A 144179-nucleotide genomic window follows, 5' to 3' on the forward strand; every position below is an offset into this window, starting at 1 on the left:
TTACACACATACACACACATATATACACACACAGCTATTTCATATCAGTGCAATACGCTGTTTGTTAAAACGGATGACACCCGCTCTTACGTGCAAGTCTGCGAGGATATTATGAACTATCGTATTTGTTCAAGTTCTATTTAAATTTTAAATAGAAGGAATTTTTATTTAGTCGACAGAAATATCTTTGGTAGGAATGGTAAAAACAGACAGGAATATTATTCGTGAATAAATCAACTCAAACCTTAAACAACTTATAATATTTTGCTCTCCATAAAAATATATCCTGTCAAAATTATACAAATTCAAATATGAACATGCTGCATAATAAAACCTGGAAATATAAATAAAATGTGTTCCTTTCAGCAATAACAAATCAAATCATTCAGTTGTCTTTGCTCATATGTCATTTTAGAGCTGGACGCCTGGCATCTTTTTTTGGCAACAGGTTCGTTTATGTTTGGTATGAAGTTCTGTGTTGTGGAGATTCTCAGGATGGATTGCAGGTGCTCATCAGTGAGGCGACTCCTGTGTGCTGTTTTGTTAGTCTTTATCACTGAGAAGAGCTTCTCACACAGATATGTGCTACCAAACATGCACGAGGTTCGAGCCGCATGTAGACGGACTTTTTTTGTTCTTCAAAGTCACCAAAGCGCCGTGCAAACTCAGTGCGCTCAGTTTATTAGCAAAGTGCGTATTTGGGAACACCGTAGTGACGACTTGGTTTAACATTACTTGGCAACAGGGAAAGTGGGGCAAGGTGCAAGGGTGCATTTGTGTCTCCCATAAAAGCAGCTTCACTTGAAATCACTTTGTGATTGTGCATGGTTAAAAACGTCCACTGAAGTGTCAGATTCTTATTTAATTCTTCTGCTTTCTGTATCTTCTGCATTGCATTCAGGTCTTTCAGGTTACCCTGATGTTTTGTCTCATAGTGCCGTTTTAGATTAAATTCTGTAATTATAGCCACATTAGCTCCACAAATGAGACACACGGGTTCAGTAAACATATACTCAGCCTCCCATCGGTTTTTAAAGGCTCTATTTTCAGAATCAACTTTTCTCTTCAGCATCGTGTGAGCTAGCTTCGCAATAACTTGCAGCATCATAAGCTAGACTTGATTAACGCGGTAAGTGTTCGGCAAGGCAGCTGAAGCGCTGCATTATGGGATCTGTAGTTTATTGTGTTACCAGCGCTTCATATACCCGGGCCATTAATAACAATAATACAGTATATAAAATGATCTCACAGGCCGGATATAATTACACGCTGGGCCGGATGTGGCCCATGCCCTTGAGTTTGACACATATGGACTAAATAGAACTTGAAAAGATATATTTTTAAATGTGATTGCTAATTCAGATAGAGTTGACGCCAAGACTACAGCCTGCATGCCTCAATAAGTCATCCTCCCCTCGCTCTTACTTTTTTACCATTCATCTAATGAATACACCGAGTATGGCTTTACCAAAACAATCATTGATGGCGAATAAAGTATCCATTATTCGAGTATGTAGATCGGGATATATATATATACATATATACATATATATATACCCGTGTATTCGCAGCGGAGAAGTAGTGTGTTAAAAAGCTATAAAAAGAAAAGGGAACATTTTAAAAATAACGTAACATGACTGTCATTATACAGTATTTGTTTTGTGAGTGTTACTGAGTGTTAATGATAATCAAATCCTTGATGACAGCATTTCTTTCAATCAGGTTCGTATTTGTAGGATGTGTTGTGTTCAAGTTACATTCCGTGTTTGTCAATCGTTGTAAAGATGACAGGTTTCATTCATCGATTCGCTTCTTACTGCATCAATAAACAGCTCGTCTTCTTCTTTATCTGAGACCCGACACACTGCATGCACGGGGTTTTTTTTTTACACTGTCTTCCTTTAGCGGGACATTGAGTTTTTCCAACGTGTGCTTTGTTTCCGCAGTAGCTGGATTTATGAATATGCTTATCAGACGCTTCATATTTTTTGCTGCCTTTTCAATTGTGTAATTCGGTTTTTGTTCAGCGCTCTTTGGAACTGTTGCCTTTTATCTGTGCACCGCGCCAGTTCACGGAGCCGCCGGTGTACATGCATCGAAGGTTCCCAGCTGTGCTGGTGCCATGTCGTGCTATGTCCATGGCTGTATTTAATGTTACCTTAGTCCTGGCACTTAAAACTTTCTCTCGCAGTTTCGCTGAGTTTGTGTCAAACACCACCCTGATCATCTCATCTTCCTCTGCATAAGCCCAGTCCTTAAACCGTGAATATTTAGTGGGAGTTTGCTATTGGATTGCCGCTGACGGACGGCCTTATGTGGGCAGGCACTAAATTACAAACGCCAGTGGGGGGATTGCTTACTGGAAGTCGGTCCTCCTTAAATAAGTCACGACCATGTAGGGCGGATCCCCCTTCATGCTTTACGGGGAGTATACTACTCACCATCCCCTTTGTGTCCCGATTGCCAAAGGCTCCAGCGTCGCGCCGAACCTCCGTCAAACGTGGCGTCTCTCCCGACGCGACCGCCTTCCCCCTCAGCTACTCCAAACGGAGCACGAGATCACCCAGCACCTGCTCCAAGGACGACTCGGTGGGCCAAAGATATTCCTCCGGCTCATGCCGAGCCGCTAGTGGAAACAATGAGACAAACGCAGGTGAGCTTACCTGTTCATCAGCTCCACTTGACGCTTGTCTCCTGTGGGCCACTCCCTCTGTCCCAATCGGGTCCCTTCTAGGCACGAGACTGGCGTTCCTTGGTCCCGCCTCCATCCAATCATTGGCAGGAACACAAGACACACCAGCCAATCCCGTGCCTGTCAGCGGGCGGGACATCCGGCCCGCGGCCATCTTGTCTCCCCTGCTCTGGGTGCGGTGACATCCGATTTCGCAGCCTCCTCTGTTGCCACCGTCGCGCTACTGACAGCCCGTGGCCCGGCGTGCTCCTGCCACGGACGCGGATCCGGATCATCTCTCCCTGTAGAAAAGGTAAGTGCGACCCCAAAGGGCCGATTACTGCAGGGCAGGGCACTTACCTCCCGGATCCCGTCATGCCGCCCCTGCCTCGGTGTGGCCTTCTGCGTCGCAACGCCGGCCTGGCTGTCCATCCTGACAGCGCGACCCCTGGAGCCCGCTGCGCTCTGGCAACGGCTGTTCTTCCTCGCACCAGGGGATGGCCATTCTGTGGTCCGGCGATGGTCTCTGGGGCGAACCGCTCCCGCGGGGTTGTGCACGGGCCGCTTCTGCGGCCAATGTGTGGGGTCCGCTGCTGCGCCGGGCCGTTCACAGACTTTTGTTGAAACAAAGCAGGTCCCCGTCTTGTACCAGACGGCCCATCCTGCCGACTACGCCACTGTGAACTTTGACCCGGACACACACAGACGGACATCTTAAATTCACCACACACTGTTTATTTACAATATTTACAATTAATAAGTCACGTGCACAAACCCCAGTGCCTCTTGCACCGATGCCCCAATTGTCCAGGCCACACAGTCCTTTGTGCCTTCCTTTCCTCCTGGCCGCCTCCAGGCCCCTTTTATAGGAACCCGGATGGGCTCCAGCTGCTTCCCGGCAATCTCCCACGGACACACCCCCGTGAGGCAGAAGTGCCGGCTGCGCACCCGGAAGCCGTCCGGGTGTCCCCTGTCGTCTTCCTCCCGGCACTTCCTGGTGTGGCGGAAGTGCGGGCTCCCGGGATAAGGCGGCACTGGGGCGCCGCCTGCCGGTGGCCCCGGGCCCCTACAGGGCTGGGCTTCCAAGCCCTCTACCCGAGGCCACCAGTATAACCAGGACGGACACCCCCTCTCGGTCTGGAAGAGGCACAAGCCCTCCTCTTGAGCCTGGCCGGGGACCACAATATATATATACAGTAATCCCTCCTCGATCGCGGGGGTTGCGTTCCAGAACCCCCCGCGATAGGTGAAAATCCGCGAAGTAGAGACCAGATGTTTGTATGGTTATTTTTATATATTTTATGCTCTTAGAAGCTCTCCCACACTGTTTATAAATATTCTCTGCACAGTTATACAGTAAACCCTCGTTTATAGCGGTTGATCCGCTCCAGACAGATAAATGGATTTCCAAGAAGTAGGATTCTTTATTTGTAAATGTAGTAAATGTAATATGTAATATTTTTGCAGTTAGAGCATTGAAAACCTGTTTACGACTTTCTAAATACGTTTTTTAACATTATTAGAGCCCTCTAGACATGAAGTAACACCCTTTAGTCAAAAGTTTAAACTGTGCTCCATGACAAGACAGAGGTGACAGTTCTTTCTCACAATTAAAAGAATGCAAACATATTTTCCTCTTCAAGGTGCGCCGTCAGGAGCAGAGAATGTCAGAGAGAGAGAGAAAAGTAAACAAGCAAAAATCAATAGGGCTGGTGCGCTTTAAAGTATGCAAGCACCGCGATAAAGCGGCGCAATGAAGGGATCAATGTGAAGGTAGCCTTTCAGCATTTTTTTTACAGGCGCCGGTATCTTCTAAGCAAACAGCCACTGTGTAAACAGCCCCTCTGCTCACACCCCCTCCGTCAGGAGCAGATAATGGGGCTAATCATACGTCTCCCTGATGGTATTGCATGATGGATAAGTATCTGCCTGCATTTCTCAGAGACAGTGAGACACAGAGAAAAGCAAACAATGAAAAATCAATATGGGCTGTTAGAGCTTTTAAGCGTGCGAAGCAGCGCGCGGGAAGCATATCATTGAGGAGTTTTACTTAATATGTAATACGTGCTCTGATTGGGTAGCTTCTCAGCCATCCGCCAATAGCGTCCATTGTATGAAATCAACTGGGCAAACAAACTGAGGAAGCATGTACAATAAATTAAAAGACCCATTGTCCGCAGAAATCCGCAAACCAGCGAAAAATCTGTGATATATATTTAGATGTGCTTACATTTAAAATCTGCGATGGAGTGAAGCCGCGAAAGTCGAAGCGCGATATAGTGAGGGATATATATATATACACATACATATACACATATATATATATACTTAAGTATGTTCAATAACAGATATATAGATGGATTTGTTTTCATTTTGAAAAGAACTGCAAATTGCCATGTAACATCAGTTTTGCATACGTCTGTCCATTCATCCATCCATCCATTTTGTTCACCTGTAAGGCACAAGGCTGTAACAACACATTACTCTTTGAAACAAATCAGTAGTATTATTCCAGGGTGACCTTCAGGTTTCATTTGTGCATTTTTTAACACACCATGTACTGGGCAGGCAGCAGCTATTTCATAAGGCAGCCATGAACATGAGAGGTAATCTGGAATCATCTGTCTTCTCCTATGTTGCAGAAAATTTCAAGCTGGGCAATAAAAATTGTTTATTTTATAAAAACTTGACGTTTGTGAAAAAGACGCAATAATAGGCATTTTGTTACCAAAGTGTTAGCAGTCACAATTTATTTGAATATGAGATAATATTGATTTGAAAGTTGTTCTAACAATTCATGTGGTTCTGTATAAAAGGCAAAAAAAATTAATTATGGTAAGTTTTTGTTTTGATAGGCCATTTTACATACTGTATGTTATCTAAAAAATCAGCTGCATTAAAAGCTTTGAAACTACACTTACAAATAAAAAAAATCCATTAAAAAGTAATGCTTAATTTTTACTGCCTTCATTCTTATTTAGCCATTTCAACATTACAAAAAACAGAAAAGCTGCACATTTTTAAAAGGAAATTTCTGTATTGCAAGCAGCGCCAGAAGCACAAAGATACATGAAATTATTACAGATGTGTGCTTGCTGTAGAATTCACTTTGAGATCCTTGGCTACCAGCATGGCAGTGACTGGATGCATGCTGGCTCTACATTTGATGAAGGTGTTCGTGGTCTGCTCACGGTACTTTTCAAAGTTATACAATTCTCTGAAATACCAAAAGGAAAAAAAAGGTTAGAGCTTTTAAGAATTTGTCTCTACTCTATAATGTACATTGTGCTCCGTACAATGTCCAAGAACTTTACTAGACCCCCAATTTAATTAACAGCACTGGAACATTACTTTGAATTTCATTCTTCAACTTCCAAAAAGTAACCAAAAGTAACAGAAACCACAGGCTCATACCGGAAGAGATCAAGCAGTAAAACTGACTGGTGTCTTCATGATTATAACTAATATCTGCCTTTTTTGATTTAGACTCAGTATACTTTATTCATTTTATAAAAGATGTTAAGTCAAAAAAGTAGCTCTCGTAGTACGTAGTACTAGGGTGTTGTACCGTGTTAGCCATTATGAATGTAGTGAGAAGTCAAGCAAACTGACACCTTTTATTGGCTAACTAAAAGCTTTCAAGGCAACTCAGGCTCCTTCCTAAGGCAAGATGTATGCAGCAAAGAGAGTTCTTACCACACTTCCTCTGTTACAGATATAAAAAGGTACTTCCTCAAATGTCTATAGCAACAGCCAGCCACATGCACAGCAGCCCAACAGCACAAGTCTAATTTGGCCATAGGGTGACGTAGGATTACCTGAACAGTGGACGGGTAAACTTCATCCTTCCTTGCTCAGTTGCCATTTGGAAAGCCAGAGGGACAGCATCTTCCCATTTGGCACGAATGCAAACACGAAGCCACCTGTAGGAATTGCACAAGGATGTCAGCAACTAGCAGGAAAGTGGTTCAAAATTTTGAAAGAATTGCAATTATTTTGATATATTTTTTTTCTTTCCCACATTCAATGTAATATAATGCATTACATCAAATCACCCTTTTTTATCTTTGGATATGTTTGTGCCTGAGAGAACAAATAGGAATAAGTGAATAAGAACGTAGTGGAAGCAAAAGGCAAAAGATCTTTGAAAAAAATATTAAGATTGGAAGGATCTAAACATTTATTAAAATTAAATAAGAATTAAGACAATTTGGATCTTGTTACCAAAAAAACATTCTCTTTGACAGAATTTAAACTATTAATTACTACTGTTGTTCAGTGACTTTAAATTACTTCGTATTTAAATTACACAATTTGTATTCCTGCAGCCTACCCCAGTTAAAATGCAAAAGGAGAATCTGTGGAGCAGAGTCGCCTATATGCTTAGTCCACTGAAAAAATGAAACTATTGGAAGCTAGTTACATTTACAGGTGTCAGTGCAGTGCAGTGATGTTGAGGGCTGATACCATGTGGAGACTGCACATTGGCCCCATAGCCATGTAGGGTTTCTCTTGGGTTTCCTGATGGATACCATTACCAGTGTGCACAAAGTTTTGTACTGCCCAAAGAGAGATCTCATTTAAGACTGCAGGTAGAGTGTTTTCTTAGCTACTAATCTGAATAACAATTTTAATTGTATCATTGGATTACAGATTTTGTTCAAGAGTACGTAATTTTTTCTTATTGTGGATCATGTTTAGCCATGTTGAATTTCCATCTAAACTCTTTTCTGAGAATTATGCAGGATCAAAACGGGTGTAGTCTGGCTGCCAAACAATTAGCGAGGCGTGTTCCTTACTTTCACCCTTCCTAAATATTTTTTTAAACTCCAAAACACCCTTATTTGTGAGATCTGCAGTTGCAAAATTTTGCATTCATTTCACGAAACTGTATACATTAGGTAACTCAGCTGTTTCACTCGCCAGTGCCTATTATTTTGTGATGTTATATTATACATGACCAGTGGAGCAAAATTTGAGCTGCTGGACAATTACAATGGCAGTCGGCTCTATGTTGGTCAAACACAAAGAAAGGAATTTCACTGCGCAATATACATGTGGTAACTCTTAAATTAATGCATGACAAATACATTTTTGATCAAAGCCAAACCTTACATTTTTGGAAAAGCAAACACTATCATACATCTACATATTGTTACCATGTGCAATAAAATGGAGCCATAATGATGAGCCAAATGCAATTTTTTTAGCTCATGCCAAATCGCTGTTCAGAACGTGGTAGAAATAGAACAACTGAAGATGGTTTTAGTAACTTTTATTGTTTCTTGATTATAGACATTTATTCAAGTCCATTTTAAGATTAGGCACTTTTTCGGTTTTGATGCCAGTACAGTGTCACGATTTGCAGCAATTTTAAACATTAATGAATTCCGCTACCTTTGCCGCCTTCTGTAATAATAAAAAGAACTGCAGCGAGGTCTGTAAACGCCAATCCCTAAAGCCCTCCTACTGAAGATGTTTTCTGTGGTACACGGATTCAATTACTCTACAAACTATCCAGTTTATTAATGTGGGGTTAAACATCTATTCGTGAAACCTAACTAAACCAGGAAAGGCAAAGAAGTACTGCAGCCAATCTGCAAAGAATTACAGTAACTTTGTAATCTAATCATAGAATAATGGAACAATTTATTAACTTACAAGAGCACAGAAACTGATGGTTATCAGAGAAGTAGTGTAGATGGAGGATTGAACACTAGCATTTAAGCCAGCAATGAGAAAATGGTCAACATTTAAAAAGCACAAACATCTGCTCTCTAAACTTAACCCATTATACAAATTTACTTGGGTAACACCAGGTACTGGGTCTATTTATTATTATTTTACATTGATTGCATTCCCTTTTTACAGTATTATACTGTACATTGTGGGGTCTCTCTTCTTTATTACTCTGTGAGAAAACAATGAGTGCTGCCTGGAGAAACACTGATAAGGTATCTTTTTCTCACATTTGGGGAAGAAGGTCCTAAGTAGAAACAAAACTAGTTTACTGTACCAAAACAATATTATCTTAAAGTTACAAGTTACTACACCCTGGAATTTAAGACCTTGCAAATGCTGAATCCTAGCAACAATGGAGCACAACAGCTGCTGACCTGTTCAACTCTGGGACCTTGGAGGGTGAAAGGTTATGAAGATCTGCAATTAAAAACTTATGCACCCTACAACACTATCTGATAAAGACAATAGTTAGATCACTTCTAGCAACTTTTGGTTGGAGGTCTCCCATGAAAGTTTAATGGAGGATTCATATACTGAAAGATTCTTTAATATAAGGCAAGACTAAAATTATTTGCGTCATATGATTGATTTGTGTTATTGTTGTAGTTATTTTGTCAACATTGTGGTTTTAAAGTGGCGTTTCAAAGTGCATTTCCCAATTTTAAACCTGGTTACACCAGTAGACCCAATACTCCTTGTTAGACACAAATTTAATTTTAGTTTTCATTTCAGTTTAAAAATTACAGGTCAGTTAAAATTAAAAAATGAATTGTGTGCTTTTTTTAGAAAAGGAATTGCAGAAACATGCAAACATGTCTGTAAAAGACTCACTGAGTCCCTTTTTCTCCAGCCTTGCAGAGAGTTATGTTGTGAACCATTTATAAAATGTTTCCAACTCGTTTTGTAGATGTGTCCATCTTTTCAAGGAGCAGGCTATTTACTTTGGCAGCACTAGGAATGTAAACTTCAGATAAAGTACTACTGTACACAGTACATTATGAAGGTGGAAAATTCACACACCACCCTAGATATTCATTAGATAGCTATGCCAGTGCACATTCTCTTTTTCTTGTGTTAATCGACTAAGGTGACCAGACAGTAGCTCTTTTCACAGATAAAGCTAAAGTTATTTGACCAATGTAGCCTGTTGTTTTACTTTGTTTGGTAGGTTTGTCTTTTTTCATCAAGACAGTTGTCAGTCCCATTACAGACGTCTTTATGAAAGCAAGAGTTTTTAAATTCATCAAGTTCCACTAACCATACTGCTGTGACATTGATTACGTACTTGCTCTAATTATTTTCATTGTTATATTTGAAGTATTCCAAGCCAGTACAATTGTACAACCAATTTAACTATTTAATGAATGGGGGGGATACAGTCAGCAGCATTGTTCCTCTAAGGACCAGGTTTGCGTGAACACAAATTTCAGTTACATTCAATACTATTTATTTTGCAATATAATTATCTATTCATATTTAACAATCTGAAATTTGCATGAATTACAATATATAACATACAGTACTTTGAAATATATTTATTGAAGTTTTTGATGAATGGCTTATTTAATTATATTGAATGCTGCACATGACTGGAAGTAAAAAAATCATTCAAACTTAATTTAAAATGGCAACAAATCACAATTCTTTATTTCCAGCACAGTTAAAAAGTCAAAATGTGAGTCAAATAGTATTTTACATTGGTAAATTTATGATCAAATGCACCTAATCTACCACAGCTTTAAAAACTTCTCAAAAATTAAAAAAATAAAAAGAAATTGAGAAAAACAAAAAACATGTTGCTCCACCAACCAAAAGTTTTTAGCAATCTTCAAACAAAAACTAACAATGGGCAGCAAGAATAAGTATATGTTAAGGCTTGCCATAAACTGAGTACAATAAGGGGGGCTGAGGTGTCACAATCTACAGAGTATACTTTGCATAGCAGGGTGTATTTGTATTCACAACTTTTATAGAAAATGGCTTTTCCTGCCATTCTGTCTTCAGGACAGTCATACTATGCATAACATTGTGACCAAAAACAACTTAATTTTGGAATATTCTAATTGTTACATGTTTTGTGTACTTGATGGGGGACTTAATTTATCCAAAACTGCCATCACTGGGAAAGTCATAGATTTCTTGCTGTTAGATCAGAACCTACGAAGTTATTCTTCAAATGTGGATTACTGGGCATATGACAAATTAATTGGGTCATTTTGATGTAAGTTTTAAAAGGACTTCCCTGTGGGTTTTAGACTAGCAGCAATTGCTTTATTTAAGAAACAGTGGGAACAGAGTTTGGTTTCCATGCACTTTAATTTTTTCCCCAGTTAGCCTAAGAATTCTGTTTTAAATTCAGTTTAGTTTTCATTTTTCAGTCAGCTTTTAGTTTTGTTAGTGTTACATTTAACAAATGCATTTTAGTCATTTTAGTTACAGTTTGCTTAATAACCTTAGAGAAAGCTTTTTAGGTGAATTGTACAGAAAGAAAACAAATTCTAAATGACAAAAACAAAAAAAAAAATCTAAACAATTCCACAAACTAACCAGTCAATAGAATAAACAACTTACACACTGAAAGAAACAACAGCTTTTTAAAGTTATTCAGTAATCAAAGCTTTAAATCTGTTTTTGGAAAACAACGTAGCTGTGGACTTGCCTGAATCGTATCTCTGAATTTTTGACTGCATTCAAGTCATACACTTCCTGCATTCGCTTCAAATGTGACAGTGGAATTGGATTCTAAAAGAAAAAGAAAAACCAAGAGTTAAAATGTAAACTACAATCTGCGTTACCTTCTTATGCCACATAAAGCTTCTCTTACAGGTTTAAATTGTTTTGATAGTAGCCAGTATGAAGTAGTTTAAAAATTCTGACTTTTCAGTGTACAGATTAAGAGAAAACTGTAATGTGAACACTCCCTTCTGTATAATTTTCTATTTTATTCAGTTCTTATTAGAATACTGTATAAATGAACAATTTAAATATATGGACAATGAAAACTGCACATTTTCTTTCTGCTTAACTAGAAGTCTTACAATCATTTGCTAGCTACAGTCTGCAGGGTTTTTTCTCCATCCCAATCATTATAACGTATCTATCATGGCCAGCATCATTCCACAATTTTACTTGGTAGGTAAAATTACATTGCAACTCTGATTATAGTTAGTAAGCTTGTGAATTCCGCAAAGGGCACTAAAAGAGGGCAATTACAGGTAGTGAGTAGGTCACAAATACTTGAGGGGAAAAATAGTTCACTGTATAAAAGTGCAAAGTGGTATGTTATTTATAAATACAAGGTGGAAAAACACAATGTTACAGAAAAGGAGGTTTAGGGCAATATGTAGAAGCAATTAAATATGCAAATAAAATTTTAGGTTATTTTGTAAAAACTGTAAAATATTAATCAAGAGACATTATTCTTGGACTATGGAATGCCCTAGTGCAACTGCACCTGGATTGCTGTGTGCAATTCTAGTCGTCACACTACATAAAACCCAGAGCAGTGCAGAAGAGAGCAACCAAGTGGATCATCAGGACTAAAGGGCATATCCTGCTACAAGAGGATAACAAAGTTAAACCTGTTTAATCTTGAGCAGAGAAGGCTATATGGGGCCTAACTGATGAAATGAATCAGAAGAATTCTTTTAATAAATTGTGATTCGTGGACTCAAGGCCACTGGTGGAAATTATTGGGAGGGAGTTTAACATGGAAGCTAGAAAGCATTTCTTTACTGTAGGATTTGTAGGAATGAGGAACAAACTACTGGGTCATGTACAGGGAGCAAAAAACTTATTAAAAAAAAAAAAATAATAATAATAAAATCAACCCGATGATTGTTTGAGTTGTTTATTTCTTTATATGTATTTTGTAATAAATTAACAGGAGAAATAACAGATATTGCACAATACAGTTTATTGTTCGATAAAAGTTCATTTTTATATACATTCTTGGACTCAGACTCACAATTCACACTTTTAAAACAATTATTTTTCCCCACTTCCTTATTAAATAAATATCTTTTCTGGTATTAAAATATTTCTTTTTATAATGTCTAGCTTCCCTTACCATACCATAACATTTTTTAAGCCTGCCGAATCCTGAACAGTGTTGCTGGGGACCAGAGGCTATCCCAACAAGCATAGGGTACACAGCAGGAACAAAAACTGGACAGGGTTCCATTCCATCCCTAGATGAACTTACACACACCACACACACATACACTGAGGTCAACTGAATGATCCAACTAAGCTGCAGATCTTTGAACTATGGAAACTAGAGGACCTGGGATGTCAACCCTGGTCTCCTTAGTGGAAGGCAGTAGTTCTACCACCGTGCCACATTGTGTCTAGCTTCCTTTATGTTTTTTTCTATTTTTATAAAACATCTTGAATGTTTGTAACATCTTGAATGAATTTTCTATGTGTTCGTTAATTCAGTTCTAAACTGTGTACTTTCTAAGTTTAATTTTGATTTTGTTTCATACAGTATGCTCTCTGTTCTTTTTATATTTTATGTGACTATTATTTTTTGTATGTACTTTTTGACCTTGATTAAATTTAGTATATACAGTGCATCCGGAAAGTATTCACAGCACATCGCTTTTTTCACATTTTGTTATGTTACAGCCTTATTCCAAAATGGATTAAATTCATTTTTTTCCTCAGAATTCTACACACAACACCCCATAATGACAACGTGAAAAAAGTTTACTTGAGGTTTTTGCAAATTTATTAAAAACTAGCAAAATACCAGCCAGCGAGAAGTAGTGTGTTAAAGAAGTAATGAAAAAGAAAAGGAAACATTTTGAAAATAACACACCTATCAACATTATATATACACACACATAGTCACATAGTGAGTCAGTCATATTAGTATTGATAAACTGAGAAATCACATGTACATAAGTATTCACAGCCTTTGCTCAATACTTTGTCGATGCACCTTTGGCAGCAATTACAGCCTCAAGTCTTTTTGAGTATGATGCCACAAGCTTGGCACACCTATCCTTGGCCAATTTTGCCCATTCCTCTTTGCAGCACCTCTCAAGCTCCATCAGGTTGGATGGGAAGCGTCGGTGCACAGCCATTTTAAGATCTCTCCAAAGATGTTCAATCGGATTCAAGTCTGGGCTCTGGCTGGGCCTCTTCAGGACATTCACAGAGTTGTCCTGAAGCCACTCCTTCAATATCTTGGCTGTGTGCTTAGGGTCATTGTCCTGCTGAAAGATGAACTGTCGCCCGAGTCCGAGGTCAAGAATGCTCTGGAGCAGGTTTTCATCCAGGATGTCTCTGTACATTGCTGCAGTCATCTTTCCCTTTATCCTGACTAGTCTCCCAGTTCCTGCCGCTGAAAAACATCCCCATAGCATGATGCTGCCACCAACATGCTTCACTGTAGGGATGGTGCCAGGTTTCCTCCAAACATGACGCCTGGCATTCACACCAAAGACTTTAATCTTTGTCTCATCGTACCAGAGAATTTTGTTTCTCATGGTCTGAGAGTCCTTCAGGTACCTTTTGACAAACTCCAGGCGGGCTGCCATGTGCTTTTTACTAAGGAGTGGCTTCCATCTGGCCACTCTACGATACAGGCCTGATTGGTGGATTGCTGCAGAGATGGTTGTCCTTCTGAAAGGTTCTCCTCTCTCCACAGAGGACCTCTGGAGCTCTGACAGTGTGACCATCAGGTTCTTGATCACCTCCCTGACTAAGGCCCTTCTCTCCCGATCGCTCAGTTTAGATGGCCGGCCAGCTCTAGGAAGAGCCCTGGTGGTTTTGAACTTCTTCCACTTACGGATGATGGAGGCCACTGTGCTCATTGGGACCTTCAAAGCAGCAGAAATTTTTCTGTAACCTTCCCCAGATTTGTGCCTCGAGACAATCCTGTCTCGGAGGCCTACAGACAATTCCTTTGACTTCATGCTTGGTTTGTGCTCTGACATGAACTGTCAACTGTGGGACCTTATATAGACAGGTGTGTGCCTTTCCAAATCATGTCCAATCAACTGAAATTTACCACAGGTAGACTCCAATTAAACATCTCAAGGATGATCAGGGGAAACAGGATGCACCTGAGCTCAATTTTGAGCTTCATGGCAAAGACTGCGAATACTTATGTACATGTGCTTTCTCAGTTTTTTTTTTTTAATAAATTTGCACTGTATGTTGTCTCAATACACATGTGTTAATTATTCCCAGATATTTTTTGCATTTTTCACTTGTACTTACCTTAAAAAGTTTGTTCTACATTACTTCTTCAACTGATTTAGTTTTTTGTGTAATTTTCAAAAACGGTACCTGGTTTGGATATGGAGGCAACTTAGCTATTACCTAACCAAATAAGTTTGATGAACTAAACATCCTCCCATTGTCTGTCAAATTATTGTTTTTATATTGTTTGTTTTTTTTTTTTTTAATATAAATGCTTCAGGTATGGACCTTGCACAAATGTTCTTGTTCTCTCTTAACACCATGCACTTCACTGTTGGCTCTTTCATTGCCCAGCTTTTCCAGTTACTCTTTGTATTCCCAAACACTTGACTTGAACTCTTTGTAAGAACTCTTCAGCTGAAGTTATAGAGTAGGCTCCATCTCACTAATTCAACCTAATTTACTTAAACTAAATGGCATGTCATAAGTTCCAGCCAGGAACAAAAAAGCACCAGCTGGCACAAAAACAACCAGAAGGAAAACGCATGGATACAAAAATGAATTTATTACAATGCGTATCTCCTCACCAAAATGCTAGTATTAATTAAAAGGTAGAAGGGATTGTGTAATTTTTGAATATTTTATATTGATTAAGTTGGACAAAATATTAAAAAAAAAACAAATCATACTTGTAAGGCAATGTCAGATGAACAATGTCTTTATTTTCAATTATAACTTTCTTAAAATCCATCTCTGTGGTAAAATACCAACTTAAAAACAAAACAAAAAAGATTTTAAACACCACACAAATACTGTATATTGCATTTTAAAACCAGCAATAAATGATGTTACTTACCTCCTGCAGTAACAGAGCAAGAAATTCTATCTTCTGATGAGAAGACATTTTCTCCATATCAGCAGGACTAAATGAGCATAGGTCACTTTCTTTAGCCTTAAGATAAAAACAAAATAATAATGACTCTACTTAATTCCTGTTGGGTTAACACTGTTGCCTCTCAGGTCCAGGTTCCTAAATCTGAATCTCAGCCTGGGCACAAAAAGTCTGGATTGTCTGAAGTGCCATCATATGTATGGGTTTTTCTCTCATATCCAAAAATGTAGGAGTACAATCAATTTGCAGCTCTAAACTGGACTGGTTCATGTGTGTGTGAGAATACTTTTACTACAAGAACACACATTCCAAGAGCTCCCACATTTAATACAATTTATTCTTTGAAGTCAGTCGGCTTTACAAATGTAAATATAAAGTTGTAACAGATAAAAAGTATACTACATGTGCATGTCTTTTTAAAAGTGCAAAACTGTAAATATGTACATACAGTTCTGTTGTACGATTAAGTTTTGTTAAAATTGTTTACCTTTGTTTTCTTCCACTCATCAAGCAACACTCAATATTCCAGAAAGACACAGCAAAAACAGGATATTCTGCTCCAGAGTACTTTGAACCTCAAAATGAGCTGAAGGGTCACTTTCCGACAGGACAATAATACGAAGCACAAGGTTAAGACAAAGCAGGACTGGCTAAGGACAAGTCTGTGAATGTCCTTGAATTGTTAGGACCTGAACATCTCTGAAGAGATCTGAAAATATTTCTCCATTAATGGTCTCCATCTAACCTGAAAGAGGATAGGCAGAGAAGAATAGCAGAAGTCTCCTGGCTGTAATGGCTGCCAAAGGTGCTTCAAGTACTGAGTAAAGGTTCTGAATGTTTGTGTCAATGTGATATTTTAGATTTCTTGTTTTAGTAAATTTGAAAAAATATTTTAAATCCTGTTTTTTGCTTTATTTTTCTGGGGTATTGAATGTTGTTTGATGATGGGAAAAATGAATTTAAATGATTTTGGAAGAAGGCTGCATCATAAAAAAAAAATGTTAAAAAAAGTGAAGGGGTCTGAATGCTTTTGATTGCACTGTAAAATCGATTGGGCTTACAGAATACATTTGGCAAAACAACAACATAATTCATGTAAGGAAAATAATTTTTAAAAAGACACGTCTAGTTGAAAGCCAACACTACTAGCCGCATTTCAATTAATGACCTAAAATGGAAATGGAAACACGCGAATTTGGAAAAAAACTCTCAAAATACACCTGAGGTATTTTGTGTGCCTTGTAATAGTGCTGCGAAAAATGCTGTGCCTCTTCCCCCTCAAGTAAAGTGATGTATTGCCTAATTAGTTTGGAGCAATATGGCCTGACACACCTCATATATAAACCTGTGAATGGTGGTTCTGCTCACGCCAAAACTCTAGGCAACAACTCTGTATGTACTCTGCACATGTAGCCAGTTTATAAAGTATGATCACTATATGCTTCTCGGTCAGGACTGACTCCCTTGTGTATGCTATGGCAGGGGACACAAGAAGGCCTATTGTGCATCACAATTCCATGAATGTTGAGCTGTTTATCCTCAGTAAAATCTCTGTGGAAAATTTCAAAGAAATCTCATACGTGGCCACTGCTAAGTATAGGGAGTTAGCCTTACCTTTATTCTCTCACTCTTGTGACCTCCGATTAAAAACAAACATGGAGATTGTAGATGCAATTGAAATAACAGAACCGACATCCATTATACTGGATGCCGTTTTTCATTTCAGGTGATAAAACAAACTTTATTCACATAAAATCACTCATTGGAAACATTTGTGTTTTCTCAACTTTTCAGAGGTGTCACTTCTATTGTGTGCATTACTGCAATGGAAAAATTGCTATTGAGAGATACAAATTGTTCCTTGCTGCTTAGACCATCTAAAATGAACTTGATTATCATTTTCCTCCAAAGAAAATCAACTCTCTTTTTGAACACCAAGGCCTGCATGTCCACACATTACTTTCATCAGTTTTCCTTCACCATTATATTTGAAATGAAAGACTGATCTTCACATAAGCAGATAAAAACTAACATTTTTTTTAAATTACAGTCAACATACTAATTAAAGTCATTTTGAATTCTAGGTTAAGGGTGGAGGTAGCAGGAGGTTTTGAAACTTAAAATGGGACAATTCTAAACTTACCTTAATCCACCTCTGGCAAAGGTCAATGCAAGCATCAGCCAGTGTGGTGTCATACCTGCAATAAACAGATTATATTTCTGTTAACAGTGTACAGGGCACTAATTCAATCTTCATATATAAATATTTGTCTAAAAAGTAGGTACACATGGTACAACCTCCGGGGAAAAATAGGGAGATTTTCTGTTTTTTTATGAAAGGTCATTTTTATTAAATAATAAAATGATCAATTGTTTTGGTTGTTGTGGGAATACAAAACTGTTATCCGTATCTATTTAAAGATATAAATTCTAAAGAACAATTAAAAAAAAAAAAAAACTTGCTTACTGTGGTTTTACTGGTGGCATGCCGGGAGTGTGCATCCATCCATTCCAGTCCACTTTATTAAGAATGTCAACCTAAAAACATAAGCCCAAAACTCATAAACCAATTCAGAGAATAATCTATAAAACAGTTAACATTTCAGATCAAACTAATGTCTTTTAGTCATCATTCAGCCATGCAGATGATCCAGATATATAATGCTTGAATTCTCGTTATATCTATACTAATAAAAGGCAAAGCCCTCACTGACTCACTGACTGACTGACTCACTCACTGACTCATCACTAATTCTCCAACTTCCCATGTAGGTAGAAGGCTGAAATTTGGCAGGCTCATTTCTTAAAGCTTACTTACAAAAGTTAAGCAGGTTTCATTTCGAAATTCTACACATAACGGTCATAACGGTCGACAACATCCGCCATGTTAAACTTTTTTATTTATGGCCCCATCTTCACGAAATTTGGTAGGCGGCTTCCCTGCATTAACCAAAACCGATGTACGTACTTATTTCAGTGGTCTGACGCCAATGTCGGCCGCCATATTGAACTTTCCAACATAACTAATTCTCCAACTTCCCGTGTAGGTAGAAGGCTGAAATTTGGCAGGCTCATTCCTTACAGCTTACTTACAAAAGTTAAACAGGTTCAATTTCGGAATTCTATGCGTAACGGTCATAACGGTTGACAACGTCCGCCATGTTAAAACTTTCTTATCTATGGCCCCATTTTCACGAAATTTGGTAGGCGGCTTCCCTGCACTAACTGAAACTGACTTACTTATTTTTTTCTTTGGTGTGACGCCACTGTCGGCTGCCATATTCAATGGCCTTTGTTACCTATGGGCCCATCTTCAAGAAATTTGGGTCCCCCATTCCCCAAGCCTCCCACATTGTTGGCTGCCTGCCTATATAAGGCCGTCCGTCTTGCTTCATTCCATTCCCTCGCCATGGTATTCACGCCTCCCTGCTGATAACTGCAGACTTTTCATTTAACCCACAGCTTCTCCGCTGTTTTATTGTTTGTTTATTACAATTATAGTTATTGTGTAGGTATTTTAGACTTAGTTTACATTGTTCAGGTACCCATTTCCTTTATCGTTCCAACCGTACCCCAATTAACATGTCTATCGAGGTGATCACCATCGATCAAAGAACTGTCACTTACCGAGTGGTTTCCATGCCCGGAGATGGCACCTACCTTTTTCATTCTCTTTGTTACATATTGCACGGCCATATCAGGCTCAATCTTGATATCCGGAGGAACATTGTGTCTTATGTATTGAATGACTGGGACAGGTTCAAAGTGTGGACTGATGACGGTACAGAAGATAATTATACTACACAGGAGCACTATAAGAGTGAAATGCTTAAGATTTTCACCTATGCTTCTGCATGTGAGCTGATGGCTGCCGCTGAATTGTTCGGTTCTCACTTTTAAGTGTACCGAAATGGCCAAATATTTTACACCTTTGGACAACCGCTAATGCCTCTTAAACATCTTAGATTCACAGGTGATGATTTGAGTAGTGGACACTTTGATGTTTATGAATGTTTAAACTCTCAAAAGCTGGATGCGAAGTTATCGATGAAACCGGTTTGTATGCTTACAACGTAATTGAAACAAACCATGAAACTCAAACCGATTATGACAGCAGCACAACTGTATGTTGCATGCTCAAGAGTAAGCTCAGCGCACAGCTTGGTCATATTACAACCAGAGGGCCGAACTTACAATGTGGCATACAAAGAGATCCTTAACAAATAATTATTGGTATATTTTCCCTCAGTTTAAAAAGGTTTACTTTTCTTCTTAATAAAAATTTTAAGGCAGTACTTACTTGTTAGTACTTACTAAAACCTGATATAATTCTAAGTACAACAAATAGAAAATCCTACATGTTACAACTTGAAATTTTCTGACTGTACTAATTAGTTAAACCTTAGATTGTTTTCTTAATATGTAATATTTTAGCTGCAGATTTAGCCCTCAAAAATAATATGCTAAATTTACAGTATGCCTGTGTGGAGTCTGCATGGTCTGCCTGTGTCTGTATGGGCTGTTCTCCAGGTGCAGGGCTTCACAGCACAAAAATATGTGGCTTACTTAATCCTGTGTAATTGGGTGTTTGGCTGCGAGAATGAGTTGGCCCTTTAATGGACTGCCACATGACTCTGCTACAATAGGCTCTAGGCTCCAGTAACAATTAATCAGGAGAAGTCTGATTTATATAAAAAGTGCTGCTCAATTATGTTTAACTAAAATACTTTTTTTAGCTGAATTAAAACTAAGAACCCTCCATCAACTGAAACTCAAAAGGCAGAAGTATGTCACAAAACTGTCCAAAGATTTTCATCTACAATGTTGTAAACACTAAATAGAAGAAAACTAGGTACAGTAAATTAGGATAATCGCACTATAATTATCACATACAATTATCAAAGAACTTGCACATAAAAACTATTGCACAGTGTGCCAGCTCTTTTAATTTAAAAATAGAGAGCACGGTTACAGTAAATGTTTTACAATGTTTGACAAGTAGGGCTGGGAAAGTTATATTGAGGATATAGTTAAATGGGGGAAAAACAGAACTGTATTTGATTATGTTGTTGAACTGGGAGCAATTCAATTGGCTACCTAGGGAGAAGTTTATTATGGACAAACTCCAACTTTTATATTTAATTTGCTCTTGTTAACTGGGGTTTAGCTAAGCTTTAATCATGTATGTGTAATTTTTTTATGAACAGAAACCTAGTATGTGACAACAAAATATCAGTGTGTCCTTATTTACGACTACAAATGTAATATACAGTCATATATTTAACCAATCACTATGGTGTGGGTTCATTCTCCTGCGTTTTTCCAATCTAAAGACACTATAAAGTCAGCAGTCTGCTCAGTTTTACTTTTGCTCTTTATTTGTTCCAAGAGAGCTTTGAGAAATACTTATCTCTTCGGCAAGAAAAGTATGTTTGCTATTATTAATAGCCACTAATTGTATGTAGTCAGAAAACACTGATGCATATAGTGAAACTGATGCATGTAAGATGATAGCAAAATATTGTACTTCCGTTTCTGTTGCGGTCTGCTGTCGGAGTCAGATTCTTCTCCTGATCTGTGTGAAAGATGATGTTCATAGTAATGGAACTAGGCAAATCTTGATTGCAACAAAAGCTATATAATATCAGAAATATTTCACAGAATGTAGGAATGTGGTGTATAATCGATTACAATTTTAAAAAATCCTGTGTACAAATATGTGAAAAAACAAATGCAGTGCAATGTTACATGAATCTTGTTCAACAGTGTATAAAATAAACTGTGTGAAAGAAAAATGAACTGCTTGCAAGCTACTTAGGGTTAATTGCTGACAAAACCGTTTGAATCCAGGTACTCATCTGTGACTGAATACAAATCTAACTGATTGAACTATTCCTGTCTTCCTCGGGGGTTTGTTCCAAAACTGGTATTAGGCCTTTGCAAATACATCCTTTTATTGAAATGGCTTCTTCCAAAAAAAAGAGAGAGGGTAGCCAGAAAGTATCCCAACCAGCTGTAGCTAAAAGGTAGGAACCAATCAACGGACGTGATGCAATTCCATTACCATGTCTGTTCAGTTAAAACGGATTAATATGGACTCACCAATCCACCCAAACTACATGTCTTTAGGGAAGAAACCACAATACTTTGAGAAAACTCGTGTAAACATGTGAAGAATGTGAAGACTCCACATAATGACCAGTGTAGAGACTAAGCCCAAGTTACTGTGGCAAGATCTCAGCTGCATTAACCGCCAATCCAACCTCAGAGAATTTGACACTAGTTTAATGGTGTATTCAAGTAAGATTCTAATTGCACTATGTACACTTCTGATAAACTTGAACTTCAATTTGCATTTGATAGAAGCTCAGCAGAGCAGCAATCTGTTGAATGAACTCTTGACAGAAAATTTATTACAGAATATTTCTCTGAGAACTGAACAGGCCTTCTTACATGCAACTCTACATTCTTTTTTCTTTCCTAATGTTTTTATTAACTTCTTTCCACTGCTATATTACATGAACATTATTGATATTTTTACCAAAGCAATTTCTACATCAAGAGCACAACAATTAGGCACTGCTGCCTCAACACCAAAGTAATGTGCACAAACCTTTTGCAAGTTCCTCTCATGTCTGCATACATCTTCTGCTGGCTCACAGGTTTTCCTTCCACATCACAAATGTATTTATGTTAAGTGAGCACTTTAAACTGGCATTATGTCAGTGTGTAAGCACCCAGCGCTAGCATGCCTAAACGGTTTGCACCGTACACTGCCAGATACTAGGTAGTTATCTGTTATGAACTTGCATGTCAGACACACACACTGACAGGTTAAAAGAGTCATTCTGGGTCACACACTGGATCAGTAGTAGTGCTCAGGTCATTGTACTTTTGGTTTTACTGTCCATTGTTTTCTAATTGTAAACTTTACAACAAGGAAAAGAGACAACAAAAAATAGTAACCTCACTACTCAGTGACGCAGATAGAAGCTGGTGAAGAATATATTTTACATAAATAGGATTATTTATTTTATTTTTTTTACCAGAAGGAGTAGTAGTGAGTAAAATTACCCACCTTTCAAATATTGAAACATTACATCCACCGATCAAATTTTAGAAACATTACCCGAATATAAAATGATGAGCTATACTGGGGGTCAGAGAGTCTGTTTGCAACAAAACTGTTATGTAAAGTGCTCATTCTCAAAAATGCTTATTGCAGACAGACAGACGGTATTTTTGAAAATTAATGCTATGTGAACTATAGTTTCAATAAGAAATTTAAGGAAATAAGTGTAAGTATTTGGAACATAAATCTAAGGTGACAAAGAAAGAATAGGTTTTAATTGGTTACCTTATCCTTGAAATATGTATAAAGGTATGCTTTCCATTCTTCTGAGGTGACGCTTTTATAGGCAAACATCTGAATATAGGACCTGACAAAGCCCATAAAAATTTCTGTGTTCAAAAATAAAAGAAAAAAAAAATTAAGGGAGCATATCTTTTAAACTTTATTATCTTTTGTCAATGTAAATATAAACAAAAGAGCTGCTTAACTTCTGTCAATTGTTAATGATGCTATTGTATTACTTACCTAGCAGGCCATTCTCTCAATAGCAATCCTTGTAGGTTATGCTAAATATATCAAGATCACTTTTTTGCTATTACGCAAGGAGGTGCACCATAACAAGCTGTCTGTTAAATAAAGACATGTTGCATATATAATGACTTGTTCAACCTACAGATATTTCTAATTAGTGATAGGATACCTCGCCAGGTTCTAACAATGTTCTAAATAAAACACTGGAAACAGTGCTTTAAGCATTGCTTCAAGAGAAGCAAAGTGACTAGGACTAAAATTTAAACCAAAATGGCATGGGCTACCTTTGGCGCATACCTGCATTGCAAAGAGACCACCTATAGCTTAAACTCAAGATACACATTCTTCACAGCTATGGATTAAGAGTGAGTAGAGACATCACTGTCAGTTAAAAAAGCTGTGGGATCTTGACATTTTCCAGACTTTTCATTAATATTAGGTACATGTCCAGAAGTACTGGGCTTTTAAAGAACTGCCATGTGGTGTTAGAAAACCATTTTTTTTACCTAAGAGTATTGGGGCACACCTCTACTACTTGGACTACACTGGAAAATTAATAGGGAATAACTTGATTTTGGAAAATGCTGATGCTATAATTTATAAAATACTATAATTAATTACTTTTATGCTATGCAAAAAATATACAAATCATACATGCTCTTTTTACAAATGGCAGGAAAAATTATTTTCTATTATCCATATAACAAATATTGGATTTGTAGGAAAAAAAATGTCAATTTCAAAAATACATAGTTGTGCAGTGAGTAATAATATTACAACAGAAAATGCATACAATCTAAAAAATAATTACAAAAAAGTTTCAAAACAACATTTTCAGTCTGTTTTAAAAAAAAAAAACTAAAGAAACAAATTATGAGAAAGGGTTTGATTTTCTATAATTAAAGAGTAAGCATGCATAAAATGCAGGTGTAACTAAAATTGGATTCTTAAGATAATCGATTCACTGTATTTTGCATACCTGGTCCGCCGAGTTGCTCTTCAAGATGATAAAGCAGAGCAAATCCTTTTTCATAAGGTACTGAAGAAAAGGCCTCATCTGTGTCTACTTCATGCAAGTTTGGCACAAGGTTGGTTAGTGGATTTTTGTCTCCAAAGGTATGAATCTAGAGCAAAGATCAAAGCACTCAATCAATAAAACATGGTGTAAATGATATTGAAGCTTCAATGGATCAAAATAAAAAGCACAATGCTAAATTATATGGTGCTCTTCCATTTACAAGCATTATACACATTTACAAATATATTATTGTTAAAATAAATCTTCAAAATAAAATGTAACACACAAAATGCACAATGACAAATACAGAAAGCAACATGAAACATGGATATTATTAACTGAGCTAACTTTATTTCTCCTTGTGTTTAGATGAATTTCCCTCTCATAGGATGTGTTAACTGGCAGCTCTAAACATGGCCCTTTCTGACTGTGCGAGTGTCTGTGTACCCCTCATAAACTGCTGTTTTGTCTGATATTGTTAGGACTGGCTTCAGAACCCAAATAACATCAACTAGATCAAGTTGGTTCAGTAAAAGGTGGATGGATATATACTTGTATTTAATTTTAGGAAACTTGTAATAAGAAAACATTTTAAACTGTAGAATTACAGAATGCATAGATACTGTAAATGACTGTATTCAAAGCAAGTACACACAGAAATTATTCAATAATTCAGGGATTTTAGGAAGTGTGAATAAGTGTTGAATAAAAGCAGCAGAAAAAAAAAATACACTATAACCCTTGATTCATTTACTGGATAAAACTATTACTGCACGAATAATAATTCTAATAATAAAAGCAGCATCAGCAAATATTATGTAACATTTTTTTAAAAAAGTTTAACAAATGCTTGAATTGGATTAACTTACAGATTCCTGCAGCTCCTTCCAGCCACCCATTGCTTTGAACTGTCTAAAATGCTCATTTACCATCTGGGCTGCAATCATTCTCTCCAAGTAGACTGTGTGCCCTTCATTCAGCCTGAAGATTAAAACAAAATTACTCAAGGAGACAAACAATAGAATTTTAAATTAACACTGGAGGTGTCAGGGTCACAAATGTTTTTCTTTTAAAATCGACAATGCTGTCTCTCCCAAATTAATAGTCCTGTAGCAATGGATAACAAGACTGAAAATGGAGACAGACATCACACAATATGACACTCTTGCATTTGCACATTTAGAGTCGGAAACTGTCTTGCTCACTTGTATAAGTGGAGTGCCCTTTAGTGCAACAAGGTAAGCTGTTGCAATCTGATTCTAGAGACCCAAATTCTTTACCAGCCTCTTTGTATGAGGATGTGAAATGAAAAGGGAGTGAGGCTTAGGGAAACTGTTACAAGTGACAGGTTTGAAACTGCATTAAACTATTGATGTCAATGGTGTCCAATCAGCATCCTCTCAGTTTTTATTCTAGCTCTGCCCTAACTATATATATAAAATTTTTTTCACGTTTGAAGCGGAAATTACGTATCACCACAGAGCATATTATAATACAGGAACTAATCACTTCGTTTGTGGACGCCATTTTTATATTGTCTTTACGAATTATTATTTATGTGAGAGTTATTTTACTGATATTGAAAAGAAGTAAACACCAAACATGCCAATCTATCCCATAGAAGTGCACCCCGTGTCGCCCTCTCCCAGCCCTCCTCTCTGGACTACAGCACCGAGCTGTCCGCCGCCAGGCGCGTTGTGACAGAGAAGTTTTATTTATTCATCCACGTGACTGTTGTGGAAACTGTCACATTATAACTTTTTTTCAATTGGCAGTACATGATAGTAGAAGAGATGAGGAAAACAGCTTTGCGTCTCTCTACTTTTTAACTGCGCCGAGCTGTAAACAATGTGAAGATGACACCGCCTTCAGTGGCAAGGGGTCATGAGAACAAAGTGGACGCTCGGAGGCGTGGAATGTCGGGCTGCTCCACCGGGTCGAGAGCTTTGCAGTTTTGGGTGGCATCCTCCCTTTTCGCACTGTTTGTGACACTTTGAGTGCCCCGTCGGCTCCTGGGAGAGTGGAAATCTTTCTGAATGAGTGTGATCGGCACCATCGAAGCAAAAGTCTCTTTGTAAATTGTGCTGCACGACTACTTACTGTCCCTTAAGGTGGGTTCAGGTGACTAAAACCCTGCAACATTCAAGGCTGCCATTTTGTGATGAATTTTTTTAAGAAGGTGGAGGGTTTACATCTAAGAAGATGTACTGACCTCTGCATGTTAAGTTTTGGACTTGGGAATTGTTTGGACCTTCTGCCTGTTAAGCTCGGAAGGGCAGCATCCTCATTTCTCAGAATAATTTTTTTCTTAAATCACAGGCACGTAGTGCAAGGTTGTCAGGCAGAAATTTGCAGGATCGCATAGAAAATGTAATTTCTATACCACAGCGGTCGTGTAGAGCCTTTCACAAGGGATCTTCTACCGAGAGGTGATCCAAATACATTTAAGCTGCTGTTAGTGCTACTTACCTGTTTTGTTATAGCGCCTTTAAAATGTACTTTACCTGAAAGCACTCCAGTACTGCTCAATGTATCTTTACTTCTTACATGTTAATGTTTTATTGTTTAATAATTTATATACATTTTATTTTTTCCCTTGCACTCAGTGAGCGAAGCCACTGGGTAATCAGCAAATGTTATTTAAAATTGTTAGCAGGCCAATACAGTGGTCTTTAGAAATTAGAGCAAGTAACTTATCTAAAGGAAGATACATTGTCCTGTTATTAGTGTGTAATGTGCAATATGTAATGTAGTTAAGTATTTGTTCATAGAGCTTTGAAACAGGTAAGAAACAATATTATTCTAAATACTTTTTCTAACTAACCTTTAAGTACACTTACAGATGGCATAGTTGTGCAGTGGGTAATATTTTCATATAATATCTTTTACACCCTCAGTTCATCTCCATGCCAGGGAATGTCCTGTGTAGGTGTCATATAATCATTTTAGCTTACTTCCTCCATTTAAAAATGTCCAATTGAATAATTTGCTATGGCTAACTGTTCCAAGTATTTTAATCCAACAACTGGTGGGGAATTCCATCCCAGACTTTTTTCATGCTGATATGTGCTACTGCCAAGTTGGTTTAAAAATGCAAAGATAGATAATTTTGAAATTATCTGATAATTATAAAATATTGCGCTGAGAGGTAATTGGCACAGCTATTCTACTAAGCAATTCTTAGTAAAAATAAAAAAAAGCTTCCTCTGCCCTGTAGTTTATCAGATCACAGACAGGACATAAAGCAAGATTTTCTAAATTGCTCATGCATGGGCTAATACTATATCTGTCCACACTATTATGGGCTAATACTTCATCAGTAATACTATATCTGTCCACACTATTAGGCCTAAAGTTAAAGAATATTACCCTAGGAATCTTACATTGAAACAAAAACCACATGATATAACTGGTAACCTAAAAGTACAATTTAATATGATTTTAGATCCACCTTTCTAAAGGATTTTTTGTTCCTATCAATGATAAATACAGCAAAACACTGAGCTCATACAATTTTTCACAAATCTGTTTCGCAATATCTATCCATCCAACCATCAGTTTTTTTAACCCATTTCATCCAATACAGAATGATCCCTGGGCAGTGATGGACACCAGTCCACAATAAGGTATACTTCTACAGACCCCAACACATTCATACTTGGAAAATGTACAAACAATTTAGATAAAATGCATGTCTTTTGGATGTGGAAGGAATCTGGAGTATCCAACAAACATTAAGAGAGATTAAACAAACTCCTTGCAGATACTGGCCAGCCTAAAAACCTGAACCTGGATCTATGAGGCACATGTTTGAATCACTGTAATAGCTTTATAAACTAAGAACTAACTTTTTGGGCTGGATGAAGACAATAGGGCTGTGTAAAGCACTACTTTTTAATGATTAAGAAAACAATTTTTAAATTCAGAACTTTCTCTAGCACATAATTAATACAATCAAGGCAACTACTAAAGTAGCCAATGACAACATGATTCTGTGTTTTTACCTTGATACAGAGGTTTACCTATGTAGTGTACATATTATTAAGTTATGTCTAATTATTTTTGTACAAGCTCTGAGACTGTACAGGGATAACCTGAACTGAACTCTTAATTTCCACTCTGTAATATACACTAAAACAGGAAATGTTATCAATTGTATTTTAAAAAGGATACAGACTTTGAACCTGATTATATTTTTATCTCTTTATTTGTTTTCCTGCTATAGCAAATTTTTTTTTTTTTAACATACCAAAAGTGTTCCCAGGTTTTGTTTGTCACCAGGTTTCCTGTCCAGCTGTGGGATATCTCATGTGCGATAACCTTAAAAAGAAAACTGTAATATTAGAAATATATTTCACAAAAGACAAAAAGTGTTCATACATAAACCTTTAATGATCACACTTACGTTAGACAAAGATCGATCTCCAGCCTGAAAAAGAAAAAAAAAAAAGGAAAAAAAAAGGAGAGGTTACTTACTGGAAAGTGAAGCTATATAACTAAATTAAGCACACAATACACACAACACACACATCAAAAAAGTATTTTTCTTTCAATTTGTTCATGAAAGTTCAGGATAGGCAAAATAAGTAAGTGGACTACCATGTCTTAAAAAGCAATATGAATAAGGCTTGTTGAAAGAAAGAAACTGCAATAGAAAACTGAGTTTTGCATATAATGACACTGTAGACTAAATAAATAAACTCAATATTAACTTTACAAAAATACAGAACATATGCTATACACATAGCACCAACAAAACAACCAGTTTACTGTGACTACATTAAATACAATACTGTATAAACTGCAGGAAAGAAGGTCTACATCACTTAGGAAGTTTGTTCTAAGAAATAAGAATTACTAAAACAAGAATATTCATAACCTAAAATGACACTGATAGCTAAAGCACCCTACCATGCTTCTAAGCTAAAAATAAAAGCACCAGGTATCTTTTTAAAACAGAAAAGGAACAGCATAAAAAGAAGGAGAGTGTATTATTTTAAATTTACTCTTAAGGCTAATTTGCAATGGTTAAAATTGCTTAAGAAAAAAATATGTACTGATTTAAGTCATCGGTTCATAAAAAAAAAAAAAACCTGAAACAATAAATATCAATATCAGTGTCATAATCAGCAGATATGATACACAAAATACATTCTATCTATATCATCCCAGTTGTTGTTTATCAGTTCATCCCAACAAGAAATATTTCAGGAAGGGTAAAATTAATTTAAAATTTAAATAAACATTTCTTATTGTATGATGCACCTACACAAAAGCAATATAGGGTATGTACTTCTAAAAAGACATCACTAGCACATGGACTAATGGACTAAAGAGAAATTAGGGGATACAGTCTTCAGATAAAATATTTAGGAATAAGTACAAGGGGGTCTAAGTTTCTCAGTCGGAACTTGCACTGAAAATGTTCTTTAATGGAATGATCAGCAAAAATGCATAATGCTTTATTACTTAATTTATAGGAGAATATTTCAGACATTAATAAAAGTAAAACAATATGCTGCACTTTAATTCAAAACAAATAATTTAAACTAATTTAAGTTAAAGTGAACCAATCAAATGCTTAAACATCTTACAGTTTTAGATTATGGTACAGTTACTGTTCCTCATGGAATTGGAAAAGGCATGATGGTATGAAAATTCATCGCAAACTAACAATTGATGTGGTGACTTGGCTGAAAGGTCACTCAGAGTGTCACCTCACACTCCAAAGTCTATACTCCACGAGACGACATGGCTGCGAAGCATACTGAGGAAGATGGATTACAAGGGCTGACTTCTATGACTCTGCTAAACAGAGGACTGTGAATCTTACCTTTGAGGGGCTGTGCACACTGTGGGTTACACTCAGTATCAACAAAAATGTATTTCTTGTATAGCTAAAAATCACATTTCTATCCCTAACAAGGCTTTTGTTCCGGGTGAAGGCTAGGGGTGTGTCAAAAAAGGGCCAGTTAAAGTTCATTGAGACATTCCTTGTGTGATTTTGGGCTATACAAGGAATAAATTGTTGTTGTTATAGTTGTCAACCTTCTTGTGTCACTTTCCTATTAATGTAACTTTTTTCCTGTGGCATTTCTTTCCTTTAATTTTATCTTAACAGTGACAGTTAGTCTTAAAGTTATGACTAATCTAAACAAATTTAAAAAATGTACACATGGCGTAATATTTAGGTGCATTTGAGGACTGTGCAGACACTGTAGCCCTCATTGGACCGAGGTCAGTAGGTAGGTTCTAGAACATTCTCAATCCATTTCAGGGTTTTGGGGGCCAAAGGCTATATCACCTGGATTGGGCAAAAGGCTGAAAACAGGCCTGGACAGACAAGTCCATCACAAGGACCACTCTCACTCAAACATGCACATAAATGCACACACGCACCATAATCTGCAACTGCCAATTAGCATAATCTAAATTAAAATAAATAAATAAATAAAAACATCTTTTTTAATAAAATTTCTCTTTTCTTGGGCATGTCTGGCCATTCTAAATTTTCATGAAATGAGATTTGCAAAGCTATTCAGTTTTGACAAATGTTGAAGAATAACAACCATTAAGGATATCAGGTAAATGTGGCACTGTGATGGTAAATCTAGTGTGACCAGATTTTCAAAGTCCCAAACCAGGACACTTGTGTAGTGTGTATGGCTACGTATAAAGCTCATTGTCGTTTGTTTATCTCATCATCAGCAGCAAGGGATCAGGGCACAGAAAAGCTCCATCACAAATGAACACATAGAATTCCACACAGTGGTTGATGTGGAAGCAAATAAATGTCAGTACTCTGTTTTTTGTGCGGTTCTTGGTCCTCATCGCAATGCTGTTCAAATTTAACACAAGTTCCTAATCAGCCTTTCTTTCTTAGGAGTTTTGAGTGCGCTATTATAGGTATGTTACTTTGAAGAGAGGGTGGAAGGCCAGGGGTATGGGCATATACCTTAGATTCTAAATATATTGTGAGGAGGTATCTTTTGACAGAGCAATGTTTTATTAAATACTGTAGGTAGCCTGTTAAAACTGGCATATTTTGATATTCTTAAGTTATTTATTGGGAAGTGTAGCCTAAAACTGGGACTGATACTGACAGTGAAATAGTGGATCATTAAAATCTGGAGATAAGGGTACTGTGAGGATGGTTTAGTGCAAGGTTAATATTATGTCAGTGTTTAGATTTTCTTGTGCATATTGCACACAGGGTGCTTCGTTTATACATATCTAGAGAACCTTTTGTTTTCTTTGCTTGCATTTTATAGTTTTACAGTTAGGAAGATTTTTAACTTACATGTTATACAATAACTTAAACCATCGGGAGGACTGAAGTGCTGATGGAAGTTCCCTTCTGCATAAGCTCAAGCCACTGGGAAGACACTGTGAAGAATTTGCTAATACAGAGGTTTCTGAACATGCCTTGCTGGACTTGCCAAAAGATTACTGCTGTCAAGCACACTTTCAAACAGCAACAGCGTACTTCCTACCCACACACTCAGTCTGCTCGTGCTTCATTAACTTGCTTTGGGGGGGGTGAGGGGGAGTGGGGGGGGGTCTGTTTGCTTTCTTTATCTGTGGTTAAAAAGAGTAAAAATACAAAATATTCATGTTGGTGTAACCGCCGTCTAGGCCGTCAGGGTAAAATTGCAACAGTAAACTAAATTGTTTCTTCATTTTAAGACAGTTGAGATTGCAAATTCACTAATGCTTATGAATGGGAGAATTTTAAAGTTTTAAAATGGTGTACAGCACAATCTGTTTAAGATATCTGATCAGAAATTGAACTGTCTCAAGAAATAGCTCTAAAGAATAAGAGTGCCACATTTCAGCAAAATTTGTTCATGGGAGACTCCAAGTTATATAATGCCGACAGACAGATACGGTTATTGGTTTGTACATTATATGCAAACGCAGCTAAAAAGCAGAGCAAGATTTGTGAAAATAAACCATTAGGTCTGTAACATTTGAAATACAATTAATTTGACTTGCCCATTAAATATTACTCTTCTTTAAGTGTTACTAACCATGTCTCCTTCCTACACTGGTGCAGACTCAGAAAAGCAGACATTAGAAAATACACAAAGTGATTTTCTGACAAACCACTTTTAGAAAGTGTGTTCTTTTAAAAGCAGTTTTAAAGAGTTTATAGTTGTATTAAAAATATCCTGAATTATGTTGGTATTCACTAATTCACATGCCAACGACATATTAATGTTTAAACTTATTGTATTGTTTTAAGTAATATTTATTTTTCAGCTGATAGACAGAAACTGTCAGTGAATAAACTTAGTATGTGTGCAAAGTAAGATAAATTGGGTAGTCCATGTTGAACATTCAGTATCATTATTTAGAAACACTAAGCCAAAATCCCTCAAAGCGAATAAATTCACCCCTATTTGTTGCTATCCTGGGAGAAATTCCCCTCTACCACATACAAAATTCAAGATCCATCTATATATATATTTTAATAAATTAAAAGTATGGGAATTTAAGGCTAATTGTTATTGCATAATAAACCATACTACTGTTCATGCATTAAAAAAATAAAAATAGCTTTACATAAGAAAATTTAAAAGACACACACAATAACTAACTGCAGTAACTCCTAAATGCAGTGTTTTGTGCATGCATAAAAAACAGCAACTTTAGTCTTACTTAATTTGAGTATGGTACTTAAAAAATTAAGACCAAAAAAAAAAAATAATAATTTGAAAGTTTTAAATTGATTGGTAGATCAAGACAAAAGGTTTGGAATCCATGATATATATTAAAGAAGTTTAAGTTTTTAAAAACTTGCATTTTGTACTGGGTGTGCATAGGGGGACCACTAATGAGCTTGTCTTCTTCCAAGGTCAAAAATCTTGCTACTTTCAATGTTAATACAACACTGGAGCACTAACAGTGTCCTCAAATTACAATAAACCTTATTGGTTTTAGCCAATCACAGTATACACCCATACACATCTGCAAGCTTGAGAGGTAATTGGAGTATACAATGCAAATGCACAGAAATATAGGGAAATATGCCAAGGCCACAATCCAGAACCTTATTTTTTTGAGCTGTAATGTAGTAGGTCTAACAACCTCGCCACCTTATCACATAAAACAGTAAGATTGTAACCCAAAACCTAAAATCATGCCACTAAATCAATATTTCTTAGTATTCAACATACCAGCAACGTTGGAGTTACAAATGTAAGACATGGATTCTCCATTCCTCCATATGGAAAAGAAGGTGGAAGCACAAGCAAGTCATACTGACCCCAGACATAGGGTCCAGCTAGATGCTCAGCAGTTTTCAGCATTGTTTCAGTCTAGACATGAAAGAGAAAATAAGAAAACAATGGTTTAACCCAACTGGATATGGTGATTTTGTTCAATTTTGGAACCAAGTATTGGTGTAACCCAAAAACAACTACTTTAATTGAAAAGCAAAATGAAAATTCTACACAGCTCAAATTCACACTTGAGATTAAAACTCCATGGTTTCAGAAAGACTAGTGAAGAAGCCATTCTTTTCACAACTTCATGTCTTCTAGGGATTGCTAAGGAGATCGTTCTGGCCTAGATATGTGCATGTATTATGAGAGTAAATCAAAAAGTAAAAGCAATGGATAGATGATAGAAGATGATGCAGTACAGTCCATTGATCGTCATTTCCAGGGGGGGTTAATATCCAGTGTTAAATGAGATGACCTAATAGCTGGAAGACTACTCTTTAATTTTATTTCCCTCTAGTTCAATGTAGGTAATAAGTTAAAACAGTTTCATGCTTTATTTTACAAGGGCACCAACTTTTAAACACATTTGGAAAAACTTAGTTAGGATGCATTCTTAATTTTTTATAAAAGCAGAACAGCACATCTAGTGACAAGGAGGATGACAAAATAGGTGGAATAGATAGTACCAGAGAGTGTCAGAGTGAACAAGGTAGCTTGGTTTTTGCTTTTATGTCAGCGAGTATATAACACAGCATTACTTACAGAGCAGTAGGGAATGTTATGTGTACATGCAGTGAGGGATGCTGGGGCTGCAAGGATGGATGATGCCCAAATAATTGTGGTAGGGCAGTCAGATAAAGTTCAGAAGCCAATTTTTCACTCAAGTCCATCCCTTCTCCCACTATATAATGATAGTCTGTTTCAATGATCCAATGATGATTCATTGATTAAAACTAGTAGTGCTGTTAAAAATAAAGGTGAACTTAAGGAGGACTTTATTTTTGCTGCAGATGCTATTTTAAACAATGTAGATTAGCTGCAGCTAAATCTACCACCTGTTGCTACATAACACTGCTTCATTGTTCTGTTTTTTTATGGCTTATTATTCCATCCAACCATTTTCTAACTCACTGACTGATTTTAGCTTTACAGGGAGATGGTGCCTATCTAGGCAGCCCTAGGTACACAGTTGGAATTTATCCTCCATGGGTCACCAGTCCATCACAGGGTACATTCACACTCAAACACAGGATAAAATTAGAATTGGCAATTAACTCCACATCTACGTTTTTGAGACATGGTAGGAGAGTTGCTGGCTGGATTATTGTAATATTTGACAATTAATTTTATGGTATTTGCTACGGTTGAGAAACATTTATGGCAGTGTTTCTCAACTTTTATGGTGCCATGACCCACTGCTTCCCAGGCAAATGGGAAGGGGTTCCCCCTTAGTGAACGGAGCATGATAAACAGAGCAGAATGGGGGGACAAGCACGAAAATTGGAGTATTGATCCGTTGCACGAACCACTAATACTATTAACAATCGCAACTTGTGACCCACTGGTGGCAACCTATGACTTAGTGGTTGAGAAAAACTGGCTTAGGCCTTCTAATCTTCTGTGCTCATTCTTATCATATACAGTTTTCACAAAGCAATCAGTTTTGGTCTTTATACTTTCTCATCAGTCAAATTTATTAGAATTTTAAAAAGTCAACTTGGATGACAAGGTTGGTTTCATGGATAACCATTTTCTAAAAGTTCAATTGAAGAATGATTAAACAGTTATTTTATAAGTATCCAAAAGTGTTTATATCTGTACATAAGCTTCACTGCCAAATTTGTGGTTTTGCTCACACCAGAATGCAGTCTGTAATTCTTTACCCCTGGAATGACTGCTGTCTCTAGAGCTAGTCTGGTAAACTGAACTTTGTTTTAGTTTGCATGCTCCGAGTTTGTGGAATTACCAACAGAACAGAGTGCAGGATGCAAATTAGAGGATTCTTTTGAAAGGTTTTTAAAACATTACTTTTTCTTGGAGATTAGGATGTGCTCATTCTGTTACATAATATATATGTCCTGGGCAAAGAGAAAAGAACCACACCATTTGATGTAAAATTTGGAATGTATGAGAGATGAACTAATTCATACCTCAGAAAACTCAAAGGCACCAAGGTCTACCAATTCCTTTTCTGACCAGATGTTAGTTCTTGGGCCAATATTTCTGCAGAAAAAGATTAAATAGAGTTAAAACGCATGCAAACAAAATAACCAAAAATGTCTTCAGATGACTCTTGTTCTGTTGTGAGAGCTACAGACTAATTAAGGTAACTGGTATGTAATTTATACTTCAAGTGCTAAGAAAGATTTTTATGCATCATAATATCTGGAACTGTATTGGCTGGGCACCAGTATAGTATATTATAGCAACACATACCTTCATCCATACAGTGGTGCTCAAAAGTTTGTGAACCCTTTAGAATGTTCTATATTTTTGCCTAAATATGACCTAAAACATCATCAGATTTTCACTCAAGTCTTAAAGTAGATAAAGAGAAACCAGTTAAACAAATGAGACAAAAATATTATACTTGGTCATTTATTTATTAAGAAAAATGATCAAATATTACATATTTGTGAGTGGCAAAAGTATGTGAATCTTTGCTTTCAGTATCTGGTGTGACCCCCCTTTGCAGAAATAACTGCAACTAAATGTTTCGGGTAACTTTTGATCATTCCTGCACAACGGGTTGGAGGAATTTTAGCCCATTCCTCCATACAGACAGCATCAACTCTGGGATGTTGGTGGGTTTCCTCACATTAAGTGCTTGCTTCAGGTCCTTCCACAACATTTCGATTGGATTAAGGTCAGGACTTTGACTTGGCCATTCCAAAACATTAACTTTATTCTTCTTTAACCATTCTTTGGTAGAACAACTTGTGTGCTTAGGACTGTTGTGTTGCTGCATGACCCACCTTCTCTTGAGATTCAGTTCATGGACAGATGTCCTGACATTTTCCTTCAGAATTCTCTGATATAATTCAGAATTCATTGTTCCATCAATGAAGACAAGCCATCCTGGCCCAGATGCAGCAAAACAGGTCCAAATCAGGATACTACCACCACCATGTTTCACAGATGGGATAAGGTTCTTATACTGGAATGCAGTGTTTTCCTTTCTCCAAACATAACACTATTCATCTAAACCAAAAAGTTCTATTTTGGTCTCATCCGTCCACAAAAAATTCTTCCAATAGCCTTCTGGTTTGTCCACGTGATCTTTAGCAAACTGCAAACGAGCAGCAATGTTTTTTTCTGGAGAGCAGTGGCTTTCTCCTTGCAAACCTGCCATGCACACCATTGTTGTTCAGTGTTCTCCTGATGGTGGACTCATAAACATCAACATTAGCCAATGTGAGAGAGGCCTTCAGTTGCTTAGAAGTCACCCTGGGGTCCTTTGTGACCTCGCCGACTATTACAAACCTTGCTCTTGGAGTGATCTTTGTTGGTCGACCACTCCTGAGGAGGGCAACAATGGTCTTGAATTTCCTCCATTTGTCCACAATCTGTCTGACTGTGGATTGGTGGAGTCCAAACTCTTTAAAGATGGTTTTGTAACCTTTTCCAGCCTGATGAGCATCAGCAACTCTTTTTCTGAGGTCCTCAGAAATCTCCATGGTTCGTGCCATGATACACTTCCACAAACATGTGTTGTGAAGAGCAGACTTTGATAGATCCCTGTTCTTTAAATAACACAGGGTGCCCACTCACACCTGATTGTCATCCCATTGATTGAAAACACCTGACTCTAATTTCACCTTCAAACTAACTGCTAATCCTAGAGGTTCACATACTTTTGCCACTCACAAATATGTAATATTCGATCATTTTCCTCAATAAATAAATGACCAAGTATAATATTTTTGTCTCATTTGTTTAACTGGTTTCTCTTTATCTGCTTTTAGGACTTGAGTGAAACTCTGATGATGTTTTAGGTCATATTTATGCAGAAATATAGAAAATTCTAAATGGTTCACAAACTTTCAAGCACAACTGTATATCCACTTTCTAAGAAATAAATATCCAAATAAAGGTTTACAGGCTGGCAGAGCATTGGGTAGAAGGTAGAAAAAACCTATAGAAGGAGGCCAGTCTATCACAGGGCATATGCACACAGTGACTTAATGAAAACAGATAATTTTGTTTTAGTAATTAGCCTTACATTTCAGGATAGTGGGAAGAAACTAGAATAAACAGTGAAACCCCAAATTAACACAATGAGAGCATGCATAAGATGAAGAATCAAACCCAGGTGCCTGGTGCTGAGAGATAGGTCTAACCTCTACATCACTGTGTTCTTTCCTGACACATACTGTAAACACATACTGTACATGTCATATTTAAAAAACACCTTCCAATTTTACTATAACTTTCATATGTATTTTATATACCTTCCAAGATAAGTATGAGGTTTCCAGAAAAATTGTACTCCATCCTTTCATTTTTAAATCTGCTTAATCCAATGATATGGTCATGGAGGCTTTATCATGTTCTAGAAGTATTGGGCACAACCAACCCTGGATGGGAGCACCTGATCATCCACACATCCATACTCACGTGACCACACAAGGTCAATTCATAGTTGCCAATTACCTTGATACATAAGGTTAAACTAGGTTAAGGGAAAAACAATGTACATGGTACACTGGCTCAGAGTTTTCTTTCAGAAAAATTACAAACTCTTAATTAAGTATCACCCATAAGGTTCAAATTCAAGCAAATCATTTTAAAAAGAAATCATTTATTTAAATTACCTTAAGTAAATTCACTAATGACACTTCCCAATTGTCAGATTTGTCAGAAACAGTGGATGGTAACCAGAGAACATGGAAAAAATAAACATGCACACTAGGAACTTGAAGTGGCCATACCTGATCAGAGAATTAGAAAGTTTAAAAAAAAAAAAAAAAAAAGGAAAATCAACATAACAGTTGCTGTAAAATCTATTATGGTGGTTACCTTTTTATCTCATTTTCATATTTTTATACAGTATGTTCCTATCTGCAACAGCCTCACCACCGCCACTGTTTTCATCCAGTGCCATGTAAAATGCACATTTTCATAACAGGTTTTGTATTCATAATTTGAATATAACACTGTATCCAAGTTAAGTTTACCTGCTCTCTAAGGCTCCAACCACTATAGCAATCAAATAAGAGGGCATGACAACCTATGAAGGAAGAAATCAAATAAAAGGATTATATAGGAAGGACATTTGGCAAATGTAATTACAACAACGAAAAGTTTCAAGGTTACCTCTCATCATTTTGTCCTGTGTGACTTTCAGAAAGTCATTTGCCCGTTTTACGAACATAGCAACATATGTTGCACCATTTATGTAAAGGCAGTAGACAAAAGACTAAATGATATTTAGTGGCTCACATTTCATAAGTTTCCCGAGATAGCAGGTGCAAAAAATGTATTATTATGTTCCCTTACAAAATCATTTTAGAAACAGACAAAAAGCATACACTGTGGTGGGTTGGCACCCTGCCCAGGATTGGTTCCTGCCTTGTGCCCTGTGTTGGCTGGGATTGGCTCCAGCAGACCCCCGTGACCCTGTATTCGGATTCAGCGGGTTAGAAAATGGATGGATGGACAAAAAGCATACACCAACTTTCTTTCCAAGGAAATAAACCAATATGCAGTCAACCTTTCAAAGCCATTGTAAGGCGCTTTACAGTTACAGACACATAGTACATCTGTTAACATATATTTTTTACATCTGAAATACTGACATGTTAAGTGACTTGCTCATGCTGGCACAAGTTAGAAAAGATATATTAACTAGCAACCTTGTGGCTTGGAGTTGAGCTCCTTGGCCATTATGCTACACTGCCATTTAATACTGCTTTATCCAATTATAAGTCATTAAGGGTTATTGCCTATCCTTGGCTAAACTGAGTGCAACGCCATTAACGACACTGCCAGTCCATCACAAGGCACATTCAAGCCATTATCCCTTTGGGTATCCAATTTATCCAAAACACATCTTTGGGATGTGAGGGAAAAAGTGGAATCCCTGAAAAAAGCCCCAAGTGCAAGACACTGGACCAAGACTTGATCCTGTCTTGAGGAGCTGTGAGATGGAAGGGCTAATCATTGTGGAATACCATAACTGATAACAACCCCAGTCTTTCGCTTACACCAAAGTAGTTTGGGGGAAAAAAAAAAATAAAAAAATTATATATATACTGTATGTAGGAAAATCATGAAGGATTGTACTATTTATTTGGCATATATACTGTATGTAGCAACATAAAGGGTGGTACAGTGGGGCAGTGGTTTGCACTGCTGTCTTACAGACCCAGAGTCCAACATCCGGTTATTGTCTTTGTGGTGTCTAAACAGTCATCCTCCCCTCCCCTTCTCATAAACACACACACACACACACACACACGGTTCTCTTACCCACACTCTCAAACATGTTTATCCTTTCATTTGCTTGAATTTATCCCAATGTGACAGAGCGTGCCTATGTGCCTGTGCCCTGTGATGGGCTACTGGGATAGACTCTGGTTCCCCGAGTCACTGAATTGGATTAAGTGGGTTGTAAAATGTGTGTATACATAAATGTGAAAGTGGTATAAACAATATACTGTATACCAGTCATGAAATTAACACGAGTACACCTCTACTCCAAATTATGACAGAAACACTGAAATGTTGCTTTATGGATCAGAGTACTTGAAATTCGATATAATATGTCCATGCTGCATGTGTGGCATTGCGATTGATTGTCATGCACTGGTTCTCACACACTATTGGATATTAAATTCTTCTTCCATAGCATTCCATATATCTTCCATAGTTACTCAGTATAATTTTCATATGGCAGTAGACATTTTAATTTCTGCTACCATTTATAACAGTTATCAGGTGTACATATAATTTGTCAAGAACCAAAAAATGGCAGGCAGCCCACACACTATGTTTGAGCATCTAACAAAAAAAAGACAGAACCATTTAGCAAGTCCTACCAATGTGGAACTGAGTTTGTAATTGTATGGATTCATCGCATACTGTTTTATATGGCAACATATGCATGCATTGTAATTAAAATTATCCTATGGTCAAAAAACATGGAAACCCAAGCAGCAAAGAAAAGATACATGTTGCAAGTAACATCCATTAATTCTTGGATTTTGTCAGCCTACCATTTGCTTCAATCAGTTGAGGACTTTGAAGGAGAACACTTCGTCCATCTTAAGAAAGGTAAGTTTTAAAGACAGCAGAAGAAAAAGGAACATATAAATAAATAATTTAAAGCACTTTCTGCATGTCCCCTGTTACATTATAAAAAAAATCCTTACAGGTTGCCTGAAACGATAAATCATTCTGTTGTTGTCGTGTGGATCTTCTTCTTGTCCATCTCTGATTGCACTCATCACTGCCACCAGCTCTTTGGGTACAGACACCTGTGCAAAAATTAAATAAAATCTAATCAAAATTCAGGTTTATTAAAAAAGTGAACCAGAATATTGTCTTGTTATCACATAGCCATATCACCCAGTTTATATTACTAAGGAACAAAACATTAATGGATCCTTACCTTAGCATAATAAGTGTGCTTTATAGAGGGCGTGTCTTGGCAGGGCAGCATTGTTCTGCAATGAGTTGCCTAAAGAAATGAAGCCACATACAGTATACATCAGTATTACATAAAATGTTCAATCAAATAACTAAGTAGGTTATCATATTACTAGATATAAAAAGTGAAGGGGGTCTAATTAAAAATAAATTGACATTATTTTTGATACCATGTATTCTTAATACAATAAATCATGGTACACATTTGCATCTGCTTATAAAAATATTTCACAACAAAATAAAGTTAAAATGTTTTTTACTTTGACAACATATTGCCCATTTGCTAGCGGTCAGTCATGTCAACTTTCTGTAATTCTCATTTCTTTTTGCTGGTTAGTATTGAAGAAATATGTCTGGGATCATCTGAGCTTAAGCAATTTACCTCTAACGCCCACAACTGGATCTACATATACTTTGTTACACTGTATTCAAATGGAGGATTATGCTATAGTATGTTAAAATTATTTTAAAAGTCAAATGAATTAAGTTGGGTTATAATAAAAAAATAATAGAAATAGCAGTTATAAAAGGGAAGAGTAAAACAAAAGATAAAACAGAATAACACTTTTGGTACAATAACAAACACCTCATAATATCTGAAGAGATATATTCAGGTAAAGACAAAAACTAAAGTTTCTTTTTAAAATATATTATTGATTTTATAACTGCATTCCAGTGGGTACACTGGCTATCAGTAAGGTATACAGTGCTGTTTCTTATTCAAAACACAACACATATAAGCTATTTAATTTCATATCATTTAACCCATTTCTCATAATATAAATTATTTGTATTTTATTTTGAAACTGGTAAAGATGCAATGCTGTATTTTCAATGAAACACTGTTTCATGACTAACCATATTAATTACTCTGCCTGAGTATCAATGATAGGAGTATATATTTAAAAAAATAAAATCTGTCTTTGATTGGAAGAATTATAAAATGATTGACTGACAGCAAGAACACATTCCTCTTCCTGTGAATTAGTTAACTGCTCCATTCAATTGTTGGAACAAAGAGTAAAACAAAGTAGACAAGCTTTCTGCACTGCCTACGGTGTATGGTAGTTACTGTGCAGTATATATCAGCTCAGCCTTTGTGGTTGACACAGTGAATAGCATCCAAGATCATGTTGGATTCTGCATGCCACTAAAAACTACAGATACACCATCCACATCTGAGCAAAGTGCATGCTTTTATTGTTTATGTAACCTTTATCAAAAAAATTAAAAGGTTAACACTGAAATAGTTCTGTTGTCAACAATAACACTTTTCATTTGAAGTAATGATAAACTAAAGCAGAAATGTAATTTGGCAAGAAATATTTTTCATCTGGCTGCCAATGGAAACAGTGATTACAGATACAGTAACACTGTTGAGATAAATTTCTTGGAACTACGGGAAATGTTTTTAAGACTAATGAACTGCTAATCTTTAAATCTTGCCAGACAATTAGTCTTTTAAATAGTCCATTCTACAATGTGTGCGTCAGTAAGTTTGGATTGTGTGTGCAGATGATTTTCAGTTTAAGCATTTATTTTTTAATGAATACTCTCTCTTGCTAAACACACAAACACAAAACAAAGCTGAACAAAGTGTACAAAAGGAGACAGAAAATGATACGGCATGTGAATATCAAGATAGGATAGGGATCTATGTGGCTATAATTCATAAGCAAAGTAACTGACATCACAATAAAGTAAGGTTCACAAGTTGGAATAAACAAAAGAACACAAAACACAAATAAACTGACAAAAATTGCAATATTGTGGCCTTTCTGAGCATTTCTGTAAGGGTGCTGACCCCTGTCTATCAGGTGGTGTGCTGATAGTACTCAAATTGTGAGAAGAGTCAAACGCTCTTCTGTAGGAGATGGTGAGGATCCGACTTAGATGTGAATTGGACAGAAATGCAATGTTCTGCCAATTTTGCTCCAGGAGGCACGGAGAGCTGTTCCATAGTTTTAGATGGAACATGTGCACACCAAGAATAGTGCCCACATCTAGGCATAAAGCAGGCGACATGTATTTCATAAAATAAATAAAGCAATTCCAAATTTTTACAGTCTTTTTCTATTTTATAATTAATATATTTTGTATACAGTAACCAATGAGAAGCTAAATGTGCTCAGGGAAAAGCACAACCCGCAATTTCAGCTATCCAAACACTTTTCTACTGCATAAAATCACTTGACAGCATTCATAATCAATCAAATAAGGAAGAAATTCAATATAACATGGAGTGAAAACAAAAATGAAGAAAAATAAATAAAATAAATAAAATAAATAATAGAATAAAAACTCTGGAAAATTGTACCCACTCTGGAAAAGAATACAGAAACACAGTACAGCGTAGCAAAGCTTTCAGGTGCAATCTGCTAAAGGCCACAGTGTATATGTGACATTACCTGACATTGACTGAAGAGGTAGGGATGCTTCTTTCCAGCTGTCTGCTGAGGTGTGAGCCATTGCAGCGCAAAAGCTTTTGGGGAGGTCTCATAAGAAATTTTGATGATAACTTGCTGACCCCTGTAATGACAGGAGAACTTTCTAGTCACACACACACACACAACAATAGATTTTGGTTTTCCACACAAAAAATATATAAGGCCATGGAACAAAAAAAAGAAAAAAGAAAAAGATTGATTCAGACATTAAATCGCTTTCAACATCTTTTCTCTTTCTTTTTACTTTTTAAGGCAGAATTGGATCTAAATAACGTTCAGATATTAAAGGTAAATATATACATTACAGTATAACACTGCTGAAAGAACATGAAGCATTAGAATTTTAGCAAGAGAAATTGCCTACAGCTATCCCCATTTTCACACTTTGGTTTCATACTGCTAGCAGTAAGCCAGCATTGATGCCACTCAGATAGTACTGCAAATGGTTAACTGATCTCCTACATGATGAATGATTACATTAGAATAATCAATTTTAGTAATAATCATCATCATTATCATGGTTATCATACTCTACTCCTAGGATCTTTCCAGCTGACTATTGCAAACCAGTCCAAAGACTTCCAGAGTCCCAGTACATCAAGGGCATCCCTCAACTTCACACAGGCATACCTATTAGAAATCTGCTTGTCTAGCACTAAGCTCTGACATCCCGCTGTCACTGGCTGACTGCCATATACAAGTCTCTCCAATCTTCACAGATTACTCATCTAAAAATAGCATGAAAACACTTCCCAGTCATTCCAGAGCTCTTATTCTTTAAAAAAAGAACTGGTCCTGTAAGGTTGTCTTACCTGGATAGCTCAAAGGGGAAAGTGATTTCCAGTGGTGTTCCTTTAATGTTGTGCTTTGTACCCAAAGAAAATTTTGCATCTTGGTCATTAACTGTTACTTTGCTTATTTTCAGATCTTTGGTATCCAGAATCTGCAAATAATGATAATGAACATAAATCATGAAAATTAATAATTTAAATAAAGTAATGACAAAATCCTAAAGTTCTGTGCCTCCAATATAAGGCCAGTTTACAGTAATGCCACCAGGAACATGTTCTTGGCACTTAGTGAAATAAAAAACATTGATCCTTGACATGTTCCATTAAGTCACCAAAACTTCTGGGAAAAAAAAAAAAAAACTATATGAAGATGTGTAAACAGCCTTGCCCACTGTTAAAATAAGGAAATACAGAGCATCCAGCAAATTAAGTGTATCCAAGATAGAAGCTGGTATAGAGATAAAGGGTGATCCATATTTGTGCATTAAAATAATGAAAGGTTGTGTTTTAACATTTTGTGTTTCATTCATTTTCATATGTGAAATGCCAATAGCCTAAGTTGCATACATTTGTTTACATCAATCAGCCTTGTTTAAACATTACTCCTGTATAGTCTTGGAAATACATGTACTTGCACAGATACAACTTGATCATTTCAAACAACGGGCCACTTTCAAACAAATGATAGTGACCTGAATAAAGAACCAATCCTCCCATCAAGCTCTACCTCTTCCAGGGTCCCTGCATAAAATAAAACAGGAAGTTCTCATCATTTTACATATTTGCAGAAGAGGAGACACTAGCAAGGTGCAGTACACAGTATTTCATTTTTTTGTCTCTTATCAATGCCTATTAAATACAGGTACTGTTGGTACAACTGCTATTCTCATGTCTTTTCAAAATTTGTTTTCAGAACAAATATAATCTGTTCAGGGACATGGGCTACAGAAGTTGGTGTTTAGGAACCGTGGTATATGCTGTAAGTTGGGCTTAATGTAGTATGATGTGGGAGTGGCTGCTTGATCTGGTATACCAGGTGAATTTCTTTTCATGGTATGTTTTTAGAAAAATTTTTTTTTACCAGTATACTATAAATTAATGGAAATTTACAAACACATTTAAACATGAAACACATTCTATTACAAAATGTGCAAATCCATCCATTATCCAACCCGCTATATCCTAACTACAGGGTCATGGGGGTCTGCTGGAGCCAATCCCTGCCAACACAGGGAGCAAGGCAGGAAACAAACCCCAGGCATGGGCACCAGCCCACCGCAGAAATTTGCAAATCAATACATGCAAAAGCAAGTGGAAAGTGTGATTTTCTGTCTATGGATTAGTGTCTTAAAAGTAAGGTCTTCATGTATAGACTTGTATGTGAACTGTGTGTAAAAAGTGAGACTCCCCTTATAAAAGATTATTACCCAGAAAGACTCCTGACCCTCATTACTCTGCATTGTATTAAGTGAATTTGACGCTACATGTATGTATGTTTAAAGCCAGCAATTTCAAACAAGGTGGGAGGACAGGAAAAAGCTGCGTCCTGCCCTGTGTTTGCTAGGTGGAGATGTGAGTGAGTGAGAGTCAAGAGTGCGAGAGAAAGAAAAGCTGCAATTTCATTGGTTTAGTCTGGAGTGTTAATTACCTTCTATCAAATAAATCTATTCAAGTAGTGGAGCATGTGTGCACAATTAATTATTAATGCTTTTGTTGGTTTTTTTTTTTTTTTTAAATAATACGTTTCCGTTTTAAAAGTGTGTACAAATACTAGTATTAGAACATTAGAACACTCTAGACGAGAACAGGCCATTCAGCCCAACAAAGCTCGCCAGTCTTATCCACTTATTTCCTCCAAGAAAATATCAAGTCGAGTTTTGAAAGTCCCTAACGTCTTACTGTCTACCACACTACTTAGTAGCTTATTCCAAGTGTCTATCGTTCTTTGTGTAAAGAAAAACTTCCTAATGTTTGTGCAAAATTTACCCTTAACAAGTTTCCAACTGTGTCCCCGTGTTCTTGATGAACTCATTTTAAAATAATAGTCTCGACCCACTGTACTAATTCCCTTCATAATTTTAAACACTTCAATCATGTCACCTCTTAATCTTCTTTTGCTTAAACTGTACAGGCTCAGATATTTTAATCTTTCCTTATAATTCAACCCCTGTAGTCCTGGAATCAGCCTAGTCGCTCTTCTCTGGACCTTTTCTAGTGCTGCTATGTCCTTTTTGTAGCCTGGAGACCAAAACTGCACACAGTACTCAAGATGAGGCCTCACCAGTGCATTATAAAGGTTGAGCATAACCTCCTTGGACTTGTACTCCACACATCGTGCTATATAACCTAACATTCTGTTTGCCTTCTTAATGGCTTCTGAACACTGTTGGGAAGTTGATAGCTTGGAGTCCATTATGACTCCTAAATCCTTCTCATAAGTTGTCGATTTTCTGATCGCCCATTGTGTATTCAAACCTAATATTTTTACTTCCTATGTGTAATACTTTACATTTACTGACATTAAATTTCATCTGCCACAAATCTGCCCAAGCCTGTATGCTATCCAAGTCCTTCTGTAATGATATAACGGATTCCAAATTATCTGCTAATCCACCTATCTTGGTATCAACTGTAAACTTAACCAGCTTGTTACTTATATTACTATCGAAATCATTTATATATATTAAAAATAGCAGCGGCCATAGCACTGATCCCTGTGGAACACCACTCTAAATATTGGCCAGTTCTGATGAGGTTCCTTGCACCATCACCTTCTGCTTCCTGTGTTTCAGCCAATTCTGCACCCATCTAAAAAACACCCTGAACTCCCACTTCTTTTAACTTGATGCCCAACCTTGTGGCACCTTATTAAATGGTTTTCTGAATGATGCATCAACTAAAATTCTCAGAATTTTTAAATAAATTATGGTATGAGTTTCTGGCCACTCCACCCAGTACTAGTGTGATTTAACAAAATACAGATGAAACATGGTGTTAACAGTACAAAAGTCTGTGGGCAAACAATGATGGATTCACCAAGTTAGGAGTTTTTGTGCATATTTATATAAAATATCATTTATGCATAGAAATGCAGTTAATCATCTGAAAGGGCAAAACAGTGAAAATACTATGAAAATTGCAGATTTATTTTAGATTTACTGCTTAGGGCCATCATTATAATACATTAGGGCAAATATTTTACATTTGCTTTTAAGTATCAAACTGCTTTACCTTTTAAAATATAATTTTTCTTCCATTTTATGTGATCTTGAAAGTCATTGAAAATGTAAAAAGATATTGTTTAGTTTCTCTCCTGTAATAGTGTAGAGGTCAACGTGAAGGTAAAAGACCATACTGGTCTTTTATATGCAAGACAAGAAATAATGGGGCATCAATACACCAGCAAACACACTGCTTCCTGGATGCCATGATCTTTTACAATTTTTCCATATTACTTTTTTTGTTTTGTCTATAATTTCTTTATTTTGAATTCTAAATTATTGTTTTTAAAAATACACAAGCACCACCATTTTGTGATTTGTGTGCATGGATGTTGCCATCTTGTTTGCCAATTGCTAGGGTGCATGCTGACACATCAAGAGATTCTGTCCTTTTCCATATACAAGATGGCGCGGCCCAGACATCAGCTTCCAAGTTTCTGAATTTCTAAGCAAACATATGTCTGCTCATGCTTTTTCCCCCCTTTTTATTTTTTAATATTACAATGATTATTATTATTTATTTAGCAGACAGCTTTATCGAAAGTGACTTACAAAGCAAGTTATAATACTTACTAGAATGATTAGAAGGTGTAAGCATCAAAAGCATTAGAAAGCAAGATAAAACCCCAAGGAAGAGGGAGTAGTATTAAACAATTAAACCGGCAACTAGACTAAGACAAAATCAGTATCCTATTTTTTTAAAGTCTCTTTTACATTACTTTGACTTTTGTCTTGTGATTTGGTTTTGGGTACAGGGTGTTTTGATTCCATTTAATGATTTTTTTTGCTTGTTTGTTTGATGATCTTTTGTTAGGCCCTTTATCTCCAGATCTTTTACCAACTGTCCTTTTCAAGACAGGTGTGACACCCTTTTACTGGGTTAGTTTATAGCCATCAAACAATACGTCACCATATAGGATGGAAACGAATGTGTGGTTAAAAAATTTAAAAACATACAATAAATTCTATCTTATATTACAGGTAAGAGTCAATCTTGTAAACTTCCCATTCAGTTTGACAGACACATTAGTTAAAACTGTACTCCATTTGTATAAAATATCTGATTGGTGTTTTAATATGTTGTAGATACAGTATCGCCTTTAAAGTGAGATACCATTCCAAAGCATTACATGCATAATAAAAATAAAAGAAAAACTGAACATAATTTGAACAGCTGGAACACAAAAATATAAAGTAGGTTACTCATGCTCAATCTTGCAGATATAGTCAGGAAATAGTGACCTGGCTTAAAGTGCAAAGAGCTGCATGCCAAAAGACTGCACAATAAACAAAGTCACTTGTCATATCCATCACAGGCTCATGCTTCAACTTATCTTGCATAGCTACAGGAATCCTAACCCACCCTTGATAATTCCCTGGAAAAGCAGAGAATAAAATAAAAACCCAAATAATTGTCAAAGATGAGACGAAGAGCCACAAAAAGAGTTGATACAGCCACCCATATAATTATTCCTGGCTGCAAAATAGTCACTTCCAGACCCACTCAAAATTCTTCCAGGCCATGGATAACCTTATAAAACTCCCACAGTAATCTCATACATATACACATACACATACATGTGTCCAGTAAACAAATACACACCGCTGGATCAATCACTGCCAAACTTTGTACAATTCCCTCATTTAAACAGAGGAAGACCATAGACTATGTCTTAAACCGTATTTTGGATCCGATATGTCGATATTTCAATTGCACCTATACTAGCTTGTTCATAATAAAATGGCCAAGTAATTGTGCAAAGATCCTAATAAATACTGTTCCTGTCCTACTGCCCCCAGTATAACAAGTTAGGAATGTATGACTGTCACTGTCCTGGCCTTATCATTTCCTGAAATAAATATTTCCAGGATTTTGTCTTCCTTTGTCCTCCCTGCCAGGAGAGGTTAACGTTGGCCACCCATACCATTACAATATATTGTTAAAAATATAATATATCCCAGGGAAAATGAACTCTGTCATTGTTAGAAATTGACTGACAACTCTGAGAAAGCATAGTGTAAACAATATGTGGACCTACTTAGAATGTTGTAATGACTTCTGACCAATGGCCTCAATGCATCTTATAAAAAGCAAGAGCAATGGGCATAAACTAAAAAATGTGTTCAGCTCACATTGTTAACTTTATATATCACTATACACTGCATAGTACACGTGCATTCTGTTAAAAAATGAAGAACCTTTTGTGTCCCATTTTGCTTGTCGGACAGGAAGGGGAAGGAACATGAGAGGCAACTGCATTTCTGTGACACCAAAGTTCCAGCTCCAGCTCGAGTAAACTACTTCAGGTCATTTTTGTAAATCAAACTCAATAATTCAAGCTCATTTCAGTGTGCAGTACTGAACATGTATCTTTGGGCAGTACACAAGTAATCCAGTCAAGGTTATTATAGTTAACAAAAACTAAAATCAGAACTGAAAACTATTTAAAAACATTTTCATAAACTGAAATAAAATAATAATAAAACCAAAATGAAAAACTAAAAGTAAACAATGCTATTAAAGTAGCTGGAAAGACTAATGGAAATAAAATAATTTACTAGAAATATTTTTAGTTTTCTTCAGAACCGGACTTACACAATGGCTAACCTGGGGTTCAGGAGTCCTGAAATTAATCAAAATATATTAATAAGAATTTCATATTTGGTTTTTGAATAAATATTCCTGCTGTTAGCCTTTAACCCTTGTAACATTCAACTCTAAAATGACATCTTGCCTGAAGAAGGGGTTTGAGCTGCCTTGAATGCATACATATTGTAAACATTTTAGTTCGCCATTAAAAGGTGTCATTTCGCTTGACTTCTCATTGCAGCCCTGAAACAGAAAGTCATCCACCACGAGCCGCCTGCATGTATTCAATCAGTGATCGGCAGCTGGAAAAGGAGGGCGGGTGTTCATATAGCATTGCGGTGACATTGCCAGCTGAATACGGGTGCATAAAGTGCATGAAATAGAAAGCGATTTACTGTGTGAGAATAGTGACAGTTCTTCAGGAGCTAATATTGACAACATGAGAAATTCTGGTTCTGGTGTTAGTGAAGAATACCAAGGTGATGATTTTTCTTTGAATGCTCTCAGTAGCTTTTAAAGCTGTCATTCACTGGATCTCCAGGGCTCAAGAGAGAGAAGTATTAGATAAAAATAATCCCTTACAGAATTTCAGTTCAGTTCATAAATGACGGCATGTTAGTTGTAATTCTGACTGAGCCCAAGATACAGATGTACACAGCAGTTAATAAAGCAGCACACACTAAGCCAAATTCTAGACTGCATAGGAGTCTGATGTCCATTATGATGAACTGCCTGTTTCTTGGCAATTCTTGTATATCAAGTGTGACGGATGGCCGGGGTCCATGCTTGGCCAGGACGCCCCTTCACCACATCTGCCAGGGGGACAAGGGTGGGAAGCCAGGTATCTTCCCCTGGATGCTAGATGGCAGCCACACTGGGTTGCAGCGGTGCCTTGGATTCCCCGAGGACTTCATGGGGGTTGGGGTTCTGTGCAGCTCTGTGGGGTTCCGCAGGCACCGCCAGGGGGTGCTTCAGCAGGAGCTGCTGGCCCCTTTCGGGCACTGGTTTTGACTTACCCGGAAGTGCTGCCGGATGTCACCAAGCACCTGGGTACCCAATAAAAAGGAGCCAAAATATAGGTTTTGTTCTTATCATCAGCCACGTCATACATATATATTAATGTTGCAATAGACTGGCACCCTGTCCAGGGATTTTTCCTGCCTTGCATCCAAACCTGCTGGAATAGGCTTCAGGATTCCTGCAATCCTGCTCCGGATAAGCAGGTTTAGAAGATGCATACAGTGGAACCTCAGATCACGAACGTCTCGGACCATGTACAAATCGGGTTACAACCAAAAAGTTTGCCAAACTTTTTGCACACTTGGGTGACGAAAGCCAGTTTCCCTTCCGGTTCGTAAGCACCAATGATTTACACACATGTTCAGGCTCTCCCTGTGCATTCCCTGTGCAGCAAGCGAGCAAGAGAGAGTGGTAGAGAGAGAGAGCGAGACAGAGAGATAGAGAGAGCGAGCGAGCGAGACAGAGAGATAGCGAGAGAGCTAGAGCGAGAGAGCCAGAGCGAGCGAGCAAGATAGAGATCCAGCGAGCGAGACAGACAGAAAGAACGTGAGAAGGCAGTTAAAGAAGGCAGTAAGGCCAAGAAGGCAGTTAAAGAATGCACTGGGCTTGTTTTTAGCTTCGAGCATTGTTTTAATCTTGTATTTAATGAAGACTTTTTTCTATTGGATTTTAACCTCCACTTCACTTCTGTTTTTATGGGATCATTTATTTATTGAAGGATTCTGAAAGCACTGCACTTTATTTAATTTGGACTTTGTTTTTGATTGTTGTTTTGTTGACTTTAATAAAAGCACTTGGCACTTATTGCATCGTCTGATTGCTCCACTGTAGTGCCTCACTGTCGTGCTCATCGGTAACATTACCGAAGGTGACGGGTTTAAGGGCTCCCGGAAGCGAGATGGGAGCATGCAGCGAACCCGTATGTCACACACTTTACCTCAAAACTGTAATCTCCTCTCCATTTCCTTCATGCCAGAACTCGACTCGTGCAAGATTAGTTTTCTTGGTTGTTTATGGTTAGTTTTTGTATAAATTACGGATTTTTCAAATGTTAATTTTTTTCCCTGTGCTTAAAACTCATTAAAAAAAAAGTGTTTACAGAGAATGGTTTGTAAGGCTATAGCGTGAACTCTTGCGATGTTTTTACATATAGTTTACTATTACACTGTGCACTCTATGGTACAATTAACTATTTTTGTGCTTAAAAATCTTTAAAAAAAATATATTTACATACAGCTTGTATGGTCCGGAATGGATTAATTGTATTTACATACAATCCTATGGGGGAAATTACTGCGGGTCATGACCAAATCGGGTTGCGACCAGAGTTTTGGAACGAATTACGGTCATGACCCGAGGTTCCACTGTATATTGTTCCTAATCTCAGATGCCGTTTTTGTCATGTTGTGGTTGTCCATACTCCTATTACCCATTTTACTCTTCTCATTAAGAGTTTAATGTTCTTATGCACGGGCTATTCAAGTCTCCCCTAACCTCGACACTACATGCTTGTTTTTCTTTGTTTCCCTCAGTACAGCTAGGTTGGGTCTGCACACTGATTTAGGCCTAAGAGTCCTATTCTTCCTAAGCCCCCATGATTTTCATGATCACACCTGTCAGAACACAGTAGAATCTATTTTCTGATTTTTGATATCTTTTCAGGCCTGAAGGTGGCAAAATTCTGTGTATTCTGTGCCTATGGCTGGTAGAAAATAACAAAGCCCAGTATGGGAGATTCTTGAATACAATATTATGGGAATTAATTGTAAGCACATTGTCTTGGAGCAGGATATGTTGTGTACTGTAAGCATTTAGAGTAAAAACACCCTCAAACCTTAAAATTCACCTAAATTTCATTATAAATTGGCACATTCTGGGCAAGAAAGGGAAAGCTCCTAAGAACATAAGAAATTTAACAAACAAGAGGAGACAATTCAGTTCATCAAGCCTCTTCGTTTAGCCAATAACTAAGCTGTCCAAATAATTCATCCAGATTTTTCTTAAAGATTGTCAAGGTTTCAACTACATATTTTGGTACTCTGTTCCAGACTCCCATAACTCCTTGCATAAAGAAATGCTTCCTAGCTTTAGTCTTAAATGCACTTTCCCTTAATTTCCATTGATGTCCTTGAGTTCATGATTCACCCCTAAGCCAAAAGAATGTTGCTGAATATATTTTATCAATGCTTTTGAGGATTTTAAAAGGCTAGATTAGGTTGAATCTGGAATCTGGGTTCAGTTTCCAGTCTGGTCATCATTTGGTTGGTCTTTATTGGTGGAAAATATCTCTGTGTATCTCCCACCACATCCAACAGATGTGCCTTCCAGATTAAGTACTCACTGTAAATTGGCCCAAAATGTGTTTGCAGGCTTGATTGTGCTAATTGATGTAATGTCAGCATGTCCAAGGAAGGCTCCTAGACAGCAAACAATGCTGCATGCCTACCAGCAATCCTAAAGCAGGTTCAGGAAAAGCATGGATCTATTACTAGGCAAATGTTCAAGAACCGTAATTTCTTTAACTGCATAAACTGTATGTTGTATCATGAAAACTGTAACTTTGAGAACATACAGCTGAGGATCAAACTATAAAGTAGTTTATTTATTTAACACTTCTACTGGCCAGTTTACAGCAAGATATGAGAAGTGAGAAAACCAAAATGGCAATAGACTCACAGAAAAAGCTGCTAGCCAAGTACATTCTGAAGATTATGTTTATCACTGTCATAATCATTGTGGCCTGGTGGTTAAAAAGTCTGCCTTGAAACCACTTCTTACTTCTTTACTTCTTTTAAATGGGTTTTCACTAGAAAATAAGACATCTAATACATAGAATTCAAAAGGTTTTGGAGTTGCATAGACTATTGTTGCCTAATTATTTTGGCTCAGTGTGGTCACTAATATTAAAACATGCTCAAAAACATTAATCTTATGTAATATGATTACAGCGAATACCACTGTATTTTCAATATGTTACAATACATTTAAATTATATATATGTCTCTTTTATTTCAGATATTTCACAGCAAAACCTGTGTTTAAGGATTAGAGTTCCTCTGCCTTCTCTTTTTCCAGGGATGACCAAGATATACATGCACTTGTTTCAGCGCACATTGAATTTCACATTGTCTTTACTCTTCTTGGCATCATTCTTATTGGTAACAAGTGCAAATTTTTTGGCCTCTTCAGTTTTGTAAGGTATTATAATTTTTCTAGTGGTACAAACCAGGAAGTTTAATACTTTTCTGAAAACACATTTTGTGTCCATTCCACCATTGGTTTCTGCCATTCACCCAAGGCTGCTGGATTAAGCTCTGGCATCCCAAAAACATTAACTAAATTAAATCATATCAGAAAATACCTGGATTGGAACTGCCCACTCATTTCTTTTAACCTTTGAAATAAATTCTTGTGTAGCACAGACGCATGTGTGCCTCAATTATTCTTAGTGATATGCTGTCAGAAACTGTATTCTGGGATGGCCAGACAAAGAGAACCCCAAAATAAGACATCAATAATGGATCTAAATAATATTAATCTAACTTTGTCTAGGTAAAGGGATACTAAGACAGACTCTTGAAGCCAGGCCTGGAGGAGGCATTCCCAGGTAAGGACCTAGTGAATACTGTACGTCTTATATACATTAGTCTGGCTAGGCCTAAAGAACCTCTGCTGACCCACCATTTGGGTTCACAGTTGGGACCCAGATGTACTAAACCTTGAGCAAGAAAATAGCCTCTTTGAAAAGTGCTATATAAATTAAAGGCTGACTAAAACTACAGATTACTAATGTACTTTTTTTAATCAAACCTTGTGAATTGTAATCAAAATGTTCTACCCACTGTGTTTCTTAATGCCTAGGAGGAAGATTCAAAGATGCACATTGCACATTGCCAATTAACATGAAAAATAAGTGCAGGGTGGCTTGAGTCCAGTTTCTTTGAGATGTTTTCTGGCAGATTGCCTTTTCTAGCACTTTATATAAGGCTCTGTGTATGCATACAGCATCTATCAAGCATTTTCACTATGTTGCTAGATGTTTACAAAGCATCATATAGTGTTAAATGTCAAATACTTTGTGAAAGGACACAACATATAATAACCAATGTAAGGACAATAATAACCATGTAAAACCAACCAGCATAAACTAAAGAACCCAAAAAAAGGAAACAGAGTATAATGAAAGCCCGGTTTAGGATGACAGTATATTCACTTCTATGTGTCCTATTAAAAGTATGCAGCCAATGAGCTGACTTTCTTCAAAAATTACTTTTTTAAAGTGCTTTGAAATAGTGTAAAATCACTCTATATGGTAACAAAAATTAAAGAAATTAAAATGAAATATAATAAAGTTTAGTCAATTATCAGTACTGCAAGAAATGGTACTGGACTTGCACTGACTCAGCAAGGACAGCTTTTACTTCAGAAGCAACAATATAGCCGTACCTTGTACCTATAAAACCTATTACCTGGCATTTCTTAATCTAATCTGTTTAGATGACTTTCATAATACTGTACAGAGGGAGCAAGATCACAAATCAAGGCAAAAGAATAAGATTACAATTTAGGAGACAATTGATGGCAGAAATAGAAAGGTGCTGGTTTGCACAAGGTTCTTTCAAAACCAAGGGTCAATCTACAATTGGGACATTCTGGGTGTGTACCCAGAGGGCCCATGATGGCAAAGGGCTTCTTCAGCAATTCCCTGCAAGTCAAACCACCAAGGGACCAAACTCAATGATACGGACAACATGGATGAAGAGACAACAATCCTGGGGGTGATGAAGTGATTAAGTCTTCAGTCAAAATCAAAAGTGAGAAAACCTGCGCTACATTAAACAACTTGGTGTCCCCTTGCTGTATTTGTAACAGCATGATCAACTCTCAGGAACTTTGTCACCCAGGGGCCTGCAGTGGTCTTAATGTGGCCTGGCTCAAGACTATTTCTGTATTTTAAAGACGCCATAGTTTGACTGTGTTAAAGAACAGTAGGAACTGTTATAGATGGACATGTTCATTATGTCTGTAAATATAAAATGATAAAATGGGCGTCTGTCCGGAATCTGTGCCCTTGCACGGGAGTAAGGTTGTCCAGCATTCACAAGTGGCTGAGAATGTCTGAAGAGCAAAGGCAAGTGGCCAGCTTAAGATAGTAAAACGTGTGGCATGTGTCTTTATGTCCAGGTGTCACGTCATTCAGCATCTACAATATGGCTGGAATGTCCAACAGAGAGGTAACAAAAAACACATAGAAAGAGGGATGTAAGGGCTAGAATGTCCTATGAAAAAAGAAAACGACACACAAAGAAAGAGGCATGTAAGGCACATAAAGTGAACAAAGACTTGGAAATGCACAATGAGATTGAAGCAGATGGACTTATTGTATCATAAAGCCCCTTTTAATAAACGGGCATTTCGCCACGTTAGTTTTTATATAGTGGGCAGATGCCTTTATTCAAGGCAACTTACAATATCAAGATACCACACGGTTAGTCATATACACTTGCTACAGATGGTATACATATGCATTAAGTGACTTGAGCAGTGACACAGAGTGATTGGTTGGTTAGAATGTGTACAGGCAGCCTTAAGGTTCAAAGTCGAATGCTTAGCCAGCACATCCATGTGAAGTTGCAATCCATTGTCAGATCATTTTTAAGAGTTATGGGACACATAAAACCACAATAATAGTTTCAGCATCTCGTTGCATTTCTGGCCTGATGAATTCAGGTGTATCAAATTGTAGATAATAATAATAATAATAATAATAATAATTAAAAGATCACTATGATTTATTGCTGTAAATGGTTATGCAGACATCTTTCTAATTTCTTTTACACATAGATTTACATAGCCTGTGTTTATACATGCATAAGAAATATTTAGCTTCAGGTGGGAATTTTTAGACATTACGAAATCATTTTTAGGCTCTAAGAAAAGGCCTTGCTCAAGTGTAAAGGTACAGAAACAAACTACACATTTATACAGGCTGAAGGCCAAACAAGATTAATTTTTTATAACCATTAAATTGCAAAAAGTAATGGGCACCTAGAAACAGCTTAAGTGCCAGGAACACAGCAATTAAAATAGAAAAGAAACCCACACTTTTTCCCCATTTTCACAGCTGTACCACAGACATTTGTGATGATGATGATGATGATGATGATTATTGGCTCCCTGATCCTACAGTCGCTTGATTTTGGTTAAACCAACATTAAAGTTAACTTAAGAGTTATTTTTGTATAATGTGTGAGTGTTTGTCTTTCACTGCATGTTTTGAATTCTTTATTGGTGCTTGTGGATATGAATTTGGGTACAGATAAAGGAACCTATCTTTTGAAGAGTTTGTGCCCCTTGGAAAGAATTGTAAGTGTCCGGTCATTGAACAAAACTGAAAGAACATACAAATCACAGTAAGCAAGAGAACATGTTTAAATGGACAGCTCCTTCATTCTAACATATCACGAGAAATTATATACCAGTAATTAAAACAATGATTGAACCATAGGAGAACAAATAAATAGATAAATAAAACATTGAAAATTACATAAACAAAGAAATATCCAAACATTTCATTGCACCACTAAGACAGCATTTCTTCCCAAAACAGAAAAACAGAGAGATGACGCCCAACTCAGGCGGAGTAAAGAAACTCACTAGAGAAGACAGCATGACAACCTAATATGAACTTTCAAATCTGAGCCAGGCAGGAGAGAGGGGTTTTAGACACTTTTCTTTAGCTAATAAATGAAATGTGCTTTCAAAATCTCTAGAAAACATGCATTCAAAATGGAAGCTAAAAAGCATTTCTTTACATTAACACTTGCTGGAGCTCAGAACAAATCACCCCTCTCATGTCTTGAAGTGTGTATAATGTCTGTGGCACATTAGCGTAGGTGCAGGTAGTTTTCAGACATTGTGGGTGTGGGTAGGAGTGACGAGCGGATAAGGAGACACACAGGGGGAATGGTCTGATTAGGCATTCATATGCTAAAGACCGATCAGCTCAGCCATCCTTCACTGGGGCTCAATGCACCTGCATTCACAAAGTGCACAAATAAGGACTGAGTGAGTTTGAGAGACGGCAGAGCATCGGTGCAGTTGCTGGTGGGAGAGAGACTGAAAGATGGAAGAAGGAGAATCACCTTGGCTGAACATTGTTTTTTTTAAAGGAGCCAGACCAAGTGCTGCAGACACTCTGAAAGAGCTGAGCTGTGGAGCGAGAAAGGTAAGGGGAGGCCAGTAGAGTAAGTAGCATGAAGGTGTAGTGGCATCCAGCAGATGAGCAAAATACTCTAGGAACTGCAGCTGTTGTGCTGGTGTAGCTTGGATCCTTTGGTTGGACAAAATACGACAAGCTACATCATAAGCACAGTGCAGCAGCATCTGCTGAATGTCAAGGCACCCTGGTAGCTGTAGGAATTCATGGTTCAAGTCCGTGTGTTTGACCAAGGAATTTGACAGGATGTGTGGTTGAGGACTCCATAAGTCCTAACAAGGAAAGGAAGACCAACCTAGGAAGCGAAAAAAAAAAAAGGTTTTATCTCGCCATCATTGTGGATTTTAACTTATTTATTTGGATATATTTATTGATTAATTTTTATCTCCCACAAACACTTGTTTGTTTGTTTTATTATTTATTAATTTGCACTGCACATTTATTTGAAAACTTTTGCTTTTAGTAAACAGATTTTGCACATTTGTACAAACCCTTATTCTTTGTCCTAATTTGTCCAAGTTCATCTCAGCCTATGACTATCAATGTCTCAGGTTCAAGGAAGTATGCCAGTTGCAGGTATCACAACTCATCTGTACCATCCTTTAAGAACCTGCCAGAAGATGTACAGTACAGAGATAACAAAGCAGGCTTAATGGAATGACTGATATCCCTATCATTTGTAAATGTGCCTGTTTTGTGCGCATAGAACCAAAGTGTTTATACATTTCGCCTGTAAGTATGGTGTCAAGTACCTTGCCTCAGCCCTACCTGCCATTTAGTTCCTTGTGAGGCAATAGCTACCATGTGGCTGCTAATTTTCCTGACAAATTCTTGTCTTCACCAGAAGACAGTTACTTTTAATTTAATTTAGCTTACCACCTTTTGCATTTCAGGAATCAATGTTACCCATTCTTTTTGTAAACTTCTAAATGAACATCTAGAACACAGATAATGGCAGAACCTATCTGAACATTTTTTCCCTACTGAAGAGCATATTTATGTTAAAATAGTAAGGCTTTATTTGATATAGAACCCTTCATGGACCACACCACCACAAGGCACATTGCAAACAAAACAGCAGTGCAGCCACTGGTATCAATTGTCTAATGGAATACAAATCTGAAGTTCACCCTGCTTCATGGGTTCACTGTGTGAACCTCAAAAACACTTTATACCTGACAGGCCTTCGTTTATATAATACATAAATTATCTCAGCAAAAAAAGTGTTGCTCTTATAACAAAACTTATAAAAGTTATTGAGGTAGACGTTTTTATTCCAATATAATGCTCATTTACCTATGAAATTTCCAATGAATGTTTTGACAGGGTGTCCTAAGTATCAATCAGGTTCAAATGACCAGTTAGTCCACACAGTGATCCCTCACATTGAACACATTTTACTGGATGTCTGCATCCAATCGCTTTCCTGTCTGCTCACACGTTTTTATTTCTTATTGTATTAAATTGTTTAATAAACTAATATAAAAAATTCAGGAAGCACATTGGCAGAAGCAACTGACAATTATGAAAGAAGCTCCCTATCTGTCATAGCCACACATTTTACAAAAGATTGTAGGCATCTGACTGAAGAGATTGACCTTGTACTCTAGGGTAGCTTACTATACATTTAATAAAATGTGTTCATGTTTGATATGAGGGTAATAAAGCCAATATAGCTATATATATGCAATTAACCTTAACCTAAAACCAAATTTTTACCACTTTTTAAGTGGTGGCACAAGTTGTCAAATTTAAAGTGCATAATGTTAGGGCTTTACTTGTCCTTATCCAATCTATAAATACCAGATCTCTGCAGCATTCAAAGTTTATCTTTGTGCTTTTTTTCTCACATGTATTTTTGATTTTGACCCTGTTGTTCTTTCGACCACGATTATTGTCACTTGTCTTGGGCTTCAGTTTACATCTCCCGGTTTCTGCTCAAATGTTTATCTGCCAGTTTGCTGACTGTACATTATTGAGGAAAGTTAATAGCATTTATTGTTTTTTTAATGTATAGTAGACATATAATTAACAAGTTTAAGTATTAGGTGGGTGAGGTGGTGGTTAGAGATACACACACACACACACACACACACACACACACACACACACACACACACACACACACACACACACACACACACACACAAGAGGAAGATATTCTTCTCAATATTTTATTATTGCAGTCATATGATTTCTCTTGCAAAATAGTACAGTCCTAACTTCCTGTTCTTTTTATTCCATTAACATGATTGCAACCATTGATTGCACACTGTTAAAAACTTTTTTTTAAAGAGTATATACATTTTTAAAATATATAAATTTGGAATTATTTCTACTCTCTATGCCTTTACAGTATTAGGGGAAGCTTTATATTTTTCTCTGTCATGTCAGGGTTTAGCCCATCACAGACTTCCCCAAAGCCCCTTTGGTCAGGTTCTTAGTTCTTATCAGACTTTCACAACAATCATAACGGTCTGAGGTATTACAGAATTTGTAATTATGAACAACAGATATTACTTATATTTACATAAACAGATTGTGCATAATATAATCCTACAAAATTACTGAAATTGAGGATATGGTTCTGTTGAGGAGAGGACAACTGTCACTTTAAGACTACAGGCACTATATTAAAAGAATCAATTGGCCTCTTTTACAAATTTTTGCTTAGACAAACTGCAATTAACTATATTTAACCTTTGGGACTTCACCCAGAGCTGTTCCATATACAACACTGCTGTGAGGCACTGTGAGAATACATATTCTATATTGTTTCAATTCTTTGTGTTTTTGTTTATATTTTACTTTTTATTTTATCTGTTTGTCCATAACTCAAATAATATTTGTAAATAACCTTCTATGATAATCTTCACATCAAATTAAATTAAAATCACTGCCCAAAACACTTTAACTTGAATGATTATTAATACAACATTACAAGCAAGAACAACTATTAGAAATGCACATGATGGTGTTCATTTTTTCAAAGTGCAATATAACAGGGCCATTTGACTTATTATAAATCAATACTTATAACTAAAATGTGATTTTATTTAATTGTAAGTTATTAATTTACTATAACTCACTATTTACACATGTCAAAATGGACAACAATAACACTCTTGCATGGGTAGAGATTAACATAAAAAAATTCTACAGGCTTTAATGTAACAAAGTTATTTGTCTTCACTATTATTAATAATTAATGTTTTCAAGTAAAAACCCCCAGTACAACAGTTAGTTTGCACAAAATGATGTTCTAAAGATACAGTATTTGTATTGCCATGATAGAAATTTGCAGTAAGATTTATTTTTTAAAAATTCTATAGGCAGCAGTAAAACACAACTGTGGTACAGTACTAGACTTACTGTACATCCAAAGTTCCAGAGTTAAAACAGACAACACAAATCGAACCTTTAAAGGATAACCTAAATGTACTAATACCAGTAAAAGTTTGCACTAAATTATTTTTTAATTTTCATATGGGCAGCTTTAAACACAACAGAACTTAAAATTCACTTGCTCAGCAAAAGACCTACAGCATTTATAGTAGAGATGGAAGAGAAAAAAAAAATCAAAACAATGGGTTAATGTTATAGTTTTTATGGAACTACGTTATCAACCTAGTGGGGATATGTTTTGAGATTTTCACTGTCACTTTTTGTGCCCTGAATTAAGTACAAGAGTATATGTTGTAGTGGTAACATTTGTGATCATCTAACTGTTGGAATGAAAAAAACACTGCATTTAAATTAGTACTTGTATAATACAATGCCATCTCACTGATGGGGTGGGGTCAGATGTGGGTGGAGTCAAATATCTGACCCTTGCCACATGCCACAGGTAAATACTCCCAAACCACTTGAAGTTATTTGTCATTATTTTCAATTAGCACTATTCACAACTAAACATTTTAGCAGCAAGCAGTTTAGAAAACTCCTGCATGCAACAGTTTGAGTGTTTTTGGCCACCTTCTATTGAAATCAGTGGTAATGCCTGTAAAACACAAATTGAAAAAGATCATTTGTTTATCTTTCTAGATGAGCATGGAGTTTAGCAGCTCACTGAAACTATAAAAAAAAAAAAAAATACCAGTGTCATCAAGCACATATATAGGGTGGTCCAGATCCAATTACGTGACTTTTAATGCAATGCAGGAAAACAATACAAGACAAAAGAATTGTTCAAAATATCTTGTAATAAACTAAAATGGTCTTACATTGAATTAATTCACTGATTTTCCATGTAATGTCCCACTTGTCCTCCATTCAGTTGGATATAGGCTCGGAGTAATAAACTTAAAAAGTTATAGCGTAATGAAAATTGCATAATTAGATCTGGACCATCCAGTACTTGTGGTTCGCAATTAAGTGACAAAAATTCAAAAAAACGTATAGGTATACATTTAGTTTTAATCTAGTTAAAGTTTAGTAGGTTTAGTGCAGATGTTTTAACACTTAGCTTAGAGTGGTCATTTTGTGCCTCACAGTCCCAACTGTATGGAATTTGCATGTTCTGCTTGTGCATTTTTGGACTGATCAGTATTAGTGTGGGTGTTTAACTAAGCAGTATTACCCATTTTAACACTGAATACTGAAAATGTGTCAGTAGTATTTCTTAATAAAGAGAATATGTTTAGTCCTTCATGAAGTAAATGACATCCATCTCTTTTTTTAACCCTCCCTAATCTGATCCCCCATGGTCAAAATTGTCTACTGTGCAACCAGATTAAGCTATTTTAAAATATCTTTATCTTACCTTTGAATAAAAACTAACCACGTGCTTTATTAATAGAATGTTACTGGGGTGCACACAGCTTATGGTTAATTCCTTGCTTCACATCTGAGTTGCGCAAGACACACTCAACATTTTTTGTTTGGTGTGTCCAGTGTGCTCACAGACTCCATGCTTGTTTGCACTTTCTGTTCAGTGTTCGATTCTAAACCCGTCAATTGTGTGGTATGCATTGCTGACAAAATAACGCATATGCACATATATCAAAGTGTTTCCTGTGAAGCCTGAAAGGGGGCTCAAACTACTCTCTGGTGTGGCTGTTGTTCTTTCTAACCAAATATTTAGGCTAGCTTGTGTATGATCAGTGCTATAATGTACAATTGCCCCTCACAATTGGTCATTTCTACAGGATAGTACATAAGTTACACCATGGCTATATCTGGAGATTTTTTACGGTGGGATGCAGACAACGAGTCCTCGTCCAAGTCGTACACAGTGTGTGCCAGCTTATTTGGAGGACATTATGATTGACCATCCACTGCCACATGACATTCCTTCAGCAACAGCAGAAATGCCTACAAGAACAGAAAGTACATATTTAAGCCATGATTCACATAGAAGCCATTGGACACAAGTTCCCAATGGTAAGAGACAAAAAGGTATGTTGAAGAGTTCTGAGTAACAATAAGAGAGAGCTTCAAACTGGTAAGGACAGTGCTACGCAGGAATCCGAGGAGTTATTTTGTTCCAAGTCCCCTGTGCATCAGTACAAGCAGTAAAGGACACGGTCAATTTCCATACCAGCTCCTCAAGCCAGTATAGCAGCCCTGTTAGGCTCAAAACCTTATGGACAGTTAACTCGATTCTATAGATAATATTTTTGGCCCCAGCCAGCTCCTGTGCAACCACAGCTCCAGCCAGCTCCTCTAAAGCCTGCACCACCTCCAGTGCAGCCATAGTACCATCCAGCTCATTTGCAGTCTGTGCCACCTCCAGTATAGTCACAGTTCAAGCCACTGTTTATGCCACTGCCTAGTATGATACCGTTTCATCACTACCAAAGGCAGCCTCTTCCACAGATCTACATATCCACAGTGATTCTAGTGTGTCTGAATTAACAAATATGGCCATTGCATCATCTTGTGTCCTAGGCCCTCACAATCATATAATTGAGAACTATAAGTATCAGGTACTGCTGGATCATCTAGAGCCACGGACTGCTTTCCAGGTAGCTAAAAATATATGTGAATAGCCCATTCCTATACACTAGTGATATGCAGGCTTTGGAGCAGAGGTATAATCAACCAATGTGAATTGAACTCAGTTTTAATTATTCCACTCCTCCGGCCACGTAGTGCTCAGGGATTTGAGGGCTTTGCAGTTGCCATCAACACTTTGGTGAGCATGCTTAACACTATGGATAGTCCCTCTAGATCTGAACTACAGTGTGGGTCTCATATAGATACATTTCTGGCTAAACTGCCTTGTTAACTGTAAAGACCCATTTGAAGAATACTGCCTCAATAAACACATTATCATGAGTGACAGAACTTACACACTACCAGATCTGGCTGAAGGGCTTGACTGAAAAGCTCAAGCCATACAGATACCCAGGCATGCATAAGAGGCAGTCAAGGAGGAACTCTACCGATTAGAGCAGAAGCCCTCCCAAGTTTACAAAGATCAAGACAGCAACAGTTCTCACAGGAAGTGAGCAGCACATGTCTTCTGCTTCAATATATGGCACACAATTAACAGACACCAAAGTAACAGATATATCTAAGAAACGGGACTACTGCAAGCCATTCTGCCCATGTTGCAAAAATTGTAAACTCTACCTCAGTGCCTTTATAACATTTAGCAAACTGAGACCCACAGACATGGAGAAGTAGATTAAGAAACAGAAACAGTGTTTGAGGTGCAACCAAGGTCACAAGCAGGACAGTTGTTCACTTAAGAAACCCTGTTCGATATGTGGAGGCCAGCATTTACCCGTACTTCATGAAATTGGTCCTGCTGCCGAGAACCAAAACAATGAAACTGTAAGCACACCTTCACCTGTTTTATATCAAAATAGTAAGCCACTCAGAAATGGTGATGATAAAGATAGTTTCCATATGGCTATAGAATGGATCAAGAACATTAGACACACATGCTATACCCACCCTCCACGGCAGCCCCGTAGTAGTGCAGACATCATTAGGCTTTTCAGTCCAAGGGCCCACAACCTTTTTGTAGCACCCTTCAAGTGAAAGTTCTTGTCTCCACAACGCATTTCTCTATCCCCCTCAAGAACTGTGTCCTCATGTTGACAGGCCTTGGCAACCTGGCATACTGCCACACAGAAATGAGAAGGAGATAACCTGCTCAAAGCAGGACAAAGCTGCACTTGGCACTCTGGAGTAGAAAAACCCTCCTATTGTAGTCAAAGGTGCGAGTTCCTATGCAGTACCACTCCTGTGGAAGAAGGATGCTGTCAGCTTTCAGACACCACCTTCTTCTGTCGTGGCTCTTTTTAGAGACCCTCACACACTCACTCTTTTCTCCTTGGCTGCAAAGCATTGACACACTATCCACCACATTTCCTTCTTGCCTTACCCCCAGTGATGCTGCAGTAATCACTGGCTCCCAGTGATCCTAAACTGGGCGGATTAAATTTATCCCTTAGCACATGCAAGATTAAATGTATATGAATACAACATATGCTCATTTATTTTGAGTTAACTGCTTGATGTGCACATGCTTAACCCTCTCCTCAAGACCCGAATACTAGACGACTGGCTCACGAGCTTGCATAGTATTGCACCAACAGCAGCAGGTACTTTTTTTTTTTTGCAAAATGACACAATGATTTTTTTCCCCCACATAACACTACTTATGTTCTTACATGCCTATCAGTGTGTATCCCTGGGAATTGTCAGGATGTTACCTGCTTCATAGAGTCCAGAACTGTCCTCTCGACTCCCTTTGCTGCAGAACTGGATCCACCTAAGGTGTGCTCATAATGCTGATGACACCTGCTCTTTAGGACTGTGACCACCAGGATTAAAAGCACTAAAGTCATAGAAGACAATCTGGAAACACAACAGTCACTTCACAACACGACAACACATTACAGTCTGCAAAATGGAAGTGATGTCAATCACATTTTCCCTGCAAAATGCTTCTTTGAAAACACCCAAAAAGGCCTAAAAAAATGCATGAAAAAGGCCATTAAAAAGATTGAAAAACAAACACTGGACATATGCAACACTGAAATGTAAGTGGGCTCAAACCAATTTAATCAAAGACAAAACAGGCAAGAAACTTCACCAGTGGCTGTTTGTCATATGAAACTCCCATGGAAACTGTGTTAGCTCCCAGTCTGAATGGCCAAAGTTAACTTCTGCAAGAACTGCGCCGAAGCTCAGCTAGCAAAAGTGGAAATAAAAGGTAATGTCCTTTAAATAAAGAAAAAAAAATACTCACTATTAATTACCGTGGAACTTTTATAAGTATTTATGAACTTAATAGTGTTAATAATGTTTTGCAGGTTCATGAACATTTAAGAATGTGTCGAACCAAAAGCAAAAGAATACTTTACATGTATATCATGGCAAAGTACATGTATTTAACTCCAAAAATTTTAGATACACATCTGTAAATATTCAAACATATTTAATATATTAAATATTCAAATATCACTGGTAGACAAACCTACTTCAAATATAAAAGCTCATGCCACAAAGACTCAACCACTGCAAAGGGCACATTGTTTACCAATGTACAGTATGTTAGCATGTTATGTACTGTAACCTAATAATCCCAATCTTAATCTGCAGACTGATGATATTTTGTGATCATACAATCTTCACTCAACACCTATTGTTAACATTCCTTGATTTCGTTAATAGTGACCACTCAGAATACACCCTCTTCCTCCTTTCTTGAAGCAGACTGCCAAAATACTGTACTATGAATCCATTTTGAGTATTAAACTCTAGCCTTAGTTTGTTTAGGTGTAACTGACAGGCATTTTTCCTGTTCGCTATAATTTCAACTTTAATTTCAGTCGAAAAAAATTAAACTACTAATTATCCCAGAATTGGACTAAAACGCTCAATAAATAGTAAAACATAAAACAATTATAATATTTTATAGGGGTGACATGGAATTGTGAAGTCACTGGTAAATCCCAACTTTAATTTATGTGATCAGTGATCATATTTGCAAAGAAAGAATACTGCAAATAACAAACGTTTACATTTTGAACATAAGTGTCAAAATCTCACTTGACTGATCGTGCACATGTCAGGTTACAGCGCTGTTCAGCAGAACTGAAGCTTGAGAGAGCGCGTGCAATTTGTCGCAAAACGTTCGTACTTCTCCTTTCAACCTAACAGATTGTGTAAGTAATAGCATATGTATTCATAAACATATCGTTTCCAGTTTCATGAAAAAACCTGTGCAAATACAAAAAATATTTCAATCAGGAATCTTACTGTTTAGTGTGCTTGTTAAGATTTCTATTATTCTTATAATTAATAGTGGTAGTAGAATTTGCAGTAGATAACTTTTTGAGGCTTTAAACAAAATAGTGTTTATTTAGTGTTTCTGTATCAGAGGTATTTCATGACTATCTAAAAATAAAGCGACTGTTAACTGTAGGTTTCAGGTTTGGCTTAATAGTTACTGCAAGATCTGGGTAGAACCGAGTAGGGGGGTTATGATAAGAGTTGTTTGTGTACGCAAATCTTGACAGGCAATTCCAATAATATCGCCGCGTCTCTTGCAATCTATTTGCTGCTGCCAGATTTACAAGCAGGAATGCCGCCAGTCCTGTTTAGTCAATTGTCAGAACTTCATAGGGGCGCAGCCTCATAATTCCCCAGTACTTCATCCTTTTACCTAACATACGCAAGGTGCCCAGAGAAAAAATATCTGTCCGTTAATTGTGGCATACAATCGAATCTCTTACCAGTACCCTTTAGCTCTGGCGGACACCCTCGCTAATGGAAAAATAGTTTATATAGCCCAGTCTTATTTTACACGGCGCGAATCGAAAGCTAGACTCAAAACTCTGTAACATACAAAAATACAAAGTTACCATGCTCGGCAATTTGTCTTCCAGTGCCTCGACCGTTAAAGCAACGTCTCCCCTCAGGATATGGCTGTCAAAATCCACGTGAAAGTACAGGTTCAGGTGTCTAGTGACACAACTGGAGAAAGACGAAAAGGAGCAAGGATCCACCACCGCTGCCATGGTTCTGCTTCTAGTAAGATGATAGGACGAACAAGAGAATGAACCTCCGTACTTCTCTGAGGTGTCACACTACAAGCCCGGCATCGTGCTTTTAACTGTGCGTCCTCGCCGCCGCGAAAGAACGTCACCAGAATCCGCGCGCATCCACCACGGGCGCGCGACAGCCTCACGAGAACGAGGAAAGCTGGAGGGAGCGCTGCTTGCATTGAGTGAATTATATTGAACTTTCCAGTAAAGTCCAAAGTAGTGGATCAATTTAGATATAAGTGAAATCAGTGAACGTGGTACGGTGGCGGACGTCAGCTAAAAGAGAGTCGATGAGAAAGGTTCAAGGTCCTTGTACTTTGTCGTGCGCAGAGGGGATTGTTCAGGGTGGAGGGCGTGTTGCCAGTTGTGTTCTTGGTTGCACAGATTAGCTTTAATGGTTCTTCCCAGTGAGTCTTTCGCCAGGGGACAAGCTGTTGACATCATTCATTTCACTGTGTTTGTCTTGAAGGGTTTTCTTTAATTTCTTCTTTGGGAAATAGCGTGCTTAATCCCACAATGACGATGGTTGGTGATAGCAGCTACAACATTTTAAATTTCAAAAAAATGCAGTCTTAACACACCAACTGTGGAACGCTTACCAGCAAAAGAATATGCATTTTCAACATGTAGCATGTTAAATTAATTTTAGGAGGAGGTAGAACTGCCACCTGCCAGTATTTTACCAGCAAAATAAACATTTCATGCATTTTAGGATGCGTTCCAGTCTACATTATAGGTACCTTCTGCTCTTCTATGCGCTTGCATGTCATGTAGTTCTAGTTCTGTCCCTGGAGGAGGATCTCCACACAATGAATGAGACTGTTATTGAGGTTTTTATTGGGGCTGTTACTCTGTATACTTCATGAGCCTTGCCCCAGCATTTGATTTGCTCCTTCTTACCAATTTTGTCACTTAATCTGAGAAGCAGTGTGCCTTTTCAGTTTTCTGTCCTTCTGTTCTCTCACTCCTCTGTTTCCTGGCTAGAAACATATATACAAACAGTAAAGAAGGCACTAAACAGGGAGGCGTGTTAGCACAGCATTAGTATTGTCACCTCACAGGATTTTGCCCCTGGTTTGATTCCCAACTGTTTTGGTTTCTGTGTGGAGTTTGCATGTACTCCCACAATCCAGACAGGGCTGGATTAAGGTGGGTGCTATTGATGCTGCAGCATTAGGCCCATTCCTGAAATAGGCCCAGATAAAAACAGACAAGAATTTTCCGGAAGCTGAACAGTTTTCCTTTGCTATATTAACCTTAAAATAATTCTTAGAATTAAATTTGGAGTCCGAGTTTCAGACGCCTAGACACAGCGTTGTTCTTTGTGCTGTGACGTAACTATAACGTCGTTATGTTTATTGTTAAATGAAGATTTCAAGTTAATGCTATCAATTTTACATTAAATAGTTTACTTAGTAATTTAGTTGCCTTTTTTGCAATATCTTGAGGATTCTTGCCACTTTATCATTGTTTGGTAAGTGCCACGTAGTAAATCTTTCACGTTGAAAGTTAGTTGTACAGTAAAAATCAATGGCTATTTAAATGGTTATCTGTAAAGCTAAAACTAAAAGCCATCCCACGGGCCTGGCATGGATGTTTACAATTTTTTTAAATCCTCGGCAGGATTCTGGTCTATTATAAAATTTAAATCATCGACAAATTTTTACCTTCAAGAGCCTGAACTGAGTCACTTTGACCCAATGTCTCTGCAAATTAATTTTTTCTTACTCTGTTTCGTAAGAGAATTGCGAAATTTTTCTGTATTTCATTGTTAGGGTTTCTGCATTAAGTGCATTTTTCAGACAATTGCTATTGAATGTTGATGTTACATAGTTTGATGTTAATCTCAAGTTGTTACGATACTACATCATTATTATTATTCATGTTCAATAAAGGCTGTTTGGTTGCTTCGCAAGCAATTAAGGCTCCTTGGTCAGTCTGAGTTTGCATGTACGGTAAGTGTCGAATGCACATGCACCAATGCTGAGAAAAAACAGGCCTTTTTTGCGCTGCAGCATCAGGCCCAATTTTGTCTTAATCTGGCCCTGAATCCAGAGAGTTGCATTTTTGACTCAATTTGGTTTTATGCACGGGTATGCCCAGCAGTGGGTACAGGGAGTCTTTAATGTATGGGCACTGGCCGGTGGCCCCAGGAGCATAGGTGCCCATTATGTTTCGGGTATGGTTCTGTTTTGATATCAAATCAAAGGCCCCATTGCACTGCATTGCCCAGAGTCCTATGATGCTGGTAAGACGGCCCAGCAGTGGGTTGACGTCCAGCTAGCATCAATGCTATCTTCTGACTGTTTCTTCCAGGATAGGTTCTCAATTGGCCAAAAAGGTGCTTGGGGAAATATGAAACTGTATTTGCCCTCCCTTACATCTATCTCTAGTAACACTATTAAGTGCGGTGCTGCACAAAGATACATTTTTTTCACTCATTAAATGTTTTGTGAGACAAATTAGTATGCTTAAATGATATTGCTGCACCAGCACCACTAACATTTGCAGAAAAATATAGCATTGGGGGACATAAGAGGGCCTTTTTTTAGGTCTGAGTACAGAATGAGCCACCAGTGCTGTCAACTTTGGCCAGAAGAAGTCTTTTAAAAATATTGATTGATTGAGGAAAAGTATTCAGAGATCTAAATAACGGAGTTTAAATACTACTGTGATATACAGTAGCATAAACACCCTCTTTCCCGCTGAACGGCCCAAATTGGTTTTTAGTGTGCAACAGTCTGGCCTACTGGTTAGCCATAGTGTTACCACTCCATGCAGAATTTTTTCCTGGTTATACGCTTGCTTAAGGAAGAGCATGTTGCTTTGCATGCCTCCATCACTGGGACGTAGACTGCTGCTGCTCAAGCTGTTCATTGCGCTGCCTGGGATAAGAACATCTAAAAGCAAATGGATGGGTGATTGTGAATCCTGTTGGCCTTGTTGGGCTCTAGAAGTTTGAAATGTACAGCACTTCTCTGAGATTTATTTTAGTTCCCATAATATTCTTTTCAAATCCAGCGTATATGAGTTGTTACAGCTTTACATCAAATAAAAGCTTCCATTTCTTTTTTCTTTCACTAGCATCTCTTAAGTTTAAGTTTCTAACCATACATGCCTGGTGTCTTGATAATGTGGATTTACAAAATGTTATTTTTGTCTTGACGGTTTTTCTAAACTGACCCAATAAGATACCCTGACTCCAGCTCCCTGCAGTCCTGAACTAGATCAAGTGGATTCAGAAAAGGGAAGGATAGTGACTGAGATAATGGTAGACAGAAATTGACCTCTGGATGGCACGACAGGCTATCATAGTGCACATGTACAACCTCATTAACAGCATCCATTTTAAGAGTCTCAAGTTAACCTCACAGGCATATCTTTGGAATTGAGGAGGAACTTAGAAAATTCAGACATAATAAACACAAACACAAAAAGGACCAGCCTGAAAAGAAGTCTTGATATTTAAGACATTTAACATTTTTGTCTAAAGTACTGTATTACCGATAATATAATTACAAATCTAACACGCATGGCAAATCATCCTTTTCATTGTTCGGACTCTCTGCAAAGGGGAAATATAATACACTACCATAAATACACACCTTCTATCTATCTGTTCTTTCAGATATTAATAACTTAGTTATATTGTTAGAATTATTTTATTGTTGAAGACTGCAGCTTCCTGCTGAGTACATGAACTTATCTCTTTTCAAGCAAACTGTACTGCACACCACATGAATGCAACAAAAATGCCCTGCATATTTCAAGAACACCCTGTGTTGGGCATTAATAGGAGACACAGAGGAAAGCATTTGCACCTCATAGTCCAAGATATGTAAGAGATATACATATATGACGAAAAAGTTATGTAGTTATGTACATTTAAATTTAAACAGTTGCACCATAAATGGGACCAGGAAGATATAGTCTATGTAACAGGGAAAGAAGATCAAATGAGGCATCATCACTTCTCTGGTGATGTCGCTTCTTCTTTGAGGACTTCAGAGAGAAAAAAGGGGGTTGGTACCTATTTGTTTCTTTGGCCATTCCAATTCTATTTTTACATCCTTCACTGTTTTAAATTACTGACTAATACCAAAAGAGTTTTATCTCCTTATCACCCTCTCATTTCTATGACACCCTTTAGATGTTCAAATAAAAATGTAGTGTAGTTAATAGGGTCAAAGACAAACTGTCAAACTATAATTTTTTTGGCTGACAACCCTGTGACATGCCATGAGCAGAGGGCAAAGCTTCAAAATGAGACTTTTTTGCACAGTCTTTTTGTGGTGCTCTTACATTTTCATATGATTATTGCATATCAGATCATTGTTGGTTTTTTTTTTAACAAAGGGTTTTGGTTATCCTTTTATCGTTGACTTTCTCATGTGTCTACCAACCTTTTATGTAAATTGCAATGCAGTCTTTATTATAGACTTGAAACCAGTAAAATTCTTAGTGATTAAGAGAGAAAGTCCTGGTGGCATTCCAAATGGGTAAACAGTTCAAAAGTGTGAGTCTCTTATTGATGGATCCTGCCAAATTTAAAATCTTTCACCTTCTATATTTCATTCCTTAAAGTTACATGTGTTTTATCTTGGTAGAGTAATATTTTGCTCTACTTTCCCCTTTGTATTATTAATAAGTAGTCTTTGTCAGAATGTCTAATCTCACAGACTTACCACTGTTTATAAGGTATTATAATATATAACTTATCCCCACCTTCCCTTCTATAACTATAACCTCAGGCAATTAGGTGTAGTAAAAAGACAAGCAGTAGTTAAGATACACATAAATAATGAATTATTGATAATATTCATAAATAATAACAATATGCAAAGCATATTTGAATATTGGCAACCATACAGCCTGCTTAAATGGTGATCTGTAGTTTCAGGCGGCATACAGACTTGTTTTGTTACTTAACGTCTCTAGTTAAGGCATCATTGGTGCTCAGCTTTCTTCAGAACAGGCCGCAAGCCTGTTTCAATATGACTGGCAAGCTGTGCTCTTCATTGTGTTGTCTTCATCATCAGAAGTTAGTAAGTGATGCTTCTTTCAGATGTTAGTAAGAGAGAGAGACTTCTTCATCATCAGAGGTTAGTGAGAGAGAGAAAGTGAGATAAAGCAAGCAAATTTATGGGGTTTCTGTCCAACCCCTACAGCCAATAGGGAGTCATGGTACTTAAAAGCTTCTGATCCAAGCCAATTCCAAACAGCCATACTTCAGACCAATGGGGGAAATAGAACATCTTAACACCTGCACTCAAACCATATGTTAACGTAACCTGGCTTTCTTGCGGGGGTTGAAAGACTTTATTGGAGAAATGCTCATCCTTCCACAACCCTGTCGTATAAACACTAAATTACATTGCTTTGCCTAAATTTCAAATAAAGACATATAAAATATTTATCAAGTTATATGCAAAATCTTACAGCACAACAACATGTCTTATCTTGAGGCATCATTACACATCCCCTTGGTCTCCAGGTTAACAAAGACTTTCTCCTTTTCACCACTATACTGTACGTGCATCTTTCACTTTCTTCATCATAGTCCTTGCAACTTCTTTCTAGTTTTCTCTCATAGCAAATTTGCATGCTACTGTGTATTTCTTTTAAATAAATTTTCCGAAGTCACTCAGCAAAGAGTTTGGCATATCTATCCACTCCAGGCAGCAGTCCAATTCCTGAAAGACAAAAGTACCAATTAACTTCTTCTAGTGGTGCTTTGACTGTGTCTTCAACCCCTTTCACCGCAGCTACTAGGGTATTTAACATCAGTTGAAGGGCTTTTACTGGTTTTAGAAGCTCCCTCAATTCTTGGAGGTCAATTCAGCTTTTGGGTCAGCTTGTCTGACCTGCGCAGTCAGGCTTTGCATGGCACTATAGGAAAATCAGTCAGGAAGTCCTTTACAGGGACAGTCTATTCCTTCTCAAAACAATTTAGTAGCAGAATTCACACACTGATTCCAAGATCTCTTATCAACTCGTGTGAAGAAAGGAGAGTCCCTTATCCCCAGTCTGGTCATCGAAGGGTCTTGTGCAACAAATCCAGCACTTTGGGTTTTAATAGCATGTTCTCACTGTTTTTGTCTTCTTGCACCTTGTGGCCTTCTTATCGGGAAGCTGAAACACAGAAGAGATGGGACAGCATGGGCTCGCCGTTCTCACAATTAGAGTCAGCAAGATTTTCTGCAACATTTTTTAGTGATTTTGACCCCTTGAGAGTATGTACTTCATCATTGCTTGTGAAAAGTAGTGCTCCATCATAGAGGCTGTCCAGCATCCTTTGAGCAAGGATTCTCTTCTTGCCCGTATGAATCCCATTCATGGACCAGGGGACTTCTGTATAAATGGTGCGTACGCACAGAAATGTCGCGTACAAATGTTTCCACGTTCAAATCACGATGTATAAAAACCTAAAGTCACACACATTTCCACAGTAGCTCACACCTTGTTGTATGCAAGTTCTCCGCTCGGTTTTGCAGACTCGCGGAACCCAGCATCAAAGCTAATAAAGTCAATGCTACTGTTCCTGTGTGGTTTATCTTTCTTTTTCGGATCCACATCCCTGACACGGCTTTATAAATACAATGAAGTTAACTGCATAATGTTTATTAGTTTAATGCATCTGATTGTAATTAACCTGTAACAATATAATGGTCCACAGAATGGTCAAACTATTCTTAATACTTATTAATATTAATACTTAATTACTCTAACTGCACCTTCTTCTTCTTCTTTCAGCTGCTCCCATTAGGGGTTGCAACATTGGATCATCTTTTTCCATATTACTCTCACTACACCACTCGGAGCAGCTGATCGGAAAGAGAGTTATTGGTACACAGCATCAAGCACACGCTGCCTCAGCCATGCTTCCTATTTGAACTGCTTCTCACACAGCAAACGCTTCAAAACCTTTCCTGTACGGACCACTCGGTTCAGAAACAGTTTCATCCTAAGAGCTCTAAATGCACTCTATCAGTCCATCAACTGCTCCTTGTAGAACTGTTTGTACTTATAAGTACAATTACCTCACTGTAAACTTGTGATACAGTTACAATATTGCACAACCTGAGCCACTTTATAAAGCGCGTATTTACATATGATGACAATATAATTTTTAAGATGAAATGCAGCAAAATATATTTATTAAATTATGCAGATAAAACTTTAACTTCATTTAAATAATCTATATTGTTATTAATTAAAGGACACGGTTTCGCTACGCTAGCAAGGATCTGGCGCACCGTTCACAGAGTGTTCCTGCCTCGCACTGCATGCTACACTGGGACTGGTGTGAAGTTTAGAATAATTAAACATGTACTACGAAGATATTTCAATGTTCCTTAAAAGTTCTGAAGAATCAGCATTATAAGCTTACAGATGGCTTAACATCTATTACAGAGCTGTTTGTGTGGTGATTGGGCATTTGGAGAAAGAAAAAGAAGGACAGGAATTGGAGGTTAGTACATTTGAAAGAGACAGTACCGCTGCAATAAATTATTTCATCAAAGGTCCCGCACAATCACTGCACCACCGTGTTCCCATGTTTAATAACATGATTTAACTCCTATCATCATGAAAATGATATCACGTATACATCTCAGTATTTTAGTTATTCAGAGAGCTGTAATATCACGAATGTAATGGATTCTGTGTCCTGTTGGAGGAAGAGAAAGCCGGTTTAAGAAGCACGTACTGATTCACACACAGAGCACATAGAAGATCAAATGCAAAACAACGCATTTAACGTACTACTTTAGTTACGATGGGTTTTGAGAAACTAGTAAATTAAGCAATTTTTAGATGAAGTTTATGATGTTCTGTTTTAATGACAAAATAAACTACATGATTAAAGTGGAAATTTCGAGATTAAAGTTGACATTTCGTGCTTTTTCCCCACTGAGTGCATTTTTTTTCTCTCTGTACCCTAATAAGCTTTCATATGACACTCAGACGGTGGGCTACAACTCGCCTTTTCACGGCGACTTTGATATGTGACTTCTTTTTTATTTCGGGCACTGTGTGACTTTGTGAACTTGAGCTTTCGAGTTTCTCCGACACGCTATATCAGTTGATCAGCTTCCTTTTCTTGTTTATATCACTGTTTAAACCAACAAATAGTACGTTTTTCCTTGCTTCCACTTGGTATTCGCTGAAATTTTTCTATTTTTCCTCGTGGTTTTGCCATTGTCTTTTCACAGAACACTGAGCTTAAGGGCTATTTACAGTATATTGATTTACATATTCAAAGAGGTGTAATTCTGGGAGGAGTTGGGGCGGGACAGCAGGCGCGTGCATTACTTTTCACGCTGATCGGGATTTATGGAACGGAAGAACGTGGAAGTTTGCATACGCACAGATTCCTGCATCTGGATTTTTCTGTACGTATGCACATTCCCGCTTTTGTGCTTATGCTATGTTATAGTCTGAGTTCTACACACGGCGTTATACATGAGACCCCAGGTACATTGGCCGGCTGTCTTCATAAGTGTTTTAGCTTCCAGATAGTAACCAATTGCCTGACAGACATCTGTCACTTCCCCATTTACCGGCTTTCCTGGTTATTCTTCATCCCATTTCTAGTCCCAGGATAAACGTCTGGGTTTGGTTATGATAAATTTTTCCAGGACCTTGCCAACTGACTGCCAGGAAATCCTGCCGACTACACCAATGTAACCACATGGGGCACCACTGATCCCCAAACCACAGACACAGTAATACCCAACATTAAAAACCTTTTTATTGAATCTAGAGTAGTGGCCTCCAACACCTTCCTCAGACAAACACCAGCCACAATACACAAACGTAAATTCTCTAATTCCATCTCTTGTAGAGTATTGCCCATTGCTTCCTGTCTCTGACTCAATCAAGTGAGGATACAGGGTTCCTTTTGACTCTGGTTCCGGTGTCATGCCTAGGTCATCAGGAGCATTTCTGGGTCGTATGGAAACCAGGGCAGTCCTGCCCCCGGCACTGCCCTCTGGTTGTACCCAAAGACCTTGACAGGGTCCCTGGTTTCCAGACTCCAATTCCCATGCAACCCTGCAGGCATCCTAATTGGGTTCAGTGCTAAGGACCACTGCCACCTGTCAAGTGAGGAAATTAACTGCTCCCGGTATGCCTGTTCACCCAGTACCTTCCATGATGGCATCCTGGCTTGGCAAGAATCTGTCTTCCATTCTGGCCAGTATACCTGTCCTTCCTCCATGGCAGCTACAGACAGAGTGGGAGAGTGAGATATAAAATGCATTGTGTGCTTTATATTGTGCTGTACTCACTGTACCTGTACTGAGGTAGTGGGAACGAAAGGAAGGCATTCCCACACCTATATAAAATGTGTGTTGTGCTGGACTTGTGTATTGTGTCTGTTATGTTGGGTGTTTGGGGAGCTGGTGTGCCCCCTGGTGGCCACAGCTAATATAGACATAGATAAATAAAAGTTAATACATTGTCTTATAGGCTAGGAAAATTGAAAAGTTAAAAGTACACAACTTGCAACACCATGTTTTGGGTAAGGCTAAAGGAAACCCTTTGTTCTAGTAAAATATATGAGTATACAAACTGTATGTATGAAATTGATTATAAATATAATATAAAATATAAATATATATAGAAAAAAATACATAAACATTATTTTTTTCACAATACTGTGCTGAGATAAAATGTAACTCCTTCACATTCCTTGACTCTTTTATATTTGCCTTCCATTTAGCTACTAGTATTATCTTTTCTGATCATTTGCAATTTTTCTTCCTTTTCACCAGGGAAAACTCATCTGTTTGAGTTGAATTTTGGTAAAACTTGTAAGAGGTTTCCATGAACATGGGCATCATCAAGGTGACAAAATACAGAGAGAAGTCCCACATAAACTTCCTAAGGAGTAAGCCAATAATATTGGAATGAACGGGTGAAGTCTCTGTTTCAGAGTGAAAGTACAGAAGTCATTTGAAGAAGGTGGGATGAAGACAGTAAAGGCAAAAATGAATTGTCTATGAAATAAAGCAGCCACAGTATTTCACATTAAGAATGTGATGATGTGGGGTTACTTTGCTGTTTCAGGACCTGATAATTTTCTAAAAGTGAAGGAAGTTTGAATTGCTCTTTTTATCAGAAATTTGTAATGCAAATAAGCAAAAGCTAAAGTGCAATAGAGTCTTAAAGCAAGGCAGAGGTCCAAGACACAAAACCAAGTCCACTTCAGAATAGCTAAAAAGAAGCAAAATTGACTGGCCTATTCAAAGTGCACTGCTGACATACAGTAATTCATTATAGATGCTATGGCAAGAACCAAAACAAACAGTTCATGGCTGAAACTTCAAACTGTTTTTAAACTAAAGCAGTTCTATAAGAACTATAAATTCCTAGAAAACAAAAAGAAAGACTACGGTTAGATTATGGAATGTATTCTATTGCAGGGATTGTAGCTAAAGGTGATGAAATAAGTGTGACACAAGTGTGCATTGAGGACAGTCTAAGGGTTCCGATAATTGTGATCCCCAGGCAGAACACCAGAGAGTGCTGTTCACTGATACCTTTTCTCTTCCCCTCTCTGCAGACCAGAAGATTGATGACAATGACATCTCTGATGTCACTTCCGTTGTCTGCCTGCCTGGACCCACCTCTTCTTGTCATGAGCCCTTAAGACTGGAAGCTCTGCCATCTTGAGTAGTCTATTTTGAGACTTGTATATTTATGACACTTTTCTTTTGCTTTACAACATGTTTTAAACTTACATTTTCTTTACAATATATCAGGTGAGCCTTCAGGTGCCCCAAAGACCTATAATCTCTTTGTTTCTGTATTATTCCAATTAATAAGATTAAGGGGCAATTACTGTTTCTCACATCTGTTTTGGACAATCTTGTTCTTTCAATAAATGATTTAACTCAGACCAAAAGTGTTATTTGTTAATTCTGGTGCCCTTTATCTATTATTAGATTTTGATTGAAGACTTGTATCTTAAGTCTTCAATAACAGGAAATCACAGAGGTGACAAGTGCCTTTTTATCCTGAGGATGAGAAACTGTTTAATATTAAGTAATATTACTCTTCCTTCTCTTTTAGTGTTATTATGTCACTCCATTAAAGATACTTTGTTTTGCAATAACTTATGTGCAATCCCTATATAAAAAACAAACTAATATTTCATATACTAGGGAAATTAATTTTGGTAAATATCCTAGTTGTATGATAGAATGTACTAAATTAATTTTCCAAAATGCCTGATTTCAATCATCAGAGCTACAAAGACAACCAGCATACTTGTTAACAAAAAGTCAATATGTGGATCCAACTTAGTTTTAGTGGTAAATGAGATGCCTCTAGTGCTCCGGTTTCCTCCCAGGGTCCAAAGACATGCAGGTTAGGTGCATTGGCGATCCTAAATTTTCCCTAGTGTGTGCTTGGTGTGTTTATGTGTGTCCTGCGGTGGGCTGGCACCCTGCTCGGGTTCGTTTCCTACCTTGCGCCCTGTGTTGGCTTGGATTTGCTCCAGCAGACCCCCGTGACAATGTAGTTAGGATATAGTGGATTGGATAATGGATGGATGGAAGGATGAGACGCCTCTATGTTGGTAGCTCAAGGGTTGGTTTGATACCTTTAAGTAAATATATTTTAAAGACATTTGTGTAAAGGATGTTTTATGGAAAATAAAATTAGTATATTCATGTATTAGCATAAATAAATATAGGAAAATATATAAGCATTAACCTTAGTGCAAATATTAATGCAAACACTGTTTGCCCATCCTCTTGACTCCTGAGAGCCTTCAATCCAGGTAAAGACCTTAGGGTACGTCTTTTGCTCTGGCAATTTTCTCTTCAACAGATTCTGGTGACCCCGACGTGATGAAGAAAAAAGCAGCTGCGACATCCAGAGGTGGGACGGTGCTCTGCGAAACGAACACAGATGGTGATCACCTAAAAAGGTAAGTGATATTTCGCTAAAATTTATTGTGTGCAAGTTTCAAAAGAGCGGCCACCCCTCCAACGGAGACAGCGGTACAAAGCCTCCTTAAAAGAACAAGGTAGGACGAGATGATTGGCGTACAGACTTAAATGGAATGTGTGAAGGCTGCGCAGCTGATGTAAATGTGATTGTACAAATGTTAGGTGCAGTAAATAATGGGAATTTGAATTTAAAGGTTTTTTGAATTGATTAAAGGTTTAATGGATAAACGCTCCAATCCGGTGGACGGAGGGCTGCACGAGTAACAGGTGGTAATAAAATCCTATAAAATACTAAGGTTACCGTGACGACGGAAAACCGTGTATAGATAGGTGTGGAATTCCTGAACTAACACCCCTTGCTGTGGCTGTAGATGCTCTTCAGGGAGACATGAGCAGGAGGGCGTAAAAGAGGCAAAGTTGCAGGTTGCCTGTAAGCCGTCTCGAGAAAGAGCCAGTCTGAGGGAAAGCTGCAGCAATAGTGTACTGATGAGCCCCTTCTGACTGTGCCCCAGTAAAAAGAGTTAGTTTCATGTGCGATTGGAGTCTTATCTTTACCGCCCTGGATTAGAGATGGGGCTGCCATGTGTAGGTGAAATTCCTGTCCGGATAGCACTTCCAAGTTCGGTTTAGAGAGAGAGCTGGTGGAAGGGATCTGCGTGGTGACAGGTGGTGTGAGTGTGCTAGTATTGGAGACAGATAAAGGGAACAGAACTTTTTTTAACTTTTTTATTTTTTCTTTTAGTAGGTTAGGGAAGCACGCAAGTGCCGAGTACGTGTGGAGCACATTTAAAGTGCCGCAGCAATCAATGTAGCAGGAATGTGTGAAGAACATTAAAGCGACGCAGCAAGTGGAGCACGAAGGTGCAGAATGTAGAAGCGTGTGTGGCACAAAGGTGTAAAACTAGTGTAGGACAAAGATAGAGCACTAGGGTAGCATACAAGGTGCAAAAAGTACAAGTGAGCACAAGTGTGGACATTAGGGAGTGTACAAAGTATATATAAATGTGTATGGCTTTTTGTATATAAAATAAAGGACTCTATTGCTTTAAAGAATATAGAGTGATAAGAAGGGAAACCTATGTGCATAAAAGTGTCTGTAAATAAATTTCATACTGTGAGAGGAAAAGTAGTGCAACGGCTTTCATTGGGCATTAAATGTAAAGGGCTGTTGTTTAGATAGATATTTATTGGTGAAGCAATAAAAATAGTTGCAACATCAGAAAGAATGGTGCAGAGGTTTGCATCACTAAATAGCAAAGGGCAGCTAGGTGAAGTGTAGGCAGAATTACAGCAAACAAATATATGAAAGTCAAAGTAGTTCAAATACGATGAATATAAATTGAATTTTATATATATATATATATATATATATATATATATATATTTGTTATATAAAATAAAAATAACAATTAAGAGCATTCGAGTAAAGTGGATGAAACTGATTTTGTGACCAAAGTGCGTTTGAAAGAAATGGATGTGTGCTGACTGCTCATGGTCTGTGAATGGAAGGTGAAAGAAAGAGAGAACGCAGAATATACTGCAAGGATGAATACGTGAAGACCAGAGAACACTTAAAAAAAAAAAAACTTTAAATGGGAGCTGTTTTGCTTGTATTCAGGAAAAAAATGCCAAGGAAGTAAATAAGTTTAATTGACAACATTTCTCAAAGATGTCTCAAAGTAAGTTTAAAGCCATGATTTAAATACATTTTGCTTGGCTTTGCTTTCGTTTTTTGCAGTGTACCACGATTTGACAAAAGGAAAACAGATATCTATAGACAATGAGATATTTGGTGTTAAGAGGCATAACTGAAGTTGGCTTTGGAAAATGGGAAGGTGTGAATTGGGAGGGTGTTGCGAGAGAATTTGAAATAATAAAATGTAAGAGCAGTGTTGAAAGAGTTAACACCATCCGAATATTTGTGCTTTTCCAGTTAGTCCCAATTGAAACATTATTAGAGCCATATTTACGGTTTAGTAAGTAAAACAGCCTTTAGAGAAATGTAGGAGGAAAGCAAAAGAAAAATGAAGTGATAGAAAAATGTGTGAGTATATGAATTATGCGTGTGTATGTATTTGTGGGGAAAGACTGTAATTTGACGAGATAAAAAGAAATGTACACTGTATTTGACCTCAAAGGTACCTGGCGCTCGCTGATGCCTGTATGTGTGTGAGTGTGTCTGTGTTGAACTCCTTCAGCGTTTGAAAGGATGAGATGATTCATATCAATGTGCTTAAGAAAATAAATGTCTGTTGGAATTAAAAGAGTTCTTAATTTTAACTAAAAAAGATATGAACAGGTGGTGTATAAAGGTCTCCAGACTTACTTGTTATGAGGGACATGTTATCAATCGAGTAGAAATTGCAACTGCAGCCAAACTGGAAACAGCTATAAAGGAAGGCTTGAACATTGTGCTTATCAATTTCAAACTTTACTTGGACTATTAAAAGCAAATTGATTGTTTTATTGCTAGCAATATTTCTAGTAGGGGTACCCCCAACAAAACAGATCTGCCACTCTAGGAGACATTATTCCTGGGATCCATAAGTAGCCACTAATGAACAATTAACATGCTGACTATTTAAGTAACATTTCTTAAGTCTTTACAGGTGAAAGCTGTTTTATTCTAGTAAATTATAGATGACAGCATTTGAAGTTGAACCCAGAGATTGGGCTGTGATAAAGGTCTGCAGATAAGCTAATCATCTGACTCCAAGTAGAACCCAGCCGTACCGGAGATGGGATCAAGTCATGGATCAGGCCATCGACCAACTGACTACTGGATAACGTACTTCAATTCCAGTCCAAGGCATCATGGATCCCTGCTGCTAAGAGCTCAACTGTGCTGGTGAACACTGAGCCTAAAGGATCATCATGGATTCCGAATTGTAGATGGCATCCATCTGCTTTGGTCCAAGACTCCTAGATGTGGTCCTTTTCACCTGGGATATTGGACCCCAACACCCGCTTTAATCCACTTTTACTCTGCAGGGCTTGATGTTCTTAGCCGGAGCCCACTTTAACTGTCCACTTGTTTGACAACTAGCAACATCTTTCAAAAAGTATTTGAATTATGAACTTATACAAGGTGTAGAAGAAAAAGCTAATTATCTGCAAGCAAAAACAGAATACAGGAACTCCTAAATAATATGTATTTAATGAATGTTTGCATTAATGGGAATACTATACGATTATTATTAATTCAAAGTGGTTAAGAATAGATAGTTTTAGATAAATGTTTTTATATGCCTATTGACATTTAATATGAGATAATAAGTTACCTTTAAGGACCTAAGATTTATGTAATTTGGAGTTTTTCAGAATCTAATCTAATATAGCAAAAATATCTATTAGAGATTATATTAAGTGACTGTCATTGCAGAAGCATTCCACCATTGCTAATTAGGGCCAGTCCAGTTTAGATATTCTAGGTTATTGATTATAATATTATAACAAATAATGTAGAGCTTAACATTTACTGTAGGTACATTTATTAATTGAGAAGAATAATAGTAAACTTATGGGATGGTACACATAACTAGTATTTTGGGACACTTATTGTTGGTGAGAAGGCTGACTTGTTGATGGCGATACAGGACAAATGATTAACATTATGGCTTGTTGAGTATATTTATACAAGAAAGCAAAATTAAGCAATAATTTGACCCATAGGAGATGGAGTGTCTCATACATGTAGTGGTGAATGTGTGATCTGTGAAGTAAAAAGCCCAGATGAAAATCTGAAGTTCTCTACTTGTGACAGAAGATTTGAACCCTTAATGAGAAGCTTGGGTATAACTGTTGAAATCTGAATGTGACCTCAGAGGTGACCCAGTGACTTGCATTTTGGAAAGTAGTGCTGACATCTTCCGAAGAGAGGATTGACACCTACTGTCCACAAAATAACTGCATTAATGTGATAAAGGAGGTTCAAGTTTGAGACCACAACTGGGTGTAAATTTGGGCAACTTTATGAATGAAAGTGTTAGGATGTGAGCATGATGAGGTGTAGAAGGACTTCATCTCTAATCATTATTGTGCACATCAGTGGAAACATAAAACTGGAAACTTAGCTATCTGTGTCACCACCAACTGTATTATTAACAGGTCTGATTGTTAATGAACACACAGAACTAGGTATATTAAATAGTTATTTCACCATATGTAGGAATTGGGACAATTCAGACATTATGTGTTTAGTGCAAACTCATCTTAGAAACAAAAGGTAAGACCAGTACACTTAGGATTGGCTTCATTTGAACCAAGGAACACGGGGAGCTATGTTTGCCAAAGCAGGAATTACTCTCTTGATTGCATCATTGTGTCCTTGAATGGTATTTTGCTGTTTATTAGCAGTTTTCAAATCAATTGTTGTCAAACAAATGTACATCCAAGTTCTTGAACCATGGACATCTTCAACTACAGATTTCAATTAAATTCTTGATGACAATGTAAATAATGAAATACTAAACCAAAAAAAAAAAAGGAAGTTCCTTGTGTGAAGTGCTAATAACTGCTCCCCAGGGAGGTGACCCTCTACGGTGCGCAAAGTACCCGGGTTGAAGGAAAAATTCATTTTTGTGGAAACCTATTTTTCTCTAAAAGAAGGAAAGGCACTTATTATGGACAATTACTTTATTATTTTTTGTAAGCCTCATATATGTATTATTCTGTAGTAATCTTCATGTATTATGTTATATTCCCATGTTATTCAATTTTATGTACTCATGATTGATTATGCATACTTTTGACTATTAGGGTAGGGCGAAGAAGTCTTTTAGTAATAGTGAGTAATGAGTAATAGGGGGAGATGTTTGGCTCCTGTGCCACCAGAGAAGGGGTACGGGTGTCGGTGGATTGAGAAGAACTATGAGGAGCCTGTATTAGCCTCCGAGGAAGATTTAATGTTGGGACCTTTCTTTTGGAATTTCAGGTTAGATGGTGAGGCTTGATTAAGTCTCAAAGGGAGGAAATATATAGAAAATAAAATTTGTATATTCATGTATTAGCATAAATAAATATAAGAAAATATATAAGCATTAACCTTAGTGCAAATGTTGATGCAAGCTAGGCCTGCTAATGGTCAAATAAAGGCCCAAGCCATATTTCTTTTTTAATTGCACCTTGGCTTTAGCTGCCAATATAATCTAGGGAGAGGAACCAGGAAGGGAGGAAAATTAAGTATTGACAGCCCAAGGATGGAAGAAGGGAAAACACCTGTTGGCTCTCAGCCAATCAAAAAATAAGTGAAGCTGAAAAATAAAGATAATTGACAGAAAATAAAAACACCATGGTCATCATAAAAGAATTTGACAGGCCAGCTACAGGAAAGGGGAGTCAGAATAAGTAACGAATGAGCGAGGTCAGAATGATAAGAAATGAGGATATAAACTCTGACTTTTGACCTGTTCGGGGCTCAGCCTGATTTGGCCGAATTGGGTTGAGTCCGTGTTGTTGTTTATTGCAATAAAACAATAAACTTTGCTCATTCTTTTTGACTCCTGAGAGCCTTCATGCCAGATGAAGACCTTTGGGTGCATCTTTTGCTTGCAAGAAATCTTTTTTCTTTTTCAGTTAAGAATATTGTCACTCATTCATGCTTGTGGATCACCTTTTGGGCTCATCTGAAGCAGGTACTACGACCCTGGGTTGAGAGGGGGCTCTTGCACAAACCTTCTCTTTTTCGCAATGAGAAGATGCCCAGTGAGGGCAACTGACTTCGCCACTTCCGGTCACTTCCAGTCTCTCTCCTTTAAAGCCTGCTAAGTTCTGAACCAACTGCACCATAGAGTCTAACAAAATTTACCAGAGAAACAGCTTACTTTGGCTTGTTATTTGGTTCTATTACTTCTATATAGTGGTGGGCATACTTGTCTCTTTTGTTTCATTTTTTGTGACTACAGTATATTGATTGGGGATGACCAGGTTAGTGCCCTAATATCTTCCTGTTGAACCTTGCAATGCCTTATTCGACCACAATATATAATCTGTACCTAAGGACATGGGCAATCTGGGACTGAATGAAAACTGCATGAACTCACACAACTTATATAATTCTTTGTAATTCATATGTTTTCTGCTTTTTCCCATTATGCAAAAAAATATTATTTTTAAACTACAAACTTAAGTCAATATCTCTGTCCAATTGCTGCTAGCATTTGTGTTTTATAGAATTCATTTTAAAGTTTTGGTACTTACTTTCAGAGCTTTACATGAACAAGCTCCTGAGTACCTAACCAGCCCTTTCCAATGCCATACAGCTTGCCAGACTCTAAGATCTGGGCAACAGGGTTTTCTCGTTGTCCCACACACTCGTCTAAAAACCCATGGGGATCATGCCTTACAGTCTGTGGCACCAAGACTATAGAATAGCCTGCCTTGTGATCTGCGTGGAGTCGAGTCTGTTAATTCTTTTAAAAAACAACTAAAAACATTTCTTTTTAAGCAAGCTTTTAATCAGTGCTGAATAGTTCCAGTTTGTTTATTTATTGTTTTTATTGGTTTTGTTTATGTTTTTGTTTTAACTGTTTGTATTTGTTCTGTATTTGCTGTTCAGCGCTCTGTGACCTTTTGTCTGTGAAGGGCGCTATATAAATAAACTACTACTACTAGCATTGCCGAGTCCTGCACTGTCCATTCCTTGTCTAGCAGTTTTCCTTTAATGGCACAGAAGAACACTTTTGTGAAGCTCACTATTGGTGGTAAACTGAGTTCAGGTAAAAGAGTGAAAGTAAAAGACAGTCCAGAAAGCAAGGCAGCCTGCCATTAGAGGTCCTTAGGTTTGAATATGCAAGGTCCAATACGGACAGTGAGACAGGTAAGAGGTGAAAGGTAACTCTTGTATAGCTGAGTTTGACATTTCTTCCTTTCCTTAAAAGAAATCCTAAGAAGTTAGTTGGTACCTTTCATGTTAGGTACATCTAATGGCTAAAAATATAAAAAAAATTTTTTGCAAAATTAATTCTGCCATGATACAACCCAACTTAAAAAATAGATATGTATTTTTCCAAGCCAAATGTCTTTTTTTGGTCATGAAAGAGCCAGAAATGATATTAATGTGTGAATTTAAAATGTTCAGTCTTATGTTACTATTTAAAAAGCACTGTTTTTGCTTTACCTACTGGTTTGTTGGTTTGTTTGGTTTTTTTGGGACAATTTAAAAAATATATATATTTTAATAACAACTATTGCCATTTAAACATGCCCTTTCGTCTTTTAAGTTTTATCATGTGGATATTATATAAACCATTTCGTAATTTTTTCACCAAGTTACAGTTTCACAAATAAGAACAGATCATTCAGTCAAATAGACTTTTTCCTATACTTCATATGCATTCATAGTCACAGTTGGGTCACTTGTGTCCATCAAAAGAGGAAAAAGAAAAAGGTTATGTTAGATTTTGTCTCTTTTTGTTTCTGATTTCTTTTCTAATTTTCTGATTTTTTTTGCTTTTTTTTTCTTCTAGTTTGACTATGAAGTCATTTGTTGTATATGCTTGGCTTAATTGTATGCATTGTTATTTTCTTCAAATAACATAAGTAAAAATGTAAAAAACCATGAAAAAGAAAACAAAGGCATGGGGAAGTCAAAGGTTAGTGAAACAGTAAGCAAGTTTAAAGCTATAGAATGTGACCCACATAGTTTTAGGAGTAATGGCTAATGACGATATTAACAAGGGACTACCATAAACCGAATTATTTTAAATTTGTTTCCTACTGAATAACTTATCTGGTGATTAAAAATAAGCATTGTGTGTGTGTGTGTCTGTGTGCGTGTGTGTGTGTGTGTGTGTGTGTCTGTGAGTGAGATCTGTAATTGACCGGTTTTAGCTTTGTGCCCAATGTTGCCCCCACTATAACCCTAAATCAGATTACACAGGTTTAGGAATGTAGTGTGTCAATGTATGTTAAATTTAAATGGTGTATTACATGTTGTTTTCATTGTAAAGTAGTAAATAGGTAAATTAATCCTTCCAAATTAGCAAAATGAGATGGAGAGTGAAAATATATTAAGTTATTGCACTTTTTTGCACATAGTTCAGTTGTGTTCCTTCCTCCATTTCTCCCTATAAGACTATTAGAGGGTAAAGATCTATGATAACCCCTTAAAGGTATTTGATAGATAGGAAAAAATAGTATTCTGGTAGTGTCAAACCAGGACATATGGCCTAGGGAAGTGGGCACTTTCATGGCATCTCTCACATGTTAGGCAGATTCTTTTAGTTTAGACAGGTACCCAGTTTACAATTTTGAAATGAATTAGCCCATGCTGGGCATATATAGAAAGAAATGTATTCTGTCTAGGACTGGCTTCTATTCATAACATAATGTTCTCAAAACAACTCAACCCAATTCAGAGTAGCAGGGAGTTGGAGACAATCTGGGCAGAAACTGAGAGAAGACTACCCATGCACACTCCCACAATCACAATCATATTGAGGCAACTAAACACAGCACGTATGTCTTTTTGACTTCTGTTATTCATATTAACTAGGGGGCTCTGCCCCCTGCACGCTTCAATCGCCCACCCCCGTGTTTGGTTTACCGGATATACAATTTAAAGAGATTGTTATATTCATGGGAATTGTTACAAATACATTATTTTCACATTTACTTTAAACACTTTTGTAAAAACAATACTTTATTTCCGGCCCCGGGCATGGTTACATCTGTTTCTCACAGGACGTATAATGCTGCTCATGTTGTGAAGATGCCTTTCGGATCATTTGCTGTTTTTCTGCTGCTTGTGGGCTGCCTGTTCTGCTTGTCGCATGTCATTGTTTTATGAGCTGTGAGCACATGATGTGTATCTCCCAAAAGCAATCCAACAACTGCTAGGTTAGATTACAATACTTTCGAATTTTACTGCTGTCATATTCTTTACCTTACTCTGCATGTGTATCTCGCCATCGTTTGTTTGAGCCTTTCGAATTCCAATGCTTTCATAATCTCTTATCTGCCTTTTTTTCTCTCCAACACTTTTGGGTCTCTTTTCTCCTTGCTGCTCTTTCTTCTTTGCTTAGTCGCTGACGTTTCATCTAGAACGTAATGTCCTTATAAGCTTTATATGTACTGAGAGCACAGGATCTGTGTGTGCTATGTGCCTTTACATGACTGAGTGCTTGCTGGCTGTGCTCTCTTATTTGATACTAGCAAAATACCCGTGCTTCGCAGAGGAGAAGTAGTGTGTTAAAGAAGTAATGAAAAAGAAAAGGAAACATTTTGAAAATAACGTAACATGATTGTCAATGTAATTGTTTTGTCACTGTTATGAGTGTTGCTGTCATATATATATATATATATATACACACACACACACACACACATATAAACATATATATACATATACACATATACATATACAGTATATATACTTACATATGTACATATATACATATACACATATATATATATACAGTACACATACATATATATATACACACATATATATATACATATCTACACACATACATATACACACATACATATATATACACACACATACACACATACATATACATATACACATATATTTATATATACTGTCGCATGTGGCTGGGTGTGGAGCCCAGCCGGGACGCCCAGGAGGACTGGAGGAGGGCTTGTGCCTCCTCCAGACCACGAGGGGGCGACCACCCTGGTTGTGTTGGGCCCATGGGTAGAGGGCATGGAAGCCCAACCCTGTAGGCGGCGCCCTGGTGCCTGAAGAACCCTGGACCTCACCACTTCCGCCACACCAGGAAGTGCTGGGGGGAAGAAGACTGGGGACACTGAGGGCTTCCGGGTGCGCAGCCGGCACTTCCGCCACACTGGGGTGTGTCCGCGGGAGACTGCCGGAAGGCAGCTGAAGCCCATCCGGGTTGGGATAATGAAAAAGAAAAGGGAACATTTTAAAAATAATGTAACATGATTGTCAATGTAATTGTTTTGTGACTGTTATGAGTGTTGCTGTCATCAAGGATTTGATTATCATTATTTCTTTCAATCAGGTTCGTATTTGGAGGCTGTGTTGTGTTCAAGTTACATTCCGTGTTTGTCAACCGTTGTAAAGATATCAGGTTTCATTCATCGATTTCTTTCTTACTGCATCACACACTGCATGTACGGGTTTTTTTTTACACTGTCTTCCATTAGCTGGACATTGACTTTTTCCACCGTGTGCTTTGTTTCCGCAGTAGCTGCACTTATGAATATGCTTGCATGCGTCACTCGCTTCATATTCTTTTGCTGCCTTCTCAATTGTATAATGCTTTTTTGTTCAGCGCTCTTTGGAGCTCTTGCTTTTTGTCTGCGTACTGCGTTCACAGTCAGTTCATGTGAGCCACTCGGACTACATGCATCGAAGGTTCTGAGCTGTGCTTGTGCTACCTCATGCGATGTCCAAGGCTTTATTTAATGTTAGCTAAGACCTGGCACTTAAAAGTTTCTCTCACAGTTTTGCTAAGTTTGTGCCAAACACCACCCTGACCATCTCATCTTCGGTTCCATAACCACAGCCCTAAACCCGCGAATATTTAGCGGTAGAGTTTTTCTATTGGATTGCCGCTGACAGACGGCCTTATATGGGCAGGCACTCAATTACGTGGGAGGCGTGACAATGAGAAACGCAACTCTGCCTCACACGGCGACGGAGCTGCAGGCTATGGCCGCTATGTACATAAGTAGGTTCCAGTTATGACTGTTACGCGTAGAATTTCAAAATGAAACCTGCCTAACTTTTGTAAGTAAGCTGTAAGGAATGAGTCTGCCATATTTCAGCCTTCTACCTATACGGGAAGTTGGAGAATTAGTGATGAGTGAGTGAGTGAGTGAGTGAGTGAGTGAGTCACTCAGTCAGTCAATGATGGCTTTGCCTTTTATTAGTATAGATTGTTTGCATCTCGTGGGTCTTTTAAGTGTCTTCCGAGAAGATCACGTATCGTCGCCCTGCTTTTCCTTTCCAGGATTTTTTTTATAATAGAGAGATATCTAATTAATTATGAGATTCTATGCCCCAGCATTGTTTTCAGTTGCAGAAGAGTGTGTTTTTAAGAGTAACCACTGTAGGTGTGACATAATTGCTTTATCTGTGGTAAACTTTTGTAATAAAGCATCTGTGCTAAATAAAGGGAAATGGGTGAGAAATTGATTCATATGATTCTTTAAAAAGTCAGTAAAGACAAAGGTTATATACTCATCCACTTGATGACAAATAAAGTATAATCTATATATCTAGAGTCCACATAATAGATGTGTGTGACACTTATTCAATACTGGATATTTTAATGAAGAAGGAAGCAATAGTAAGTTTGTAAAGATGCAATTGGCAGTAGTCCTCCTTATGTAAAGTTTTTCTAAGCATGGATATCCATTTCTTAGCAAGTTTTGCTTGACAATATTTCTTACTGAATTTGTATTAGTTCTTGGATATGGATATACAGTACAAAGTAGTGCATGAAGAGGAGAGCGAATTGCTGGGGTTTTTTTCTATAATATGTTATGCTAGTACTGCTTTACAGCTATTTGATTCATGTCAGAATCTCAGAGTTCAAATATTTATCATTTGATAGTAAAACTGAAAATTAGGCAAGAGCTTCTTCCACTTTAGAATAAGAAATGACCTCCACAAGACCTAAATAAACAGAGATATAGCGACTTCCAGCTTCTAATATATAAATGTGAGTATACATGCAAGAAGTACAATTGTTTTGATAAGTTATTTATCGTTTTGTTCATTCTTTTAACTAAATATAAGTAACTATGTCTTCAGTAGGCTATGTGGTGGCTTGTTCTTAAATAATTTAATTGATTTGATCCTTTAAATGCTAGACTCCCATGGTGATGATATTTACAGTTGACAGATGGTCAGCTTATCTTATCTTATCTTGTTACTCGCTCCTAGCCACTCTTTCTGCAGATAAATTTAGTTTTCTTGTAAAAGTTTAGTTTTATGGATTTCTTATATTTGATCTTTGTCTCAGATGGCACTCTCTCCATTTGAATGCATTATTAGCAAACTCTTTGCTCTCATATTTTTCTGCCTTCCTTACTGTATTGTGTATTAATTAGTACATTTATTTCTTTGTTTAGCATTATTTTCTTTAGCTGGCTGACATGGTGGTATAGTGATTACTGTGGTGAAAATCCCCACTCTTAATCACTCTGTCTCTCTTGAGAAGTCCACACAACTCTTTCTTTCTGAGACACCTGGTTATTGCTACATATTTTAGTTGCAGTTTTTTTCCATACCATCTTGAGGTCTTCTGCTTCGAAAGACTCTTCCTTTTTCATTTTTCCTCTTTGATCAAATGAATATGTCCAATTTGTTACCTACAGCAATCCTTTTCCTTTGCCTCTATACATTTTTATTCTCAGGCGTTTTTGTATTATTACAATATTCTTCACACATACACTCAATCTGTCTTTTTCGGTGTTCTTTTGTGTTCTACAGCCAGTAATAACCCCAGAAAGTCCTGCATGTTTTTCTCTCAGAGCTCATACTTGCTGCCAGGATATACACTGCATCAATGAGTCCCAGAATGCATTTAATGAGCAAGGCAGTCCTGGTGCCCTTTACCACCACTGTTTCCCATAAGAGGACACAGGGCTGAACTTTCAATACAAAAGCATCCTGTGTTACCACCTGCCAGTTTAAGATAATTCACCCAGTCCTTTACCTCTCCCCATGATATATCTCTCTTGTAGGAAGGCTATGAATTGCCAAAAAAGCGTGAGTCGTGCACCTTCTAGTGTCCCAGAGTAATTTTATAAGTTCACACCCAGGATTCAGATCCCTCTTATTTGTGCTTCTACCGCAGTCTGCTGTCTTCATGGGAGCTGCATACCTCTCACCTGTACTCCTTAAAACTGTCAGTATTCTTAAAGTGTTAAAGTAGCCCTTTAAAGTATGTATAAAAACACTCACACACACACACATATATATATATATATATATATATATATATATATATATATATATGTATATATATAAAGTATATACGTATATATATATATACATATATATTAATTAATGGCCACCGGGGATGCACCAACTCCCCAAACCCGACACAGACAGACATAATGGCACAAGTCCAGCACAACACACACTTTTATTTACAACACAAAAAACACTTTTGTTTCATTTCCCACCACACAGTACCAAAAGCCCAGCACAAATAAAACAACGCACCACACTCTGACTTGTTTTGTCTACTTTCTCTTCCTCTCTCTGTCTCCTTCCGCCTCCACTACTCCTCCAGCAAGCTTCATCTTCATCATCATCGTCATTGTCGTTGTCCTCCTCCTGTTCCTGTAGGGGGCAACAGCTCTGTAGTTGGAATAGGTTTTTTTTGTAATTGCGTCATTTTAAGTAACCAAAAACTAGATAGATATGATATTAAAAGGCGATACCTCTCCCATAGTGACATGGCGGTAAGAAATTATATTAGAGAAAATAACTTAGCTTTCTTTTCTGATGATTTACGTGATATTACAGATGGAGGAAGCCATAGCAAGACAATACTTTTATCAAAGTGGGATCTCAATGTATTCAGTCTGCCATTTTCCATTGCTGCGCTGGAAGGGTTTTCAGGACGGATGATGATATCACCCATCCGTTCGTCGGCATCGAGGTATTTGGCTGCTGACCAAGTCTTTTATACTGGTTTCTTCATGTGCAGGCCCTTTCTTAGGTTTCAAACAAGGGAAGGAGAGGATTCAATTTAATCTCTAACATACAGAAATAGTGCAATGCCAATTTTCATAGTTATCCCTTTCTCTCTTCAAATGCTTGCCTAACAGTTCTAAATGCTGAGAGCCCCTGTGTGCTAAGTTTGGCCTGACCTGTACATGTGAGTGGATTTTTGCACAGAGCACAGTGACATTAAACTTATATTCTTATTACACCTCCTCCTCCTCCTCCCGACTGTCTTCCTGAGTAAAGCGAGATGGTCCCTTTTATGCTGCACGTGGGAGCACTCCAGGTAGCCCATGATCATTATCTAGAAGTACTCCCAGGTGTGGTGGAAGCCCAATGTAGTAGGACTCTGACGCTCCTGCAGCACTCTCTGGTGGCATCCACAGAACCCAACAGGGCTGTGCTGAACTCCAACTCCCCTGTAACCTTGAGGGAATCCAAGGCATTGCTGCAACCCAAGGGGACTGCCATCTACCACTCCAGAGGAGGTAGTACCTTGTTTATGTCTACTCCCCAAGTCTTTCCATTATGGAGGGAAAAGGCCGGAAAGGGCCCTAGCCATCCATCACCATATATATTTAAAGAGTATGTTGATATGTACATACACTTTAAGTGTGTTATTTTAATACTAGCATGTTCATTGTGCACAAGTGTTCACTGTCTGCAGTTTAGCCAGACAGGTTTTCTCAGGGCCGGCTCCTTTCCTACTTTTGTATGTTCCTTTCCATCTTGACATTTCCTTGACAGCCTAGCATTCCATCATACCTCCTTTACTCTAAATCTGATAACTTGACAAATTATTTTCTTGTTGATCATAGATGTTACAGTCATGCTCTCCTTAAAGTATGCTGTGTCTTATCTCCATAAATCTTTTAAAATGTTTACAGAATAAAATAAACAGAAATCAATCAACCCAATATAAATGTATTGACTTGATTCAGTTCATATGTCAGAAAAGTTAGTGATTTAAGGGATTTTTACATTATTTATTATTTTTTAGAGCGCTTCTTTACTTGTATGTAGGCTGCTCTCAGACACTAACTAAACAAACCCAATGTCTCACTACACTTTCTAGTTAGCTGGATATTGTGTTTAACCCTTAGTTATGGCAACTTAAAAAAATCTAAATTATTTGAATATAAATACTAAGGGTACTACACAATTACTTACCAAAGAGACTGTTTCTAATACTGATATATGCAAAACCGAAGTTTAAAAATCACATTAGCTAATGCTTTGATCTTTACACCAAGTGACAAGCACCGGTGCAGGTCTGGTCAGGTCAGGTTGGAGAACATGTACTGGCAGAGCGTGTTGCCACACCTGCCACATGACAAAACAGTTCAGAATCCTGGTTGGCAACCCCCAAAAGGCAGACACACATGATCCAGTCCCACCCTCTGGAAATGACCTATCTATCTGCCACAGCCAGGTGATATGTGTGTGTCCCCTTGGCCTGGTCAAGTCACTAAGGTCCTTGTGAGCCGGATCACCCTCCGAGAATCGCTCCACATGGCCATAGTACCATAACTGATGCTTCCCCACAATGCAGGTAATGTGTCCTATTTGGGACTCCATGAGCAACCACTCATTCAACACAAAGTCAAACCAGTGGTACCCAAGGATTCTCCGAAGAGACACAGTACCAAAGGAGTCCAGTCTTCATCTCAGGTCACTGTATAGCTTCATGTTTCACAACCATATAGCAAAACAGGAAGCACCAGGACTCCAAAGACCTGGACCTTTATCCTTTTGTACAGATATTGGGAGCGCCTCATACCTTTTTCCAGCAATTTCATGGCCCCCATGCTCTCCCAATTCTGGCTTCATAGGAAGAGTCACCAGAGACATGAATGTCACTGCTAAGGTAAGTAAACCTCCTGATGAGGTTGACATTCCCTTTGCAGACAGACATACTGCTAATGGCTGTACTGAAGAGGTCACCAAAGGCCTGGATCTTGGTTTTTATCCAAGACACTCACAAGCCAAAACACTGAGACTCCTCACTCAGTCTCTCAAGAGTCCCCATTAACTCTGCAAAGATCACAGCATCATAAGAAAGTCAAGATCAGTGCATCTTTCTTCACTAACAGATGCCCCACAGCTGCTGGACCCCACAACCTTGCCCAACACCTAATTCATGCAAGCATTGAACAGAGTAGGAGCAAGAACACGCCCCTGATGAACCCCAGAATTAAATGGGAAAAGCACAGAGGTTCTGCCTCTATTCTGCACAGAAACTCACAGTACCAATGTACAGGCTGGCCATGATATCCTGCAATGTTGGGGGCAGAGGTGTGATCAGAACATCATGTGTGGGTGGGCATTTGGCTTGTCTGGGGCAAAAAATATCCATCAATCCCCATTTTTGTAGGGGGGGTCAAATAATAATAATATAGTTTTATCTATACTAATAAAAGGCAAAGCCCTTACTGTCTCACTCACTCACTCACTCACTCACTCACTCACTCACTCATCACTAATTCTCCAACTTCCCGTGTAGGTAGAAGGCTGAAATTTGGCAGGCTCATTCCTTACAGCTTACTTACAAAAGTTGGGCAGGTTTCATTTCGAAATTCTATGCATAATGGTCAAAACTGGAACCTATTGTTTCGTCCATATACTATAATAGGCGTCTGCTCGATGGCCATGGGAGGCGGAGTTATGCCTCCCACGTAATTTAATGCCTGCCCATATAAGGCCGTCCATCAGCGGCAATCCAATAGAAACACTGCCGCTAAATATTCACGGGTGAAGGACTGTGCTTATGCAGACGAAGATGAGATGGCCAGGGTCGTGTTTGGCACAAACTCAGCGAAACTGCAAGAGAAACTTTTAAGTGCCGGGTCTTAGCTAACATTAAATACAGCCGTGGACATCGCACGAGATGGCACCAGCACAGCTGGGAACCTTCGATGCATGTACACCGAGTGGCTCACGTGAACTGACGCAGTGCACAGACAAAAAGCAACAGTTCCAAAGAGTGCTGAACAAAAACCAAATTACACAACTGAGAAGGCAACAAAAAATATGAAGCGTCTGACACATGCAAGCATATTCATAAGTGCAACTACTGCGGAAAAAAAGCACACGGTGGAAAAAGTCAATGTCCAGCTAAAGGAAAACAGTGTAAAAAAAACCCATGCATGCAGTGTGTCAGATAAAGAGGAAGACAAGCTGTTCATTGATGCAGTAAGAAACGAATCGATGAATGAAACCTGTTATTTTTACATCGATTGACAAACACGGAATGTGACTTGAACACAACACATCCTACAAATACGAACCTGATTGAAAGAAATAATGATAATCAAATCCTTGATGACAGCAACACTCAGTAACACTCACAAAACAATTACTGTATATGCGAAGCGCGAGTATCTATATATATATATACTGCTCAAAAGAATTAAAGGAACACTTTTTAATCAGAGTATAGCATAAAGTCAATGAAACTTATGGGATATTAATCTAGTCAGTTAAGTAGCAGAGGGGGTTGTTAATCAGTTTCAGCTGCTGTGGTGTTAATGAAATTAACAACAGATGCACTAGAAGGGCAACAATGAGATGACCCCCAAAACAGGAATGGTTTAACAGGTGGAGGCCACTGACATTTTTCCCTCCTCATCTTTTCTGACTGTTTCTTCACTAGTTTTGCATTTGGCTACAGTCAGTGTCACTACTGGTAGCATGAGGCGATACCTGGACCCTACAGAGGTTGCACAGGTAGTCCAACTTCTCCAGGATGGCACATCAATATGTGTCATTGCCAGAAGGTTTGCTGTGTCTCCCTGCACAGTCTCAAGGGCATGGAGGAGATTCTAGGAGACAAGCAGTTACTCTAGGAGAGCTGGAGAGGGCCATAGACGGTCCATAACCCATCAGCAGGACCAGTATCTGCTCCTTTGGGCAAGGAGGAACAGGATGAGTACTGCCAGAGCCCTACAAAATGACCTCCAGCAGGCCACTGGTGTGAATGTCTCTGACCAAACAACCAGAAAGACTTCATGAGGGTGACCCAAGGGCCCCATGTCCTCTAATGGGCCCTGAGCTCACTGCCCAGCAGCATGCAGCTCGATTGGCATTCGCCATAGAATACCAGAATTGGCAGATGCACCACTGGTGCCCTGTGCTTTTTACAGATGAGAGCAGGTTCACCCTGAGCACGTGACAGAAGTGAAAGGGTCTGGAGAAGCCATGGAGAACATTATGCTGCCTATAACATCATTCAGCATGAGCAGTTTGGTGGTGGGTTAATGATTGTCTGGGGAGGCATATCCATGGAGGGTCACACAGACCGCTACAGGCTTGACAAAGGCACCTTGGCTGCCATTAGGTATCAGGATGAAATCCTTGGACCCATTGTCAGAGCCTATGCTGGTACAGTGGCTCCTGGTGCACGACAATTCCTGGCCTCATGTGGTGAGAGTATGCAGGCAGTTCCTGGAGGATGAAGGAATTGATACCATTGACTGGCCACCACACTTTCCTGACCTAAATCCAATAGAACACCTCTGGGACATTATGTTTTGGTCCATCCAATGCCACCAGGTTGCACCTCAGACTGTCCAGGAGCTCAGTGATGCCCTGGTCCAGATCTGGGAGGAGATCCCCCACAACACCATCTGTCATCTCATCTGAATTCAAAGACGCCCCAAAAATCAGAGTGAAAAAATTATGTGGCAGGCTAGTCCATTTTGCCAAAATTTAATTGCAGCAACTCAAAATTGTATGCAGCACTTTGTATGGCCCCTGTGTTCTTGTATACATGCCTGACAAAATCGGTGCATGCTTCTAATGAGATGACAGATGGTTTGCTTCCCGGGTCCTCCCAGCATGGAGTTTGCATGTTCTCCCTGTGTCTGTGTGGGTTTCCTCCGGATGCTCCGGTTTCCTCCCACAGTCCAAAGACATGCAGGTTAGGTACATTGACGATTCTAAATTGTCCCTAGTGAGTGTGTGTGCACCCTGAGGTGGGCTTGCGCCCCACCCGAGGTTTGTTTCCTGCCCTGTGTTGGCTGGGTTTGGCTCCAGCAGACCCCTGTGACCCTGTAGTTAGGATATAGCGGGTTGGATAATGGATGGATGGATGGATGAATGTGTGCATGGAAAGTGTAATGTTGTGTGCAAATTTAAAAATATTAGAAAAAATCCCTTGTGGATGAAGACAAATATCATCTTGTTTTATGGAACTGATTTCCATTAAATTATTCGCCTGCTGCTCTTTGGTGCATCTCAGACTAATCCATTTTCTCTAAGTTGCTAACCAACAAACACCCTGTTTTGGAATAAATAAAATGAAAGTTGGGATATAGAGCTGCAAATCTCATATGTATATTCACCTCTAAAACATCACATATGTTCCGCCTGAAACTTAACAGTTTGAAAGCACCATTTTAAACAATTACCACACATTTAGTTATCTCACCATTTAAGATAACATTCGAAGCAATATATTTACATAGGAAAAACCATGCCAGGACAAACAGCAGCTACCATTCCATTACTGCGAATAATTCCTACTTTTTCTTGTTAAACGGATGTACACAGCCTAATAAATTGTGCAGATTAACATCTCCCTAGGACATGTGTTCTCACCAAAACAAATATATGAAAAACAAAAGACAATGTGTTTCCATCAGAACACTCAAAGAAAAAGAACTTAACCATTTCTGTACAATAACAGAAAAGAAGAATATTCTACTCATATAAAATTTGTTTATGAGGATTTTTATAGCCTTTTGCTTTACTTTTGCTTCCTCTTTGCTCAATTGAGGGGTTGGGTCAAAAGCAGAAGTATAGGCTTTAACCCTGATAAAGTAGAAAAAACACTAACAGACTCTAGATGGGTGTTTTTTTTTTTGCCATAAATGGGAAAGTGTGTAGGGGATTTTGTTGCTGTTGATTGTATCTCTTGCAAAGATTTTGTACTACATAGGCCAAAGAAACCTCTCTGACCTCCTCTTGTATTAAAATCTGTTCTTACTACTTTAACATTTGTACTTCAACAAAAACATTTTCTCATGTTAGAAAGTTGAGAACTATATACTGTATTTGCAGAAAATGGTTGGGATATATAGATTAACTAGCAAAATACCCGCGCTTCACAGCAGAGAAGTAGTGCGTTAAAGAAGTTATGAAAAAGAAAAGGAAACATTTTAAAAATAACGTAACATGATTGTCAATGTAATTGTTTTGTCACTGTTATGAGTGTTGCTGTCATCAAGGATTTGATTATCATTATTTTTTTCAATCAGGTTCGTATTTGGAGGATGTGTTGTGTTCAAGTTACATTCCGTGTTTGTCAACCGTTGTAAAGATAACAGGTTTCATTCATCGTGTTCACTACCCAAATCGGAACTCCTGAATCTAAGATGTTTGACAGGCATTCCCAGTATTAAGTTGTGGATTTGCCTGCGAATATTTAGCGGTAGCGTGTCTATGAACTTAATTTAACCTTTCCCAGTCCTGCAAAGTCAGTTCACGTGTGCCGCTCAGAGTACATGCATCGAAGCTTCTCAGCTGTGCTTGTGCTATCTCGTGCGATCTCGCAATGTCCACTGCTTCATTTAATGTTAACTCAGACCTGGCATACCAGCAATTTAAACTCCGTTACAGCAATTTTAACTCTGTTACAAAGTGATCAAAAGTCTCTTTTAAACCCTGCGTCTTCTCATTAAACTTTTATCTCGCGAATATCGTATTCGTTATGGGCATGACAAACTCCAGCGGCAGCCTGTCTATGAACTTAATTTAAACTTTAGGTTTACACCGTGCTTTGTTTCCAAAGTAGCTGTACTCATGAATATGCTTGTATGCGTCACTCGCTTCATATTCTTTTGCTGTCTTTTCAATTGTGTAATGCATTTTTTAAACAGGTTTCATTCATCGAAGTGATCACTACCCAAATCGGTACTCGTGAATCTAAGATGTTTAACAGGCATTCCTGGTATTAAGTTGTGGATTTGCCTGCGAATATTTAGTGGCAGCATGTCTATGAACGTAATTTAAATTTAAGCTTTACACCTTGCTTTCCTATTGATATGTGTACAAAGGCTTGTTCAGCTTCAGAGGGTTTCCGCAGTAGCTGCACTTATGAATATGCTAAGCACAGTCCTTCACCCGCGAATATTTACCTTATATGGGCAGGCACTCAATTACGTGGGAGGCGTGATGATGCGGGACGCAACTCCGCCTCACACGGTGACCGAGCTGCAGGCTATGGATATGGCCGTATATATGGACGAAAGTAGGTTCCAGTTATGACCGTTATGCGTAGAATTTCGAAAGGAAACCTGCCCAACTTTTGTAAGTAAGCTGTAAGGAATGAGCCTGCCAAATTTCAGCCTTCTACCTACATGGGATGTTGGACAATTAGTGATGAGTGAGTCAGTGAGTGAGTGAGTGAGTCAGTCAGTCAGTGAGGGCTTTGCCTTTCATTAGTATAGATTTAAAAATCTTTAGTGCACTGAAAATCATTGACAATGCTGTTAAAACACTTCAAATGAGACAATCAGTGCTCTTGCCTCCCAGTTCCAGGAGACTGAGTTCAGATCCCAGCCCAGCACTACCTGTGGAGAGTGTGCACATTTTCTTTGTGTCGGCTAGGTTCCTCTTGTGGCATATACTTATACCGTTACTTCCCCGTGATGTCACTGATGTAATGATTGTGGTTATTGGACACGTCTTCCCATGTTGCATAAACATGGGAAAAATGGGACAGGAAAGAAATGAAACTTCTATCAACTCTGTCAAGTTGGGGAACATGCACTGGTACAGTGCGTTGCCGCACCCACTACACAACAAAACAGCTTGGGATCCCAGTTTGCAACTCCCCAGGCAGACACATGGCCAAGTCCCACCCTCCAGAAATGACCCTCTATCTGCTGGAGCCAGGTGTTATGTGGGCGACCCCTTGGCCTGGTCCAGCCACTCAGGTCCCCAACATTGAGGATCTTACAAGCCAGATCACCCTCGGGGAAACACACCACTGTACTGTACAGCACTGGCTTTAGTGCTGTACCTGACACTCCCTCACAATGCAGATAATGTGCCTCATTCAGGACTCCATGAGCAACCGCTCATTTAGCACAAAGTCAAACCAGGAGTACCCAAGGATTTTCCGGAGAGACACAGTACCAAAGGAGTCCAGTCTTTGTCTCAGGTCACTGGATAGCATCCATGTCTCACAACCATATAGCAAGACAGGAAGCACCAGGACTCTAAAGACTTGGACCTTCATCCTTTTGCATAGATATCGGGAGTGCCACACACCCCTTTCCAAAATACACCAAAATATATTTACAGTATAAAACATGTTATTGGATTAGAGGTCTGTTTCTGTAGCTCAAGTGCAGTGACATTAGCTATCTTGTTAGCAAATGTTTTGATCTCTTGATATGAAATTGAGACTGTTTTCATGTTTCAGATTTTTGGTTAACAGACTAGGTGTTGTCTTTTTGGATTGTTAGTGTTTTTTACTGTAAATTTAGTTCTTTTGAAAATTTGAAATGTATCTTTTGGAGTTTTTAAAAATATTTGGTTAATTTTTATTCTCTCTATTTATAAAAAATAAATTGAAAATGTAAAGTTTTGTGTTTTGACTGTTATGAATTGTTCTTTCTTTATAATTTTTATACATTTTCCTGAGCTCTTTTTGCTAAGGTTGAATTCCTTTTATATGTTTTTGGGTTCCTAAATCTGAATATGGTGTTTATTTTTACATCACGTTACCTTGACAACTGGAGCAGGTTACACGAGGCAGCTGCCAGAAGAAAGAAAATTCAAAATATAACAACTCTTTATTATTGTCTTTCTTAGTGTAAGGCATACTATCTATAAAGTGTTTTGGCCTTAAACATCTAAGTTAATTCATAATAATCTGAAACATTTCAGGACTGTCTTGTCAAAAACTACCCCCTATAGTCCAAAGTGTCCCTGCAGTCCTGAACCTCATTATATCATTAAAGGGGCCTGTGACCTTCCAGATGTGTGCTCAATGTATTACTGAGCAGGGAGCTCCTGTATTAACCCACCAGGCAAACACTCGGCTAGGGAACTCCTGAGTAACCCCTCCACTGTGCTTTTGTTATTTTGTCCCAAAATATGTCTTTTTGGTATTTGGGGTTGTAATACTAACACAGTCATTACAGTGGCAAAGCTACTGGTGTTTGAAAATGAGATTTCAGCTGGAGTATCTAGTGGTTTGTCCCCTGTCTTGGGTGGCCAGAAATAGGCTTCAGTCCCAGTTCTGACTTCCTCTATTTCTCTCTGTCTAACTATCATAGGTCAGACCTCCATTTCCTACCTGGAAAGGCATCCCACCAATGGGGCTTAATCCCAGCTTCAGCTGGCTTGCTTCAGGCTGAGCAGGGCCAATAGAGATTGAAACCCTCCAAATAAACTTAAAAGCCCTAAAAAAACTATACTGTATATCAAAAGTAGGAGGGTCAACGTAAACCCCAGCTAGAGACTGAAAGGGTATGAAAATGATCGTGATAAAAATAAGGATTCATTAATAGGAAATACAAAGCAATGCTCCACAGAGCAAAACAGGAAAATTTGAGTTGCCAAAAAGCAGTCCTAATTTAACAAAGTCCCAATACACAATGCAGAATCAGAATTCTTAAGCAAATAAATAGAAATAAATACTAGACATTCAAACACAAACAACAATACTTGATCTCACAGAACAAAATACTTAGCTGTTGAATCCTGATTCGATATAAAGCCAGGAAGAGGACCCAGCAGCTATGAAGTCAGGGTCGTCCTGCCTCTTGGGGAACCACCCACGAAGAACAAGGAACAGATGCAAACTTAAAGAGACAATACATAATTAACCAAAACTAAACAAAATCAACAGAAATAATATATAAGTAAGAAAAATAATGATTCAAAGTGAACAAAAACAAAAAATGCAAAGAACAAATAAATTCACAACAATATTAAAATGCTGGTGTATGTATTACACTACATACAATCACACTTATTGAATCACATACATAATTTGATGGCAGATGTGTACACATGCTGTTCTGGTGTGGAAACCTTCAATTTTTCAATTGCAAACTGTTTATATTAAATTATAATAATTTTCCTCAAACCAACTGGGATTAACTAAATTTACAGGATTCTAAGTATAGGCATTGCAAGCATTATTTTGTATTGTACTACTAATTTATGCATTTATTCCAGCCAGTTTATTTTCCAATTAGGTTATGACTTTGGAATGGGAAGTAAGTAATAGGTGGAATGGTGGCTCTGAGGCTAGGGATCTACACTGGCAATCGGAAGGTTGCTAGTTCGAATCCCGTAAATGCCAAAAGGGACTCTGCTCTGCTGGGCCCTTGAGCAAGGCCCTTAACCTGCAATTGCTGAGTGCTTTGAGTAGTGAGAAAAGTGCTATATAAATGCAAAGAATTTAAGAACAGATGCCAGAAAACCTGTTTTAATTTATTTATAATCTGCGAATAGATAGATGTTGTAGGACTAGAAATTACCAGATATAGTTTAAAGCTTGGAAAAGAAAGGAGTGTGGAGGTGGATTAAATATCAAACACTTTGATCAGTCTTTTGTTATCAGGACTAGATAGCCAATCAAATGGTACAATGTCACATGTACCAAAAACTTCAAACTGTGTGCATTAATAAAATATGGATTTTTTTTTCGAAGAATCAAAGGATAAGAAAAAACAATGACAAAGGGCAACATCAGAGATCAAGAGAGGTGAGATCATGTGATTTGGATGTCAGAAAACATAATCTATGAATAACACCGATCACTAAATTAAAAGCCAGCCATGACAACATATACTCCTTGACACTTCTGATTTTCAGTAAGCTTTTCTAAGACTGTTAATATCCAAATTTTGCTGTCTATTTTATTTATCTATTATATTTTCATACATTTGATATTGTTGTATGTTAATAAATATCATGTTTCTTTTTATATTTTTGTATAAGTTGTAAGTTATATAGAGTGATTAAAATAATAAAATGGTAGCAAAGTGTGTTAGATAACTACTTTCTTATTCACAGGGTTTATTAAGAATATTAAGGCCACTCCACAATAATTAGAATTACTGTGGTAAAAGCAAGACATACCATAGTTTGGTCAGTAAGTTCCATATAACCAAAAAAGTTGCACTTTTATGTGTGTCACAACAACAGCCACATGTTTGTTAAAGCTGGTGATAGTGAATCCCTATATAGAAAATCTTTTGCAGAATATTGCAGTATAACTGGCAATTGGCATCACTCGAAACTTTGTCTAGATAGGATTGCTATGTGTATATGTGTGTGTGAAGTTTTCAAGAGCAAGAACAGATGGACCCGATAGATAGATAGATAGATAGATAGATAGATAGATAGATAGATAGATAGATAGATAGATAGATAGATAGATAGATAGATAGATAGATAGATAGATAGATCTTTATTGTCATTGTCACTTTTACAAAGGAACAACAAGATTGAAGGTACAGTCGACTCAGTGTGAGGCATAAGAGTTAAAAAGCCTAGAAGACAGCAAATAATAACAAGCCGAATAGTAATAAAAGTACATTACAAAATATATAAATTGCACTGGTTAAATGTACAAATTGCACTGGTTTACTTAAGGTCTATATTGCACATTGGGAAAATGATATGGAGCAGTTTTATTCTGAGTTCAGGGCCATGATTCCTTTTGGATAAAAGCTGTTTTTAAGGCGGTTTGTCCTGGTTTTCATTGCTCTGTATCTCTTGCCCAATGGCAGAAGCTGAAAGAGGCAATGACCGGGATGTGATGAATCTTGTGAAATGTCTACTGCTTTTCTGCGGCATCGGGAGGCATAGATTGGTTCCAGAATGGGCAGGGTACAACCAATTGTTCTCTCCGGTGTCCTGACGACCCTGTACAGCGCTTTCCTTTCTGAGGAAGTGCAGCTGCCATACCCCACACACAGTCCGTACGTGAGCACACTCTCGATGGAACAATGATAAAAGGCAAGGAGCAGATTTTTGGGGAGATGGTTCTTTCTGAGGATTCTCAGAAAATACAGTCTCTGCTGCGCCTTCTTCAGCAGCTCCTTGGTGTTGGCACTCCAGGTCAGGTCATCCTCCAGCTCAATGCCCAGAAACCTAAACACCGGGACCCTCTCCACACAGGCCCCACCAATGATGAATGGCTGGATGTCAGTTTTGTTTTTTCTAAAATCAATAACAAGCTCCTTCGGTTTTGTGGTGTTGAAGAGCAGGTTATTGACTCTGCACCACTCTGACAGCCTCTCCACCTCGTCCCTGTATGCCAGCTCACCTTCCTTGCCCAAGATGAGTACGACTACTGTCTGTCATCCGCGAACTTTATGATTTTATTGCTATAGTGAGTGGGGACACAGTCATATGTGTAGAGCATGTAGAGGAGCGAGCTGAGCACACAACCCTACGGCGTCCCGGTGTTAAGGCTGAGAGCAGTGGAGGTGTGGGGACCCAGCCTGACCCTCTGGGAGCAACCAGACAGGAAGTCCAGTATCCAACTGCACGTGAGTGATGGAAGTCCCAGGTCTGCCAGTTTGGACACCAGTCATTGTGGGAGGATAGTGTTAAACACTGAGCTGAAGTCCACAAAGAACAGTCTGGCATAACTCCCCTGCTGCTCCAGGTGGGTCAGGGCAGCATGAAGGGCTGTGGCCACAGCATCCTCTGTGGATCTCTTTGCTTTGTAAACTACACAATAATACACATGCAAGGAAAATCATGTTCATTCTTGTGTTTGCATACATTGTCATGTCTGCCATGTCTGTGAAAATATTGCAAGTGAGTTGCGTTCGCTTTTGGACCACTCCATCTACAATGTGTCCTTTTTCTACTTACACAGCATCTGAAATTTAAGAAGTTAAAGGAAAGACTTTCTGAGAGATTGTGCTTATGGTGTTAACTTAGTATTTCTTAAGCTATGTGTGTCGTGTACTGTGTTTTTAGATGTTTAGGTTAATTTTTTAACTATTTCGCATTAGTTTATTTTGTATTTTTGATTTTGTATTAAATTATTTGTTATTTTGGTGATGTTAATACAGTGTCAAAATTTTTGCATTTTTCTACCCAGCATCTCTTTTCTTGATTGTACTGTTTTTATGGCAATGGCACTTGTTGAGGGCAGTGGCTCTAAAAGTCATCCTGGTTGCCCCCTGTGACTGCAGGGTTTTTTGCAGTCAGTTTCACAATCAATGAGCCATTTTACCTGTAATTGATCACATTGTTTAATTAGCCTCTCTTTTTTTCATTATTCTTTTTTTATAATGCATTCAAAAAATCACAGTAGTGTTGAATTGTCATTTATAACAAATTGAAAAATATTTGTATTTTTGTCATTACGTGAAATGCTTAACTCTCCTTGGTTGTTTTCCTGTTAAATTATCTTGTGAACTTTGCTCCCTTAATTGTACCCTAACATAATGGCAATAAATAAAGAGTGGAGTAGATATGGGGGAAACATCACTGAATACTTCTGTGTCAGACTCATTAATGAGGTCAATCGTATATAATGCATGAACTACTACAGCATCCGAAAAATGGGGAAATAAATACCTAACACAGTAACTGGAGACGACGGTTTGCTTAATTAGGCCAGCAGTTCAACCCAATGTAGAATTAGTTTGAACAAACACCTGCAGGTGCAGAGAGCCCCAGTACTATATTCCCACTGGTAGAGGGAATATATTAACATCAGCTTACAGGTTTTAGCAAGCTGAACAGGAGTACAGTGTATTCTGGAAAAGCAGAATTCAGAGTGTTTTACTTTATCAGATTTTGAATCTCAGGCTAGCTAACTTGTTGGTACTGAGTGATAGTGATATTGTGACATTTTCTGTATTTTTTTCAATGTGTTTTGAGAAAGACAAAAATGTCAGTGAATCCTGCAGACAGAGATGAAAACCACTAAGCCAGACAGGTGTTCTATATGTATGTTAATTTGAGCAAGTAGGATACTGTTTTTTTTTAATTTTTTAAAAAGACACTTTTCAGAGAAACTCCCATGTTGCTGGTTTTAAAACTAAGACTCTCTACATCTTAATTTTTTTCTAGAAAGCGTGTAATCTGCAGTTAAAGAAAAGAAGCCACCTGTTAATGTTCATCTGCATCATGCTGTTGCTAATAGGACTGAATGAGGTATTAACCCACCCAGGTTGCACAATTGCATTGTTGGTAAACTGTGTTGCAGTAAAGGAGTTTGCCATTAATTGAGTTTGAAATAATTTATTTTGGGAGAATAAAATAAAGCTTATCCTTTATTTTTTAACTATGGAGAATCTTTTGGCATAAATAATACCTTTACAGGTAATCTTAACATTAATAATGATTTATTTTTTTAATTTTACCGAAACCCCATTTTGAGTTATGGTTGCTATATGCAAGCTCCGCTTGTCAGGGGACTTCTCTTCGCAAGACATGTTTGACTCATCATCTCTGCAACAATATAAATAGCCATTTTGTCTACTCCTTTCTCCTTTGTCCAACCTGGTGGATTCCAAACACATTAAAAGACAAAGCTTTTGTTGAGTTTTTTTAATTTGGACCCTGCTAGTTTTCTGACTTTGATTTTTGGTTTCTCCCCTTCATTTCATTGAATAGATCTAAGTACTTATTGTGCACGTTTATCTGTTGTTCACTTTCTGGCCCTTTTACTCTCAGGCTGTTCAGTCTTGCGATAGCAAAACAGAGTAAAAAGCAGACAATGAAGAAGACAGCCATCGGTGTCCCTAGGGTGAAACACATAGGAAGCAGCACCGCCAGTGAGACAGGTAAGAGGTCAAAGTAATGGTTGCCTAGCTGGTTTTGACATTCTTTATCTAGAAAATAACCTAAGAGGTTCCCTTGTTACCTTTTGATGTATTTATGCAGTTTCTCACTTTCTAAAACACTCTTTAAATTCTGAATATACCACAGCAACCAAAAAATATACACACTTGTCCCACATGTGTTATCACATACATGCTACTCCCCATGCATGCATACATTTATTATTGCAAACATTAAGTTTTTTGACACAGTCAATTATAAATGGATGTGTCAAAATCCTTGACATACCTGGGGCTTTGAAGGACCCACTGGATTTGGTGCTCCTATACAACTAATGACTGGGAGCCCTTGGAATCAGTCCAGATATAGTAGCGAGGGTCTCATTAGGTGCAGACATAAAATGGATACTAAGGAACTAGGTCTCCAACACTGACGCATTATCAGTGCTTTCCTTACTCTTACCCAATCACCGTCCCTAATATCAGATGGCTTTACTCTCTATTGCTGGTCAAGTCGCTGTTTCATTTCACCTTGCCTTTACTTTACTTTTACAGAGAAATCTACCTTTTAGGGTTCTGAGGGGCCAATAGCCTGATTTCTTTAATCGGAATAAAGGTTTACATGGCATTTCAGAAATCAGGTTTCTGTGAATAAAGGACATGTAAATACACTGAATGTCACAACACCTATATTTTTCAATAAGTGTCTGCAAGCTGAGGATAACACAGTCCACAAAGAATGATTTACTCAATGTAACATACCAGACCATTCAAAAAGGATGACACCAATTTTGTATAATGATGGACTTTTTATTTTATGTCTCCTTTTTTAAAGGGAAATGGTGAGTCTAAACAGTGCTAAATGTGTCCTAAGAATGCAAATAAATGTGGTCATCCTTTCCTAACCAAATCAGCAAGTGTTGCCAAAACACACTGCAGACTTCAATAAGAATAACTTTAAGAAGGCAGTGTTCAACAATGGTGTGTGGTTTTTCAAGAACGTTCTTCAGAGAGGAATGACAAAGCATGACTGTTGGGAAAAATCTCTCAATTTTACAATGCTAAATCACAGGAATGTTTAATTTCAGTCAAGTCCATTTGAAGTATGCAGGCAGGTAGAATAGTATTGTGGCTAAAGTTTTGTACTTCAAGCCCTGAGGTTGTGGGTTCAAATCCTGCTACTGACATAGTGTGAAACTGAGGAAGTTACTTGACCTATCTCTACTCCAATTGTAAACTAAAAGAAATGTATCCAATTGCATCATAAATGTTGGGTAATGGTGCCAGCCAAATAAGTAAATGTAAATATGCTTCAGATTTGGAATTCTGCCCAGAAAATATGAACATTCATTTTTACATCTCTATGATGTTTTATACAAGGGGTTATCAAACACTATTACAACAACAGAATGCCAATCCAACACTTAATTAATTAAAAAATTAAAATTCATGATATTCAGCATTTGTTTTACGAGAGCTTACAAAACACAGTGGAAACAGTAAGCAAAAATGTTCAGTCCTTTCCTTCCTCTTCCTCAACCTCTTCCTCTTCTCTTTCTTTGCATAAACATTCTTCCTTTTTTTTACTTAAAAAGCGGTTTCTAAAAATAATACCAGTTTTAAAAGCTCCTGTTACATAATATAGATTTATTTTCTTGAATTTATTTGCAACTCAGCAACTAATTTTTTTAATAATGCAAAGCACATTATCAATCATACATTTCAAAGTTTCTCTTCTCTTTTGCACACTCCAAAGTGTCTAAGTTTAGACATTACCCTTGAAACCTCTGTGTGTGTGACAACTGTCCAGTTTTATTGTTTACAGGACATTTGTTGATCTCTTAACCATACATTTGGTGCATTACATCAGCCGTCTCCTGCTACATTCTTGTCATTGTTCATTTGACCTTTGTCTGTTTTTACAGCTTTCTGACATGTATTAACCCTTTTATACTTCTATGATGGCAAAACACCATCCTAAATGACTATGTGAGCCCTAAGTCTAATTTATGTTTGACAAGAGACAGTGAGGTCAAAATGTAACTTCTTTTAAAGACAGATCAGTCAAGACCATTTCAGTTGTTACTTTTATGACTTAATGTGACATTATCATCCCCATTTACTTGAGTTCAGGTTCATGTGAAGCCATTGCAGGAGTCCAGCTTAATCTCGCACTCACATTGGGCAAATATGGAATTATCATTTAACCGGATTTGCTCATCTTCTGCGTAAGGAAGCAAAGCCAGGTTACCCGTAGAAAAAATGAAGACAACATATAACCCAACCCAACATCAGGTGAGCTGATCACTTTGCCACCATGTCACCCCTATACATATGTGTATATGTATACAGTGTCTAATAATGGGGTGGGGGGATACCTGACTGACTAGACACCTCTGTGATCAAGAACACCACCATAGTAGGGCAGAGCCAAGTTGCAGAAACACCCTTTTGGAAAGAGACACACAATAGAGGCAATAGGAAAGGTGCCTTCCAGTTAGTTAATCAACAAGGGGGCTTGTGGGGTCTTAGTAAGCCTTGTTTGTATGCTGCATGCCACAGAAGACATTACAAAAGGGAGCTTGGCATATTTGTGAGAAAGTGATGGCCTTGCTGGAAGCATGCAGTGGACCCAGATACAGGCAGCAATACATGAACCTCAGAGGCAGATACAGAGTGGGGTCAGGGAAGAAATGCGATGCAAGATGCAACTTAAGTGAACGTGCTGCCCTCTGAAAAAGCAGACAGCTAGGGAACTGTCTTAGATGTTACTATTTATGGCCAAAAGAGGGCTTAGGGCTGTAATGACATCCTGATAATTATTGAGTAAATCAAAGGTTGCCTTTGACACATCATCCAACTGAGAGTCTTGAATGGAAATGACCATGGAATGGGGTTCAAACCTGCATCCATACCAGAGGCCAGTTCATTGCAAAGTCAGAATGAGAGTGAGGCTGTGAGAACATTAGGCAAGAAATAGAGTTGTGTTGTAATAGTATGTATTGGGCATGTGGGTGAAACACCACACTTTGATAAATAGGTGTTCAAATTTGTTAACTAAAGCCCAGAAGGTTATCTCTTTTCTATCTGCTTATTTTGACTTAGTGTTCTCCTTTTTATATGTAATCCTCTCTGAGTTTATTTCCTATGATAAAGGTGCTATATTTTTCACATCCTTCAATCTTAATATTTTTTGTGGTGGAGAGTTCTTGGCTAACAGTACTGGTGGCAGTCGTTGTTAACCTGGAGCTTAACCAATCCGGTATGGAAATTTGTATTGTTGTCAGCATACTGATTTAGCAAAATTTTACACTGGATGCCCTTCCTGATGTAACCCTCCCCATTTATCCGGGTTTGGGACCGGCACGAAGAAACAAACTGGTTTATGCATTCCCCTGTGGCTCGGTTAAGGAAGCACTTCTATCACTAATCTAATATATAAAGCTGAATGTATGCTTCTCTGTGAGAGTGTTTGCAAATCCACACCACTGAAACTTTCTCCACCCCATTTTAAACAGATTACTTATTTTACAGGGGATCACCACAGGCTATGTTTTGTTTCAAAATGTAGTTGGCGCTGCCAGTGCTAATTGGTGTCCTCAGTCCCGAGAAGAGCTGGATAAAAGTATCTTGTGAAAGCAAAAGTGGTGTTCTCCCATCACAATATATTTTATGCAATTGCAAGAGCACTGCTGGAATGGCAGAAGACAGGGCAATGTTATGCATCAGATCTCCAAGACATGGAGACAGAACAAAAGAGAAATGGACAATTGTAGGGCATGTCCTGCAAATGCTACTATATAAGCACAGTAGCCAACACACTACCTTGAAAGTTCATTATTCAAAGACACCAGCAAGAAAGAAAGATGGGAAGTGCAGCCTGGGATGAAGTGTGTATATATTCCAGGACATGTATAGGCAGATAGTGTACCTGGCTCAGAGACTGAAAACAGAATAAGGCCAAAGAGGAAACCCCAGTCTGCTTGGGGACACACAATCCCAAAATTAGACAGATGAGATCATGTTATCTCTCTAACAGGCACCCATGGATGCAGGGATATCTAGGGTTGCTGACTTGGCTCCATTGGTTATTTTGCAGTATTTATTTTTTCTTTTTTTATGGTTTTTAACATCAAAAAGTGCTTAACATTGATTGCAAATGTAATGAAGATATGCAGGTGGACAACATTCTTGACTTTTGCAAAAGCAGAAGGCTATGTACTGATAAAAAAATGTAGTATAATTAGCTTATCTTTGATCTATTGACACATGCGACAGACCTCAGGCCCATCAAAGTGATCAACAGTGCTGTGTTATATTTTTCTGTTTCTAACTGTGCCCCCAAAACCCGATCTTCTAATGGCACTCAATTCACAAAGGGGGAATCACCCTACTTATTAAATGCTGCCTATGGGTCCTCAAAGAACATATAAAGTAAAACTGGGTTTCAAGGCCATAAAGGTTGAGAAACACTGTTTAAAGATAACGCTGTAATCCAGTAAGACAATGAAACTGCTATCCCAAAGTGGTTGTGAGAAAAAAAATGCAGTAGTAGCTACCTTTTATAGCATGGCACTTTTATCAATGCTTTTATTTAAACTTTGCGAGCACTGATGAAATTGTCTAGAGCAGCATGGTGGGTGATGGGAATTGTAGTCCCCAGTTCATCATTTGTACAAGATTGCAAATAAAATGAAGGGGGTGGGGAGTGTAATATGATATAAATACAGGTACAATTCTGTTACAACGAATATCTTTACAACGAAATTTTCATTACAACAAAGTATTTTTATGGTCCTGACAGTTTACTTCATTGTCACAACTTCTTTGGTAGTACAGCGGTAAGAACTGCTGACTCATAATTGAGAGGTTGTGGGATCGAGCCTTACAGCGTACCAAAATAAATGTTTTGAGTAGTGAGCTGCTCTTCTTGTTACTATTATACAATAAAAACACATTTGATTTGAGTCTGTAACAGTCGGTTTAAATATACGGTACTTATAAAGGATATTGTTTGCTTTTTTTTAAAATTCAGTTTTATTCTCTCAGTTGTGTTCATGATCTGACGCTGCTGTTTTCAAATAAAGACGTGGTATAACAGAGGTGAACTCAGATGAGGATGAGGGTTCTACATCAGAGAAATAGAATAGAAACCCTCCCCGCAAGAAACGTCCATTCACATATTAGAACAACACAGCTGCACCAGGCGTAAAGGCGAAAGATGGCACCGTTTGAATGCAGCAAGAGGTCTGGCATCATCCTGTCAGTCAGTCTGACCCACACCTGTCCTTCAAAGAAAAAGCATGGCTTACAGAGCTCACCAAGGTATCGTGCAAACTCCTGTTTATGATTATGTTTTGTGATGGTCTTTATATAAAAACATTTATATGTTACTTATATAAAAGGCAGATCGAATGTTATTTACCTTGATTTTTTTACATATCTTCCTACAGAGTAAAGTCACAAGTAGACTGCATCGTTTCCTCTGTTCAATCAACATGGGCATGCTGACACAGTACATGTGTACTGAAGTGACTTTAGCTGCTGGTGCAATTTATTTCTGTGGGAAAGATATGAGATAATCTATTATCTTAAGGAGGCCTTCAGGGTTTCCCAGAGAACTCCTGAAGAAACCTCTGAGGATGTATTTGTCTCTAAAAAATACTTATTTGTTTAGATATTTATTCTGTACAGTTCTTGTCTGCTAATAAAAGTGGGTTAAGATGCCATCTGTGAGACGAGTATGTGTATGTGTTCAACATTTCTGTCATGCTACGCTTACATAGGTTTTTGTAGACACAGTGCACAAAGTTCCCTGCTTTATGCTTAACGTACACTAACTGACTAACAGATTTATTTTTCTTCAGTTATAGTCTTGAATAAAAGCGCACTTGTTTTGTTATATTTGTACCTTTTGTGAAAGTGCTTATTTGATATTTGGACTTAAGTCTTCACACATTATACACTTCATGTCAAATTTTTGTTGTTAGTACTAAAACATGAAAAAGTTTGTCTTTTAGGTATGTGTTCAACATTTCTTGCATTTCCTGTCATCCTACACTTGCATAGATCTTTGTTGACACGGAACACACTTGAAACGCATATGTTCCAAATAACGATATATTTTTTACCCTCTACAGCTCCCAGTATCTCACTCCCAGATTATCAGCTGGGAGAGCTTTTTGCGGGGGGATGGGATAGCAGGCTGCTTGCTGCTTTTGTTTATTGACACATTTACAAGACAAAAGACACTGACGGAAAGGTGCAAACGGATTTAAGGTGAGGAGTTTTTTTGTAGGCTTTGGGGATTCTAGTGTTAAAGGCTAAGATAGTATATTTTCTAGAGAGTCACTTAATAAGTAAAGCCCCATCTCAACTGCAAAGTTTTTTCATTCCAGCTATATGAAGAAAACCAGAGGGGAGGGAATTTTAATACATAAGGCAATCCCATTCATAGCATGAGACATATTATCTTATTATGAAGGGTGTTATGTCATCGTGATGGGTAATTTATTCAATTCTAAAGTTCACCATAGCTACTCAAGAATTGAATATTTCTTCATTGATAATATTTTATTGCCTACTATCAAATCTTGTCAGTTCAACGCCATTGTTATCTCTGATCACACTCCTCATATATTGGAGCATGAATCACTATGCTCAACATACTTACCTCGTTGCTGGCGTTTTACGCCCATGTTAGTAGCAGATGTGAACATTACAGCAAATATAGCAAATACACATACTATAAAGACATGTAAATCTGCACAAATTAAATCTTGCTGTACGTTTTTAAATGCCCTTTGTATCCTTGTAAATACTTTCATCAGTGTACCAATTATCCAGTCATCCATCAATCACATAAATTATGGAAGCAATGCAGAACACAATAAGCAGTAAAGCTTGTATCTGTTGCTCCACTACATGATAAATCACCTTTTTCATCTTTCCCAAACCTACTCAGAGTTTAATCCTTGGAAAATGCTCAGGATTAAGACACTAAAAGAACTGTATATAGATAATGTATTTGCAACTTATGAACAATTATTCTTCAGATTTAACTTATCAACAGCACAATGTTTCCACTATTTTTAAATTAGAGGTTTTGTTAAAAGAAATCTACCTAATTTCCCAGACCTCCCACCCATTTCTATTCCAGAGGCAATGCTGATCAGTCTTGAGGACTGAGACAGATGGCTAGTCTGTGACAGATTGGGTAATGTTTTTCTTCTTAAATTTATCTGTTCACTTATGACACACTTATTGGAGTCCTTAAATTCCCAAAAACTGCAACCCTGAACTGGACAAAAGAGTCAGAAAACGAATGGACGGATAAAGGAGGATTGATACATATGAGCAGCACATAGTAAATACAGCATTAGTTCTGGATGCCCTAGGTATAGTTACAATTCATGAAATATACAGGTAGTCCATCTAATACCTTGTGGTCAATGGAAGGATTTCAGGTCCAAAAGTATAAATGTTGGGGGGAGCCAATTTAATTCAACAATTAATCAACTCAAAACCATAAACAAAACACATGCTCGATGGTGCTAGAAACAAACAAAAAAGGGTTTCCTCATGCTCTCTTGGCTTTGCAATGCCTGCTTTAGTCACTGGGCTAGAAGCACCATCCTGTGGTGTGTTCTTCTGTCAAGTGACACTTTGTTCGGGGAACCATAGGATAAATAGCTGTGAGACCAGAAGAGATGGGGTCAAATGCCTTCACTGAGCATCTTCTCAGCATTGTGGAGAGAACAGAAGAGAATAAGGTTAGTGCCAGCATGCCTTCTTCACCTGGCATGGTAGTGCATACCATTGGCAGTTTTTATTTTTAATAGTATAAAGAAAAATAATCACGTTTGTTGCAAGTTTGTGCTCGGAAAATGCTGGAACAAAATGGCACACAGCATTGGCACCAGAACCACAAACTCTTATAAATGAGTTTACCACTCATTTATATACATCAGAATATATTACATCAGAATACCACACGATACACAAGTACAAGTCCACAAATTACACATTAACATGACTGGCAAATTCCAGTGACCCTTCAAAGAACTGTGCAAGGACAAAGAGTTTCCAATTAAATCTTTAAGAACCTCACTTTGAACAGAAATGTTGGGATTCACTTCTGGAGGCTCCCCTGGGTGTGGTCAGTGACTGCCTAGTCAGCTCAACCAGAAAAAGCTGTGAGGAACTGCCAAGAGGACTCACCACTTGCAAGACAAAGGATGAGAGCTGAATCCAGTGCCAGTTGGGTGTCAAGTAGGAAGTGGATGAATCTACAGTATGCTGTATCAACTGGCTTATGTGAGATAAGACACAACTTTTTTGGCAAGGAAGGAGACTAAGTTCTGGAAGGGTGCGAAAAATTACAGTTGGACACACCTATATGCACAGCCTTCTTGATCAAGGGCAGAGTCTTTCCATTGCAAAAAAGCGAGGCACTAAGGGTACTGCAGGAATGCCAACTAAAGACAAGTTTGGAACCAGTAATAAAGATAAGGTTACCGATGATTCAAAGGTGATATAAAACTACTGCCAGCCCATATTAGTATGAGGACAGGAAGTTGTTTTTTTTGTATAACTTGCTGGACACTGTATATGCATTTAATAATAAGAAAAAACAGTCACTCACAACCCTCTACTGGCATCATATCACAAAAGCAGAGTAACCTCATCACATTTTAGGTGTGTAAAAACAATTACTAGCCAAAAACTTATTTCGGATTGCTTTACAAATAAATTTAACCTTTCACTCTTCCATTACTCTACTCACTTAATCCCCTTCTTTGTCACAAGGTCTTAGCTTGTTCTGTGACCAGTTATATCAATCACTAAGTGAGATTCTCTGTGCCAGGGTTATCTGAACTCCCTGGATGGCTGCAGTTATAGCTATAGTTTTTTTCCAGTGATGAAAGGGTCATCTTAATATCAATCAAAAACAGAAAGTTTTTGTTTCAGACAGAGTTTCCAGAGTTGTTTCATATCCTTTGTCCTTCTTTAAAAGAATAGACTCCTCCGTCAAAAGCAAACCTTTTTGACCCTAAGCATCCCCATTACAGTGAATTAAATTCCTTCACTAAAATAATTTGACTGGAACTGATTTCCAACAAACTTTTTCAAAGACGTTTCTGATGGACTCATTGATTTTTTGAACCCATGCTAAAGAAAAGTAACCTTGACTAGTCTGTCTTTGACAATTTCAGACTGATTTCTAACCTGCCCTTTTTAAATAAAATTCTGGAAAAAGTAGTTTGTCAGTAGATAAATGATCACTTGATTAAAAATTCTGTTCTTGATATGTTTCAGTCGGGTTTTAGACCAAATCATTGTGCACAGCAATGACAAAAGTAGTTAATGATTTACCAGTTAATGCTGACACAGGCCACTTATCTGTTCTTCTCCTCTTGGACTTGAATGCAGCATTTGACACCATAGTATTGTCATTAGTCACCTTAGCCTCTGGGTGGGTCATTCTGATAGTGTCGTAAAATTGGTTTCAGTCTTATATAACAGGTAGAAAATTCTTTGTATGTTATGGTGGCTGTATGTTTGTGTTCCATGATATTGTATACACTGTAGCACAGTTAATTATTCTGGGCCCACTGTTATTTTCAATCAAGATGCTCTCTTTAGTCAATATTATCTTGAAGCACAAGGTGAACTACCACAGTCATGCAGATGGCACATGGCTTTACTTATCTGTATCTGTAGCACCCATTGACCCTGAGGCCCTGTGTCCTTTGATTAAAAATCTTGCATGCATCTCATAATGGCTGAGTAGTAATTTTCCTAAGCTGAACAAGGAAAAAACTGAAATTTTGCTTGTTACAAAAAATTAAATAAATAAGGGATTATGAATAAAAATGATCATGCCTTCTTTCAAATTATGCCAAGTGTAAAGAACTTAGGTGTGATTATGAGTTTGGATCTATATTTCAAATCATAAATTAACTATAATATGAAGACTGTGAGTGGCATGGTAGCATAGTGGTAGTTTTGAGGCCTAGCAGTAAGGTGACCAAGGTTCACGTTCCGGGTTCTCCCTGCAAGGAGTTTGCATGTTCTCTCTGTGTTTGTGTGGGTTTTCTGTGTGTGCTCCGGTTTCCTCCAACTGTTCAAAGACATGCAAGTTAGGTGAATTGGTGATGGCAAATCGGTGTGTGTGTTTGCCCTGTGATGGACTGGCTCCCTATCCAAGGTTTGTTCCTGCCTTGCGACCTGTGCTAGCTGGGATAGGCTCCAGCACCCCTGTGACCCTAGTGTGGATGAAGAGGTTTAAAAAATGACATAACTGAGACTGTATTTTTTTCACTTAAGAAATATGTCTAAGGTTAGATCTCTTATGACATCTCAAGATGGTAAAAAACTATTTTATACTTTTGTTTTTGGTCAACTAGTTTACTGCCCTGCCCAGGGTTTGTTTCCTGCCTTACGCCCTGTGTTGGCTGGGATTGGCTCCAGCAGATTCCCATGACCCTGTAGTTGGGAAATAGCGGGTTGGATAATGAATGGATGGATAGTTTACTGTAATATACACCTAACAGGGCTGCTTAAGAAAAACATGATTCAACATCAAATAATTCAGCTAGAATGTTAATCAATAAAAGAACATTTCAGCACATCCTACTGGTCTTAGCATCATTACACTGGTTACCTGTGTCTTTTAGAGTTGGTTTTAAAGTACTCTTAATAATATATACAGTAAAACTCAAGTCTTTCAGTATATTTTGGTGTGCCTATCCCTTTAATATTCCTTGTAGTAATCGTAAATCCTCAAACACAGGTTTGCTTAATATTCCAAAAGCTAAGCATAAATTAAGTGGCGATGCAGCCTTTTGCTGTTATACATCAAAAATCCGGAATGCTTTATGCTGGAGATATGCCAGGCTAGTACCACCATTTAAAAATTTAAAAAATCTCCTACAAACAAATGTTTGAAAATGATGTTTATCATAGTCATGCTTTTTTTTTTCTTTTTTGTACCAGGTATAACAGATTATAATATGTTTTGCAATATCGCATACTTCATAGATTTCCTATCGTTGCTAATCTTTACCATTCTCTGCTTTATTTTACAGCTTTCTGCCATGCCGATTTTGCAACACTGTCACCTGATCAAAGTACTCTGTGGCTGCCTGGAATGTTAAAAGGAATGTGGACACCTAAATCTTCTGGGACAGTGCATTATAACTGTAATAATCCAGCTTAGCTCAGTTACAATTCACAGAATGCCCAGTGTGGAATGAGTGGTCTTTGAGCCTTGGAACCTCTTCAGATTTATTTTCTCCACCATCTCACCAGTGAGAGCTTTTACTTTCCTGTCATTATAATCATTAGAGACTTTTAAAAAAAATGAGTTTAGCGATTTATTCAATATTTAAGAACTCTGACATTACTAACACGTGTTTATCTACATTTATATAAGTCTGTATTTATTTATTTAGACATTTTATTATTGCACTAGCTGTGCTACTCAACCTAGCCCAGGAAATTTCCTAAGATAATGGCCTTTAGTTATAGTGCTGTTAATCAGATGTATCAGAAGTACTATGTAATTAACCAAGTGCTCTTCCATATACAATATTTGTTATTTCTTACCAGGAGTTAATATTATTGATTCACTGGAGCTCCTTCATTTTGAAAATGCTACATGCAGTTGCCAGTCAGTAAACCATTTGTTTCTGCTTTTCCTAGTAATTGACCCTGACCTCTGTTGATAGTCATGGGAAAAACACACTTTTACAGGAAAATGTATTATTTATAATTCAAACAGATCATTAGTATTAATAATGGGAATTTTGGGCATAAATATAAATTCACCTTGTAGAATACCCTGTAATTGTGATATCCTCAATCAGATTTGAATGCAACTCTCTGTAATGTAATTTTGTGCCATGAGAAAGTCTTGGAGGATTTAGAGCATTTTACACTCACTATTTACCTGTACGATTCCTTCTCTTTCTTCTCGGCACTCAGCTGACAAAAGTACACCATCCCCAAGAAAACTCCACTCAATACAGTGTTATTACTGACAAATTAAAAAAAACACTGGTTGGCTCATTTTTCTTTTTTTAATTAAAACATCACCAAATCTCAATCAAATTAAAGTGTTTTTGACATTTTGGGGTATTTAGTTTTTCTATTTGTGGGGGGTTACCCCTAAATATTGATATATCAAAACTTCATTACAGGATATCTAGTTCCCCAAATGTACCATCCTGGCAAATTTCAGCTTTTCAGCTAAATAGGAAATAGTATTTTGGTCAATGAGTGAGTGAGTGAGCTGGTCAACTTTGCATGATATGTATATACAGTAGATAGATTTATTATTTAATGTGTTTTGTTTTATCTCATTTTTTAAACCTTTTTAATTTTATTTTTTAACATCTTGTAAAGCTCTTTTAGCTACTATCTTGTATGAAAAATGTTATAGAATAAAAGTTACTGTACACTGGAACTAGAAGCTGAAATGTGATGCTGATGCTTTCACATCACACGAGACGAGACTTTGTACCAAGAGACCAAAATAAATGACAAAGAGTAGATGACAAAGTAGAACATCATAAAGAATTCAAAAACGTTGGTGCGATACACAAGCAGACCAGGTTAGAGATAATGAAAGTACTAAAATTCAAAAGACTCAAAAAAATGATAGTAAAGATCACATTAGTGCAAGCAAACAAAAATTATTACTCGGTGAAATAACAGAACAGCGAAAAGAAATCGAATATATTGTTCTACAGAGACTTGTAGATTGTCTAATTCGTGTTGCCATCAGGGAAAAGTAGTGTTTGTTCTCATTTTTGGTGAAAGTAAAATCCACATAAGCGAGTGGCAGAGACACAAAGTGGCTGGTGCGTAGCACAGGCCGTGGGGATTGGTGAGCAAAGAAAGCAAGGGGCGAAGCCCCCTAGTTTAACTATACAGTATATCTTTTGTGAAAGTATGAACATTTTTTCCTTTTCTATTTTTTATTCCATATCATTAAAAACAACTGACATATATAAAGAAAGTTAAAAGCCAAACAATAATGAGATACAAAATGAGCCACCACATGACCAGCAATCTGTTTGCATCATATAATACAGTATCTGAAAATAAAGGAAGGAGAAGGTCTCAGAAATGTTGATTTGCTCAGGTCCACAAAACATTTTCTTAGAAGAAGAAAAAAATCAGCCATGTTATAAATGTCTGCTATGGCAGAAAGAGAGCACCAAAAAGCCTTGGCATTTAATAATGACTTTAATTAAAAACAAGTGTTGGCTTCTAATTAAGAAATTGGCTGGAGTTTAAGGCCCTGACCTTACTGATCATCTGTTGGTTCACTTCACATCTCATTTCTGTTTGGCTGCCATTTGAAAAAATAAATGAAGTAATTGAGAGGACCAAGTTCTAAAAAACAAGTCAATTAAAATGAAGGGAAAAAAAGTTAATTGGCAGAAAAACTGGTCACTTATTAAGAAAAGGGTACAAAGTGCTCCAGGACCAGAGATGAAGACCCTGGCCCTAGGTAGTCAACTGGATAAATTCAGTCAGGATTTCAATGACTGGATAGCACATTTTAGTTTGAATTGTAATGATCTCATATATAATAACATTTACTTGCGCTTCTGTAAAGTAAACATTTCACTAAACATTGCGCTGTATGTATAATTTGTAGTTGAAATATAAAATACTAGCCGAAGCACATCTTAGCATACGCCGGTGTAAGAATAGGAATGGAAAACGGTGAGAAAGGAGTTCAAACATCAAGAAGAAATAAATATTTTTTGAAAGACGCAGTTGTGAATAGGTGTTTTGGTGGAGACGACAGATAATGAGTCGAAAGATCTAACCCTAGAAAAAGCCACGTACAACTGACCGTGGCTGAAGACTGGCTGTTAGAATTATTGTGAAGAGTAAACAGCATGTGGGTATGAGGAAGGCCGCCCTTCTGAAATTCGATTACGTAAATATAATCAATAACAACCCCAAAAAGATGTTGTGTAGAATGTCTCTAAGTAATTCCTGCAGCTTAATCCAAAAGACTTGTACTACAATATCAGGTCTGTGCTCCGGTCTTTGGGTATCCGACAGTGCATGTAGAATTTCTGGCCAAGCAGGATTACATGTGAAAGTGATAAATAAATGTCCGAATTTACGTACTGTGGCCATGGCATCCTGCTAGTTTTGTTGCATGTATCTTGGTGTGGTGTTAAGGGTCCACAGCTCACTGAGCACAGGCCATTTTTAATAAATAATCGATGTGCTCGCGGCTTAGCGAGGGGACGTTGGGCCATAGTGGGCCGCGGGACGATCCGTAGGGTGTGGGCGTTTCTCACCTAGTGCACAGGTGAGGAACTGCCCACATTCATGATTGTCCCGTGGCTAATGCTGCAGCTGCTGTGGCCCTCGTCATTTTAAAAAGAAGCGCGAGTCGGTTTTAGGGGAGAAACGATCGGAGAGTGAAAGGAAATGAGAGGACGGAGGTTATCGGGAGCAGTAGAGGAAGCAGGTCGGTGAGAGAGAGCCGCGAAGAGTGAGCGGACGGGCGAGCGAATGAGCGCTCGTGGACAGCTGCATGGAAGCTGGGTGTTAGGCCGACACCCACGTGTTTGTGTTGATGTCGCTCCCGCTGAGCGAGCAGGTAGCGGGAGTGACCAGGGAAGGCGACTGGCCGCATGAAGGCCATGGAAAGGCAGCGGAAGTCGGGAGACTTGGTGGTGGGAATCCCCAACGTGAGCGACCTGGCCGTTGTGGGAAACCAAGTTCTCCGGGACTGGGATGAGTGCCATACCGGAGCCAGGGATCGGGAGGTCTCCAGTCTCGAGCGTGTGATGTAGGAGGGCAGCTGCAGAGAGCGTCTTGCCTGCTGCTAAGCCCATACGGGATAAGCAGGTGAGACGCATACAGAAAATAGGCACCGGATTTGTTAGTGTTTTAAGACTGCTTCCATAAGAAGATTTAACCTCACGTTTTAAAGGATTGTGTTTTTTTTATTGATTTTTAACCTCCACGTGTTCTTTTTATGGATTATTTATTTAATGAATTATGAAGATCTGCACTATTTATTTGGACACTGTTTTTGTTTTGTTGATTTTTAATAAAAGCACTGTTGCACTTTTTGCACCACCCCTTGCTCAATTGTTTATTTGCCTCCATTGACTAGCTCACTCGGTAACATTATCGACGGTGTTGGGTTCATGTGCTTCCAACAGCAAAGGGAGTGTGGAGCCAGAACCCACATCGTCACACTTGGACTTCCTGGAAATGTGGACGGTAATTTGATCATTTTGCCTACACGTACGTTGTTGTTTTCAGCGTTTGCAGATTGCAGTGTATCTGAAGCTTGCAGTGCGTCTGACTGTCCTTTGTATTGTTCCACGCGCAAATCTTGTTGATGTAATCTGAGATAGTTGAGACGTGTGCCCTCTGTTTTAAAATATGCATCTACGACATACTGTTGGAATAGTTCGCCGCTGGAGTGCAAAATGCTAAATGTATTCCTCATTGCTAATCTGTGCGCGTAAAATTGTCATTGAGTAAGCCTTATTCGCTTGCCGTTTCTTTTATCGGGAACATGTTGTAAATCTTTGTGCCAGCCAATATCTCCGTAAGGGAATAAAAGTGGGTAAACTATAGGATCGCAATTCATATTGAGCATGGAAATCTGTTTACAGGAGTTGCCTATGGGATAGATGCAAATGTCCCTTTCAGCAGGCGGTTCACCATCTTCTCTGACGAAAATCGCTGCAACATTGGTGTGACATGTCGGGCATTGTATCGGCGTAAATCCTTCCTTGGGTTTTCCTCGAAAAGCACTTGTACAGATGCTGTTGGATTGGACTGAGCGATTTCATGCATGTGTTTGTATGATTTAGCGAAGGGTTTGATGGTTCTGAGCATTGAATCTAGCTGGAGAAGTAAATTTTCGCTGCATGCAGAGTTTGCTTTATTTTGTAAGCGTACTTCAGAAGCTTGGCGAGAAATGGCGTGTCAGCTGTGTGTGGGCGGGACTGGTTTTGAAGAGAAGCCGCTGGCAGCATGGGGAAGGGTTTGGAAGAGGATGAATACAAATTGAGGATTGCCGTGTCGGCTGCGTGTGGTCAGGGCCGGTTTTGAGGTGGAAGCAGGACAAACGAGAAAAGAAATATATAAAGAGATGATATGACACTGTGCAACATTTTGGGGGTCATTGACTTATAAAAGTTTGTGAACCCCCCAATAAGCATATAATCAACAAACCAAGCAATTCATGGTTACTGTTTAGTAGGAAATAAAACAATCATATCCAGTACTCTATGTATACTTCTACTACATACTAGAAACTTAAATAATTTATTAAAAGAGCATATATTTTACTACTAATATTTTAATATGATTTACCACATTGAAATAATATAGCTTCTGAACAGATCAGCCTACAAGTGAACAGACTTGTTTATTGAAAAGATAGCATTATGGTGCCCCCTGCTGACACAATCCTGTGAATGTAATGCTGATTTTCATTGTTTGCTTGCAACCTTTTGCCTGATAATGTACAAAAATATTCTTATTATGCTGAATTTCACCTTATAGTTGTCTAATTTCTGCCATTTAATTTCACACATTAATTAGGTTACATTAATACTGTGCAAGTGCATCTGATCATGATAGTGTTGATTAGAATGAGTTTAGACCAGTATACTATACAGCATATGTTTTTTGCAGCAGTAGTAGTTAAATAGTAATAATAGTATACCTTTGTGCACTTTACCTAGACTCTTGCGGTTCATTCTGTCCTCTCACTTTGTCAGTGTAGCCATGAGTAATTCAGGTTCTATATTCCCATGTATTCTGACTTTTTTTACACTGTGGGCAATAATGAGGGTCCTTTTACAAAACACCTTGCTACAGAAGCCCTCCTGCAACATAGTGCCTATCCTTCTATGTAAAAATCATTCTTAGTAAAGCAATGTATCATTCATTAAGCTACAGTTGGTTCAAAACTCTGCTGCAGGAGTCACACACACCCGCAACAGTGAGCACATAATGTCCATCCTGCTTTGCTTTCACAGGCTCCTTGCGTCTTATAGGACTGCTTATAAAATTCTATTGCTAACCTAGAGAACTTTAAATTGCCTTGAACCAAACTACATCAGTTACCTTCTCCATCACTATGCTCTTGTTTGCCCACTAATGTCCACTGATTCTGACAATCTTGTTGTGCACACCTGAACTCTATGGGTGACAAACTTCAGCTGCATGGTTCAGAGTATGGAATAGATAGAATATTGGTTTACTGATTTGCCTTTTTTATTAGTGGGTTAGTAACTGTACCATAATATAGTCAGAATTACAAAGCAGAGCTTGAGGTAAGGCTAAGTAGAAGTATTCCAAACTCTACCTATACCCGGCACAGCATTTAGCTAGCTGATTGTATCTGGGAAACCCAGTGGTTAAATTTGCACAATTAAAGTCGCCCATCACCAGGGCCATTTCTAGACATAGGCTGTCCAGGCAAGGGCCTAGGACACCCTCTAGATTCCTCACTTTATTTTGTTTAGGAAAATTTGTCTGGACTTGACTGGAGCACAAAGAAATGTTTATGTGGTGTGCCTCAGCAGCACCTACACTGTCTGCACTATGCACAGCGCAATCTGAGAGCTGTTGCACACGCTAGCAAGCAGCTGGCCAGACATCTTTGGCGACGTGCAGCCTCTTTGCCACCTGTGCACTGCACACATGACAGTGAGGCAGAGACACTTCAACTTCGGCAGTTACCTGCTGCCAGGACCAGGAATCAGGGCTCACCCTCTGTTCTTCCCAAGTGACCCACAGCCTGCCAGAAGCACACATCGTTAGGTCCCAGACCCCTCCGCCACCCTTCAAGTGCGCCGCTGAATATTGAGTGATGGCCGACCCGGGTCCATCCAGACAGCTTCCTTCTGTCATCGCAGCCACCCACTTGGTTTGTTCCTTGGGTTGGGAAGTACTAAGGTGAGAAAGTGAGCCTGAAGGAGAGGAGGTCTTGGAGCCAGCAGCACTGCCACTGCAGCAGGGACACTGTGGCCACTACACAATACAAACTCTCCAATGGGACATTATGTAGGGACACATTGAGCACTGTACAAGTGCAGTACCAGATGAGATGTTCCAATCCCCCCCTCAAAAATAGGCCCTGGTGGTGACGCTACAATGACAAGTCAGACCTTGATGGGAAAGCACTGTCACAAGAAATGGAAGGTTTCCCAGATTCTCATGACATTTTCATGACCACACTGGAACTATTATTTTTCTTAAAGGAAACCAATTTAAATGAAATACATCCAAATATGTGCAGAACCCTCAGAACTGCAACCACCATTCCCATAACTATAGCTTCTGCAGAAAACAGGGTTGATTTGTTCCAAACCTAGTTTTGTTAAACTTGACTTGCTTGTCTTCTTCTTTTTCTTTCGTCTGCCCCTGTTAGGGGTTGCCACAGCGGATCATCTTCTTCCATATCTTTCTGTCCTCTGCATCTTGTTCTGTTACACCCATCACCTACATGTTTTCTCTCACCACACCCATAAACCATTGCTTTGGCCTTCCTCTTTTCCTCTTCCCTGGCAGCTCTATCCTTAGCATCCTTCTCCCAATATACTTGGCATCTCTCCTTTGCACATGTCCAAACCAACGCAATCTAACCTTTCTGACTTTGTCTCCCAACCGTCCAACTTAAGCTGATCATCTAATGTACTCATTTCTAATCCTATCCATCCTCGTCACACCCAGTGCAAATCTGAGCATCTTTAACTCTGCTACCTCCAGCTCTGTCTCCTGCTTTCTGGTCAGTGCCACCGTCTCCAACCCATATAACAGAGCTGGTCTCACTACCGTCCAGCAGACCTTCCCTTTCACTCTTGCTGATACCTGTCTGTCACAAATTACTCCTGACACTCTTCTTGACTATTTATTTAAACTCCTCCACCACTAACTCTACTCCTTGCATCCTCACCATTCCACTGACCTCCCTCTCATTCACACACATGTATTCTGTCTTGTTCCTACTGACCTTCATTCCTCTCCTCTCTAGAGCATATCTCCACCTCTCCAGGGTCTCCTCAACCTACTCCCTACTATCACTACAGATCACAATGTCATCAGCAAACATCATAGTCCACGGGGACTCCTGTCTAATCTCATCTGTCAACCTGTCCACCACCATTGCAAATAAGAAAGGGTTCAGAGTCAATCCCTGATGTAATCCCACCTCCAACTTGAATGCATCCGTCGCATTCATCAATCTACATGCTTCCCTTAGGTCAGATTATCTCAAGTTACAACGTGAGCTACCACAGCTATGCTGATGACACACAGCTGTACTTGTCAGTAGCACCTGATGACACCGACTCTCTCGAATCAATAACACAATGTCTTACTGGTATTTCTGAATGGATGAATAGTAATTTTCTCAAGTAAATAAAGAGAAAACTGAAATTTTATTGATTGGCAAAAACGGATTCAGTGAGGTTATCAGAAATAAACTTGACACATTTGGATTAGAAGTTAAGACGGAAGTAAAAAACGTAGGGGTAACCGTTGACTGTAACCTGAATTTTAAATCACATATTCATCAGACCACTAGGGCAGCATTTTTTCACTTAAGAAATACAGCAAAAGTTAGACCTATTATATCATTGATAGATGCTGAGAAATTAATTCACGCTTTTGTTTTTAGTCGATTAGATTACTGTAACGCACTGCTCTCAGGACTACCCAAAAAAGACATAAATCATTTGCAACGAGTGCAGAATGCAGCTGCTAGAATCCTAACTAGGAAAAGAAAATCCGAACACATTTCTCCTGTTTTGATGTCGCTACACTGGTTACCTGTGTCTTTCAGAATTGACTTTAAAATTCTTCTTATAGTTTACAAAGCCTTAAATAATCTCGCTCCATCTTATATATCGGAATGTCTGACACCCTATATTCCAAATCGTAATCTTGGATCATCAAATTAGTGTCTCCTTACAATTCCAAAAGCTAAACTTAAAAGAAGTGGTGAGGCGGCCTTCTGCTGCTATGCACCTAAAATCTGGAATAGCCTGCCGATAGGAATTCGCCAGGCTAATACAGTGGAGCACTTTAAAACACTGCTGAAAACACATTACTTTAACATGGCCTTTTTATAACTTCACTTTATCTTAATCCTGATACTCTATATGTTCAATTCATCATAATAAACTATTCATGGTGGCTCTAAAATCCGTACTGACCCCTACTCTCTCTTGTTTTTTTTTCCGGTTTCTCTGTGGTGGCGGCCTGCGCCACCACCAACCTACTCAAAGCACCATGATGCCCCAGCATTGATGGACTAAAAGCCAGAAGTCCACATGATCATCATCATCAAGTCCTTCCGTGAAAACCATAAATACAAAGAGGACTGTTTCATTTATGTTAGGTAGATTGCCCAGAGGGGACTGGGCGGTCTCATGGCCTGGAATCCCTGCAGATTTTATTTTTTTTCTCCGGCCGTTTGGAGTTTTTTTGTTTGTTTGTTTTTTCTGTCCCCCCTGGCCATTGGACCTTACTCTTATTCTATGTTAATTAATGTTGACTTGTTTTATTTTCTTACTGTATCTCTTATTTTTCTATTCTTCATTATGTAAAGCACTTTGAGCTACATTCTTTTGTATGAAAATGTGCTATATAAATAAATGTTGTTGTTGTTGTCGCTCCTACTGCAGACCTCACCACTGTCACACTTGCCTCGTACATATCCTGTACAACTCTTACGTAGTTGTCTGCCACTCCCCACTTCCTCATACAATACCACAGCTCCTCTCGAGGCACCCTGTCATATGCTTTCTCCAGGTCCACAAAGACCCAATGCAACTCCTTCTGGCCTTCTCTAAACTTCTCCCTCAACATCCTCAGAGCAAACATGGCATCTGTGGTGCTCTTTCTTGGCATGAACTCATACTGTTGCTCACTAATCATCACTTCACTTCTTAACCTAGCTTCCACTACTCTTTCCCATAACTTCATGCTGTGGCTCATCAATTTTATTTCCTTGTAGTTATCGCAGTCCTGCACATCCCCCTTTGCAAGATTCCATTAAACAATCTGGTTAAAAACTCCAATGCCATGTCTCCTAAACACCTTCATGATTCCATAGGTATGTCATCTGGACCAACGGCTTTTCCATTTTTCATCCTCTTCAAAGCTGTCCTTACTTCCTCCTTGCTAATCAGTTGCACTTCCTGATTCACTATCTCCACATCATCCAACCTCTTCTGTCTCTCGTTCTCTTCATTTATCAGCCTCTCAAAGTACTCTTTCCATCTGCTCAACACACTCACCTCGCTTATGAGTACGTTTCCATCTTTATCCTTTATCACCCTAACCTGCTGCACATCTTTCCCAGCTCAGTTGCTTTGTCTAGCCAATCGGTACAGGTCCCTTTCTCCTTCCTTAGTGTCTAACCTCTCATACAACTCATCATACACCTTTTCTTTAGCCTTCGTCACCCCTCTCTTTACCTTGTGCCTTATCTGTTTGTACTCTTGTCTACTTTCTGCATCTCTCTGACTATCCCGCTTCTTCTTTGCCATCCTCTTCCTCTGTATACTCTCCTGTATTTCCTTATTCCACCACCAGGTTTCCTTTTCCTCCTTCCTCTTTCCAGATGTCACACCAAGCACCCTTCTTGCTGTCACCCTTACTATATCTGCTGCATGTATGGAAAGTTATTTGATATTAATAAAATTAATAACATTTTTTTATTTAAAAAAAACAAAGAAAGAAGCTTCTCAAAACTGAAGCTCTTAATAAATGACTTGAGGTCTACAAAAGGTCTGGATCTAGACTGCTCTGGTTCGGGGGAGCAATAAGAAATTTTGAGTGGATACCTTTGCTCACAATTGATTATACAACAGCACAGTAGCGTCTTGTGGCCAGAGAGTGGCGCACATGGACAAATTTATTTTTAATGTGTTATTTTAATATGTTTAACTCTGCATTATGTTCTCATAGTTCTCTCTCCAATCAGGAAATACATATTATTACCATTATTATTTGTGATTTTTCTAAGGTGCTTTGGATGGATGGATAGATAGATAGATAGATACTGCTAATCAAAGATAAAAACGTGACTTATCTACTGGCCTATTGAAGGCAAATTTGGAATAAATTAATGAAAAGACTGTCAAAGATGTTTTCATCATTACTTATGTGAGATTGTGTAGATTCAGATCAGACAGGCAAAACAAAGGCATGCACCTAGTTTGACTTGAGGATTCCAACCACGGCCGTGATTGGTACCAACTCGAACTAAAAGCACAAGACTTCTGACTAAACATTCGTTTAGGAAATACTTTTAGTATTGGTTGGGATGGTTCACTATTATTCAGATCACTTAGATAATTTTCATCAATAAGAACTACACCCCTACCTGCACTGTGTTGGTGGGAAATGGGCAGGGAAGGGGTACCATTACTTCCTTAATTGGCCAGTTGATTTTAAGATGTTGGTCCAGAAGCCTGGATGTTAGAGCTAACAGCAGCAGTGACCGAACTTCTGGTAACAAGCTTTGATTTGGGAACCAAAAATCACGGCATGGTGTTTACGGCTTCTTTAAGGGAAGCCCAGCACTAACAATAACCAGGTAATTTTGTTTAAACTGAGCTCTAAAATCAACTTTGACAAATGTGTAATTTTAAATGTTAAATAATGCCTAAGTGAGCTAGCAAGCTAACAATAACGTTAAAACTTAAAGTAAATATTCTTATTCAACTCAACACTAAAATGAACTACAGAAACAATAAAATAAATTTTTAACAAAAAAAAAATTTATGCACAAATTATTCTCCTCCACATGATAGACATCCACAAATGCTCCGCAAAATTATGTTGGAGGGTCAAAGCAGCACCGTTATTTATTCTGTTCAGTCAACAAATCAGAATTTAGGAAAACATGACAAAAGCAAAAGAAATAAATATGACTGGCTTTTTCAAATAGTGCAGAATATAGTTGACCAATTGGGTGGGCAGAGCAAAATTTTGGGTGGGCATTGCCCCACACTGCCCCCTTCTAGATCCAGCCATGGTCTACAGTGTCACAATTTCCTTGGAATGATGAGAATTGACAGAGAAGTGTCTAGGAATATTTTATATAATGATTTTGCTGCAAGAAAGTCAAGGCGCTTCCAATTTTGAAATGACTTATTTGCAATGTTAAGATCCCTCAATTTAACACCAACATGTTTTTAACATTATTTATTTGTTGCACTTCCTTTTTATATATAATGTTTGTAGATTCTGTTAAATAAATTATGTGCAAATTGGTTCTTTTTCAGGGGTGGGCAGTGTCGGTCCTGGAGGGCCACAAAGGTTTTTGTTCCAATCCAGTTTCTTAATGAAAGGTCAATTATTGCTTAAGTGACATTTTCATGCTTTAGTTTAGTCATCTCATTTGTTAATGTTCCTCACACTTAATTGCTTATTTCAATCTTAAACAGCTGCATTCACCATCTTTAATGGCTCCTTTTTATTAGTAATAAGATGCAAATAACAAAGGTGCCAGCAGTTCTACTTCTGACGTGTTTCCATTTACATCTGCGTGGATTCATCATGCTCTACTTGGTTTAATAAAACACAAGAGAAAATGTGACAGTCTGAAAGTCATTATAAGCTTCAAATCATTTAGATGATATCCTTGGAAAGGAAAAAAATCTATGATATAAGAATCTAGCATTGCAGACTAATCAGCCATAAATTTAAATAAGGTCTGAGATTGGCAAGGATTGTTTTCTAATTAAACAATTGGGTTGGAATGAAAACCTGTAGTCACTGCGACTCTCCAGGACCGATTTTACCCACTCCTGTTCTATTTTGTTATTTAATTGTTCTGTATAGGTTTTGCAAAAGAGTTCTAGTGTTATATTATTACTAGCAAAATACCTGCGCTTCGCAGTGGCGAAGTGCTGCCTTAAAATTTTTATTAAGAAGAAAAGTAAACCTTTTTAAACTGAGGGAAAATATACCAATACTTATTTTTTAAGGATCTCTTTGTATACCACGTTGTCAGTTCGGCCCTACGGTTGTAATATGACCAAGCTGTGCACTGAGCTTACTCCTAAGCATGCAACATACAGTTGGCCATGTGAAAAACAGTCTTGCCTCAAATCTCACAGCTTGGATTGTTGCTGTCATAAGGTTTCATGGTTTGTTTCAATTACGTTAGTATTTTCAGGACTTGTGTTGAAGTGACATTTGGCATCTGTCAAGCATTGTAAGAATACAACCAGTTTCATTGATAACTTCACATCCAGCTTTTGAGAGTTTAAACACTCATAAACATCAAAGTGTCCACTACTCAAATCGTCACCTGTGAATGTAAGATGTTTAAGAGGCATTGGTGGTTGTCCAAAGGTGTAAAATATTTGGCCATTTCAGTACACTTGAAAGCAACAACCAAACAATTCAACGGCAGCCAACTCACATGCAGAACCATAAGGTGAAGGGCTTAAGCATTTCACTCTTATAGTGCTCCTGTGTAGTATAATTATCTCCTGTACCGTCATTGGTCCACACCTTGAACCTGTCCGAGTCATTCAATACATAAGACAAAATGTTCCTCCGGATATCAAGAGTGAGCCTGATATGGCCGTGCAATATGTAACAAAGAGAATTGAAAAGGCAGGCGCCATCTCCGGGCATGGAAACTACTCGGTAAGTGACAGTTCTTTGATCGATGGTAATCACCTCGATAGACATGTTAATGGGGGTACGGTTGGAACGATAAAGGAAATGGGTACCTGAAGAATGTAAACTAAGTCTAAAATACCTATACAATAACTACTGTATAATCGTAATAAACGAACAACAAAGCCGCGGAGAAGCCATGGATTAAATAAAAAGGCTGCAGTTATCAGCAGGGAGACGTGAATACCGTGGCAAAGCAAGGAAGGGAATGAAAAGACCGGAGCGACGGACGGCCTTATATAAGCAGGCAGCCAACAATGTGGGAAGCGTGAGGATGGGGGACCCAATGCCACTTCACATGGTGACTGAGCTGCAGGCTACGGACGTATATATGCACGTTAGTAGGATTCAGTTAGCGTGGGGAACCCGCGTACCAAATTTCTTGAAGATGGGCCCATAGGTAACAAAGACCGTTGGAAAGTTTAATATGGTGGCCGACAGTGGCATCATACCACTGAAATATTACGTACATCGGTTTCGGTTAGCGCAGGAAAGCTGCCTACCAAATTTCGTGAAGATGGGGCCATAAATAAGAAAGTTTAACATGGCAGACGTTGTCGACCACTATGACCGTTACACGTAGAATTTCTAAATGAAACCTGCTTAAGTTTTGTAAGTAAGCTGTAAGGAATGAGCCTGCCAAATTTCAACCTTCTACCTACACGAGAGTTGGAGAATTAGTGACGTTGGAAAGTTGAATATGGCGGCCGACATTGGCATCATACCACCAAAATCAGTACGTACATCGGTTTCGGTTAGCGCAGGGAAGCCACCTACCAAATTTCGTGAAGATGGGGCCATGAATAAGAAAGTTTAACATGGCGCACGTTGTCGACTATTATGACTGTTACACGTCGAATTTCTAAATGAAACCTGCTTAACTTTTGCAAGTAAGCTGTAAGGAATGAGCCTGCCAAATTTCAGCCTTCTACCTACACGGGACGTTGGAGAATTAGTGATGAGTGAGTCAGTAAGTCATGCAGGGCAACAAAGACCGTTGGAAAGTTCAATATGGTGGCCAACAGTGGTGTCATACCACCGAAATAAGTACGTACATTGGTTTCAGTTAGCGCAGGGAAGCCGCTAGCAAATTTCGTGAAGATGGGGCCATAAATAAGAAAGTTTAACGTGGTGGATGTTGTCGAACATTATGACTGTTAGGCGCAGAATTTAGAAATGAAACCAGCTTAACTTTTGTAAGCAACCTGTAAGGAATGATCCTGCCAAATTTAAGCCTTCTACCTACACGGGGTGTTGGAGAATTAGTGATGAGTGAGTGAGTCAGTCAGTGAGTCAGTGAGGGCTTTGCCTTTTATTAGTATAGATTATTTTGTTATTTTATTTACATTTATTTATTTTTAATTAAATAAGTGATTAACCTGTGATATAGGGTGTGTGTTTGTGTATACAGTATTTGTAAAAATTGAAATCTGTTTTTTTTGTACACCACTCTATACTTTCATTTGTATTGAATGAGTATGAACTGTGGAATTGCAACAGCAAATTTAAAACACATGGAGGGTGCAGAGTAAATGCGCTCTCTCTTGCCACTATAAATGTAATATTCTTTCTTACCCAAATATGCACCTTACCTACTGTACGTGTGTGTAAAGAAATGCTGATGGGATATGAAACATAACCAGTAGACAATGTACATGTTTCCAAATGAATAGTGAATAAGCTACTCTTTTGGGTTCATATATTTGTTAATCTCACTCTGAAGGACTCGGTGCTTCACCAGCCTTGAACCTCACTGTAAGTCAGTGGTGTGTGTATGGTGGTGTGACAGGGGCTGTTGGCAGATTTTCTCGCTTGGAGCACCAACTAGGTCACAAATTGGCCCTGCTCATCGCTAGATTATTGAAGAAAATTCTCCAGGAGAATAGAATGACTTAAAATTAACAGTAAATAATTCAAGATTGGCAGAGCAGTGCTTCCAAAAGATGGACATGTCGTGGCACAGATTTTTATTAATACTAGAGAGCTTCATCCCCTGCTCGCTTTGCTCGCCGACCCCTCCTCCCTCGCGAAACGCTATACATCGTTGTGAAGAAGGGGGCTGAACGCACCCAAAGGAGTACGTGGCCACTCCTCCAAAACCCCTGTTAAACAGTGATACAATGGGAAACAAATTCCTTTTTTTTACCTCCTCTTTGCTCGATCAGCTGCTGGCTTGCTGCTGCCATGCCACGTGATCTGCACGTCGCTCGCCTACCCCTTGTCCCCCCACCCCCACCAGCGCTACACGCCTTTGTGAAAAGGGGGGCTTAACACACCCCAAGGAGATGCAGTCGCTCCTCCGAAACCCCTCTTTAACAGTGATACAATGGAAAGCAAATTACAGTTATTTTTATTTACCTCCTCTTTGCTCGATCAGCTGCTGGCTTGTTGCTGCTCCTGTGTGGCATGATTTGCATTTCTTGTGGCACTTCAAACGTTTTAAAGTCACTGCCTTGTCTCTCTTCTCCCCCAGACATCCTCAAACACTATTCGATCTCTTTTCGCTGTTCCGTTATTTCACTGAGTAATATTTTCCGTTTGTTTGCGCTAATGTGATCTTTACTCTCATTTTTTGAGACTTTCGATTTGTCCTACATCCATTATCTCTAACCTGCTCTTCATGTGTATCACGGAACTTACTTATAAAGGTTGTAAGTATGACGTGACCTGCCCGTCTCGCGGAAAGTTAAAATGTCTCTCTGTCTCTTCAAAAGATGATGTCTTGTCACAGTCTTATCCCAAGTTTTTTTTTTTTATAATGGAGAGATAGAAACAGACTCCACCACCTTTTGACTTGTTCCAAAGTTCTGCATCTCTACTATGCAGAAACCCTGGATGTTCTAATGTGGAGTTGGGAACTGATGTGTTAAATCACGTTTCCACAAAACAATACACCAACGTGGGAAAAAATATAACTTACTTGATGTGAGAAGAACATAAACTTCGTCTATTTTGTTCCTCGGTGATCTGACATTCCCAGGCTGGGAAAATGTGCTTGAAATCGTGGCTCCTGCAGGTCAGGAGAGAACCTGAGCACTTCTTTCTTCAGTGCTTCATGTGCAAGTTACCTGGCTGGGAGTCCATGCTTGTAGTTGGCGGGGTTCTTAAGTTTGTTACAAAAATCAAAGTTATTAGACAAAAACAATAGACACATAAGTAGTGACCTAACAACTGTGGCTGCTCCTATTCTGTGCCAAATTCAAAAATATATATCTATTGTGGTGTGTTTTATTGTTTTATTATTTATCAGTGTCTTTTTAACTGGTTTAAACCACTTTCACATTCACTCCTCCAAAAGGATGTTGTAGGTATTTGAAGAGTGTTACTCTATTTTTTCTTGCATCATTCAATCTGACCATCAAATAGAACAGAGGTGCCATTGGGTTGCTTTTCTTTCTCCGTTCTCATACGTCAATCGCCTGTTTGAGTTTTTTAACTTACACTTGTTAAAAGTGCCCAAGATATTTTGCTTATCTTTCACTAATCTACATTTAGAAAGATTTTTCTTCCACCTTGTTACTTTAAATGTGTCTATACTTAACACTTATTCAAGATACTGTAAATGAAAAAACTATGTGATCTTTAAAGTAAAGTCACGGCCACTGATCCTCTAACATATCCTAAATATGGCAGTTGAACTACAAACTCCAAATAGCTGTTATTTTCTTCCAGACAAACCAAATGAAGTGCAGAAGGAAATTTAGACTTCAAGCTGTCTAATCTCTCTATTCTGATGCTACCTTCGGTCAGCTGCATTTTTGTTTGCTAGTTTGTCACCTAGTCATAGGGTCAACTGCAGCACTGCATTTATTCTGTTCTGTTGTAAACTGCTTTCTGTTTCGTTTGTTAGAAAGGAAATTCTTTCTAAACACAAAATTGATGTTTATTTATTGTCAACTGTGCCAGCAGGTTGAGTCTCTTACTGTATCTGATTTCATAGAGGGAAAGAATGGATCACAGGACAGTCAGAAATGCACTTTCTGCTTTCCTCCTCACAACAGAAGAAATCCCAGCAGAGTAAGATGTGTAATGTCACTTCAGTACTGACCACAGTCCTGCCACCGATGAGTTAAGTTTTGGTGCAGGGGGTGCCATTAGACCACCAATCCTTGGGATATCAACCTAACTCACTCATGCAACTTTATTTGTTTGATTGTTTTCTCTTTTGCCTTAAAAATCTCAGGAATTGTCTAAGGTATTTCTGCAGGATCTGTAAAATTTGCTCCTCTGCAACCATTACAGTGGCATAGTGCACAGTATTCCATGATGATGCTGGACCGCGCAAACCTGTTGTCAACACACTTCAGCAGCTGCATGAATAAGTGCAGCAACTCCAGCACAAGGCAGTGAATCCACAAATAATGTTTGCCAAGGCAAGAGCTCAGTGGAGCACAGAAAAATACATTTGATGTGATCAAGATCACTTGCACCTCTTTGTCATGAAAGAATTGGATCACCACACCAAGAAATAAAGAAACTTCACAACCGCATTTGCTGGTACAGGTGCAGAGAACCCAGCATATTTTGCCAAACTGGCCAAAAATGGTTATGCCAATGAACTGTGCAAGGGTCTATTTTTTTCAGGAAGTTGACATGTGACATCATGACAGTAGTAGTAATGTTATCACCAGCCATTCTCTATCTTGTGTGTAGTAATGCTGTACAGCTACACTCCACCCATCCATAGTGAATCAATTCTTGAAGGCTTTTGTGCCAGTCCAGTATTCGCCTGTGTAATTACTGGACACCAACCACAAGCTCATGATGATGTTTGGATTATACACATGAGCTCAGAAGAAACTTCTTAATGATGTGAGAAAAAGAGAACTCTCTCTGATTTTGCATTTTTACATGCTTTTGCAAGCACACTGTTAAAAATAATGTATATACTGTATACTATATACAGTTAGGTCCATAAATATTTGGACAGAGACAACTTTTTTCTAATTTTGGTTCTGTACATTACCACAATGAATTGTAAATGAAACAACTCAGATGCAGTTGAAGTGCAGACTTTCAGCTTTAATTCAGTTCAGGTTGAACAAAACAATTGCTTAAAAATGTGAGGCAACTAAAGCATTTTTTAACACAATCCCTTCATTTCAGGGGCTCAAAAGTAATTGGACAATTGACTCAAAGGCTATTTCATGGGCAAGTCCGTCGTTATGTCATTATCAATTAAGCAGATAAAAGGCCTGGAGTTGATTTGAGGTGTGGTGCTTGCATGTGGAAGATTTTGCTGTGAAGAGACAACATACAGTCAAAGGAGCTCTCCATGCAGGTGAAAGAAGCCATCCTTAAGCTGCAAAAACAGAAAAAAACCCATCCGAGAAATTGCTACAATATTACGAGTGGCAAAATCTACAGTTTGGTACATCCTGAGAAAGAAAGCAAGCACTGATGAACTCAGTAACGCAAAAAGACCTGCACGTCCACGGAAGACAACAGTGGTGGATGATCGAAGAATCATTTCTATGGTGAAGAGAAACCCCTTCACAACAGCCAGCCAAGTGAACAACACTCTTCAGGGGGTAGGCGTATCGATATCCAAGTCTACCATAAAGAGAAGACTGCATGAAAGTAAATACAGAGGGTGCACTGTAAGGTGCAAGCCACTCATAAGCCTCAAGAATAGAAAGGCTAGATTGGACTTTGCTAAAGAACATCTAAAAAGCCAGCACAGTTCTGGAAAAACATTCTTTGGACAGATGAAACCAAGATCAACCTCTACCAGAATGATGGCAAGAAAAAAGTATGGAGAAGGCGTGGAACAGCTCATTATCCAAAGCATACCACATCATCTGTAAAACATGGTGGAGGCAGTGTGATGGCTTGGGCGTGCATGGCTGCCAGTGGCACTGGGACACTAGTGTTTATTGATGATGTGACACAGGACAGAAGCAGCCGAATGAATTCTGAGGTGTTCAGAAACATACTGTCTGCTCAAATCCAGCTAAATGCAGTCAAATTGATTGGGCGGCTTTAATGATACAGATGGACAATGACCCAAAACATATAGCCAAAGCAACCCAGAAGTTTATTAAAGCAAAGAAGTGGAAAAGTCTTGAATGGCCAAGTCAGTCACCTGATCTTAACCCAATTGAGCATGCATTTCACTTGTTGAAGACTAAACTTCAGACAGAAAGGCCCACAAACAAACAGCAACTGAAAGCCGCTGCAGTAAAGGCCTGGCAGAGCATTAAAAAGGAGGAAACCCAGCATCTGGTGATGTCCATGAGTTCAAGACTTCAGGCTGTCATTGCCAGCAAAGGGTTTTCAACCAAGTATTAGAAATGAACATTTTATTTCCAGTTATTTTATTTGTCCAATTACTTTCGAGCCCCTGAAATAAAGGGATTGTGTTAAAAACATGCTTTAGTTGCCTCACATTTTTGTTCAACCCACTGAATTAAAGCTGAAAGTTTGCACTTCAACTGCATCTGAGTTGTTTCATTTAAAATTCATTGTGGTAATGTACAGAACCAAAATTAGAAAAAAGTTGTCTCTGTCCAAAGATTTATGTACCTAACTGTATATATAAACTGGTCAAAAAAATTAAACAAACACTTTGAAAACACATCAGATCTCAATGGGAAGAAATCCTGCTGGATATCTATACTGATATGGACTGGGTAATGTGTTAGGAATGAAAGGATGGAATGAAAATTATCAACCTACAGAAGGACCCCCTGGGGGATCTCCTCACAGATCTGGACCAGGTCATCAGTGAGCTCCTGGATAGTCTGAGGTGCAACCTGGCGGCGTCAGATGGACCGAAACATAATGTCCCAGAGGTGTTCTATTGGATTTAGGTCAGATGATTGCGGGGACCAGTGAATGGTATCAATTTCTTCATCCTCCAGGAACTGCCTGCATACTCTCACCACATGAGGCTGGGTATTGTCATGCACCAGGAGGAACCCAGGACCCACTGCACCAGCATAAGGTCGGACAATGGATCCAAGGATTTTAACCCGATACCTAATGGCAGTCAAGGTGTCGTTGTCTAAGCCTGTAGAGGTCTGTGCGTCCCTGCATGGATATGCCACCCCAGACCATCACTGAACCCACGACCAAACCAGTCATGCTGAACAATGTTACAGGCAGTATAACATTCTCCAAGGCTTTGTGACGATGTGGGTTCTGGCTCCACACTCGCTTTGATGTTTGGGAACCCTTGAACCCAACACCGTCGATAATGAAACCGAGAGAGCTAGTCAGTGAAGGCAATAACTGAGCATCTTAGCAAGGGGATGGTTAAAAGTGAAAACAGTGCTTTTATTAAAAAACAGTCAACAAAAACAGTGTTCCATAAATAGTGCAGTTGCAAAGTTCTTCATTAAATAATCCATAAAAAGAACACATGGAGGTTAAAACCATTGGAAAAAAAAAAACAATCCTTTAAAACGAGAGGTAAAATCTTCTCATGGAAGCAGTCTTAAAAACAACAACAAATCCGGTGCATCGTTTATTAGCGTCTCTCCTGCTTATCCCGTTTGGGCTTAGCAGCAGGCAAGACGCTCTCTGCAGCTGCCCTCCTAGAACACACGCGAGACTGGAGACCTCCCGATCCCTGGCACTCATCCCAGTCCCCGAGACTTGATTACCCCAATAGCCAGGACGCACACATTGGGGACTCCACCACCAAGCCTCCCGACTTCCGCTGCCTTTCCACGGCCTTCTGTGGCTCGTCGCTTTCCTCTAGGCACTCCCGCTACCTGGTCACTCAGCGGGAGCAACCTCAACTCAAACGCCTTGGTGTCGGCCTAACACCCAGCTTCCTCGCAGCTGCCTACGAGCGCTCGATCGCGCGCTCACCACACTCACGCACCGCCTGCTTCCTCGCTCCCTGTAACCTCCGTCCTCTTTTCCTTTTTCTTTTTTTTTCTCCGATCAATTCCTTCTTCCACACAACCGACTCGCGCTTCTTTTTAAAACGTGAGGGGCCATCACAGCTGTAGCATTAGCCACGGGAACAATCACGAATGTGGGCAGTTCCTCACCTGTGCACACGGTGAGAAACGCCCACATCGACGACTGCCCCGCGGCTCGCTACAACATCCCCCCTCACGAAGCCGCCTCGGGTGCGGTGATTATTTATTTAAAATGAATGGCCTTTTCTCAACGAGCTGTGGACCCATAACACCACAGGCTTATCCAGACCCTTTCACATTTGTCACATGTGCTCAGGGTGAACCTGCTCTCATCTGTGAAAAGCACAGGGCACCAGTGGTGGACCTGCTAATTCTTGTATTCTATGGCAAATACTAATCAAGCTCCATGGTGCCAGGCAGTTAGCGCAGGGCCCACTAGAGGACATTGGGCCCTCAGGCCACCCTCATGAAGTCTGTTTCTGGTTGTCTGGTCAGAGACATTCACTCTAATGGTCTGCTGGAGGTCATTTTGTAGGGCTCTGGCAGTGCTCATCCTGTTCCTCCTTGCCCAAAGGAGCAGATACCAGTCCTGCTGATGGGTTAAGGACCTACTATGGCCCTGTCCAGCTCTCCAAGTGTGACTGCCTGTCTCCTGGAATCTCCACTATGCCCTTGAGACTGTGTTGGGAGACACAGCAAACCTTCTGGCAATAGCACGTATTGATGTGCCATTCTGGAGAAGATGAACTACCTGTGCAACCTCTGTAGGGTCCAGGTATCGCCTCATGCTACCAGTAGTGACACTGACTGTAGCCAAATGAAAAACTAGTGAAAAAACAGATGAGGAGGGAAAAATGTCAGTGGCCTCCACCAGTTAAACCATTCCTGTTTTGGGGGTCGTCTCATTGTTGCCTCTCTAGTGCACCTGTTGTTAATTTCATTAACACCAAAGGAGCTGAAACTGATTAAAAACCTCCTCTGCTACTTAACTAACCAGATCAATATCGCAGAGGTTTCATTGACTTAATGCTGTATTCTGATTAAAAAGTGTTTTTGTTGAGCAGTATATATATATATATATATATATATATATATATGTGTGTGTATATATATATATATATATATATATATATATATATATATATATACATATGTATATATATATGTATATATATGCATATCGGGACTTTAACTGAAGATATAATTATAGCTTACATATACTGTATTACATATTTACATGTCACATTGATTAAACCACCTTACACAGTGTTTATTTGATTTTAAGTTAAATCGCTTTGTATTCACTTTCCCTATTTTGTGTTTAGTCAGTGTTAGAATGTGCTTTAAGAGTTTTTATGTACCTACTGAGCCTATGAATGTTTGTACACTTCAAAATATTAACACTACTATTATTACATTTTGGTAAGTTTCTGTTGTATCTCTCTATTACGTAAAGGAAATTGGAACACTGTCTCCTCATTTCTCAGCAGATGGAGCTGTTGTGCAAAAGATGAATACTAAATGTTGTCTTGATATTTTAACATATCATTAAAATATTCATAGTCATCATATTCACACCTTTTGAATTTTCAGTGGCATGCTAAATGCAATTTCTCATAACAAAAGGTTTTTTTTTGAGTGTTTGAATTCTTCCATCTGCCTAATTTGTGGTTGTTTGGGCTGGAGCATAGGTCTTGTATCAGTAGTGGAGCAGTATATTTTAATGTTAATGCAGTTAATACTGTAAATTAGTGTAAACAAGTGGCAACAAAGATACTTGGTGTCTAAAAGTTAAAAACATGATAATGAAGTCTTCTGCAAGCATTGCATCACTTGGAAATTAATAATTTTCTGCCAGATGAAAGTCATACCATACGTAGAAATGTTGCCAGATGCAGGGCATACCATACGTAGAAATGTAAGTAGCATTCTGTTGTAAGACATAAAATGATGAGAAATAGTTCATTGCATACATTGTTTAGAGTAGGGGTCCCCAACTCTGGTCCTGGAGGACCCCAGTGGCTGCAGGTTTTCATTCTAACCCTTTTTTTTAATTAGTGACCTGTTTTTGCTCATAATTAACTTCTTTTGAATTCATTTTAATCAACTTCCTCTCAAAGAATTAGACCCCTTAATTGTTTCTTTTTCCTTAATTAGTTGCCAAACAATAATAAGATACAAAATGAGCCAAAACATGACCAACAAAGTGTGTCGATCATACAATATCTGAAAATAAAGAAAGATGAAGGACTCAAGGATGTTGATCTGTTCAGGCCCCCAAAACATTTTAACAGTGCTCTTAGAAAAAAGAAAGTCAACAATTTCAGAAATGTATGCCCTTGCATAATGAGAGCAGCAACAAGCCATGGAATCAAAGAACAGGATTAATTAACGACAAGAATCCGCACCTAATTCAGCAACTGGTTGGCGTGAAATTGGTTGGTATTTGAGGCCCTGACTTAGTTGGTCTTAGTTGGTTCTCTCACTTCACATTTAATTTCTGTTTAAGGAAAGAAATGAAGCAATTCAGAGGAACAATGAAGAAATTCAGGGGAAAAAATCTTAAAAAAACAAGTCAATTGAAATTAATTCAAAAGAAGTTAATTAGCAGCAAAAACAGTGCACTAATTAAGAAAAGGGTTAGGATGAAAACCTGCAGCCACTGGGGCCCTCCAGGACTGGAGTTGGAGACCCCTGGTTTAGAGCATTTTAAATATTAAATGTGCTGTACTTGCAGTCAGTAAATTTGATTTTAGAATTCCAAATAGGAAGATCAAATACTATTTTTTTCTGAACTGACAGACTGAGGCATCATCTGGGCGAGGCTGCCTGATGTTGAAAGACCTGAAACACCAGATCACGAAATGTCACATCACTGGTGTTGTGCACCGGGGACATCAGAACATGTATAGTTTAACAGTA

General features: G+C 38.3%; 1 protein-coding gene across 1 annotated transcript; it reads right to left on the reverse strand.

Annotated features, from left to right (window-relative positions):
* Positions 1-5395: 5395 nt before the first annotated feature.
* On the reverse strand, positions 5396-68328 carry lta4h (leukotriene A4 hydrolase). The gene is made up of 19 exons (XM_039761264.1): positions 68069-68328; positions 44216-44346; positions 43365-43485; positions 40919-40987; positions 40680-40784; positions 38484-38536; positions 35457-35529; positions 33259-33399; positions 28485-28508; positions 28329-28399; positions 24949-25060; positions 24041-24185; positions 22816-22919; positions 17926-17996; positions 17602-17656; positions 15423-15518; positions 11073-11155; positions 6490-6594; positions 5396-5888 (listed from the first exon to the last, which is right to left on the reverse strand). The coding sequence occupies exons 1-19, from the start codon at positions 68222-68224 to the stop codon at positions 5750-5752; spliced, it is 1854 nt and encodes a 617-aa protein (XP_039617198.1). The 5' UTR covers positions 68225-68328; the 3' UTR covers positions 5396-5749.
* Positions 68329-144179: the final 75851 nt, after the last annotated feature.

Source organism: Polypterus senegalus, chromosome 8 (genome assembly GCF_016835505.1).
Source record: "Polypterus senegalus isolate Bchr_013 chromosome 8, ASM1683550v1, whole genome shotgun sequence".
Taxonomy (NCBI): Eukaryota; Metazoa; Chordata; class Cladistia; order Polypteriformes; family Polypteridae; genus Polypterus; species Polypterus senegalus.

What these genes read in the sequence shown, in the direction of transcription:
- lta4h (XM_039761264.1), bottom strand. Translation starts at nt 68,224, where the DNA reads ATGGCAGCGGTGGTGGATCCTTGCTCCTTTTCGTCTTTCTCCAGTTGT. An exon ending in AAAACCTGGGAACACTTTTG is followed by an intron (nt 25,061 to 28,328) that starts GTATGTTAAAAA and finishes TTTAATCTTCAG; the next exon opens with GCTGAATGAAGGGCACACAG. An exon ending in TTTGCCAGAGGTGGATTAAG is followed by an intron (nt 15,519 to 17,601) that starts GTAAGTTTAGAA and finishes TTTTATCTTAAG; the next exon opens with GCTAAAGAAAGTGACCTATG.